This window comes from Mobula birostris, chromosome 9, assembly GCF_030028105.1.
Source record: "Mobula birostris isolate sMobBir1 chromosome 9, sMobBir1.hap1, whole genome shotgun sequence".
Taxonomy (NCBI): Eukaryota; Metazoa; Chordata; class Chondrichthyes; order Myliobatiformes; family Myliobatidae; genus Mobula; species Mobula birostris.
Genome location: NC_092378.1, coordinates 83858608 through 83980503, shown reverse-complemented (window position 1 = coordinate 83980503; position 121896 = coordinate 83858608). Strand labels below are relative to the sequence as shown.

Here is a 121896-nt window from a genome sequence, read left to right as displayed (position 1 = left end):
GAAAATAGTCTGCATATTTATTTCTTCTACTAAAGTTCACGGCCATGCGTTTTCCAACATTGTATTTCATTTGCTACTTCTTGCCCATTCTCCTAATCTGTCTAAACCCTTCTGCAGCCTTCCATTTTCCTTAACACAAACCATGCCTCCAACAATCTTTGTATCATTTTCAAACTTGGCAACTTTGAAATCATAGATATACAGCATATAAAAGTGGTCCCAACACCGACCCCTGTGGTACACCACTAGTCAATGGAAGCCAACCAGAAAAGGATCATTTTATTCCCACTCGCTGCCCTCTACCAATCAGCCAATGCTCTAACCATTGTTAGCAATTTTCCTGTAATACCACGGGATCTTAACTTGGTAAGCAGCCTCATGTACGGCACCTTGGCAAAGCCCTGCTGAAAGTCTAAATATACAAGATCCACTGCATCCCCTTTATCTATCCTACCTGTAATCCCCTCAAAGAATTCCATCAGGTTCATCAGACAGGGTTTTCCCTTAAGGAAACCATGGTGACTTTGTCCTATCTTGTCCTGTATCACCAAGTACTCCATCACCTCATCCTTAACAATTGACTCTAATATCTTCCCAGCCACTGAAGTCTGGCTAACTGGTCTATAATTTCCTTTCTGCTGCCTTTTTTCTTTCTTAAAGAGTGGAGTGACATTTGCAATATTCCAGTCCTCTGGCACCATGCCACAGTCCAATGATTTTTGAAAGATCATTACTAATGCCTCCACAATCTCTACTGCTACCTTTTTCAGAACCCTAGGGTGCAGTTCATCTGGTCTGGGTGATTTATGTACCCCTAGGTCTTTCAGCTTTTTGAGCACTTTCTCCCTTGTAATAGTAACTGCACTCACTTCTCTTCATTCACACCCTTCAACACCTAGCACACTGCTAGTGTCTTCCATAGTGAAGACTGATGCAAAATACTCATTTAGTTCATCTGCCACCTCCTCAACCCCGTTATTATTCCTCTGGCCTCATTTTCTAGCGGTCCTACATCCACTCTCATCTCTCTTTTATTTCTTACTTACTTGAAAAGGATTTTACTATCCACTTGGATATTGTTTGCCAGCTTGCTTTCATGTTTTATCTTTTCCTTCTTAATGACTCCTTTAGTTGTTCACTATAAGTTTTTAAAACCTTTACAATCCTCTGTCTTCCCACTAATTTTTGCTTTGTTGAATGCCCTCTCTTTTGATTTTACATCAGCTTTGACTTCTCTTGTCAGCCGCAGTTGTACTATTTTGTAAATTTGAGTATTTCTTTGTTTTTGGAATACATCTCCTGCACCTCCTCATTTTTCCCAGAATCTCACACCACTGCTGTTCTGCTGTCATCCCTGCCAGCAGCTCTTTCAGATTTACTTTGGCTAACTCCTCTTTCATACTATTGTAATTCCCTTTACTCCACTGAAATACTGCTACATCAGACTTTACTTTCTCCCTTCAAATTTCAAGTTGAGATGCTATACCTTTGGTTGAACGGGGGCGAGGTCAAAGGCAGAGAGTTATTCAGAGTGAGAGTGGGAAAGAGAATTAATATGATAAACAAGAAGACCAGGGTTGCACTTGCAGACTAAATTAAGGTGTTCTAGAAAGTGATTACCCAACCTGAGTGTGGTTTCTTCAGCATAGAGACGATTCATCACTAAAGTGAAAGTGAATCACTGCTTCACATGGAGGGACTGTTTGCCCCTCCCTGGATGGTTGGAAGGGACTGGTGTTGTATCTCCCATAGTTGTGTCTGCAGATACTATGAGAATGGAAGAGGTTAATGGAGATGGAAGAGTGAAGCAGGGAGTTACAGAGGGAAGAGTCCCATCAGGATGGTGGAAGGGAATGTGTGGGAAAGGGAAGATGTGTGTAGTGTGGGAATCTTGGAGGTGTAAATTCTGGAGGATGACCCTTTAATGAGGTGAGCAGACGTTTTCCAACTGAGTGGAAAAGTGGGGGGAAAAGAAGAAGTGAAAACAGGGAAGACATGTTTGAGACTATAGTAGAGGGCAAAATATGAATAAGGAAAATGGAAAACTTGCTGAAAGCAATGATATGGAAAATTTAATCATCAAAGTCGATGCGATGGAATTAGAAGTAGAACATAGAACATAGAAACATAGAAAACCTACAGCACAATACAGAGCTTTGGCCCACAATGCTCTGCCGAACATGTCCTTACTACAGAAATTACCTAGGGTTACCCATAGCCCTCTATTTTTCTAAGCTCCATGTACCTATCTAAAAGTCTCTTAAAAGACCCTATCGTATCCGCCTCCACCACCGTTGCCAGCAGCTCATTCCACGCGCTCACCACTCTCTGTGTAAAAAACTTACCCGACATCTCCTCTGTACCTGTCTCCAAGCACCTTAAACTGTGCCCTCTCATACTAGCCATTTCAGCCCTGGAAGAAAGCCTCTGACTATCCACACTAGGAATACTGAGAGAACTGCGCTCTTACAAAAAGCGGTCGGAAGAGCAGGAGAATTATGCTGGATATTGATTATTAATGGATACCATGAAATAGGGACAGAGAAGTTGATAAAGTGAAGAGTGTTCCCATATTGAAATTACTCTACTAACCTTGAGGGGGGGAAGGGCATGGGAGAGTGAGGTCAAGAAAGCGAAGGATAGAATTAGGAACCATGTTGTAATTTAGAACAAATTGGCAGCAAAATTGCTGAACTTTCAAGTTCTGCACGTGCAAGAAGCTGCAAATGCAGTACCAATGCATCAGAAGAAAGGATTTTGGGAGGAACCTAAATAACCATATAACCATATAACAATTACAGCACGGAAACAGGCCATCTCGGCCCTTCTAGTCCATACCAAACTCTTACCCTCACCTAGTCCCACCGACCTGCACTCAGCCATAACCCTCCATTCCTTTCCTGTCCATATACCTATCCAATTTAACTTTAAATGACAACATCAAACCTGCCTCAACCACTTCTGCTGGAAGCTTGTTCCACACAGCTACCACTCTCTGAGTAAAGAAGTTCCCCCTCATGTTACCCCTAAACTTTTGCCCTTTAACTCTCAACTCATGTCCTCTTGTTTGAATCTCCCCCACTCTCAATGGAAAAAGCCTATCCATGTCAACTCTATCTATACCACTCATAATTTTAAATACCTCTATCAAGCTCCCCTCAACCTTCTACGCTCCAAAGAATAAAGACCCAACTTGTTCAACCTTTCTGTAACTTAGGTGATGAAACCCAGGTAACATTCTAGTAAAAAGAAATAGGATGAGACAAGAACAGGTCCACAAAAGCAAGCATGGTTTGGACCCAAGCAGTATATGAGATGGAACACAAGGGATTCTGAAAATTCTGGAATCTATGGAAATGAATAAACAGTTGACATTTCGGGCTGAGATCCTTCTTCAGGTCATGTTGCAGCTGTAAAAAAAGTTGGTTAGATCATATGGAGTACTGTGTATAGTTCTAATTATGATGGACATAGATAGGAGCCTACAGGGTAATGAAGTCCACAATTAGTGGGCACAGGTTTAATGTGGTTCCATTTGACAGCCGTCAGTGTGGACTGGTAGACTCCGGCAGGGCATGTCATGAGTGACAAGTTTTGAAGGAGCTAAACCTTGAATAATTTACTGGGTGTGCAATGTCCTTGCCTGTGCCTGACCACTAAATAAACCCTTTGGTCATTGCCTTCATGTGGACAATGCCAAGATGTTGACCATAAAGAATGGCCAAGATATCTTGTCCTTGATGTGTTCCCCAATGACCTCTTCTTACCACCACACTTTGAATGGTAGACTATTCATATTTCTAATGGTGAGCATTTTGCTTCACTAACAAGGAGATTAGGCAATGTGACACCCACCCAGAGTACATTTCTCCACTTATTGTGGCACCATCCTCTTGAAGAGGCTTATCAATCTCAGAGGTTTAAAGATAGATGAGAAAAGCACCTTGCCAAAAAGAATGGACCTGGGTTGTTCTGCTGGTATTCAATATCACTACCAACTTTTCTTTGATGGATCTCGCTCCCTGGCCTACTGCCTTAAGAACTACATATAAAATTAGTAATTGCATCTTCACAAACAAGAAAAAATCTGCAGATGCTGGAGATCCAAGCAACACACACAAAATGCTGGAGGAACTCAGCAGACCAGGCAGCATCTAGAAAAAGAGTACAGTCAATATTTCGGGCCGAACCCCTTCAGCAGTACTGGAGAAAAAAGCTGAGGAGTAGATTTAAAAGGTGGAGCGATGGGAGACAGAAAAACACCAGGTGAGAGTTGAAACCTGGAGGGGGAGGGATGAAGTAAAGAGCTGGGAAGTTGGTTGATGAAAGAGACAGAAGGCCATGGAAGAAAGAAAAAGGGGAGTGGAGCACCAGAGGGAGGTGATGGGCAGGCAAGGAGAGAAGGAAAGAGGGATGGGAAATGCTGAAGGAGGGAGGGCGGTAAAGGGCATTACTGGAAGTTTGAGAAATTGATGTTCATGCCATCAGATTGGAGGCTACCCAAACGGAGTATAAGGTGTTGTTCCTCCAACCTAAGTGTGGCCTCATCACAACTATGGAGGAGGCCATGAATGGACCTATTGGAATGGGAGTGGGAAGTGGAATTAAAATGGATAGCCATTGGGAGATTCTGCTTTATCTGGCAGATGAAGCATAGGTGCTCAGCGAAGTGGTCTCTAAATCTACGTCGGGTCTTAACGATGTTCAGGAGACCACACTGGGAGCACTGAACACAGTAAATAACCCCAACAGACTCACAGGTGAAGTGTTACCTCAGCTGGAAGGACTGTTTAGGGCCTTGAATGGTAGTCCTGTAGAAGATGTAGGGACAGGTGTAGCACTTGTTCAGCTTGCAAGGATAAATGCCAGGAGGAAGATCAGTGGGGAGGGACAAATGGACGAGGGAGTCACATAGGGAGCAATCTCTGTGGAAAGCAGAAAGTGGAGGTCGGGGCGGGGGGGAAGGTGTGCTTGGTGAAGGGTTTCGGCCTGAAGCGTCTACAGTACTCTTTTCCTCGATGCTGCCTGGGCTGCTGAGGTCCTCCAGCATTTTGTGTGAGTTGCAACTTCAATTTGACGTTTATGCCCTTTGGGACTCAAGTGATGCTTCTGTAAATATTCTCCCTCAGTAATCAGAGTGACATACTGGCTGCTAAAGTGTCAAATTACTTTAGCAACAATACGTCACCCTGGTTGCAGAGATACTGACAAATGCCCTGTAGTATCTAGTTGGAAGATCAATCAGGTTGTGTTTGCCCTATATATCAACTGATAATTAATTATCCTTTGTTAGTACTGGCTCTCAGCTAGAGAGTTTGCCCTGGTACATGTATGCGTAGGCATGTGAGAAATTTAGCGTGCTAAAGATTGTGCACCTGCAAGCTCCTGGGACTGTTCGCTATTTGACAGTTAGTTTTGAATGGCCTCAAAGGTGAACAGCCTATACCTGGGATCTATGGGCATTAATGTTATATCATCAGCTCACCGCACTATCATCCTCGCCCCATGCTGTATATAGAGGGTAAATTGTGCATTGGGGAGGTCCTAAATGAATACTTTGCTTCAGTATTCACAAGTGAAAAGGACCTTGATAAGACCATAAGACAAAGGAGCAGAAGTCGGCCATTCGGCCCAAAGAGTCTGCTCCGCCATTTTATCATGAGCTGATCCATTCTCCCATTTAGTCCCACTCCCCCGTCTTCTCACCATAACCTTTGATGCCCTGGCTACTCAGATACCTATCAATCTCTGCCTTAAATACACACAATGACTTGGCCTCCACTGCTGCCCGTGGCAACAAATTCCATAGATTCACCATCCTCTGACTAAAAAAATTTCTTCGCATTTCCGTTCTGAATACGCGCCCTTCAATCCTTAAGTCATGCCCTCTCGTACTAGGCTCCCCCATCATGGGAAACAACTTTGCCACATCGACTCTGTCCATGCCTTTCAACATTCGAAATGTTTCAATGAGGTCTCCCCTCATTCTTCTAAACTCCAAGGAATACAGTCCAAGAGCGGACATACGTTCCTCATATGTTAACCCTCTCATTCCCGGAATCATTCCAGTGAATCTTCTCTGTACCCTCTCCAACGTCAGCACATCCTTTCTTAAATAAGGAGACCAAAACTGCCCACACTACTCCAAGTGAGGTCTCACCAGTGCCTTATAGAGCCTCAAAATCACATCCCTGCTCCTATGCTCTATTCCTCTAGAAATGAATGCCAACATTGCATTCGCCTTCTTCACTACTGACTCAACCTGGAGGTTAACTTTAAGGGTATCCTGTACGAGGACTCCCAAGTCCCGTTGCATCTCAGAACTTTGAATTCTTTCCCCATTTAAGTAATAGTCTGCCCATTTATTTTTTCTGCCAAAGAGCATAACCATACACTTTCCAACATTGTACTTCATTTGGCACTTCTCTGCCCATTCTTCCAATCTATCTAAGTTTCTCTGCAGACTCTCCATCTCCTCAGCACTACCAGCCCCTCCACCTATCTTCGTATCGTCAGCAAACTTAGCCACAAAGCCATCTATTCTATAATCCAAATCGTTGATGTACTATGTAAAAAGAAGCGGCCCCAACACGGACCCCTGTGGAACACCACTGGTAACCGGCAGCCAACCAGAATAGGATCCCTTTATTCCCGCTCTCTGTTTCCTGCCAATCAGCCAATACTCTATCCACGTATGTAACTTTCCCGTTTTTCCATGGGCTCTTTTCTTGTTAAGTAGCCTCATGTGTGGCACCTTGTCAAAGGCCTTCTGAAAATCCAAATATACAACATCCACTTCATCTCCCTTGTCTAGCCTACTGGTAATTTCCTCAAAAAATTGTAATAGGTTTGTCAGGCGGGATTTTCCTTTAAGGAATCCATGCTGAGTTCTGCCTATGTTGTCATATGCCTCCAGGTACTCTGTAACCTCATCCTTGACAATCGACTCCAACAACTTCCCAACCACCGATGTCAAGCTAACAGGTATATAATTTCCTTTTTACTTCCTTGCCCCCTTCCTAAATAGCAGAGTGACATTTGCAATCTTCCAGTCCTCTGGAACCATGCCAGAATCTATCGACTTTTGAAAGATCATCGCTAATGCCTCCGCAATCTCCACAGCTACTTCCTTCAGAACACGAGGGTGCATTCCATCTGGTCCAGGAGATTTATCTACCTTTAGACTATTCAGCTTCCTGAGTACTTTCTCTGTCGTAATTGTGACTGCACACACTTCGCTTCCCTGCCACTCTTGAGTGTCCGGTATACTGCTGATGTCTTCCTCAGTGAAGACTGATGCAAAATACTCATTCAGTTCCTCTGCCATCTCCTTATCTCCCATTACGATTTCTCCAGCATCATTTTCTATCGGTCCTACATCTACTCTCACCTGCCTTTTACTCTTTATATACTTGAAAAAGCTTTTAGTATCCTCTTTGATATTATTTGCTAGCTTCCTTTCATAGTTAATCTTTTCCCTCTTAATGACCTTCTTGGTTTCCTTTTGTAAGGTTTTAAAAACTTCCCAATCCTCTGTCTTCCCACTAATTTTTGCTTCCTTGTATGCCCTCTCCTTTGCTTTAACTTTGGCTTTGACTTCTCTTGTCAACCATGGTTGCATCCTTCTTCCATTCAAAAATTTCTTCTTTTTTGGAATATACCTGTCTTGCACCTTCCTCATTTCTCGCATAAACTCCAGCCACTGCTGCTCTGCTGTCTTTCCTGCCTGTGTCCCTTTCCAGTCAACTTTGGCCAGTTCCTCTCTCATGCCACTGTAATTTCCTTTACTCCACTGAAATACCAACACATCACATTTCGGCTTCTCTTTTTCAAATTTCACAGTGAACTCAATCATGTTATGATCACTGCCTCCTAAGGGTTCCTTCACCTCAATCTCTCTAATCACCTCTGGTTCATTACACAATACCCAATCCAGTACAGCCAATCCCCTAGTGGGCTCAATAACAAGCTGTTCTAAAAAGCCATCTCGCAGACATTCTACAAATTCTCTCTCTTGAGATCCTGTGCCAACCTGATTTTCCCAATCCACTCGCATGTTAAAATCCCCCACAATTGTCATAACACTGCCCTTCTGACAAGCCTTTTCTATTTCCAGTTGTAATTTGTAGTCCACATCCCTGCAGCTGTTTGGAGGCCTATAAATAACTGCCATCAGGGTCCTTTTACCCCTGCTATATCTTAGCTCAACCCATAAAGATTCTGCATCTTCTGATCCTATATCACCTCTTTCTAATGATTTAATATCATTTATTATCAATAAAGCCACACCTCCCCCTCTACCTACCTTCCTATCCTTCTGATACACCGTCTATCCTTAGACGTTCAGCTCCCAGAGACATGCATCCTTCAGCCAGGTCTCAGTGATGGCCACAATATCATACCTGCCAATCTGTAGCTGTACGACAAGATCATCCACCTTATTCCTTATGCTGCGTGCATTTAAGTATAACACCTTAAGACCAGTATTTGATACTTTTCGCTTTGATTTCACTGCAACTTTATTGCACTGCAACTCATCCCAATGACTACAAATTTGCCCCATCACCTGCCTGTCTTTCCTGACATCTTTACTGCTCACTTTCTTAGATTTATTTCTGTTTTCCCCTTCCTCCGCTCTGTCATTCCGGTTCCCATCCCCCTGCCAAATTAGTTTAAACCCTCCCTAACAGCTCTATTAAACTTTCCCGCCAGGATATTGGTCCCCTTCGAGTTCAGGTGTAACCTGTCTTTTTCGAACAGGTCATACTTCCCCCAGAAGAGATCCCAATTATCCAAGAATCTGAAGCCCTGCCCCCTACACCAGTCTCTCAGCCATGCATTCATCTGCCTGATTCTTGCCCTCGCTAGCACATGGCACAGGTAGCCATTCCGAGATTACTACCCTGGAGGTCCTGCTTCTCAGCTTCCTTCCTAACTCCTGGAAATCTCTCTTCAGGACCTCCTCCTTTGTCCTATCTATGTCATTGGTACCAATATGTACCAAGACAACTGGCTGCTCGTCTTCTCCCTTCAGAATATTCTCGACCCGATCCGAGACATCCCGTAACCTGGCACCTGGGAGGCAACACACCATGCGGGTATCTCTGTCAGGCTCACAGAATGTCCTGTCTGTTCCCCTGACTATGGAATCCCCCACGACTACCGCATTTCTCTTCTCCCTCCTTCTCTCCTGCACAACAGCGCCAGGCTCAGTGCCAGAGACCCGGTCACCGTGGGCGTCCCCTGTCAGGTCATCCCCCTCAACAGCATCCAAAACAAGATATTTGTTGCTGAGGGGGACAGCCATAGGTGTGCTCTCCACTATCCGGGCATTTCCCTTCCCTCTCTTGACAGTGACCCAGTTTTCTGACAGGGTGAGGTCGAAATAGAACAGGCCTGTTTGCTGGATAATGTGGATCTTCTTAAAAAAATCAAGATTGATAAGTCCCCAGGGCCGGATGTGATATACCCCAGGTTGCTGTGGGAAGTGAGAGAAGAGATCGCTGGAGCAGTAGCTATGATCTTTGAATTCTCTTTGGCTGCAGGGGAGGTGCCAGAGGATTGGAGAATTACAAATATAGTTCCCTTGTTTAAAAAAGGTAATAGGGAGAATCCTGGGAACTATAGACCGGCGAGCCTTACGTCGGTGGTCTGCAAACTATTGGAAAGGATTTTTAAGAATAGGATCTACGAGCACTTGGTGAAGTACAGTCTACTCAAGGATAGTCAACGTGGCTTTGTGAAGGGAAGGTCGTGCCTCATGAGCCTAATTGAGTTTTTTAAAGACGTAACAAAAGAAATTGATGAGGGTAGGGTGGTGGATGTGATCTACATGGATTTTAGCAAGGCATTTGACAAGGTCCCCCATGAAAGACTCATCCAGAAAGTCATGAGGCATGGGATCAGTGGAACCTTGGCTGTTTGGATAAAAAATTGGCTTAAAGAAAGAAAGCAGAGGGTAGTAGTGGAAGGACAGTATCCTGCCTGAAGGTCAGTGACTAGTGGAGTGCTGCAAGGATCTGTCCTGGGACCCCTGCTTTGTGATTTTTATAAATGACCTGGATGAAGAGGGGGAAGGATGGGTCAGTAAGTTTGCAGATGACGTGAAGATTGGAGGAGTTGTGGGTGGAGCTGTAGGTTGTCGAGGATATAGACAGGATGCAGAGTTGGGCAGAAAAATGGCAGATGGATGCTGCCTGGTTTAGAGAGTATGCATTATGATCAGAGATTAACGGAGCTAGGGCTTTACTCTCTGGAGAGGAGAATGAGAGGACACATGATAGAGGTATATAAGATATTAAGTGGAATAGATAGAGTGGACAGCCAGCGCCTCTACCCCAGGGCAAAACTGCTCAATACAAGAGGACATGGCTTTAAGGTAAGGGGTGGGAAGTTCAAGGGGGATATTAGAGGAACGCTTTTTACTCAGAGAGTGGTTGGTGCGTGGAATGCACTGCCGGAGTCAGTTGTGGAGGCAGATACACCAGTGAAATTTAAGAGACTACTAGACAGGTATACGGAGGAATTTAAGGTGGGGGGTTATATGGGTGTGTCTACCCCTGAGTTACTAGTCAAACACAAGGTCTATGGTGAAACAATAAGAAGAGCATGTTCCATTTTTATTTCAGATTTTCAGTATCTACAACATCATATTGGTGGCTGTGATGGAGAGAATGTGATTCTCTATCATGAGGTGATCAGTCTGTGGTGTCCCATTTGGACACCAACCCTAGACTTTGCAAAGTCAACTAGGTAAATCACATTTAGAGAGTTGTCTAGCCTGAGGTGAGGCTAGATGCACTGTTCTGATCCTCTATTGTATACAGCGTCTGGCTCCAAGGCCGCTGTCCTGTTAAGGGTAGACTACTCTTCAGTTTGTAGCAATTTGCCAGTCCTATCTGGAAAAGAAAGATAGCCATCAGGTGAGTGAGTCTACTCAGTTCTGACACACTGAAACCAGACAATGAAGGTGTACAGGACAATTACAACTGGGAACCTCTTGGCACCACAGGAGTGCCAGATCAAATGAGTGGCTCTGACTCAAGCAACTGGGAAACCACAACTGTAAGTTAGGCTAAGGAGGAATGCTAGACTGGACAGGGGGTTGAAGCTTTGGAAGGATGTACATTTACAGAGAGGGAAGCAATTATTTAACACAAGCGCAGAGAGACTGGGGATTTTTCTGCCCTAATGAGATTGTCAAGGTATTGGGAGAGAGTGCCAATGAATAGAGGAAGGTCATAACCTTATTAGTGGGAATGAAATTGTCAGTCTCCTTGGCTGATATACTGGCTGACATGAAGTTTGTAGTGCTTCACAAGGATAAACAAATTCAAGTAACAGTAAGGCAGTGGTTGGCACAGGGTAGTCAGACCAGACTGGACCAGAGCAGCCATACTGCTTTGACACACCCAGGCCTAGACAATCTTCTAACCTGCCAACTGGAGCTTTTCAACAATTCCTTGCACTGAGGATCACTGGGCCATGTCCTGTCGCAGTAGGGTGTACTGAAGAATGAAACCATTCATTTATACTCATAGGACCCATAAAGAGAATGAACTGCACAGTTAAGCTCAGCTCCAAAGCCATCCTCAAATTTGCCAATGACACTACTGCTCTTAGAGAAATTACGGGTGGCAAAAAGATTAGTTTTTTTTATATTAGCTTTATTTTCCACATGCACAGCTAAAATACACTGTTGTTTTGAATCAATGACCAACAGAGACTGAGGATTGTGTTGGAGGCAGCCTGCAAGAATCATCATGCTTCCAGCATGAACATAACTAAATCTAACTGCAGGTCTTTGGAATGTGGGAGGAAACCAGTGCACCAAGAGGAAAGCCACATGGTCATGAGAAGAACATACATACAAACTCCTTACAGAAAGTGGGGGGAGTTGCTGGTGCTGTAAAGTGACTGTGCTAACCGCTACTCTACCAAGCCACCTGTAATTGCTCCAGTAAGCTGATACATCTACAGTGAGATAGCACACCTAGTTTAGCTGTTCTGAACAAAAACCGCTTGCTCAATGTCAGCAAAACTCAAGAGCTGAGTGTTGACTTCAGGAAAGGGAAGATGGGCAGACTTGCGTCAGTCTATATTGGGAGATTGGTGGTGGAGAGAGTCAGCAACTCGAAATTCCTGGGCATGAACATATCCAATGAGCTGTCCTGAGGTAAGTGTGACAGCATATTTGCTTTTGCAGCAGTTTAGGATGAATGGCCTGTCATCAAACACTCTAACAAACTATTACAAAGGGACTTCTGAAAGAATCCTGACTGGTTACTCATGGATTGGTATGGCATTCGAATGCACAGGAAAATGAGGGAATTTTGAATACTGTGGTGCATTCCATAAAAATGAATTAGGCCATTTGGCCCATTGAATTGGTTCCGCCATTGAATCATGGCAGATCCATTTTCCTGCTCAGCCCCAATCTCCCGTCTTCTCTCCATAATCCCTTCATGCCCCAACCAATCAACTATCTATCAGCCTTAAATATACCCAGTGACTTGGCCTCCACAGCTGCCTGTGGCAATGAATTCCACAGATTCACCACTCTCTAACTGAAGAAATTCCTCCTCATCTCTGTTCTAAATGGATGCCCCTCTACTCTAAGGCTGTGTCCTCTGATCTTAGACTTTCCCATCATAGGAAACATCCTCTCCACTTCCACTCTATCAAGGCCTTTCACCATTCGATGGGTTTCAATGAACCCCTCATCCTTCTGAATCTAGTGAGTACAGGTCGAGAGCCATCAAATTCCCTTCAGATGATAAGCTGTTCAATCCTGGAACATTTTCACGAACCTTCTTTGAACCCTCTCCAGTTTCAGCACATCTCTTCTAAGATGAGAGGTCCAAACTTACTCACAATACTCCAGGTGAGGCCTCACCAGTGCTTTATAAAGTCTCAACTTTATATCCTTGCTTTTATATTCTTGTTCTCTTGAAATGAATGCTAACATCACATTTGCCTTCCACACCACAGACTCAACCCGCAAATTAACCTTGAGGGAATCCTGCACAAGGACTTCCAAATCCCTTTGTGCTTCTTTTTTTCGTATTTTCTCTCAATTTAGAAAATAGCTACCCTTTCATTTCTTCTACCAAAGTGAGTGACCATACACTTCCTGACACTGTATTCCATCTGCCATTTCTTTGCCCTTTCTCCTAAACTATCTAATTCCTTTTACAGACTTTCTACTTCCTCAAAATTACCTGTCCTTCCACTTATCTTCATATCAGCTGCAAACTTTGCAACAAAGCTATCAATTCCATCATCCATATCATTGAAATATAATGTATAAATAATCAGTCCCAACACAGACCCCTGTGGAACACCACTAGTCATCAGCAGCCAGTCAGAAAAAGCTCCCTTAATTTCCCACTCTTTGCCTCCTGCCAATCAGCCACTGCTTTATTCATGCTAGTATCTTTCCTGTAATACCATGGGCTTATAGCTTGTTAAACAGCCTCATATGTAGCACCTTGTCAAAGGCCCTCTGAAAATCCAAGTATGCAACATCAACCAATTATCTATTGTCTATCCTGCTTGTTATTTCTTCAAAGAATTCAAAAATAATTGTCAGGCAAGATTTTCCCTTGAGGAAACCATGCTGACTACAGTTTATTTTATCATGTGCCTCCAAGTAATCTGAGACCTCATCCTTAATAATTATTTCCAACATCTTCCCAACCACTGAAGTTAGATTAACTGGCCAATAGTTTCCTTTCTTCTGTCTCTCCCCCTTCTTGAAGAGGGAAGTGACATTTGCAAATTTCCACTCTCCTGGAACCATTGCAGAACCTAGTGATTCTTGAAAGATCATTACTAATAGCTCCACAATCACTCCATCCACCTACCTCTTTCAGAACTATGGGGTGTACATCATCTGGTCCAGGTGACTTGACTGCCTTCGGACCTTTCAGTTTCCCAAGAACCATCTCTCTTGTAATGTTAACTTCACACACTTCATGATGCCTGGGCAGTGTCTTTACATGATGGGTGATCCCAGCCATTACTAAGCTCTTCAGAGATTGTCTGCTTGGCGTCAGTGATCACATAACCAGGCCATGATATGCACTAGCTGCTCATACGACCAACCACTTGCCCCCATGGCTGCATGAGGCCCTGATCAGGGAGCTAACACCTTGCCCAACGGTGACCTGCAGGCTAGCAGAAGGAAGGAGCAGCTTCCAGCTCCTTTGGTAGAGACCTATCTCCACCCCAACACCTGTGAGACAGAATTGGGAAATGGAATAGGTCTGATTGTTGAAAATTTACACCTTAGAAAAGCAAGAAGCTTAATGAATGCAATTTACACAACAAGCCTGGATAAAGCAAGATCCCACAAAACACCTTTCATTTTTTAAGCTCCATGTACCTGTCGAGGGGTCTCTTAAAAGTTCCTATCGTATCCGCCTCCACCACCGTCGCCGGCAGCCCATTCCACGCACTCACCACTCTCCGCGTAAAAAAACTTACACCTGATATCTCCTCTGTACCTACTTCCAAGCAACTTAAAATGTGCCCTATCCTAATAAGGTTAGGCTGAGGAATGGGAAGGGCTGTTGGGAGTGGGCGATGGGAAGGAGGTTTGGGGATAGGAGTTACGATTGTGGTGAGTAAGTGAAGAAGGCGTTGGGAATGAGCGATGGGGAGGGGCTTGAGATTAGATAGGGTTTGGAGGCGAGAGGTTTGGGGAGGGTAAGGGATCTCCTTCCCGCTTCTCCTGAGCCCTCGCTGGCCGAGAGCGGGAGTCACGTTACGGGGCGGGCTGCAAATGGAACCACACCCCCCACCCCACCACACACACACACACCGTCTCCCTTCCTCTGTCCATGCCAACGGCGCCAAGGTTTGGGCTCAGGCTGTCATTACTCGGGTGGGCTGGGCCAGTGTCCCGTTCCGAGATGGGGGCCGGCTGCGAGCGGGGACTGCAGATGCTACTGACCACGGCGGGGGCGTTCGCCGCCTTCACCCTGATGACAATCGCCGTGGGCACTGACTACTGGCTGTACTCCCGGGGCGTGTGTCGTAGCAAGGGCGGCGGCGACAACGACACGGTCCGCAAGAACGAGGAGGTGATGACCCACTCCGGCCTCTGGAGGACCTGCTGCTTGGAAGGTAGGTGGCGGATTGAAGAACCCGAGACCTCCCTCCCCGAACCCACTTCATCTTTCTCCCGGGATCCTGAGACCACTCTCCCTGCGGCTCCCTCCCCATCCACCCCTCCCCGAATCCCTACCCTTAGTAACATTCCGCCACTTGCCGGGTGCTGGTCCCGGTCCCGGTTCTTAGAACTGATACGGGTGTGGGTCCAAGGGTGAAGTGGGGATAGAGGGAAGAGCAGCCCCGCACTTTCGGGATCGGTTCGTCGGGACTTGAACTTCAAAATGTAGTTGTTTGTATAAAAAGGGTCACGGGAGATAAATCTTGAAACAAGGTAATTCTACCGAAGTGACAGGGTTTACAGTCCCTAACCAGAGTTATCCGAGTTATAATGCGGTAACTGCCCCAGGAGCGAAATAAACTGCCACATGTAACACGAGAAATGGGCGGCTGCCAGGGTAAAGCAACCCCAGCTCGCGTTAAAACACAGCTGACAGTCGCTGTGAGCGGCATCGACTCGGGAAATACTCCGCAGCTGTAGGATAACCCGTGCTCTTTGACACAAGTCTCTGATTCTTTTGACCTATTCGGCTGAAAAGTACATTAAACAAGGGTTTTCTCACAGTCAAATCAGAATACCACAGCGTGATAAACAGGTTTTAACCATTAGACCTGAATATCCCAACAGAGGAGGATGGCTGAGGCTCACCATGGGGTCAAGGTGAAAGCAACATTTTCCTACATGAACCTATTTCCCTTCACGTGCTGAATATCCACAGTAAATCCCCCGGGTTACGACAGCGATCCTGAGATGATCGTGCTGCCACTCTTTTCTTTCTTGGTTTCATGGCTATCTGGAGAATAGGAATTTCAGAGTTGTATACTTTGATAATTAATGAACCTTTGGAACTGTTGGAACAAATGTGTGTGGAGAGGATCACAGAAATAGCTGTGACTGAGAGCAAGCAGTCAATACAATTGATGTATTCAGAACCTGAGTCTTCATTCTCACTTTGAGATAGAATTTCCTAAGATTCACTACCAGTTGGAAATCGAAATTTCTTTTCATGAGCAATCTCTGAATTTGGGGAAGTGCCCCATTGTTCTAGGCAGCCCAGTCACAGGGAGCATCATCTTTGCCTCAACTCTCATAGATGTTATCAGCTGTCATTCATCTGAATTACAGGAAAGGATAGATTCTTCATTGTAATGTGACTAAACAGAAGAGACCCAAACCAATTGTTGTCAGTGAGGTTGAATGTTTAAAAGACTTCCAGATTAGGGAAATTCTTTTTTCGGTCTGCGCTGTCATTAAATTAATCACTTTGAAATGTATCACTTGTACCAGCAATGGGAAGGATTCACTTGGTTAAAAGGAAAGTAACTATATTAAAAAATCAAAAAGATGCAGGTGTTGGGAATGTAAAATCAAACACAATGTTGGAATTACCTGGGGGAAGAGGCCACATCTGTGCAGAGAGAAATGTAATTTATGTTTTAGTTCATGTAGAACTGAGGAAGTTAGAGAAAAAGACATTTTGTGGTGCAGAGAGGGAAAGGGTGAAGAGAATGAATGTAACAAAGAGTGAATGGCAGAATTTGGTTGGGAGAGAGACACAAGAGACTGGAGATGCTGCAATCTGGAGTTTTGACCTAGAACATCAACCATTGCTCTGCCTCCACAGATGCTGCTAGATCTGCTGAAAACCTCCAGCAGTTTGTTTTTCTGTTAATTGCAGCTGATCTGTCTGGGGGAGATGGAAATAGAAGGAGATAAAGAGGAGGATTATCATAGAGTTTACAGCAAACAATTTGGCCCAACTGGTTCATGCCCAACCAGTCTAGTCCCATTGGCCAGTGTTTGGCTTATAACGTAACTTTTATACAATCCATGTCACTGTCCAAACACCCTTTACAAATTGTTATTGTATCTGTTTCAACCACTTCCACTGGCAGCTCATTCCACATAAATACCACGCTTTGTTGTCTCCCAAGTTGCCCTCTAGCCTTAAACCTGTGCTCCCTTGTTCTTGAGAGGCTGTAAAACATTACTGGAATTGAGAGATTCAAAATACTAGTTACTGGAAGTATGAAAAAATAGAAAATGCTGGAAATACTGTGGATCATCAGCACTAGTACAGTGGGAAAACAGTTAATATTACAAGTTAACCTGTTGATGCAACTGGATTTTTTGATGCAGACTAGAAAAATTGGTGATGTGAATTGATCTCATGCCTGGGGATGTAAGGTGCGACGTCAGAAAAGCCTTTGTCAGTAATTTCAGTGTTGTAGTAATTTTCTATCAATTTCTATGGAAAGAATGACCTTAGGTAAATAAGGCAGTTTTGCCTTGATTACTGAAAGCATTTAGCAGTCATCCGTGTTCTGCAATAAACATATCACAATGTGTTTCACAGCAATTAATTGTTGCAAGGTAGAAATTGAGGGAACAGATGTAAAAAATGCTGAAATATTTCACATAACCAGAGTAAGGTAACAGGGCAGGTGGGGTGGCACCTCCTCTGTCCCAATCCCTGCTCTATTACCACAGTAATGTGTGACTTCGTCCCATTTTGAAAGCACTCACTCTGCTCCTTCTCACATGATACTCCTGCTCCTAACTAGTGCCCGAGTAAAAATGTTTCTCAGTGTGTATCTTTCAGTCAGTGTTTTAAACCTGTGTCCCTTGGTCTGCAAATGGGAGAAACCTCCTTTTGTATACCTTGTCCAAACAGCCATCACTTTGTCATCATTCTTTGCTCTGAGGAGAATGACTACTGCCATCTAACCATTATACTGATCCCTTGTCCAATAAATCAGGGTAGGACTTGCACAGAGAACAGTAATGATGAAGTTTTGAGGAAATTGGGATAGTAAGGGGTTAATGATTTTGGCAAAAATATACTCTGTCAGCGTGACTGAGTAATGTCTGCCTGGCAGAATTATCTGGTAAACTACTTTTCTGTTTTAATCAAGGACGGAACTATCTGATTCTGTAAAGTAACAGATGTGTGTGTGTGTCTGATTAAAAATTCCAAGGCTGACTACTCCTTTGTCTGACCCTCTATACCTTGTAGTTTCACAATCTTGTACTAAGAACTGGAAAACAACTCCATATATGGTAATGATGGTCTCTTTGAACTGTGTAAATGTTGCTGTATGTAACCTGTTGATAGAGGTCTGATACGAGCCCTCAGAGGGAGAGGAACTCTGTCCCCCTGTTGTGCGGCTCCGCATCTCTTGCTGGCTGAGTTTGAACAAATAAACTGGTGAAAAGGATAACATGAAGAACTGTTTGCAGTGTGGTTATTGGTCCGGCAAATTTAAGTGCCGTGACTTGGATCCCAACATTGGGAAAGTCCCTATGAGCTGAATAAGTGACGGGGGATTCCGGGTGAGTGTAAACAGGCGGTAGGGCGCCCCGTGGCGTTTTACCTCTGACCGTCCCTTCCACTCATTCAAAACTCCCGCCCCTCGCCCCAAGGAACCTGTAACTTGACGGGATCCAACAAACCACCAGGACCAGGAGAATAAGGTAAGCAGTTGTTTTTGTGCGTATTAAAGTCTGCGGGTGCTGAAGAATTGGGCAGCGGATCAGTGGCAGTGATCTATTACATTTTCTTTTGGGTTGGTTGCGGTGATTGGGCAGTGGGTTAGTGGCAGTAACCTATTACATTTTGGGGCTGGTGGCAGCAACCCAGTAATTAGTTAAGGGGATAACCGACCTGGTCTATTCTAATTGACCCATCGATCCAGTGGCAGTGGCCTGGTAAATTGAAGTAACTAATTGGGCGACAGGCGGTTGACCCGGTAAATTGACCAGCACCGGACGGGACAGGCGTTAGGTACAGAGGGGAAAGGGGCTCACCTGCAGTCTATGTGTGAACAAATACCAGATAAGGAAAAGGATCTCCGGATGTTAAGTGCAGCACTGACAAAGAAACTGGGAAATGGTGTGTGGCCACCAGGGGGAACTTGGGATATAACCTCTTGTGAACAAGCAATAAATTTAATTTGGAAAAAGAATTGTGGTAAAGGGTGGAAATTATTGACTAAAGAATGGAAAGATAAAGCTGATACCAAATGGAATAGTACTTTACTAGCCATTTGGAGGAACAATGCATGTGATAAAGGGGTAGAGATATGTACAGGTGATGGCACTCCCAAGAGTTGGGAAATGTTGAAGGCAGAGTCTGAATGGGTAGATGGGAGAAGAAAAAGAGAACGAGAAAGACAAAGAAAACAGGCAAAGGCAGATATGCACAGACAGGAAGGTTTAGATCGGCAGTGCTGCGTGTGAGATCCAGGGCCAGTACGGGATCCTGAACGTATGTCTGGCATACCGACCCTGTTTGAGGACAGTGACCACGATGAGGATTGAGCACCCATTGTATCCTCCACCTTACCAGGGGCCAAGTGCACCCAGTGCTCCCGAACCCCAATCCTCCCAGTACTCAGATACGGTAGCCACTCGGGTAAAACAGGGAAGGGTATGCTCTCTATACCCTGAGATCCAGGAGGGGAATACTGAGGATTATTCCGAGACAGGGAGGGAAGAATCCAATAAAACCCCAGAGTTAATGGCTCCACAAAGACAATTGCCCACCCAAATGCTGCCCAGTCCATGAGCAGCGGAGGAGGGACAGCCCTCAGTAATTCCTGTGTATGCACCCCGGAAGCCTCAAGAAATGATAATGATCATGAATTAGGCCCCAGATAGAGAGGAAAAACCAGCACAGTTTGCTCAGTATGTCCGCTGTCGTCGTCTTCTTCTCTTCGGCTGTCCATCGATTTTCGATGTTGACTGAAGCCTGGGCAAAGTTGTATGGAAGACCAGCAGTTGCCCATGCTGCAAGTCTCCCCTCTCCACGCCACTGATGTTGTCCAAGGGAAGGGCGCTAGGACCCATATACAGCTTGGCACCGGTGTCATCGCAGAGCAATGTGTGGTTAAGTGCCTTGCTCAAGGGCACAACACGCTGCCTCAGTTGAGGCTCGAACTAATGACCTTCAGATCACTAGACAGATGCCTTAACCACTTGGCCACAGTACTATACAAATGTATAATGCGACCCCGCAAGATTTATTGGGTCTCTGCTGCATGATTCTCTCAGCTGATGAGGGGCAGAAATGGAAGGCAGAATTAAGATGCCAAACCTATCAGGAGTTACAGGCGGGAATCCATAATAAGAATGAACAGACAGATCGGATTATTCAAGCCTTGGAAAGGGCTCTCCAACAACCTGTAAATATCACTAAAATACTTGAATGCAAACCTAAGCCTGGGAAATTGGGGACCAGACTATCAGGAGTGATTTGCGGCCTACAACGGCACTTTTGCAGGAGACCAAGCCTCTAATAATGGGAATCTGTTCCTCCAGTTTAATGCCTTACTGCTCCAATGCTTACCAACTAAGTTAGCCAACATGATTAAAACAAATAACATGGATTAGTCTGACAATGACTGAAATCGAATGTGACGAGCTTTGACATATCATTGGGACCCGGCTTTCGAATCCCGATCAACCCTGAAGGGAACTAATATTAAAGGTGAATATGTGTATGTTCAGCGGGAAGAAGGACGCGATTGGGCTATATCTGGGGATCAGAACTAGGAACAAAAACCTACCAAGGGATAGGTGGGGACAACAACTGCATTCTCTGCCCACAACCTGTTGAGAAATTGACAAGCCAGGATGCTCCTTGCTGTGAGTACCACCCCTCAGGAAGAGCCAAATGTAATATTGCAAGTTGCTGGAATTCCAATTCCATTTATGATTGATATGGGGGCACAACCCATAGTATCGGAACAGGGATTCCAGCTATCAGATGCTACAATCACTCTGACTGGGTCCAAAGGCACAGAACGTATGTATTCATGTACCCAACCACTGCAGGTGGAATTCCAGGGGAACCAGTGTGAGGTTTCACTTACAGCCACTACCAGTCTGTGGTGTAATCTAGCAGGGAGAGAATTGCTCTGTCCATTGGAAGTCGAGATTCTATGCACAGACAAGGGTATCATCCTAGGACTAGTAAACAACTAAAAGCTTCCCCAGTTACCGACCCCCTCAGTGGTGGGCACTTAATCTGGACTCCACTTCGTTTGAACCCCCTCTGACAGGAGCAGACCCTCATGTGACTCTGTGCTATGATCCTACGGGGTGATAACTGAGGAAAGCCAATATTATGCACCCTTCGAGGGACAGAAGTTCCCAGTCACGGTGATTGAGAGGTTAAAGGAAAAGAGGGCAGTGCATTACTGGCCAAAGTTCTGGATTCCCTTTGGTGACAGACAAGACTGGTGGTTCCCCATATTACCGTTAGGGTTGGCCCTGGGTTCAAGTCAAAGAGCCTAGGATTCCTTGCCTACGCCCTAACGAAACAAGCCTCCAGCACTGAGGGAAACTGGCAAGACTTGGCCGCGGGCCAACTCCGATACTGGAAGGAGTCAGAGGTGAAGATGGGACATCTGGTAAGACATTCTTTTAACCCAACCCAAGACTTTTAACTCAACCCAAGACGTTGTACCCCATCTCTGGGCAATTTCAGGCCATGACGTCGGCCACACCAACTGCCCCCCTGTCCGGATCACCGTGAAAGAAGGACAGACTCTCCCATCCCTTCCGCAATACCTCCTCAAGCCCGAGGCAACATTTTATGAGGATGGAAGCTCTTTTGTAGATCCAGCAGGGATACGATGTTCTGGCTATGTGTTAGTGACAGACAGTGAAGTAATTGAGCAGACCTCTTTTGAAACAGCTGTCTCTGCCCAGAAGGGTGAGCTGTTTGCTCTGACTCGTGCCTGTATCCTAGCAACAGACTAAAGTGCAAACGTTTACACAGACTCTCATTATGCACTGACTATGGGCCTCTCAGGGAACTTTGGGGATTCCTGACTTCCTCTGGCCACCCCATTAGTAATGCTACCTTTGTAAACAACTTACACTCAGCTCTACGAGGGGTGATTGATAAGTTCATGGTCTAAGGTAGAAGAATTCAATTTTAGAAAACCCAGCACATTTATTTTTCAACATAGTCTCCTCCTACATTTACACACTTAGTCCAGCGGTCGTGGAGCATACAGATCTTGGACCTCCAGAAAGTGTCCACAGCAGGGGTGATTGATAGGCTTCTGGCCTATGATAGAAGGAGTTCAACTCTTTGAGTGATTATGCAGAAAGTTTGAAGTTAATATCAGGGGTGATTGATAAGTTTGTGGCCTAAGATAGAAGGAGATGAGTTATTACTTTGGGACTAGTGAGGCAGGGGGATGGCCCTGGCCCTTTAACATATTCGGGGACTTCCGGGGGGTGTTTCTACATTTTGGAAGTCTGATTGTATTAATTTTATTCATTGTCTGTATCTTACAGTGCCTTTGGCTATGTTTTATGTCATGCCGTGAAAGTAATAGTCTGTTATAACATGTTATCATAAAATGGGAATGATGAAGTTTTAAGGGAATTGGGATAGTAAGGGGTTAACGATTTCTGCAAAAATGTACTCTGTCAGCATGACTTAGTGACGTCTGCCTGGCAGAATTATCTGGTAAACTACTTCTCTGTTTTAATCAAGGACAGAACTGTCTGATTCTGTAAAGTAACAGATGTGTGTGTGTGTGTGTGTGTGTGTGTGTGTGTGTGTGTGTGTGTGTGTGTCTGATTTAAAAACTCCAAGGCTGACTACTCCTTTGTCTGACCCTCTGTACCTTGTAGTTTGACAATCTTGTACTAAGAACCAGAAAACAACTCCATATATGGATAATGATGGTCTCTTTGAACTGTATAAATGTTGCTGTATGTAACCTGCTGATATGAGCCCCCAGAGGGAGAGAAACTCTGTCCCCCTGTTGTGCGGCTCCACATCTCTTGCTGGCCGAGTTTGAACAAATAAACTGGTGAAAAGGATAACGTGAAGAACTGTTTGTGTTGTGGTTATTGGTCCGGCGAATTTAGGTTTACAGTAGGGAACGGGGATCCGGGAATACAGCTCCATAATTCCTTGAATGTGGTGGCATAGGTAGAGAGCCTTTGGCATATTGGCTTTCATAAATCAAAGTACTAAGTACAGCAGTTGAGATATTACACTGACTTTGTCAAGGCCTAATTTGGAATTAGGTGTGCAGTTCTGGTCACCTACCATCAGGAAAAATATCAATAAGATTGAAAGAGTGCAGAGAAAAGTATGTTGCTGGGACTTGAGGACCTGAGTTATAGGGAAAGGTTGAATAGCTTAGAAGTTTGGCAGGGTACATAGATAGGAGGAGTATGAAGGGCTGTGGCCAAGGTTGGGTCAATGTGACGGGGCAGAATAACAGTTTGACACAGACCAGATGGGCTGAAGGGCTTGTTTCTGTGCTGTAGTGCTCTATGACTCTCTGCCTCTATGACTTTAAATTGTGTTTCATTCATTGTCATAGAACATGGAAGCGGGTCCTTTGGCCCAACTCATCCATACTGACCAAGGCGCCTTCCTGAGCTAGTTCCACTTAGCTGCATTTGGCCAGTCTCCACCAAAACGTTCCTATCCATATATTGAGCCAAGTACATTTTAAATGTTGCAATTGTACCACTCTAGCACTTCCTCTGGCAACTCATTCCATATACCCACCACCCACTGTTGCCCCTCAGGTTCTATTTCAGTCTTTCCCCTCTCACCTTAAATCTGTGCCCTCCAGTCTCTGACTCCCCTATCTCTGCGATCTATCTATATCACTCAGGGAAAGGGTCAGCACGAGGTCTATATCACCTCTCTTGACAGGCATTTTAGTTTGAGCTCACATTCTCTCTAACTTAATTTTGTTAATATAATTGAGAACATACTGTGCCCGATGCTCTGTCAGACAACACATTGTAATGTTAACCACTCAGTGGGTGAAATGGCTTTTCTTATACCGACTTTAATCATATTCCCTGACTATTAACTCCCCAACAACTGAAATAATTTTCTTTAAGTTTAAATAACTGAAAACTTTTACAAAAAAGTCAAATTCTGAAGATACTGGAAGACAGACAATGCTGAAGTAAAAGCAAAGCACAATGGAGCATCAATGGAGAGAAACAGGATCAGAGAGAATCCAAGGAATAGTCTTTGACTTGAAATATTAATTATGTTTCTCTCTCTATAGATGATGCTTCACCTGCTGAATATCTCATGTTCTGCTTTTATTTCAGAATTTAAATGTCTTCATCAAGACATCTTTTCTTAACCTAGAGAATCCCAGCTTCTCCATTTTAACCATGGAGTCTCTCACCAAGGAAGTCCATTTCAACCATGGAGTCCTGTAAATGTCATCTGTATCCCCTTTAAAGCTGAGTGCAGTGCTTGAAATTGGACATGGTCTTCAAAATGAGACTAAGCCTTTGTTAAAATAGATTTCCTCATGTTTGCGTTTTCTTATTACTTTCCGGTTAGTTGTTGACTGAAGAATAGCTGTGAACACTGTGCAAAACATTTCTGTAAATGGAATCTTCTGTATCCATCAGAGAGCATCTGAGCCTTAACTGAATATCTCAGCAGACAGGCAACAATACCACTGAGATTCTCCATTCTGCACCCTCTGGGACCGAGTAAAGATTGCCACTGAAGAGTTGTTAACCTTCAGTGCTGCAAACTCAGGACTGAGAAGAGGGGATAGTTATCCTGTGTAGTTCCTTTCTTTATCCAGGCTGGACAGGAGAGGCCGAGAAGCTTCTTTCATGGTGTAAACTTTATGACCCCCTTCATGCCACCTGTTCCAGGGTTTGTGTGAATGAGTGTTTCTGCAAAAGGGACAAATTCATTTAAGATGCATGTTGCAGTTACTCCTCCCTCTTTCCTAATGTCACTTGCTTGTCATAGACAAGAGAAAATCTGCAGATGCTGGAAATCCAAGCAATACACGCAAAATGCTGGAGGAACTCAGCAGGACAGGCAGCATCTAAGGAAAAGAGTACACTTAACATTTCAGGCCGAGACCCTTCAGCAGGACTGCTTATTCCCACGTCTACTAGAGTGACAATGTTTATCTGCTGGTAGAGCATTTCAGATAGTTGGAAAAGGCTATGAAATGACCTTATACTGAGCTTTCACTATTGCGACAGGTACAAAATGGGCAGCAGTGTTCCGATCACCACCCCTGCTACAGTTGCTCATTGTCTTATTCCATTTCATCAAAGTAGTTACTACCAGCCCAGAGCAGTCCTGTTGCAGGATCTTGGTATACTAGAAGGGCCAAGATGGCCTGTTTCTGTGCTGTAATTGTTAATTGTTATATGGTGTGAAATGTCAACTGTACTCTTTTCCATAGATGCTGCCTAACCTGCTGAGTTCTTCCAGCATTTTGTATGTGTTACTTGTCATAGGCTAGTTTTTTGAAGAGATTTCACTAGTGTTCCAAAGGCAGATTGTTATGTCCTATGGGGCGGAGGGGGGACTGGATTCCAGGCGTGGCTTTGGGTATCAATTTAATCTACCTTCTGAACCCAGCCATCAATTGTCCCAAACACCTCTGAGTTGGACTGAACATTACCTCTCGGCTCCTAAATTCAATCCCATGATTGATGAAAGCCAATGCACCATATACTTTCTTAACCACAGAGTCAACCTGTGCAGCAGCTTTGAGTGTCCTGTGGACTCAAGACCCAAAATCCCTCTGATACTCCACACTGCCAATATAGGACTATATATAGCTATATAGGACTCTTGTCAGACCTCACTTGTAGTACTGTGCTTTCTGTGGAATGAAACTGAGGCAGTTGATCCAAGAGAATTTAGATGTATTTTCTTGTTGAGTTTTGGTCTGTTCCCAGCTCCCAATATATTGCCTGCCCTTGTACTAATGCTGCTCTGGGCTGGTGAGACAATGAGCAGCTGTAGCAGAGGTGGTGATCGGAACACTGCTGCCCATTTTGTACCTGTTGCCATAGTGAGCTCAGTATGAGGTCATTTTACAGCCTTTTCCAACTATCTGAAATGCTCTACCAACAGATAAACAGGCATTATTAAACCTCTCACAAGAGAACAACAGCTTGGGTCTCCTTGACATACAGTTGTCATTGGAAAAGACTCCGTATCTCTGCTCACTTAAAAGCCCTTTGCCTTTGGAAAAGAACACAATATTACAAACAATATTTGTAAAGGTTTGTCAAAATGTGTAGCCTTTGAGCACCCTGCCTCCCAAGGTCCACATGATACCTTTATTACAGATATTATCAATATTAAACAAAGCTTGGGTTTCCCAGGATCTCAGAGTGAACACAGGGAAGCCATTGGTTCAGTGTCTACGCTTCAATTCAGTCATGGAGACCGACAACCATATGGGGATCTGTGTGTCCATAAGGACATGTAGACCATCACCAACCTCTCCCTTATTCCCACGCCTACTTCAGTGATTTAAAAAACCCCCACACAACATAGTCAAAAAAACCCACACAACAGAGTCAGTCAAAAAACCCCACAACACAGACAGTCAAAAAAACCCACACAACAAAGACAGTTTAAAAAAACCTACACAACAAAGACAGTTTTAAAAAAACCCACAACACAGTCAGTCAAAAAACCCCACATAAGATAGTTAAAAATACTCCACACAACATAGACAGTCAAAAATACCCCACACAACATAGACAGTCAAACAAAGATGGAGTTCCATCCAGATAAGTGTGAGGTAGTTCATTTTGGTAGGTCAAATATGATAGAATATAGTATTAATGGTAAGACTCTTGGCAGTGTGGAGTATCAGAGGGATTTTGGGTCTTGAGTCCACAGGACACTCAAAGCTGCTCCACAGGTTGACTCTGTGGTTAAGAAAGTATATGGTGCATTGGCTTTCATCAATCATGGGATTGAATTTAGGAGCCGAGAGGTAATGTTTCAGCTATATAGGACTCTTGTCAGACCCCACTTGTAGTACTGTGCTCAGTTCTGGTTGCCTCACTACCTACAGGAAGGATGTGGAAACCATAGAGAGGGTGCAGAGGAGATTTATAAGGACGTTGCCTGGATTGAAGAGCATGCCTTATGAGAATAGGTTGAGTGAACTCAGACTTTTTTCCTTGTAGCGATGGAGGATGAGAGTTGACCTGATAGAGGTATATAAGATGATGAGGGGCATTGATTGTGTGGATAATCAGAGGCTTTTTTTCTAGGGCTGAAATGGCTAGCATAAGAGGGCACAGTGTTAAGGTGCTTGGAAGTAGGTATAGAGGCGATGTCAGGGTTAAGCTTTTTACGCAGAGAGTGGTGAGTGCGTGGAATGGGCTGCTAGCAACAGTGGTGGTGGCAGATATGACAGGGTCTTTTAAGAGACTCCTGGACAGGTATATGGAGCTCAGAAAAATGGAGGCCTATGGGTAACCCTAGGTAATTCCTCAGGTAAGGACATGTTCAGCACAGCTTTGTGGGCCGAAGGGCCTGTATTGTGCTGTAGGTTTTCTATGTTTCTATGTAACAAAGACGGTCAAAAAATCCCACACAGCACAGTCAAAGAAACCCACACAACACAGTCAAACCCACCCCACACAAAGACGATCAATACTACCCCCACACAACACAGTCAAAAACCCCACACAACACAGACAGTCAAAAACCCAATGTGCAAACAAGAGACTAAATTGTGTCAGCCTTTGGCTCAACAAGCTTGGGCAAGAACAGGCATAGGCTGGAAATTAAGTTTGAGATGTTCGAAGCATAACAAGTGCAGGCAGGATGGCAGTTCAGGAAGTGGAATGCTCCTCCTGTGAGATATGGGATTTCAGGGTACCAAAACAGTTTCCCTGCAGGAAGTGCACCCAACTTCAGCTCCTGACTGATAAAGTCAAGGAATTAGAGATGGAGCTGGATGCACTCAGGAAAGTCAGGAGGCTAAAAACTTCATTGATGAGTCTTTTACTAAGGTGGTCACAGGCGGAGTACAGCCTTCAGAGAGTATATGGGTGACCACCAGGAGAAGTCAGGGGAGTAAACAGTCAGTGCAGGGTTCCCCTGTGGCTATTCCTCTCAGCAACAAGCATACTGCTGGGGGGAGTGACCTATCAAGGCAACGCAGCAGTAGCCAGCCCAATGGCACTGACAGAGGAATCTCAGTAGTTAACCAGACTGACAGGAAATTCTGTGGCTAGGAAAGAGAAGCCAGGATGGTGTGTTGCCAGGGTCCAGGATGTCTCAGAGCGGCTGCAGAAGATTCTCTAGAGGGAGGGTGAGCATCATGGTGCAGCCTGGTAGTAGGTAAGACCATAAGACAAAGGAGCATAAGTCGTCCATTCGGCCCATCGAGTCTGCTCCACCATTTTATCATGAGCTAATCCATTCTTCCATTTAGTCCCACTCCCCCGCCTTCTCACCATAACCTTTGATGCCCTGGCTACTCAGATACCTTTCAATCTCTGCCTTAAATACACCCAATGACTTGGCCTCCACTGCTGCCTGTGGCAACAAATTCCATAGATTCACCACCCTCTGACTAAAAAAATTTCTTCGCATTTCTGTTCTGAATGGGCGCCCTTCAGTCCTTAAGTCATGCCCTCTTGTAGTAGACTCCCCCATCATGGGAAACAACTTTCCCACATCCACTCTGTCCATGCCTTTCAACATTCGAAATGTTTCTATGAGGTCTCCTCTCATTCTTCTAAACTCCAAGAAATACAGTCCAAGAGCGGACAAACGTTCCTCATATGTTAACCCTCTCATTCCCGGAATTATTCTAGTGAATCTTCTCTGTACCCTCTCCAACATCAGCACATCCTTTCTTAAATAAAGAGACCAAAACTGCCCACAGTACTCCAAGTGAGGTCTCACCTGCGCCTTATAGAGCCTCAACATCACATCCCTGCTCCTATACTCTATTCCTCTAGAAACGAATGCCAACATTGCATTCGCCTTCTTCACCACCGACTCAACCTGAAGGTTAACCTTAAGGGTATCATGTACAAGGACTCCCAAGTTCCCATTGCATGTCAGAACTTTGAATTCTGTCCCCATTTAAATAATAGTCTGCCCAATTATTTCTTCTGCCAAAGTGCATAACCATACACTTTCCAACATGGTATTTCATTTGCCACTTCTTTGCCCATTCTTCCAAGCTATCCAAGCCTCTCTGCAGACTCTCCATTTCCTCAGCACTACCGGCCCCTCCACCTATCTTCGTATCGTCAGCAAACTTAGCCACAAAGCCATCTATTCCATAATCCAAATCATTGATATACAATGTAAAAAGAAGCGGCCCCAACATGGACCCCTGTGGAAAACCACTGGTAACCGACAGCCAACCAGAATAGGATCCCTTATTCCCACTCTCTGTTTTTTGCCAATCAGCCAACGCTCTATCCATGTATGTAACTTTCCCATAATTCCATGGGCTCTTATCTTGTTAAGTAGCCTCATGTGTGGCACCTTGTCAAAGGCCTTCTGAAAATCCAAATATACAACATCCACTGCATCTCCCTTGTCTAGCCTACTTGTAATTTTCTCAAAAAATTGTAGTAGGTTTGTCAGGCAGGATTTTCCTCTAAGGAGTCCAAGCTGAGTTCTGCCTATCTTGTCATATGCCTCCAGGTACTCTGTAACCTCGTCCTTGACAATTGACTCCAACAACTTCGCAACCACCGATGTCAAGCTAACAGGTCTATAATTTCCTTTTTGCTTCCTTGCCCCCTTCTTAAATAGCAGAGTGACATTTGCAATCTTCCAGTCCTCCGGAACCATGCTAGAATCTATCGACTTTTGAAAGATCATAGCTAATGCCTCCTCAATCTCCACAGCTACTTCCTTCAGAACATGAGGGTGCATTTCATCTGGTCCAGGAGATTTATCTACCTTTAGACTATTCAGCTTCCTGGTAAGAGGGTGAAGAGCTCCTGCATAGTGAGTAGAAGGATTTGGGAAAAGGCTGAAGAACAGGACCTCCAAGATGGTATCTCTGGGTTACTCCAGTGCCACGTGCTGGTCAGAGCAGGAATAGGATGATGGTACAGATGAATGAGTTGCTGAAGAACTGCTGTAGGGGTCAGAGTTTTAGATTTCTGTGTCATTGGGATCTCTTCTGGGGGAGGTATGACCTGTCCAAAAAGGACAGGTACACCTGAACTTGAGGAGGGGTCAATATCCTTGTAGATAGGTTTGCTAGAGCTGTTCAGGAAGGTTTAAACTAAGTTGGCAGGAGGATGGTACTGGAATGATAGGGATGAGGTTGGGCAATTGGTATAAAGTTGATGCAGTGTGTAGAGAGTCTGTGCGGATGGACAGGCAGATGTGGGATGCGGTGAAGTGAGGGCAAAATTGAAATGCAAGACCAAAGGTATATTTAAATGCACACAGTACATGGAATAAGGGCGATGATCTTGTAGTGCAATTAGAGATTGGCACATATGATGTTGTGGGCATCACTGAGATGTGGTTGAAAGATCACAGTTGGGAACTTAACATCCAAGGATACACCATGTATTGAAAAGACAGACAGGTAGGCAGAGGGGTTGGACTGGCTCTGTTTGTAAAAACAAAGAGGTGACATAGAATCAGAAAATGTAGAATCCTTGTGGGTACAACTACAAGGGTAAAAAGACCCTGATGAGGGACCCAGAACAGTAACCAAGATGTGGGATATAAATTTCAATGGGAAATAGACATGGCAAGTAAAAAGGGCAATAGTCATTGGGATTTTACTATGCAGGTAGATTGGGAAAATCAGGTTGGTACTGGATCCCAAGAGAGGGAATTTGTAGAATGCCTATGAGATGGATTATTAGAGCAGCTCGTGGTTGAACTCACTAGTAGAAAGGCAATTCTGGACTGGGTGTTGTGTAACAAACCAGATTTGATTTGGGAGCTTGAAATAAAGTACTCTCAGGAGACTGATCGTATGGAACAGGGTTCTGAAGGAGGTTCTCAAGGGATCATGAGACCAATTAGTAATGATCTTTCAAGAAGCACCGGTTTCCCAATGTCACACCACTCTTAAAGAAAGAAATGAGGCAGAAGAAAGAAAATTGTAAGCTAGTTAGCCTGACCAGTGGTTGGGAAGATGTTGGAGTTCATTATTAAGGATGACGTTTCAGCGTACTTGGAGGCACATGATAAAATAGGCCAAAGTCAGCATGGTTTCCTTAAGGGGAAATCTTGCTTGACAAATCTGTTGGAATTCTTTGAAGAAATAATAGGCAGGATAGACAAAAGAATATTAGTTATTTTGATTTTCAGAAGAACTTTGATAAAGTGACACAAATAAGCCTGTTTAGAGCATAGAATAGTACAGCACAGTACAGGCCCTTCGGCCCACAATGTTGTGCCAACCCTTAAACCCTAACAAGGTAAGAGCCCATGGTATTACAGGAATGATACTAGGATGGATAGAAGATTGGCTGATTGGCAGGAGGCAAAGAGTGGAAGTAAAGAGGGCCTATTCTGTTTGGCTACTAGTGGGAAGTTGTGTTCCACAGGTGTCGGTATTGGGACTGCTTCTTTCCACATCAGGACTGGTTCTTTCCACATCATATGTCAACAATTTGGACAACAGAATTGATGGCTTTGTGGCCATGTTTGCAGATGATACAAAGGTAGGTGGAGGGGCAGATAGTGTTGAGGAAGCAGGATGTCTGCAGAAGCAGTTAGATAGTTTGCGGGAATGGGCAAAGAAATGGCAGATGGAATATCGTGTAAGGAAGTGCACTTTGGTAGAAGGAAAAAAGCATAAACTATTTTCTGAATGGGGAGAAAAATATTAAAAATCAGAGGTGCAAAAGGTCTTGGGAATCCTTGTGCAGGATTTCCTGAAGGTTAACTTGCAGATGAATCAGTGATAAGGAAGCCAAAGGCAATGTTGCCATTCATTTCAAGAGGATGAGAATATAAGAGCAAGGATGTGATACTGAGGCTTTATAAGGCATTAGTCAGACCACACTTAAGAGTATTGTGAGCAGTTTTAGGCCCCTTATCTCAGAAAGATGTGTTGGCATTGGAGAGAGTTCAGAGGAGGTTCACTTTCAATCTTTTTTTATTGATTTAAAAGAATAAGGGTAAATACAAACCAGAGGAGAGGTTATCTCAAATACATAATTCAATAATAATACAAACAGAGAAAGGAGTATACACTGTCAAAATCATGTATAGTATTAAGCTAATATAAAGAGAAAAGAGAACCACCTCTCCTAACAGTTCATAAAAAAAAGATTCAAAATTTTCTATTCTTGGAGGAAAAAAAAACCCACTAAACTAACCTAAAACAAAAAAAAAAAAAGGGACTGGGCAGTCCATTTTGAGGATACAGTTTAAAAAAAAAGGGAAGATCCTTCTGATCAAATCTAAAAATTCACGGAGAAAAAAAGAATAACTAACTATAAAAGTAATAAAAATTAGATCATATGAAAATATTGAATAAAAGGTCGCCAAGTTTGCTCAAATTTAGAAGATGTATCAAATGTCCAACTTCTTATTTTCTCCAAACTTAAACAAGATGGAGGAGAGCCAAAAAAGTACAGTAGGTGGATTGGGATCCTTCCAGTACAATAGAATAACTCTCCTAGCCAATAAAGTTGAGAAAGCTATCATGCGTTGAGCGGAAGCAGGAATGTTTCCTGCTTCCGTTGGAATAACCCCAAAGATTGCTGTAAGTGAATTAGGTCCAGACCTATGAGACTTTTGATAAGGTTCTTAAAAACATCTCTCCAAAAGTTATTTAACTTTATGCAGGACCAAAACATATGAGTTAAAGTGGCTGCCTCAGTGTTACATCTATCACGAGTAGGATTTATATTAGAAAAAATATGCGCTAGTTTACTTTTGACATATGCCCCTGTGCACTACCTTGAACTGAATTACGGAGTGACGGGCACAAATAGATGAATTATTAACTAAATGACAAATTTTATTCCATTGATTATCTGAAAATGGTTCTTGAAGTTCCAATTCCCAAGCATGTTTAACCTTATCATTAGACATCTTTCGTAAATTCAATAGCCGTTTATATATGACGCCTATCAATCCTTTTTGGAATGGTTTAAGCTGAAAGATAACATCTATCATATTTGGTAAATGAGCAAATGGATAATTCGGTAACAAATCACGTAACAAATTCCTGACTTGTAAATATCTAAAAAATTGTGCATTAGATAAATCATATTTGTCCATTAGCTGAGAAAAAGACATTAAACAATCCTCTAAAAACAAATCTAGAAAAGTTATTATTTCCTTAGTTTTCCATGTTAAAAAGGCCTTGTCTAAAATTGATGGTTTAAAAAAAAATAATTAAAATGGATATTACTAGACAGAGCAAAGTTATTTAGGTCAAAAGATCTGCGAAACTGAAGCAACACACATGAAAGTTGTTGGTGAACGCAGCAGGCCAGGCAGCATCTATAGGAAGAGGTACAGTCGACGTTTCAGGCGGAGACCCTTCGTCAGGACTAACTGAAAGAAGAGATAGTAAGAGATTTGAAAGTGGCGGGGGGGAGATTGGAAATGATAGGACAAGACAAGGAGGGGGAAGGGATGGAGCTAAGAGCTGGAATGTTGATTGGCAAAAGGAATATGAGAAGATATAAGAACTTTTCAGCTCTTAACTCCATCCCTTCCCCCTCCTGTCTTCTCCTATCATTTTGGATCTCTCCCTCCCACTCCCACTTTCAAATCTCTTACTATCTCTTCTTTCAGTTAGTCCTGACGAAGGGTCTCGGCCCGAAACGTCGACTGTACCTCTTCCTATAGATGCTGGCTGGTCTGCTGCGTTCACCAGCAATTTTTATGTGTGTTGCTTGAAATTCCAGCATCCACAGATTTCCTCGTGTTTGCGAAACTGAAACCAAATTTTTAATGTATGTCTAACAATGGGACTAAGATCTTGTCTACCAATCTTAGAAAGCAAAAAGGGAAGAGGAGCTCCCAGCAAAGAAGCCAAGGAGAACCCTTTTACCGAGTTCTCCTCCAAGTCCAACCATGAAGGACAGTCCTGCATATCTATACAGTGAATCCAAAAAGTAATATAATGGATGGTGATTGCCCAGTAATAGAATCTAAAGTTTGGTAAGGCCAAGTCACCATCTTTTTTTTAATTTTTGCAGTAAAGGTTTACTCACTCTGGAGCTTTTATTATTCCAGATATATGATAAGATCATAGAATCTATTCTATCAAAAAACGTTTTTGGGACAAAGGATGGAACAGCTTGAAAAGTGTATAAGAGTTTCAGTAAAATCGTCATTTTTGTAGCATTTATTCGAAATATTCTAGGTATGAATAGGTTAATGTATGTGGAGTGTTTGATGGTCTTTAACTCTCTGGGGCTTAGAAAAATGAGGGGGGAGGGAGAAGTCTCCGTGAAACTTATTGAATATTGAAAGGCCTAGATTAAATGGATGTGGAGAGGATGTTTTCTATGGTGGTTCAGTCTAGGACCAGCAGGCACAGCCTCAGAATATAGGGGCGCCCATTTAAAACAGAAACGAAAAGGAATTTCTTTAGCCAGAGGGTGGCGAATCTGTGGAATTCATTGCCACAGACAGCTATGGAGGCCAAGTCTTTGGGAATGTTTAAGGTGGAGGTTGATGGGTTCTTGGTTAGTCAGGGTGTCAAAGGTTACGGGGAGAAAGCAGGAGAATGGGGTTGATAATGAATCAGCCATGATGGGATAGATAATAAATGGGGTTGATAATAAATCAGCCATGATGGAAGGGAGGAGTAGACTTTAACAAGCTCAGTGATCTAATCTGCTCCTATGTCTTATGGTCATGTAAACAAATGAAACACAGACCATGAACTGCAGGGTCCACATTCACAGGGCCATTTCAGCACTGTAACCATTCTGGGAGCCTGATAGCTGCAGGCCACAGCCATGGGGCCAGTTCACTGCTGAGCTGAGTAAAATAGTGAACTGGCCACAGCTTTCTCCTTCACCCTTAGCCTCAACACCTTGAACTTTTTAATCTGGCTCGTGCTTAATACAGCTAAACACCAGTTTGTTTTCTGCTCTCGGGCCCACCACTTCAATCCAGCCTCAGGTCCACTCCAGCAACTGTTGCCGTGGCTGTACCAGTATTCTCGAGAGTCCAGTACATAGAATCCTTCAGAATACCAGAAAAATGTCAGGTTGTACACACACTTCAAAAGCACCACTCTCAAAGGGAAATTACAGTCTGTGGGTTGCAGTGATTGTAGTCCATAGGAAGATATAATTCATAGAATAATTGGTAGTTTTGTTAGAATAGAATAGTAATTTTGGTTTGGTAGGGTAGTCAGTGACTGGAGAGAAGGTATTTCAGATCATGGATTGTACAACTTCCAATTGACCAATCACCAAAATAGTTCATATCAATCTTCATATTCCAGACTTATCTCTACCTACACCTCACTAACAAACCAACTAGCTTCTATTGCTTATTAAGATAAAATGCAGTGAACACTCAGCAGGTCAGGGATTGCGTGTAAAAAGATAATTAATGTTTTGGGTTTGGAACAATTGTCAAGATGATGTTGACTATGATTGTGCCTGATCAGTGTTCTAGCAGCCTCTGCTTTATTACAGATTTCCAAAGTATTTTGTTGTTCTACAGCTCCAAGAACTATTTCTGAACTTTAAATATTTTTATTTAGAAATACAGCAAGTTAACAGCCCAATGAGCCTGCACCACTCAATTACACCCATATAATCCATATATCTTTGGACTGTGGGAGGAAAGTGGAGCACCCAAAGGAAACCCATGTAACCATGGGGGGGAATGTCGACTCAGACTATGAGAGGCCTGTGTTGGGCATTTTCATGCCTTACAAGGCACAGATTGGAAGTCTATGTGGGGCGCCACTCCTTGCACAGACTAGAGCAATGTGTGATTAAGTGCCTTGCTCAAGGGCACAAGCACGCTGCCACAGCTGAGGCTCGAACTAGCGACCTTGAGATAACTAGACGAATGCCTTAACCACTTGGCCACGTGCCCATGGGGAGAACGTACAAACTCCTTGCAGACAGTGGTAGAAATGAATGAATCCAGGCTGCTGGTGCTGTAATAACATCGTGCTACCTGTTCAATACTGTGCCGCCTCCTACACTGCTGTGGCACCACAAATAATTGATTAAGCAAGCTAAATGATGAGGTCAGATGATTCTCAACACAGGTCTAGCCTCAGCAAAGTAGAACTGACCTCCGCAGTACAGATCTCGTCAACACAAATCAGAACTTGCCTCTTTAGTACAGATCCAGCCTGCATAACACAGATCCAGTGTGTGCAACACAGAATGACCTCACACAATGCAGACCCAGAGTACACAATGGAAATGAAAACCATTGTGTTAACAGTGTAATGACATGAGGAGAAAGTGAGGAAGTGAGGTTCCATTTGAGTCATGGCTTGGGAAGGGAGACTTTACATTCCCACCATGGCTAACAAGACATTTCATAATACTTCCAGCTGATTCCATTGCTGTTGAGATATAGAATTCACTTGACCCTGTGATGTAGTCAATGTCCACGTGTTGTGTAAAGTTGGCCTTCAGGAACTGTGTCAATTCTCATCTTGAGTTACAAGTTGTTGTAAACCTAAGAATCATAGAATACAAATTGGAAAAACCCATCAACTACACCAACCCAACAAAGATGCCCATCCAAGCTAGTCCCATTTGCCCACGTTTCACCATTTTCCTCTAAAACACGCCTGTCCATGTACCTGACCAAGTATCTTTTAAGTGTTGTATCTGCTTCAACCACTTCTCTGGCAGCTTGCTCCATATGGGTGAAAGGGTTGCCACTGGGGTTCCTATTGAACCCTTCCCCTTTCCCTTTTCACTTTAAATCTAGGTAGGCCCTCTTGTTTTTGATTCCCCAACCTTTATTGGGTGTAGTCAATTATTTTGAGTAATTTTAGTCATTTTTATAAGGTTTAGTGTTAGTAAAATGTGTATGTCTTTGCTAGTGGGTCTAATCCCACAGAACGGATCATGTTTACCAACCATACATGAATTCCAGAATGAAAGTGAATCTTTGCTACAACACCTCCAGATCACAGCTATGGCAGGCCAGAGTTTTCTGTTGAGGTCCATGCTCTCTTGCTACTTCATGACTCTCTGCCATGACTTAATAGTCTCAGAGCAATATATCTCCTGGATGGCCTAACACAGGTTTTGGCCCTGGAGGCAGCATAAATGTGTGGTATTGGGGAAAAATACATGCAGCTTTTCAGTTCAGTCAGTTCTTTAGTTTACCTGTTATCAACAGAAATCAGCCTCCCCTGCCCTTCAGTATATAACCTTTTCCAACAAAAACTGACCATCACTTAGATAACTTACAGTCAATCTGTTGGGTCTCAGCCAATTTTCCTTATTAACCAAAAGTCAAAACTTGCAGGTGCTGGAAAACAGAAATTAAAGCAGAAAATGCTGAGAACACTTGGGAAGTAATAGTCACACAGAGCAGAAACAGGCCTTCAATCACTTGGTTCATGCCAACTAAGCTAGTTCCATTTACCCGTGTTTGACTCATCCCTCAAAACACTTCCAATCCAAGCAGCTGGCCAACATTAAATGTGTTAATGCACCTGTCTCAACCACTTTTCTGGCAACTGATTCCATATACTTACCCTCAGGCTGATAAAGTTGCTCCAGGTTCTTATTAAATCTTTCCCCTTTCAAACTGACTGTATGCGTTCCCCAACTCAGGGGGGAAAAATGATGCATGTTTACCCTATGTGCTCTAAACAGCATTAAAACGATCCTCCTTCATTCTGTTTTGTTCTTGTATATATAAAAAAACTCCAAACCTGCTCAACCAATTTGCATAGCTCTTTCCCTCATGTCCCAGCAACATCCTTATAAATTTTCTCTGGACTCTTTCCTTCTTAATTGCACCTTTCGTGTAGCAGGGTGATTAAAACTGAGTGCAGTCTTGTACAACTGCAACATAACATCTCAGCTTGTATATTTAGTACCCTGACTGATGAAGACCAGCATACCAAAAGCTTTCTTCACCACTACATGTATTTGTGCTATTAGGTCCCTCTGTCCTACAGCACTCCCTAGAGCCCTACTATTCACTATTCACTTAGAGCCCTACCCTCATTTGTCTTCCCAAAATGCAACACTTTACTCTTAACTGAATTAAACTCTATTTGCCTTTTTTCAGCCTACTTGTCCAGCTGATCAAGAACCCTTTGACCTAAGCAATCTTCACTGTCAGCAGTGCCACCTATTTTAACGTTATCAGCAAACATACTAACTTAGATTATGAGGACACTCAGTCCTCATTTATTGTCATTTAGAAATGCATGCATTAAAAAATGATACACCGTTCCTTCAGAATGATATCACAAGAAACACAGGACAAACCAAGACTAAAACTGACAAAACCATATAATTATAACATATAGTTACAACAGTGCAAAGTAATACGGTAATTTGATAAAGAGCAGACCATGGGCACACTAAAAAAAAGTCTCAAAGTCCCGATAGCCTCATCATCTCACGCAGGCAGTAGAAGGGAGAAACTCTCCCTGCCATGAACCTCCAAGCACCGCAAACTTGCCGATGCAGCACCATTGGAAGCACCCGACCTCAGCGGACTCTGAGTCCATCCAAAAATTTTGAGCCTCCGACACAGCCTCTCCAAGCACCATCCTCTGAGGAGCGCTTTGACCCCGTCCCGGCCACCGAGCAACAAGCAAAGCTGAGGACTCGGGGCCTTCTCCGGAGATTCTGGACCACACAGTAGCAGCAGCAACAGCGAAGCAGGCATTTCAGAAGTTTCACCAGATGTTCCTCCATGCTCTCATGTCCGTCTCCATTAAATCAGGATTGTGCACGGCACCCTACTTGACAAATAACAGACATCACCACTGGAGTGGCCGCTGCGAGCTGCGTCGCACCACCATCTTCTCCTCCCTCCCTATGCCTTGTACATTCGCATACAAGTCATTGATGTAGATGACAGATAACAACATGCCTAACACTGACCCTTGGGAATACCATTAGTTACAGATCTTCAGTCTGAAAAACATCCTTCTATCATTATCCTCTGCCAATGATTCCAATTATCTGGCTGCCCCTGGATCCCATGCAATCTTACTTTAAATAGCAGCATATCATGTAAATGTCTGTAATGAAGTCCTTAAAGTTCAAAGTAACTTTATTATCAAAGTACATGTATGTCACCATATACAACCCTGAGATTCATTGTCTTGTGGGCAATCTCAATAAATCTGTAGAATAAGAACCATAATAGAATCACTGAAAGACAGTCCAACTCGGGTGTTCAACCAGATTGCAGAAACAATAAATACAAAAAGAAAGAAAGGAGAATGATAAATAAATAAGTAATAAATATAGAGAACATGAGATGAAGAGTCCTTGAAAATGAGTCCATTGGTTGTGGATCCAGTATTGAGACCAAAGTCTTGGAGCTTGTTGATGAGCTTTGAGGGGATGATATCCATTTAGACTACATTTAGACCCCTACCTTCAATGATCTTCTTAGTTACTTCTTAAAAAAAAACTCAGTTTCATGAGACATGATCTCCCATGCACAAAGGCATGCTGACTATCCATAATCAGCCCTGTCTTTCCAAATGCTTGCAATCATTATCCCTCAGAATCTCCACTAGTAACCCATCTACCACAGATTTTAGGCTTGCTGGTCTATAGTTCCAAGGATTTTCTTTGTAGCTCTTCTTAAGTAAATGCACAACATTAGTCATCCACCAGACTTTCAGCCCTAATGATGATGCGTATATCTCAGCCAAGGTCCCGCAATTTCTTATTTTGCTTCCTGTAGTGTGCTTGGACAGGCAGCATGTTCTGAGAGAGAAACATGGTTAATTTTCTAGAGTTCTGTTAAAGGGGTTTTGAATCTATTTCTCTTTGCATTCTTGCTGCCTGACCTGCTGAGCATCTCCTGAGTTCACTGTGAGTTTCTGAACAACTGGTTCACAAGGGAGAAGACCCCAGGTTCTCAAGCTGCTACATTGTGCTTCCTACTTTCTAAGAACAATACAAGAGCTCTAACATTAATGCAAGTTAGGCAACAACTCGGGAGAAAGAGGGTATGTTTCACTTGACCATCTTTTTTTAGAAACTATTTTGATGAAGTCATCAACCGGACTCTTTCTTTCTACATACATACATGCTCCTGATCTGCTGTCACTTCACACATTGTGACAGGTTCAGGTGGTTACTGAAGAAGGTAAAAAATAACAAGAATTTGCATTACCAGAGCCAGTTGTGAGCAATCTGTGCAGGTGTGCTACTGGGATTCACATTACAGCACTGGAGACTTTGAATCAGGTGCCATGTGAGGGAATGGTACCTCTCTGTTACTTGTGTTAGCCTCAGCAAAAGGTTCTGACTTCTTGTTCCAACCCAGACACTTGATAAAATACATGTACTCCGTGCGACTTCTTGTCTCAGAGAGATAGAGGTGTGGGAGAGCTTACATACCAGAGAGATTGTCTTTATTGGGATGCAGACTCTTATTTTCTCTGATTGTTTTTGATATAAATCTGTGTAAATGCTTAGGACAACTTGGTTGTTTCTGAATGGAAAATGCTTGCCACCTCATCTCCACCAGTGTTTTACCTTTCTCAGAAGCAGTTGACTTTGGAAAGTCATATCTATCTGACTGGATTGATAGAATTTTGTGTCTTGCAGATAAGGGCACTGGGATATGTGAAGCAGCTGTACGCCTCCCCTTGACCACTGGATGAAGTCCATTATTGAACACTCCATCACAGTTGGCAGAAGAGATTACTTTTAATGGAAGTCACAAAGTTAGTGAACTGAACTTGCCACTGAAATTGGTCGATTAATGTAATTATTATTGAACACAATATTATTGTTGGCTACTGTGTCACACGTAAAACTGAAAAAAGGGCCCATGTGCAACCCAGTTCACAAAGCACCGTTAGCCTGAGATGCAATGACATGCACAACACACTTACACAGCCGTTCCTTCAGCGAGAAGGCTCCATTCACCAGTATGTCATCCAATAAAGTCAAGCCAGACAGGGCTAAGTGGCAAATAGGAGTGGGTGTTGCAACACTAACCTTGTGTGTAATGGCTACTGTGTGCTGATACTGACTTTGCGTGTAACAAAGAACTGTGTTCCCAGTGCTGGCAGAATGTCTAACATAGAACAGTGCATATAAGATCCCTGGCCCATCATTCATGTCAGACTGTTTAAACTAATTAAAAATGGACTAAACTAGTCCCTTCTGCCTACACAGGCTTATCTGTCTATTATGTGCACATCCATGTACCAATCTGAGAGCCTGTTAAAAGCCTGTATTGTTTTTGCCTCCTCTCTGGCAGTGCATTCCAGATACCCACCACACTCTGTGTTTTAATAAACTTGCCTGCACATCTCCTTTGAGCATAAACCATTTTAGCTTAACTATGTCCTTTAGTATTTGATATTTCAATCTTTGGGAAAACATACCGGTTGTCTACTCTATCTTTGCCCCTCATAATTTTATAAACTTCTGTCAGGTTTGCGCTCAGCCTCTGCTCCAGAGAAAACAACCCGAGTTTGTCCAACCTCTCTTCGTAGCACATGCTTTCTAACCCAGGCAGCAGGCTGCTAAACTGGCATGGCTAGAGCATTGGCTGATTGGTAGGAGGCAGCGAACGGGAATAAAAGGATCCTTTTCTGGTTGGCTGCCACTGACTAGTGGTGTTCCGCAGGGGTCGGTGTTGGGACAGTTTCTTTTTATCCAGTATGTAAGTGATTTAGATGATGGAATAGATGGTTTTGTTGCCAGTTTTGTGGATGATACGAAGGTAGTGTTGAGGAAACAGGTAGGCTGCAGAAGGAGTTAGACAGATAGGAGAATGGGCAAGAAAGTGCGAAATGAAATACGATGTTGAAAATGCATGGTCATGAACCTTGGTAGAAGAAATAAATGTGCAGACTATTTTCTAAATGGGGAGAAAATCCAAAAATCTGAGATGCAAAGGTACTTAGGAAGTCCTTGTGCAGAACACCCAAATGGTTAACTTACAGGTAGAGTAGGTGGTGAGGAAGGCAAATACAATGTTAGCATTCATTTCAAGAGGTCTGGAATACAAGAGCAGGGATGTGATGCTGTGACTTTATAAAGCACTGGTGAGGCCCCACCTTAAGTACTGTGAACAAGTTTGGGCTCCTCATCTAACAAAAGATGTACTGGCATTGGAGAGGGGTCAGAGGAGGTTCACAAGAATGATTCCGGGAATGAAAAGGGTTATCATATGAGGAATGTTTGATAGCTGTGGGACTGTACTTGCAGGAATTTAGAAGGATGACGGGGGAATGTTGAATGTTGAAAGGCCTAGACAGAGTAGATGTGGAAAGTTTCCCATGGTGGGGGGGGTCTAGGACAAGAGGGCACAGCCTCAGGATAGAAGGGAATCCATTTAAAACAGAGATGCAGAGAGATTTCTTTAGCCAAAGGGTGGTGAATTTGTGGAATTTATTACCGCAGGCAACTGTGGAGGCCAGATTGTTGGGTGTATTTAAGGCAGAGCTTGGTAGGTTCTTGATTGGGCATGGCATCAAAGTTTATGGGGAGAAGTCTGGGAATTGGGGCTGAGGAGGGATAAAAAAAGTATCAGCCATGATTGAATGGAGCAGACTCAATGAGCCAAATGGCCTAACTCTGCTCCTGTGTCTTATGGTCTAAACCTCTTCCGCACCCTGTTCCAAAGCCTCCACGTCCTTCCGGTGATTGGCAACCAGAAGTAAATGCAATACTCCGGATATGGCTAGCCAGGGTTAAGGATCCTGCCATTAACTGTGTACTTTCCCTTTAATTTTTGACTCCTAAGTACAAGAGCTCACATTTGGCCAAATTAAATGCTCTCTGTCATTTGTCCATTCACATCTGCAGCTGTTCTCTACCCCACTATAAACTTTGGTAATCTTCTACGCTATCCATAGTACAACCAATCCTTGTATCATCCACAAACTTACTAACACACCCACCCATGTTTTTACTCACCATTTATTTATATATATTACAAATGGCTGACGTCCCAGGATGGAGATCTGTGTAATATCACTAGTCACAGAACTCCAGTAGGGTAACATTCATAAACCACTACCTATGTCTCATATGGGCAAGCCAATTCTAAACCCAAACAGGAAAGATACCATTTATGCCATGTACCTTGATCTTCTAGATGGACCTACCATGTGGTACTTTGTCAAACACCCTCCTAAAATCCATCTAGAAAATATTCACAGCTCCAGCCTTACGAATCACCTTCATCATCCTCTCAAAAAACTCATTTAGTCAGTCAACTTGCCCTACACAAAGCTATGCTAACTGCCCCTAATTAAATCATGGTTCTCCAAATGCTCATAAATGCTCAAGAATCTTTTCCAACTTCCCTACCACTGATGTGAGACTCGCCATTGTCACATTGTAGTTTACAAGATTATCCCTATTTCATTTAAATAATGGAACAACATTAGCTTTTTGCCAGTATTCCAGGCCCTTGCCTGTGCCTTAGAAGGAGTTGAAGATCTTTGTTAAGAGCCCAGTAATCTCATCTTTTGCCTCTCAATAACCTGGGGTATATACCATCAGGCCACAGGACTTGTATACCTTAATGTTCTTCAAAAGGCTAAAAGCTACCTCTTCCTTAATCTCAAAATGACCCAGCATATTAGCATGGTTCACAATTCTCACACTATTATCTACTTCCTTCTTGTTAAACATCAACATGGTAGTTATTTAGGATCTCACCTACATCCTCCACCTCCAACCATATGTTTCCTTCTTTATTCTTGAGTAGACTTACCCCCTCACTAGTTATCTTCTTATTCTCTATGTGGGAGTAGAATGCCTGGGATTACCTTTAATCCTATGAGAACCAGGAGGGGACATAAAGGACTACTTTTGGCCACTTCTGGCTCTCCTAATTCCCTTTGAAAATAAAACATAGGACATTACAGAACAGTACAGGCTCTTTGGCCCACTATGTTATACCAACCTTTTAAACAACTCTAAAATCAATCTAGCCTTCCCTGCTATATAGCCCTCCATTTTCTATCATCTATGTGCTTATTTAAGTGTTTCTTAAATACTCCTAATGTATCTGACTCTATCTCCAGCAAGGTGTGCAACGCACTCACCGTACGCAGTGTAAAAAAACAAACAAATTTACCTCTTACATCCTCCCTATGCTTTCCTCTGGTCACCTTAAAATTATGCTTGCTCCTATTGTACTTGCCACTTCTATCCTGGGAAAAAGTCTATCTATAATGGCTATCTATACCTTTGACTATATTGTGTACCTCTATCACGTCACCTCTCATCCTCCTTCACTCCACAGAGAAATGCCCCAGCTTCCCCAACCTATCCCCATACAGTAAAACATGCTCTCTAATCCAGGCAGCATCCTACTAACTCTCCTCTGCATCTTCTCTAAAGCTTCCAAAGCCTTCCTGAACTAAACACAGTATTGCAAGTGTGGTGTAACCAGAGTTTATACAGCTGCAACATTACCTTGTGGCTTTTGAACTCAATCCCCCAACTAAAGGTCAACACATCATTCACCTTCTGAACAACCATATCCATTTGAGCGGCAGCTTTGAGGAATCTATGGCTGTGGACCCCACGATCCTTCTGTTCCACCGTACTGCTAAGAACCTTGCTAGTAACCCTGCATTCTCCCTTTAAGCTTGACCTTCCAGGGTGAATCATTTCACACTTTTCCAGTTGACCACCATCTGCCACATCTCAGCTTAGATCTGCATTCTCTGTAGCCTATAACTACATTTTACACCACAAGACCGTAAGATCTACGAGCCGAATTAAGCCATTCGGCCCATCCAGTCTGCTCAGCCATTTCATCATGGCCAATCCATTTTTCCTCTCAGCCTCAATCTCCTGCCTTCTCCCCATATCCCTTCATGCCCTGACCAATCAGGAATCCATCAACCTCTGCCTTAAATATACATAAAGGCGTGGCCTCCGCAGCTGCTTGTGGCCAAAAATTTCCACAGATTCACAACTCTCTGGCTAAAGAAATTTCTCCTCATCTCCATTATAAAAGGATGCCCTCTATTCTGAGACTGTCCTCTGGTTTTAGACTTTTCCATCATAGGAAACATCCTCTCCACATCCACTTTATCAAGGCCTTTCACCATTTGGTAGGTTTCAATGAGGTTACCCCTCATTGTTCTAAATTCCAGTGAGCAGAGACCCAGAGCCATCAATTGCTCCTCATATGACAAGCCCTTCAATCCCAGGATCATTTTTGTGAACCTCCTTTGAACCCTCTGCAATGTCAACACTTCCTTTCTTAGATAAGAGGCCCAAACCTGCTCACAATACTGCAAGTGAGGTCTCATCAGTGGTTTATTAAAGTCTCAACATTACATCCTTGTTTTAATATTCTAGTCCCACTGAAAGTAATGCTAACATTGCATTTGCCTTCTTCACCAGACTCAACCTTTAGGGAATCCTGCACAAGGACTCCCACGTCCCTTTGCGCCTCAGTTTTTTTGCATTTTCTCTCTATTTAGAAAATAGCCCTTTTATTTCTTCTACCAAGGTGCATGACCATACACTTCCATCTGCCATTTCTTTGCCCGTTCTCCAAATCCTTCTGTAGCCTTTCTACTTCCTCAAAGTTATCTATCTTCATATCTTCTGCAAACTTTACAACAAAGCTATCAATTTCATCATCCAAATCATTGACATAGAATCGATCCCAACACAGACTCCTGTGGAACACCACTAGTTACTGGCCGCCAGTCAGAAAAGGCTCCCTTTATTCCCACTCTTTGCCTCCTGCCAATCAGCCACTTTATCCATGCTAGAATCTTTCCTCTAATACAACAGGCTCATAGCTTGTTTAGCAGCCTCGTGCAGTACTTCGTCAAAGGCCTTCTGAAAATCAAAGTACACAACAATTGATTATCCATTGTCTATCCTGCTTGATATTTCTATGCCTCTGGACTTTCTGAATTAACCTACCATAGGAAACCTTATTCAACGTCTTACTAAAATCAACATTCACTGCTCTGCCTTCATCAAGGTACCTTGTTCAGCTCAAAAGGCATTACCTGACTCTTACAAACCTGTGCTCACTATTCCTAATCAGGCTTTGCTTCTCCAAATGCTCATAAACTCTACCATTAAGAATCTTCTTCAATAATTTGCCCACCACTGAAGTAAGAGCTTTGACCAATAATTGGAGTCTATTATTAAGAATGTGATTTCAAGGTACTTGGAGACTAATGATAAAATAAATCAAAGTCAGCATGGTTTCTGTCAAAGAAAATCTTGCCTAACAAATCTGTTAGCGTTCTTTGAGGAAGTAACAAACACGGTGAACAAAGGAGAGGCAGTGGATGTCATTTACTTAGATTTTCAGAAGGCATTTGATGAGGTGCCACACATGTACTGCTTTCCTGGCGTTACAGGAAAGATACTGGTGTGGATAGAGGAATGGCTGACAAGCAGGAGGCAGCGAGTGGGAATAAAAGGGGCCTTTTCTGGTTGGCTGCCAGTGGCTAGTGGTGTTCCTCAGGGGTCAGTATTGGAACTGTTGCTTTTCACATTTTTTTCAATTATTTAGATAATGGAATTGATGGCTTTGTGGCAAAGTTTGCAGATGATAGGTGGAGGGGTAGGTAGTGCTGAGGAAGCAATATGATTGCAGCAGGACTTAGACAAATTAGAAGAATGGGTAAAAAAGTGGCAGATGGAATACAGTGTTGTGAAATGTATGATAATGCACTTTGGTAATAAGAACAATAGTGCAGACTATTATCTAAATGGGGAGAAGGTTCAAACATTAGAGGTGTAGAACAACTTAGGAATCCTTGTGCAAGACTCCCAGAAGGTTAATTTACAGGTTGTGTCTGTGGTAAAGAAGGCAAATGTGATGTTGGCATTTATTTCAAGTGGATTAGAATGTAAAAGCAAGGAGTTAATGCTTAGCCTTCATAGGACACTAGTCAGGCTGCACTTGGAATATTGTCGACAGTTTTGGGCCCCATATCTCAGAAAGGACATGTTGTCATCGGAGAGAGTCCAGAGGAGGTTCACAAGGATGATTCTGAGAATGAAAGGGTTAATATATCAGGAGCGTTTGACAGCTTTGGGTCTGTAATCACTAGAATTTAGAAAAACAAGGGGGGGATTTCATTGAAACCTATCGAATGTTGAAAGGACTAGATTTGGTGGGGATATCCAGAACTTGAGGGCACAGCCTCAAAATTGAGGGGCGATCCTTTGGAACAGAGATAAGAAGGAATTTTTTTCTAGCCAAGGAGTAGTGAATCTGTGGAATGCTCTCCCACAGACAGCAGTGGAGGCCAAGTCCGTGGGTATATTTAAGGTGGACGTTGATTGTTTCAGGTCAGGGCATCAAAGTATACTGCAAGAAGGCAGGTGTATGGGGTTAAGTGCGATCTGGGATCAGCCATGATGGAATGGCAAAGAAGACTCGATGGTCTGAATGGCCTGATTCTGTGCCTGTGTCTTATGGTCTGGTAGACCAATGACCGATCCGGACATCAGAAGTCTGAGAGGAGGGGATTTCATTCAGGTCTACTAACCGAGTAGAAGAAGACAGCAGTGGATCACGACCAATCAGCATTTGGGATTGACTAGCAAGAACAAATTAAAGGAAGGCAGGGGCAAGCTCTGGAGCAATCATCTGAATGGACAGAGTCAGAGTAGTGATCCTGAGGCTTTAGCTCTTTGATGCTACAGCGAAGAGAGGCTTCTGTTAGAAAAACAACAGAAGCTCCAGGTAAAGTTTTTTTTCTTCTTTCCCTTCTTTATATCTGCTCAGCTCAGACAGTAGAGATGCCAGGTAGGATAGTTGAATGCTCCTCTTGCGGGATGGGGGAAGGCAGGGAGACTTCCAGTGTCCCTGACGGCTACAACTGTGAGTAGTGCATTCATTTGCAGCTTCTAACAATCCTGTCAAGGAGCTGGAACTGGACGAACTCCGGATTATGCAGGAGGCTGAAGGGATGATAGATAGGACATATAGAGAGGTAGTTACACCCGATGTACAGGACGCAGGAATCTAGGCGACAGTCAGGAAGGGGAAAGGGGTTAAACAGCCAGTGTAGAGTAACCCTGTGGCCGTCCCCCTCAACAACAGGTACTGTATATCACTTTGCACACTGTTGGGGGGAAAGTCACTGCATTTGGGTCTGTGGCACTGAGTCTGACTCTGTGACTCAAAACGGAAGTGAGGAGAAGAGGTGTGCTATGGTGATAGGAGATTCATAAATTAAAGGAATGGACAGGAGGTTCTGTGGGTGAGAACGAGATTCCTGGATGGTATGTAGCCTCCTAGGTGCCAGAGTCTGGGATATCTCAGATAAATTCCTCGGCATTCTTAAGTGAGAGGTTGAACAATCAGAGATTGTGATCTAATGACATGGGTTAGGATGAGTGTCGAGGTTCTACATAGGGAGTTCAGGATCTTTGGTGCTAACTTAAAGGGCAGGACCTCCAGGATTGTGAGCTCGGGATTGCTACCATGCCACATGCTAGTGTGGCTAGAACTAGGAAGATTATAGTTTAACACGTGGTTAAGGAGTTGGTGTAGGAGGAAAGGCATGTGATTTTTAGATCATTGGGGTCACTTACAGCAAGGGTGAGACCTGTGCAAAAGGGACAGTTTGCATCTGAACTGCTATCCTCATGTTTGTCAATGCTGCACAGGGTGTTTAAACTAGAGTTCCAGGGCGAGGAGAACCAGAGTGCCAGAACAGTTAGTGGAGAGGTTGTGGAGGCAGATGTTGGTAAGACCTCAGACAAAGTCAGGAATCAGAAGGTTGAGCATGATGAGACTAATGTCCTGAGCTGTGTATATTTCAATGCAAGAAGTATCGTTGCAGGATGAGCTCCGGGCATGGATTAACACCTGGAATTATGATACTGTAGCCATTATTGAAACTTGGCTGCAGGAGGGGCAGGACTTGCAGCTCAATATTCCAGGTTCCGTTGTTTTAGACACGACAGAGCAGGAACGATTAAAGGTTGAGGGGTGGTGTTACTAGTCAGGGAAAATGTCACGGCTGTGCTCAGTCAGGACAGACTGAAGAACTCAACTAGTGAGATGTTATGGGTGCAACTGAGCAATAAGAAAAGTATGACCATGTTAATGGGGCTGTATTATAGACCACCCAACAGTCCGAGAATTTAGAGGAACAAATTTGTAAAGAGATCACAGGTTGTTGCAGGAAGCATAAGGTTATTACAGAGGTGATTTTAACTTTCCACATATTGACTGGGAATCCCATACTTGGAAGGACTAGATGAGATAGGGTTTGTCTTGTGTGTTCAGCCAAGTTTCCCAGTAGTAACTGTATTTGCAACAGGGACAGTGTGTCCCATGTCTGACAGTGTAAGTGTAACAAGCTGTGTGTCACAGTTGTGATGTTTTAGTGCAACAGGGACTGTGTTGCATTTCTGACTGTGATTGTGTAACCGGTTTGTGTATGTTTAACAGGGATTGTGTCCCAGTACAGTCTTTGTATGTGTAACAGGGACTTTGTGCTAGTTCTAACAGTGTATGTGTCCCAATACTGACTGTGTATGCGCAACACGGACTGTGTCCCAGTTCAGACAGTGTATATGTAACAGGGACTGTGTGTCCCAGTACTGACTGTGTATGTGTAAGAGGGACTGTGCGTTCCAGTACCGATAGTGTATGTGTAACAGGGATTGTGTCCCATTAGTATCTGTGTATGTGTAACAGTGACTGTGTATGTGTAATAGGGATTCAGTCACAATATTGACTCTGTATGTGTAACAGGGACAGTCTCCCAGTCCTGACTGTGTATATGTAATAGGGGTTCTGTCCCAGTACTGTCTGTGTATGTGTAACAGGGACTGTGTCCCAGCAGTGACTGGATATTTGCAACAGGGATAGTGTGTTCCAGTTCTGACAGTGTTAAGTGTAACAAGTTCTGTGTTGCAGTTGTGATGTTTTAGTGCAACAGGGACTGTGTCACAGTTCTGACTGTGATTGTATAACCGGACTGTGTATGTTTCACTGGATTTGTGTGCTAGTACTGTCTGTGTATATGCAACAGATATTGTGTCTCAGCACTGCCTGTGTATATGTAACAGTGATTGTGTTCCAGTAATATATTTATATGTGTAACAGCAACAGTGTGTCACAGCACTGACCTTGTATGTGTGGCAGGGAGTGTATCCCAGTACTGACTGTGTATGTGTAACAGGGACTGTGTCCCAGTACTGACTGTGTATGTGTAACAGGGACTGTGTCCCAGTACTGACTGTGTATGTGTAACAGGTATTGTGTCCCAGTACTGACTGTGTATGTGTAACAGGGACTGTGTCCCAGTACTGACTGTGTATGTGTAACAGGGACTGTGTCCCAGTACTGACTGAGTATGTGTAACAGGGACTGTGTCCCAGTACTGACAGTATTGGTATAATCAGAGACTGTGTCCCATGTCTGAGAGTGTAAGTGTAAAAAGCACAGTCACAGTTGTGACATTTTAGTGCAACAGGGACTGTGTTGCAGTTCTGATTGTGATTGTGTAACCAGACTGTGTATTTTTAACAGGGATTGTGTAAAAGTACTGTGTATGTTTAACAGGGATTGCATCCCAGTACTGTCTTTGTATGTGTAACAGGGACTATCCCAGTTCTGACAGTGTATGTGTAACAGGGACTGTGTGTTCCAGTACTGACTGTGTATATGTAATAGGGATTCTGTCGCAGTACTGACTCTGTATGTGTAACAGAGACTGTGTACCAGTAGTGTATGTGTATGTGTAACAGGTACTGTGTCCCAGTGCTGTCTGTGTATGTGTAACAAGGTCTGTGTCCCAGTACTGACTGTGTATGTGTAACAGTATGTGTGTCCCAGTACTGACTGTGTATGTGTAACAGAGACTGTGTTCCTATTGTGACTGTGTATGTGTAACAGTATGTGTGTCCCTGTACTGAGTTTGTATGAGTAACAGGGACTCTATTCCAGGACTGACTGCTTATTTGTAATGGGGACTGTGCATCCTAGTGCTGACTGTGTATGTGTAACAGGTATTGTGTGTCCCACTACTGAGTGTGTATAACAGTGACTGTGTCCCAATAATGGCTGTGTATGTGTAACAGGGATTGTGTCCCAGTACTGACTATGAATGTGTAATGGAATGTGTTCAAGTACTGAATGTGGGTGTAACAGGGACTGTGCCCCAGTCTTGACTGTGTATGTGTAACCAGTTGACTGCTGAATATTATTTTTTTATTTTTAAAACTGCACTCTTTTTATGCTAAAATAATTGGCTGTGCCTTTAAGAGAAAACTGTTGTTGTTATGCACATGTGGAGTAGAAAGTTAGATGTTCGAGGTAGACTAACATTGAGTGCAGGGAGCTGTTTTCCACAGGGTTGTTGGTCGTATGCTGAGGAAGGTGAATAATATTTGGTAACATCCATGTAAATTTGTTTATACTTGTTTGTGAATCTAGTATAATGCTGATTTGCCAAGTTTTACTTTTGGATGCTTTAGATTTTCGCAAGTAAGATATTGGTCTATTAGGTTAGTTTTCCTAGTAATTTAACTACAGGGCAATATATTATAAAGGTTTATTTTTGTCATACTTCCTTGTTTCATGACTGAATGTGAGTAATGTGCATGTGTTCATCTCTGTTCATGTGGTGTGAATGAGGAGAATTTGTTTCAGGGTCAATCGTCTGTGCAAAAGTGAGTATACGTCGTAGTGAAGATGAGGTGTATTTATTGATATTTTCATGTCGTGTATAACATACAGGTTTGGTGGAATTTGAATGTTGCTGTATTGTTTTTTAGAATTCCCACTACCGTATTGGTTTATATATTTGAATTTACTGGATACGTAAACTAGTTGATCAAAATTCAGCTGAGATTGTAACAGCAGGAACTGTATTTTTTTGTTTTTATTTTGATATCCTCTTTCTGCCTTAGAACATCTCAACAGACTCAAATTTATTTGTGATCCTGAGTGTATTTTTCCCAGGCTACATCTGTGTAGCAGCAAATGTGTGTGTCGCAGGGACTATGTGTAACAGGATGTATTGTGCCTCATTACTAACTGCGTGTAACAAACAGAGTCTCTGCATAGACTGTGTTAGAGGGACTGTCTGTCAGTTTACATCAAATTAAATGCACTATTTTAACATTGCAAGACTACGTGTTTCAGATGCTTTTTCGAGCAGCTGTTTATTGTGTTGGTTTTAGCTGACAGCTGATTGGATTGTAACCATCATTCCATATTCTACTCCTGGGATTGGTGGATCCAAGACCACCTCTGAACAGATTCTCTCTGCATCAGGTCCCTGTGAATCTTATATAAAATTCCTTCCCATTTACAGTTGGTTGACCTTAATATACATGTGGTTCATTATAATTATTTATTGCATTTCACACTGATAATCTTTTAGGCAATCCCTGGTAGTTTGTTTTCTTTCCCTCCTGTCACTGTTTAAAAAATTACAGACAGTGGCACTATCGATTGCTGTCAGGAAAATGGTATATTTTGCATGTAGTCAATGAAGTCTCCTCATGTTTTTCAGATCGGTATAAAACATACAAACTGTCAACTGGTTCCAATGTTCAATTTCTGATAGCTGATTGGATTGTAAGCTCCACTCTACATATCCCTTCTGGCATTAGTGGATCCAGGACCTCTCCCCAACAGGTTCTCTTTGCATCTTGAGCTCTGGATGTGAAAAACAGCAGCAGATCAAATTTATTTCCAAGATCACCCTTTCTCCAGGCTAATGTACTACAGTAGTTTTTAAAAGTGAAACCAACTTTGTTCTTGTGTAACACTTTTACACTTGTGTAAACTCTGTGTAACACGTTTTTTCCAGTACATTCTTGTTCTAAAATGTGTGTTCCATTAGGTACCTTCAAAGGAGTCTGCAAAATAATTGATCATTTCCCTGAGGATGCAGACTATGAACAAGACACAGCGGAGTATTTGCTGCGTAAGTGTACTGAGACAGTTTCACACAGTTTGAATAGTTTTATTGCAAAGGGAATGTTAACTTTAAAGGCATAACGTATTCCTCCGAACTGACTATTCAGTATATCTAACCTTTGTACTTAATGCATTGTTTAAGAAAAGGCTCAGAAAAGTCACAATATGCAAAGACTACCCCCGAAGGGTCTTGGCCCGAAATGTCGACTGTACTCTTTTCCTAGATGCTGCCTGGCCTGCTGAGTTCCTCCAGCACTTTGTGTGTGTTGCTCTGATTTTCCTGAGTCAGTTCACTGCATTTTAGCAACAGTATGATCTATCACCCATTTTTTCAGATTATTCTAAGTATTCATCAACAATATCTGTTTTAAAAAGTGGCTTTTTTGCTAGATTGTTCTTATTTAAATGTGGGTCCTCTGTAATCTTGTGGATGACACCAAGATTGGGAGTGTGGTGGATGGTGAGGAAGACTGAAAGCCTGCAATGGGTTCTGAACCAGCTAGGAAAATGGGCTGGAAAATAGCAGGTGGAATTTAATGTGGACATACGTGAGGTGTTGCACTTCAGGAGAACAAACCAAGATTGGGCTTACATGGTGAGTGGTAGGGCACAGAGGAGTGTAGTAGAATAGGGGAATACAGATTCATTATTCTTGAAAGTGGCATCACAGGTAGATAGGATTGTAAAGAGCACGTTTGAAACATTGGTCTTCATAAATCAAAGGAGTTGGGGTATTCTGGTCTGAAGTTCCATAAGAGCTGGTGAGGCCAAACTTAAAGTATTGTGTGCAACTTTGGTCAGAGAGATATAAATATGATTGAAAGAGCACAGAGAAAACTTACAAGGATGTTGCCAGGACTGGAGGACCTGAGTTATAGGGGAAGGTTAAATAGGTTAGGACTTCATTGCCTAGAGTGTAGAAGAATAACAGATGATTTGATAGAGATATACACATTTCTGAGTGGTATACACAGAGTAAATGCAAGAAGGCTTTTTCCCCAGAGCTTGGGTGAGACTAGAATGAGAGAGCATGGGTTAAAGGTGAAGTGTTTAAATAGATAGATAGATATACTTTATTAATCCCGAGGGAAATTTGGTTTCGTTACAGCCACACCAACCAAGAATAGAGCGTAAATATAACAATAGAAAACCCCCCAACAATCAAACAACAAAATGCAAACTATGCCAGATGGAAAATAAGTGCAGGACCAGTCTATTGGCTCAGGGTGTCTGACCCTCCACAGGAGGAGCTGCACGCTCGATGGCCACAGGCAGGAACGACCTCCCGTGCCGCCAAGTGTTGTATCATGGTGGAATGTAGCTGAAGTCCAACAGTAAAAAGTTCAACATCCAGTCTGCAAACACGTTCCTCGATCGTAATATGCCCCGGATTGCACCATCCGTTGTTAACCAGATCAGTAAGCACTCAACTCCTTTACGCTTACCACTCTCAGTGCACTTCCGGTCAGGCGGAACGGTGTTACCCACCGAACTCCTCTTCTCCAAAAGTCTCTGTCGTCTTGACCCGGTCCTCTTTCCTCGGCTTTGTGATCCCCCTCTGTGTGTTTTCCTCTGGATTTCAGCAGGGTTGTCCGCCACTCTGTTCGCTAAACCGGAATACAAAATGCGACCTTGCTTCTGTCCCGCGTGTCAGGATATAACCATTTCCAGCGCGAAAGAAAACCTAAATAAAACTCTCTCTACCAGCATGTTAGAGAGGGTGCAACTTCGACGTGTTATCGTGAGAAAAAAATACAAAAACTAACATAAATTAAAAAGTAAGAAGAAGAAAGTAAGAATAGATTGGAACGGCTGTACCAGGCTGCATGCACAACCGGCGCATGCGCACTAACACGAACAGGGGAACTGGGGAGAACATAAGGGGGAATGCCTTCGCTCAGAGTGTGGTGAGAGTGTGGAATGAATTGACAGCGGGAGTGGTTGATGTAGGTTCAGTTTCAAGGTTTAAGAGAAGTTGGGATAGGTAGATGGATGGAAGGCTATGGCAGAGGTGCAGGTCGATGACACTAGGCAGATTATTATTTCAGCATGGACTGGTTTTGCTGAATGAGCTGTTTCGGTGCTGTAGTGTTCTATGACTATGAATCTGGCCGAGTAATGTGCTAATTAATACTCTATCTTTACTCTTACTAGTCTGACATTTTATGTGCTCCAATAAGGCACTTCTTAAGCTTCTTCCCTTCCCAATTACTTATGGCTGATATTGCAAAGGTCTGTTGACCACAGAAACCTACAGCTCCGAGAAGTCAATAATTAATTTAGAGAATCATCTTGGCTTTGTTCCAGGCAAGTTATGTTTTACTAACTTCATTGAGATTCCAGAGCAGGTCGATGGGATTAAGCAGAACAATAGTTGGGCATGGATGTTGATTGCAGTACTGCGCTGACGCAACAGAAGCATTCCAGCGCAGGCCCAGTGAAGAGCTTTAAAAACCTAGTCTCTATAAAAGAGAGGTACCATCTCGCAGATTGGTCATCGTGGGAGCGGTCAGCGGTGGAGTAGTCAGATTAGTAAGGCTTTGGCTCAACAGGGCTTCAGTGAGAACAGGTGGAGGCAAAGTAAATAGATAAGTTCATTCCTTATTTCTTTTTTTTCCTTATTTAACTCTTGAGAGAATAGGGGCTATGTCTGCAGGGCCAGTGTTCTGTTCTGGGTGTCAGATGTAGGATTTCCAGGAGACTTCCAGCCTCCCAGATGGCCATATCTGCACCAGGTGCATCGAGATACAGCTCCTTAGAGACCGTGTTAGGGAACTGGAGCTGCAGCTCAATGACCTTTGGCTTGTTCAGTAAAGTGAGGCAGTGATAGACAGGAGCTACAGGCGGTAGTCACCCCAAGGCTACAGGACACAGATGAATGGGTGACTGTCAGGAGAAGGAAGGGAGAACATCAGATAGTGGAGAGACCTCCTGTGGCCGTCCCTCTCAACAGTAAGTACTCCATTTAAAGTACTGTTAGGAGGGGACAGCCTACCTGGGAGAAGCAATGACAGCCATGCCTATGGCACTGAGTCTGGCCCTGTGGCTCAGAAGCTAGGGAACTAAAGAGGATGGCAACAGTAATAAGGAAATCTGTAGTCAGTGAGACAGGTAGGAATTCTGTGAACACGAAGAGGAAATGTGGATAGTAGTTTGCCTCCCAGGTGGCAGGGTCTATGATGTTTCTAAACACGTCCACAATATCCTGAAGTGGGAAGGTGAACAACCAGAAGTCGTGGTACTTATTGGTACCAACAACATAGGTTAAAAAAAAGGGAGGACATCCTGAAAACAGACTACGGGGAGTTAGGAAGGAAGTTGAAAAGCAGGATGTCAAAGGTAGTAATCTCAGGGTTGCTGCCTTTGCTACGCAGCAGTGAGGATAGGAATAGAATAAGGCAGCAGATAAATGCGTGGCTGGAGGATTGGAGCAGGGGTCAGTGATTCAAATTTCTGGATCATTGGAACCTCTTCTGGGGCAAGTGTAACCTGTACAAAAGGGATAGGTTGCCCTTGAATCCAAAGGAGAACAATATTCTTGCGGGCGGGTTTGCTCGAGCTGTTGGGAGTGGTTTAACCTAAAATGGCAGGGGGATGGGAACCAGTATGATATAACTGGGGATGATCCAGCAGGTTTACAAGTAAATGAAGGGTGTAACATGAATGTAACGAAGGACAAGCCAATGATTGGGTACAATGCAGACAAAGCAAAGAGTTAGATTGTTCCACAGAGGCAAAATTCAAAAGGGTGGAGAATGCAGGACTGAAGGTGTTATATTTAAATGTGCATAGCATTCGGAATAAGGTGGACAAACTTGTGGTGCAGTTAGAGATTAGTCAGTATGACATTGTGGGCATCATTGAGTCGTGGCTGAAAGAGGGCCATAGTTGGGATGTACATTGTGTAGAAAGGATAGGCAGGAAGGCATAGGCAGTGGTGTGGCTCTGTTGGTAAGAGACGAAATTACATCTTTAGAGAAAGGTGACATGGGGTCAGAGAATTTTGAATCTTTGCGGGTGGGTTAAGAAATTGCAAGCGTAAAAAAACCATGATGGAAATCATACATAGGCCTCCAAATAGCAAAGGTGTGGGGCTGAAATTGCAAAGGGAGCGGGAAAACGCATGTAATAAGGGTAATGACACAACTGTAATGAGGGATTTCAATATGCAAGGGGATGGGGAAGATCAGGTTGGTATCGGATTGCAAGAGAGGGAATTTGTTGAATGCTTATGAGATGGCTTTTTAGAGCAGCTTGTGCTTGAGCCTAATCAGGGAAAGGCTATCTTAGATTGGGTGTTGTGAAAAAAACCCAGATTTTATTAAGGAGCTTAAGGTAAAGGAACCCTTAAGAGGCAGTGATCATAATATGATTAAATTCATACTGCAGTTTGAGAGGGAGAAGCACAAGTCACAGGTATCAGTATTACAATGGAATAAAGGGAATTACAGAGGCATGAGAGAGGAGCTTGCGCAGGTGGATTGGAGGAGGATACCGGCAGGGATTATGGCAGAACAGAGATGGCAGACATTTCTGACAATAGTTCAACTCTCTTAAGGACTGCATAAAAGCCAGGGAAAGGGAATATAAGGTAGCAAAAGTAAGTGGGAAGTTGGATAGTTGGGAAACTTTTAAAATTCAACAAAAGGCAAATAAAAAAGCTATAAGAAGAGAAAAGATGAAATATGAGGACAGACTAGCCAAAAATACAAAGTAGGATACCAAAAATATTTTCAGTTATATAAAGAGTAAAAGGCAGGTGAGAGTTGATATTGGTCCACTGGAAAATGATGCTGATGAGGTAGTAATGGAGGACAAAGAAATGGCAGATGAACTTAATGGTCTTTACTGTGGAAGACACTAGCAGTGTGGCTGATGTCCGTGAGTGTCAGGAAGTAGGAGTGAGTGCCATTGTTATTACAAAGGGAATAAGTGCCAGGCAAACTCAAAGGTCTGAAGGTGGATAAGTCACCTAGACCAGATGGACTACATCCCAGAGCCCTGAGAGAGGTTTCTGAAGACATAACGGATGCATTGGTCATAATCTTTCAAGAATCACTTGATTCTGGCATGGTCCCGATGGACTGGAAGAATTCAAATGTCACTTCACTCTTTAAGAAGGGAGGAAGGCAAAAGAAGGGAAGTTATACACCTACACTTCGGTGGTTGGGAAAGTGTTGGAGTCTATTATTAAGGATGAGGTTTCGGGGTACTTGGAGACCAATGATAAAATAAGTCAAAGTCAGCATGGTTTCTGCCAAGGGAAATCTTACTTGACAGATCTGTCAGAGTTCTTCAAGGAAGTAACAAGCAGGGTGGACAAAGGAGAGGCAGTGGATGTCATTTACTTGGATTTTCAGAAGGCTTTTGATAAGGTGCCTCACATGAGGCTGCTTAACAAGATAAAATCCTATGGCATTACAGGGAAGTTACCGGCATGGATAGAGGAATGGCTGACAGGCAGGAGGCAGCAAGTGGGAATAAAGGGGGCCTTTTCTGGTTGGTTGCTAGTGACTAGTGCTGTTCCTCAGGGACTGCTGTATTGGGACCACTACTTTTCACATTCTTTGTTAATGATTTGAATAATGGAATTGATGGTTTTGTGGCAAAGTTTACAGATGATATGAAGATAGGTGCAGAGGTAGGTAGCACTGAGGAAGCAAGGTGATTGCAGCAGAACTGGCAAAAACAGGGCTGATGGAATACAGTTTTGGGAAATTTATGATAATGCATTTGGGTGAAAGGAACAGTAGTGTGGATTATTATCTAAATGGGGAGAAGGTTCAAACATCAAAGGTATAGAGGGACTTAGGAGTCTTTGTGCAAGACTTCCAGAAGGTTAATTTCTACGTTAAGTCTGTGGTAAAGAAAGCAAATTTAATCTATGAAATCTATGCCTCTTTTCATCACTATCTTCAAAATGCTTTCCCACTGAGGGACCTGACACCTGACCAGGTTCATCTCCCAACACCAGATCAAGTACAGCCTCTCCTCTAGTTGGCTTATCTTCATATTGTGTCAAGAAACCTTCCTGAACACATCCAACAAACTCCACCCCATCTAAACCCTTTGCACTAAGGAGATGTCAATCAATATCAGGAAAGTTAAAATCACCCATCACAACAACCCTATTATTATTGCACCGTTCTAGAATCTGACTCCCTATCTGCTCTTCGATGTCTCTTTTACTATTGGGGTGGCCTATAAAAAAACACCCAGTAGAGTTATTACCCCCTTCCTGTTTGACTTCCACACATGACTTCCTCTTTTTCTGCACCCGTGATACTATCCCTGATTAACATTGTGGGCTGAAAGGACTGTAATGCGCTGTAGATTTCTGTTTCTATAAGGCTGATCTAGAAATTCATAGTCTTTAACATTCAAGACAATTGGGCAAATTAGATCCAAAATTGATTTGGTGATAGGAAGCAGAGTGTGTTGGTGGAGGGTGTGATTTGGTGATAGGAGGCTGTGTGTGTTGCTGGAGGGTGTGATTTGGTGATAGAGGGTGTGATTTGGTGATAGGAGGCCGAGTGTGATGGTGGAGGGTGTGATTTGGTAATAGGAGGCCGAGTGTGTTGGTGGAGGGTGTGATTTGGTGATAGGAGGCCGAGTGTGTTGGTGGAGGGTGTGATTTGGTGATAGGCCGAGTGTGATGGTGGAGGGTGTGATTTGGTGATAGGCTGAGTGTGATGGTGGAGAGTATGATTTAGTGATAGGAGGCCAAGTGTGATGGTGGAGGGTGTGTTTGTGATTGTGATTGGTAGATTCCTGTGGCCAGTGGTGGACTCAGCTGATTTGAGTAATTCATACTTACAAGATGCTGACATTTTTTGATCAAACTCTCAATTTCACTTGTCAGCTAGGGCAGTGGTCCCCAACACAAAGCATGTGCTACCGGACCACGAGGAAACGATATGAGTCAGCTGCACCTTCCCTCATTCCCTGTCACGCACTGTTGAACTTGAACATAGGGTTGCCAACTGTCCTGTATGTGGTAAACCATGTATATATGTTGTAACTCGGTTACCTGTGTGGCTCCTCCCACAGAGTCCTGTATAAGGGTGTTCGTCTTGCCCCTCCCCCTCAGTCCGGGGGCAGACACTCACTGTGGAGGTTGTATTGTACAGCGAATAAAAGCCTTTCAGTATTTTTACCAAACCTCAGTCTTTTGGAGTAATTGAAGGTGCTTCACTGTATTAGCCGGGACATCCCGTATATTGAGCTAAATTGGTTTGTCCCATATGGGACCGCCCTTGTCCCATATTTCCCCCCGCTAAGGTAGAGCGTTCCTATGAAACCTTTCATGTCGAAATAGCATAAAGCGAAAAAGCAATTACCATTAATTTATATGGGAAAAATTTTTGAGCATTCCCAGACCCAAAAAATAATCTACCAAATAACACATAAAAGCTAAAATAACACTAACATATAGTAAAAGCAGGAATGATATGATAAATACACAGCCTATATAAAGTAGAAATAATGTATGTACAGTGTAGTCGGGAAGATTAAGGCAAAACCGATCTGTGGGAAAAAAAATCGGCACGTGCACGCATGCGCATGTCACATGCGCACGTCATGCATGCGCACACAGGTGCCCACACAAGGCTTCATGGTCATGGTAGTCTTTCTCGGGGTAAACACAAGTGTTCTGTATTTGACTGCTACTTTTGTCCCTTATTTGGGAGTGAGAAAGTTGGCAACCCTAACTGTAAAAGACATGTTGAGGTGAATGTAACCCTACTTGAACACCCCCTCTCCCCCCCGGTCGGCCGGTCCGCAAGAATATTGTCAATATTAAACCGGTCCGCGGTGCAAAAATGACTCAGGACCTCTGAGCTAAGGTACCCGGAACCTGCTGCCCTTACCTTTTATCCCTACAGGAACACCTTGAACCTGAATTTTCCCTATTTCACCTTTAAAAGAATTCCACTTCCCAAATGTAAGTTAACTTACAAATTAGCATTTTAGCTTTATTTGTCACTGAACATTAAAATATAAACGTGCAGTGAAATGTGTCTTTTATGTCAATGACCAATGTTCTCTTTTGTAACTTCAAAACATTAAATTAATTCAAGTAAACTCACTGTAGTCTGCAAATGTAAGACAGGTATAACCGAGTTTCCATTAAGCAATGTGAGCACGTATCATGTGGTAGCGTATGCAATAAACATATTTATACATATAATCTGTAATTAATTATTAAAATCGACAAGAATACTTAAACATATATATATATACACACACATACACATACAGGATCACTCAAATATTGAAATGTTAAATACACAACACTCCTCCCAGCTTAGCTATAAACTCAACAGAGAATGTATCAACCATATGCACAGTACACCATATAATTTTTAAATTGCTCCATTCAGGCTTAAAGATTCAAGTGGAGGTGTTTTTACTCTAATGGGATAACATGAGGGATAACTTGATGAGAGGGATCACTGTTTGGTAGGTGAGACTTGCAGCTGTCAAACAATTTCAGGTTCTCGGGTCCCCTTGGTGGTTGTTGGAGTTGACTGAGAATGCAGGAAGTGGCTCTGATAGCAGTAGCCACCTTTCTTCTCTATGAGTTGACTCTGCTGTTCCTAACTGATTGATGTGTCATCTCCAATTTATATCAGACTCAATCTCCACTGTATAGGAGAGTGGTCTGGTTCTGTCCTGATCATTCTGAGTACCTACTTTTGATCACCTGTGTAGTCCCTCACCAGGAGTGTTTGTCCAGGAGTGAAACATCAAATGTCCTCGTTTGAGGAGCCCGCAGTTTGTCTCAGCTGTTTGTCCTGCGTACTCCTTCTGAGATTGGGTTTGAGGAGATCCAAGCGTAAACACAAGGGACAATGCAGGAACAGCATAGCTGGTGAGTTGTTGTTTGTGGAGTGTGCTGCATTGCGATATGCAAGGAAGAAATTGACAAGTTTCTGGTTCAGTATTAGTGTAGTGTGTTCTGTGCTCACTGTGTGTTCTTTGGAGACAAACCTTTCTGTCAAGCTGGGTGGTATGGTGCAGATGCAATATGCCTTTTTCCAGTTACTTTTAGGAATGATTGAAACTGTTCTGCCACAAACTCTGGTCCATTATCACTGACTAAGTGTTCTGGAACACCAGTCCTTACGAAGCTAGATCAACAGTATGTGAGGTTGTTGGGAACACTTCTGGCCACTTTGTAGCTGCATCCACTACCACCAAAAAATTTGTGCCCATCAGTGATCCAGCAAAATCTACGTGAATCCTCTGGCCAGGGAAATGCAGAGCATTCCAGGGATGGAGAGGCGTGGCTCTTGGCATCTTCTGGACGTGTTGGCATCCCATACAGAGCATGGTAAACTGCTCGATCTGCTGATCTATCCCAGAACACCGGACAAAGCTTGGAGCCAACGCTTTCATTTTGACCATGCCTAGATGACCGGACTGTAGCTACTCCAACACTTTAGTTCTCAGCTTGGATGGTACAGTAACTCTCATTCCCCACATAAGGCAACTCCCCACCGAGGAGAAGTTGATCTGAGTACTGGTAAAATCGGGTAACTGGGATTTCTGCTGTATATTTCAGTTGTTTTAGGTGGATGGGTAGACCTGAGACAGTGGGGGGTCTTTTCTGGTTTCCTTTTGGATCATCTTTGCCACAAAAGAGAGACTTACAATTTGCGTTAGGGAGAATATGCCGAGGAGTACCATTTTTAGTATGTTTTTCCAGTACATACTTCCTTTTCCAACAGCAGCATTCCCATGATTAGTGGTCTTCTTGAATTAAATTTTGTACTTGTGTCATCCAAGAAACAGAGCCCATCTCTTCATTTGTGCTGCTGCTGTTAGTGCAGCAACCTTCTATGGATTGAAAATGGACACCAGTGGTGGTTGATCGGTAATGAGGCTAAACGCTTTCCCATACAAGTACTGATTGAAATGTTTTACTCCCCAAACCAGACACAAAACCTCTGTCAATCTGTGCGTAATTTTTCTCTGCAGTGGTAAGGGAACATGATGCAAAGGCTATGGAGTGTTCACTTCCATCACTCATAAGATGTGAGATGACTGCACCTATACCATAAGGTGAGGTGTCACAGGCGAACTTCACTGGACATTGTGGATCATAATGTGTGAACACAGTGTCAGACATTGTCATTTCCTTTGCCTTTTGGAATGCGACCTCACACTGCTTTGTCCATTGCCATTTCTTCCCGATCTGCAGTAATGAGCTCAAAGGGTGGAGCACAGTAGCCAGGTTTGGCAGGAACTTGTTATAGTTGTTAACAAATCCTAAAAAGGACTGCAACAGCGACAAGTTCTTTGCCCTTGAGGCATCCTCCACTGCTTTATTTTTCTCTGCACAAATTTGTGTAATCCTTGTGTGTCAATTGTGTGAACGCAGTAAAGGATTCACACCTCTTGCATCGTGCTCTGAGCCCATAATCTTCCAATCTTTTTAACAATGTCCTCAGGTTTTGGAGATGTTCCTTGTCATCCTAACTGGTAACAGTGATGTCATCCAGGTAATACTGAGTGCCTGGGCAGCCTTGCAGCCCCGGTCTATAGCTTTCTGCCGGAGTGCAGGTGCAGATGCTATTCCAAGGATAAGCCTGTTATAGTGATAAAGCTTTTTGTGATTGTTTATAGTGAGAAACACTTTGGACTCTTCTTCCATCTCCATTTGTAGGTAGGCCTCAGCTAAGTCCACTTTCCTTTAGAAGGATTTGCAAAGATATCCTCTATCCTGGGCAGAGGGTATTGATCTATTTTCAGTACTTGGTTGATGCTGACTTTAAAATCACCACAGATTCTGACAGACCCATTCTTCTTGGTTACTGGGACCACTGGCGTTGCTCATGGGCTCCAGTCAACCTTGGAAAGAATTTCTTCAGCCTCCATGCGATTTAGCTCACCAGCTGCTTTATCACGGATGGTGTAAGGAACCAGACAAGCTTTGCACAACTTGGGTATGGTATTTTCCCTTGATATGTTTGAGCTTTCCAGTGCCATCCTTGAAAACTGCCCTAGCATCATACAGTGTCTTTCTTAATTCACATTCATATAGTTTCATTTCAGGGGATGTGGCATGCAAATTGTGAATTATTTTCCCATCAAGTTCTAGTTGTCTCAGCCAATCACAACTCCACAATGCTGGCCCTCCTGTTTTTACCACATACAAACTCTATGTGGCTTGTTGGTTGTTGTATTTCGGTTACAGACATTCAAACTAAAAAAGGGCACAGCGAGGAATGGCAAGTGAGGAAAAACTCAGCCCGGCACATGCAGAAACTCACCCCAGCACAGTATGTTTTAAAAAAAAAAAGCGAAGTGATATGTATTCTTCAGAAGGGAAGACATGAATGAGTATTAAAAACAAGTCAGAACCCAGGAGAGTTCATGGGTTCATAAAGACTGAGTACCAGATGATAATATTCATTAAAAAAAAAGAGCAGAAATGGCTGGCTGTGTTTTCAAAATTGATATATTCGATTATACAAAGGATAACTGGAGTATGTACACTGAGCTAATTGAACAGTATTTTGAAGCAAATTAAACAGCCAATGAGAATATGGCTAACACGAAAATATGTCAGGGGTAAGTTTTTTACACCGAGAGTGGTGAGAGCATGGAATGGGCTACTGGCGATTGTGGTGAAAGCAGATATAATAGGGTCTTTTAAGAGGCTCCTGAATAGGTAAATTGAGCTTAGAAAAATAGAGGGTTATGGGTAAAAATAAGTACATGTTCGGTACAGCATTGTAGGCTGAAGAACTTGAATTGTGCTGTAGTTTTCTATGTTTCTGTGAGTTATTTTTTCTCCAAAATAAGTTCTTAGTATCTTTGAAATGCCGTTCAAGCTCATTTTATGGAATGACTGGAACAACTGAGCCAGAGTCCAATTCTACTTTAATTAATTTGCCGTTCACTTCTGACATAAGCCATATTGCTTGTCTATTGTTTTCACATTGTAAATCTTAAGGCTACAGAGTCCTGCATCACTCTCATCACTATCAGATTTTTCATCAACAGCATGCAGATTAGTGCTCTTTTGAAACTGTTACTTTGCATTTTAGCATTTTCTCTTCTCTAAGCAGATCATTTATTTTTGCCTACCCATCATGCTTTTTGTCTGTATCCTACTTTGCAGCATTCCCTGCAAGTTTTCCCTTTAAATCAGTATTTGTTTGATGTACGTGAGCCCCTGCCACAACGGTAACATAATTTGTTCAGCCAGGCCAGTTTCAGTTTAAATGCTGCAACTCAATTGCATCTCTGTCTGAAGTTTCCTTTGAAACAGCGATTTCCTCAGCTCGTTTGAAAATGAGCTGTGCTTCAGTCAGGAGCTATTTTTGAATGCTTTCTTGTAAAATTCCACAAGCTAAATAATCTCTCAGTCCTTCATTAAGCCCATTACCAAACTGACAATTCTCAGGCAATCTCTTCAATTCAGCCACATTCGCCGAAATAGACTCCCCTTCCCTTTGATTCTGTTTATGAAACCCTAAAGCGTTCTGTGATCATCAATGGCTTTAGTTCTAAATACTCCTGCATCACTTTTACAATAGTTGCAAAGTTTATTTCTGATGGTTTGGTTGCTGCAGACAAACTTTGAACCAAACTGTATGCCTTTAACCCTAATACACTTGGCAATTTGGCATTTGCTTCTCATTGGTTATTTCATTTACTTCAAAATGCTGTTTGAATTGCTCAGTGCACATGAGCCAATTACCCATTGTGTAATCAAACTCATCAATTTTTCAGATGTAACCAGTCATTTCTGCATTTTTTGTCAATGATTAGTATCACCCGGTACTCACAGTTATGAACCCAGAATTCTATTTACTGCCTTAAAAAACACTTGCTAATGTCTTCCCTTGCGCAGAACATGTGCTGGCTGCTTTTTAAAAATTCAACCATCTCGCCACAATCCGGGATGCCTTATTTACTCGCCATTGCTCCCACTGTGTTTTGTTTTATTTTGAATGTCTCACTCCGTTTAACAGGTTGGTAGCCATCTCAGGTTCATTTTAAAATACCTCATCACCAATATTATGTTTCGTAGCTTCAAAACATTAAATTAATTCAATGAAACCTGTGGGAGTCTGAAAATACCAGTGTAACTTTGCTTTTACTTTAAGCTATGCATATGTATGCAACATGATGTATGATATGATGCATACAGTACGTCATCATGTGGTAAGGTGATGACGTATGCAATTCACCTATTTTTACTTATAACCTGTAACTAATTATTTAAATGAACAAGAATGCTTAGTCAAACAATATATATACCAGATTAGTCAAATATTATTGAAATATTAAATACACAACAACTAACACAATATGCTAGAGCAAGCCCACAAACATCACCATGCTTACAGCAGCAACATACCATGCCTACACCTCACTAACCCTAATGAAACCAATACAATTTTGGAATGTGGGAGGAAACTGGAGGGCCTGGAGGAAACCCATGCAGTCACAGGGAACTTTCAAACTCCTTACAAACAGCAGTGGGAATTGAAACCCAATCGGTGATGGGTGGTGCTGTAATGAATTGTACTAACTGCTACCCTACCGTAGTTTACCAGATCCTGTTTAATGATCCTGAACTTGACCTTCTGCTAATACAGACACTTATTTTCTCATTCTATGCTTTTCTTTATCTCAAAATTCAATGTAAATTTTATTACCAAAGTACACATATGTCAGCATACACAACCCTGAAATTCATTTTCCTGCAGGCATACTCAGCAAATCTATAGAATAGTAACTATAGTAGGATCAATGAAAGATGAACTAGAGTGCAGAAGACAACAAACTCTGCAAATTCAAACAGAAATAAATATAAATAAATAACAAGAACATGTAATAATGTAATAACAAGTCCATTAAAGTGAGATTATTGGTTGTGGGAACATCTCAATGCGTGGGCAAGAACCTGATGATTGTGGGGTAGTAACTTATCTTGAACCTGGTAGTGCGTGTCCTGAGGCTTCTGTACCTTCTACTTGATGGCAGCAGTGGGAAAAGAGCATGGCGTGTGTGGTGAGGATCTCTGATGATGGATGCTGCTTTTCTACAGCAATGTTCATGTAGATGTGCTCAATGTTTGGGAGGGTTTTACCTCTGATGTACTGGGCCAAATGTACTACCTTTTGTAGGATTTTCCATTCAAAGGCATTGGTGTTCCCATACCAGGCTGTGATGCAGCCAGTCAATATACTCTCCACTGCACATCAATAGAAGTCTGTCAAAGTCTTAGTTGTCATGTTGAATCTCCGCAGACTCCTAAGGAAGTAGAGATGCTGTTGTGCTTTCTTCACAATTGTACTTACGTGCTGGGTCCAGGACAGGTCCTCTGAAATAGTAACACCCAGGACCTTAAAGCAGCTAACCCTCTCCACCTCTGATGTTCCGATGAGGACTAGCTCATGGACTTCTGGTTTCGCTCTACTCAAGTCTAAAATCAATTCCTTGCTCTTGCTGACATTGAGTGAGAGGTTGTTGTTGTTACCAGTAATTACCTTGAGACTTACTAACTTTCATGTCATCCAAGGTGCCTTTCTGAGGTAATCTCATCTGCCTGCATTCAGCTTATATCCTCTAAGCATATCCATAAATGTCTTCCACTCCTGCTGTTGCACCTTCTTAGCTTCTAATCTTTACTCATGCAACCTCCTGTGACAGTGCTTCATGTAGAAGTGCTCAGTGGCTTTACCCGTGATGGACTGGGCTGTAACCACTTCTTTTTGTAGGTTTCCCTGCATAAGGGCATTGGTGTTTCCATACCAGCCCATGATGCAACCAGTCCACCATGATAACACCAAAGAATTTAAAGTTGTTGACCATCTTCACCTCTGATTCCCCCAATGAGGACCTCTGATTTCCTCCTCCTGATGTTACTAATTTGAGTCATAAAGAAGTACAACACAGAATTAGGGCCTTCAGTCCATCTAGTCCATGCTGAACCGTTTAAGCTGCCTATTCCCATTGACCTGCACCAGGACCATAGCTCTCCATACCTATCCAAACTTCTCTTAAACGTTGAAATCGAGCATGCATGCACCACTTGTTCTGGCAGCTCGTTCCACACTCTTTTTAACCACGTGAACCTTAAGTCAGTGCTCCCCAGATTCCATCAGAACGTGGACTTTGCAACAAGAGGGGAGAATGCTTTGGACCTTGTTTACACAAACATTCCCGACATGTATCGGCAGAGCCCCGCCTCCACCTCGGTTACTCAGACCACATTTCTGTTATGCTAATCTCAGCAGACAGACTGCTCGTCAGGTGCTCCAGACCAGTTCAGAAGCAGGTGAAAACCTGGCCAGCAGGAGCCATCTCTGCTCTTTAAGACTGCTTTGAGCATACTGACTGGCACATGTTCAGAGAGGCTGCCAACTTCGAGGACTTTAACCAACTTAGAGGAGTACGCGGCATCAGTGACTAGCTACATCAGCAAGTGCATCGATGATATCACTGTGGCCAGGACCATCACTACACGCGCTAACCAGAAGCCATGGATGACCGCAGAGGTGTGAGCGCTGCTGAGGACCTGTGACTCCACCTTCAGAACAGGTGACAAGGCAGCCCTAACAACAGCAAGGGCCAAACTGTCCCAGGCCATCAGGGAGGCAAAGCGTGCACACGCCCAGCGAATCCACAGTCACTTCCAGGACAGCAACGACATGCAGCGCATGTAGAAGGGCATTCAGGACATCACCAACTACAAGACAACATCACCTGCCTGTGCTGATGATGCCTCCCTTCGAGATGTGTTGAACAACTTCTATGCTCATTTTGAGGCAGAAAATGACGTGGCGGCAAGGAAGACCACCCCTCCTCCAAATGACCAGTTGGCTGATGTGAGGAGAACCCTGTGCAGGGTCAACCCACGGAAGGCTGCTGGACCAGACAATATTCCTGGCAGAGTGCTTAGAGGATGTGCAGACCAGCTAGCAGATATTCTCACTGACATCTTCAACATCTCCCTGAGCAGCGCCGTCGTTCCAATGCGCTTCAAGGCCGCCATGCTTTCCTGTGCCAAAGAGGTCTTCAGTGTCCTGCCTCAGCGACTACAGTCAGATTGCACTCACATCCATCATCATGAAGTGTTTCGAGAGGCTCGTCATGAGGCACATCAAGACCCTGCTGCCCCCCTCACTGGACCCCCTACAGTTCGCGTAACGTCCCAACTGTTCAACAGGCGACACCATTGCCAACACCCTCCATCTGGTCCTCACCCACCTGGACAAAAAAGACGTTCGAATGCTGTTTATAGACTTCAGTTCAGCATTCAACACAATCATTCCTCAGAAACTGATTGGAAAACTGAGTCTACTGGGCCTGAGCACCTCCCTCTGCAACTGGATCCTAGACTTCCTGACTGGGAGACCTCAGTCAGTACGGATCGGAAGCAGCATCTCCAACACCATCACACTGAGCATGGGGGCCCCCCAGGGCTGTGTGCTCAGTCCACTGCTGTTCACTCTACTGACCCACGACTGTGCTACCACACAGAGCTCAAACCACATCATCAAGTTCGCTGATGAGTCAGCATACAGAGAGGAGGTGCTGCGGCTAACAGACTGGTGCAGAGTCAACAACCTGTCTCTGAATGTGAACAAAACAAAAGAGATGGTTGTTGACTTCAGGAGGACACAGAGTGACCACTCTCTGCTGAACATCGACAACTCCTCTGTAGAGATCGTTAAGAGCACCAAATTTCTTGGTGTTCACCTGGCAGAGAATCTCACCTGGTCCCTCAACACCAGCTCTATAACAAAGAAAACCCAGCAGCGTCTCTACTTCCTGCGAAGGCTGAGAAAAGTCCATCTCCCATCCCCCGTTCTCACCACATTCTACAAAGGTTGTATTGAGAGCATCCTGAGCAGCTGCATCACTGCCTGGTTTGGAAATTGCACCATCTCAGATTGCAAGACCCTGCAGCGGATAGTGAGGTCAGCTGAGAAGATCATCGGGGTCTCTCTTCCCGCCATTACAGACATTTACACCACACGCTGCAACCGCAAAGCAAACAGCATTATGAAGGACCCCACGCACCCCTCATACAAACTCTTCTCCCTCCTGCCATCTGGCAAAAGACACCGAAGCATTCGGGATCTCACGATCAGACTATGTAACAGTTTCTTTCCCCAAGCCATCAGACTCCTCAATACCCAGAGCCTGGACTGACACTAACCTACTGCCCTCTACTGTGCCTATTGTCTTTATTATTTATTGTAATGCCTGCACTGTTTTGTGCACTTTATGCAGTCTTGGGTAGGTCTGTAGTCTAGTGTAGTTTTTGTGTTGTTTTACGTAGTTCAGTGTAGTTTTAGTATTGTTTCATGTAGCACCATGGCCCTGAAAAATGTTGTCTCATTTTTACTGTGTACTGTACCAGCAGTTATGGTTGAAATGACAATAAAAGGTGACTTGACTTAACTTGACTTGAGTGAAGAAGTTTTCACTCATATTCCCCTTAACTTTTCACCTTTCACCCTTAACTCATCTCCTTGGTCTTGCTGACATTGAGTGAGAGGTTGTTGTGGTACCACTCAGACAAATTTTCAATCTCCCTCCTGATTTATCACCACCTTTGATTTGGCCAATGGCAATGTGGTTATCTGTAAACCTAACTATGGCATTGGCACTGTGCTTAGCCTCACAGTCATAAGTATAAAGCAAATTGAGCTGGGGACGAAGCACAGCCTTGTGGTGTACCTGTGCTGTGGAGAGTGTGGGAGAGATGTTGTTGCCAATCCAAACTGACTGGGGATTTCAAGTGAGGAAATTAAGGATCCAGTTTCACAAGGAGGTATTGAGGACCAGGACTTGAAGCTTATTGATTACACTTGAGGGGATGATAGTATTAGATGCCGAGCATTCAATGAAGAGCAGCAATGGAAACATCTTCACTGTCCAGTTGGTCCAGGATTGCGTGAAGAGCCAATGATGGTGGCTGCAAGCCATTCCTCAGGCAGGAGTTGATATGTTTCATCACCAACCTCTCAAAGGACTTCATCATCATGGATGTAAGTGCTACTGGCATTTGTCATCGAGGCAGTTCTTCTTGGCAATGGTATAAGTGAAACTTGTTTGCAGCAGGTGGGTGCCTCAGACTTAAGTGAGAGGTTAATGATATCATAGAAACATAGAAACATAGAAAATAGGTGCAGGAGTAGGCCATTCGGCCCTTCGAGCCTGCACCGCCATTTATTATGATCATGGCTGATCATCCAACTCAGAACCCCGCCCCAGCCTTCCCTCCATACCCCCTGACCCCCGTAGCCACAAGGGCCATATCTAACTCCCTCTTAAATATAGCCAATGAACTGGCCTCAACTGTTTCCTGTGGCAGAGAATTCCACAGATTCACCACTCTCTGTGTGAAGAAGTTTTTCCTAATCTCGGTCCTAAAAGGCTTCCCCTCTATCCTCAAACTGTGGCCCCTCATTCTGGACTTCCCCAACATCGGGAACAATCTTCCTGCATCTAGCCTGTCCAATCCCTTTAGGATCTTATACGTTTCAATCAGATCCCCCCTCAATCTTCTAAATTCCAACGAGTACAAGCCCAGTTCATCTAGTCTTTCTTCATATGAAAGTCCTGCCATCCCAGGAATCAATCTGGTGAACCTTCTTTGTACTCCCTCTATGGCAAGAATGTCTTTCCTCAGATTAGGGGACCAAAACTGCACACAATACTCCAGGTGTGGTCTCACCAAGGCCTTGTACAACTGCAGTAGTACCTCCCTGCTCCTGTACTCGAATCCTCTCGCTATAAATGCCAGCATACCATTCGCCTTTTTCACCGCCTGCTGTACCTGCATGCCCACTTTCAATGACTGGTGTATAATGACACCCAGGTCTCGTTGCACCTCCCCTTTTCCTAATCGGCCACCATTCAGATAATAATCTGTTTTCCTATTTTTGCCACCAAAGTGGATAACTTCATATTTATCCACATTAAATTGCATCTGCCATGAATTTGCCCACTCACCCAACCTATCCAAGTCACCCTGCATCCTCTTACCATCCTCCTCACAGCTAACACTGCCACCCAGCTTCGTGTCATCCGCAAACTTGGAGATGCTGCATTTAATTCCCTCATCCAAGTCATTAATATATATTGTAAACAACTGGGGTCCCAGCACTGAGCCTTGCGGTACCCCACTAGTCACCGCCTGCCATTCTGAAAAGGTCCCGTTTATTCCCACTCTTTGCTTCCTGTCCGCTAACCAACTCTCCACCCACACCAATACCTTACCCCCAATACCGTGTGCTTTAAGTTTGCACACTAATCTCCTGTGTGGGACCTTGTCAAAAGCCTTTTGAAAATCCAAATATACCACATCCACTGGTTCTCCCCTATCCACTCTACTAGTTACATCCTCAAAAAATTCTATGAGATTCGTCAGACATGATTTTCCTTTCACAAATCCATGCTGACTTTGTCCGATCATTTCACCGCTTTCCAAATGTGCTGTTATCACATGCACTTTCCAAATGTGCTGATAACTGACTCCAGCAGTTTCCCCACCACCGACGTTAGGCTAACTGGTCTATAATTCCCCAGTTTCTCTCTCCCTCCTTTTTTAAAAAGTGGAGTTACATTAGCCACCCTCCAATCCTCAGGAACTAGTCCAGAATCTAACGAGTTTTGAAAAATTATCACTAATGCATCCACTATTTCTTGGGCTACTTCCTTCAGCACCCTGGGATGCAGACCATCTGGCCCTGGGGATTTATCTCTCTGACTGGAGGCCTGTGACTAGTGGAGTGCCGCAGGGAACCATGCTGGGTCCGTTGTTATTTGTCATCTGTATCAATGATCTGGATGATAATGTAGTAAACTAGATCAACAAATTTGTGGGTGACACCAATATTGGGGGTGTAATAGACAGCAAGGAAGGCTTGCAGAGCTTTCAGTGGGATCTGGACCAGCTGGAAAATGAGCTGAAAGATGGCAGATGGAATTTAATGCAGACAAGCGTGGGGTGTTGCACCCTAGTAGGACCAACCAGGATGGGTCGTATTGAGTATAGGAGATAGGATGTTATGTTGAAGTTGCATAATTTGGAGTATTGAGGTCTAATTTGGAGTATTGTGTGCAGTTTTGGTCACCTACCTACAGGAAAGATATAAATAAGGTTGAAAGGGTACAGAGAAAATTTACAAGGATGTTCCCAGGACTGGAGGACCTGAGTTAAAAGGTATGTTTGAATTGTCTTTATTTTTTGGAATATAGAAGCTAGTGGGGAGATTTGATAGAGGTATACAAAATTATGAGGGGTATAGAACGAGTAAATGCTAGCATGCTTTTTCCACTGAAGTTGGGTGTGACAACTAAAGGTCATGGGTTAAGGGTGAAAGGTGAAAAGTTTAAGGGGAAAATGAGGGGAAACTTCTTCACTGAGAAGGTGGTGAGAGTGTGGAACCACCACTTGCCAGTGCAAGTGGTGCATGTGAGCTGGAGTTCAATATTTAAGAGATGATTGAATAGGTACATGGATGGTAGGGGTGTGGCGGACTGTGGTCCCAGTGCAGGTCAATAGGAGTCGGCAGTTTAAATGGTTCAGCACAGACTAGATGGGCCAAAGGGTCTTTTTCTGTGCTGTATTTTTCTATGACTATATGAGTCCTTGGAACACAGCCCAGCCTACCAACGTGAAGCAATCCCATAACCACTCCTCAACCTGCAGCCTTGCCTTCTTTGTCCTTACCTCTGGAGCCTTGCTCTGTGGCTGTATGCATGTATCAGGAGAAGAGCTAAGTGATCACAATTCCTGAAATGTGATCTAGGCATGGATTGGTCGACATTCTTAATCGTAGTGTAAACGTGGTTGAGTGCGATGAAACCCTTGGTGCTGCGGATTATATGCTGATGATAACTGGGCAGAGATTTCTTCAAACAAGCTTGAATGAAGTCTCAAAAAATGACTTGAAAGGCATCAGGATAGGTTGTTTCTTGTTTGCTAATCATTGTACTCAATGCATTGAGTGCTTGCTAAACATCTGCCTTTGGAAGTATGTAAAGTGTGGGCAGAAACACGGCAAAGAATTTTCTTGGTAAGTAAAAGATTGGCACTTAGTCATCAGATGTTTCAGGCCGCTGTGTCGGAGCACCACAAAGAGTTTATCATGAAACACAGACCCACAACTTTTGCATTTTCCAGATCAGCAGTCTGCTCCGTCCATTGTAGAATTGAGAAGCCCTTAGGTCTTACTAACAGATCTGATGTGTCCAGAGTGATCCATGTCCCAAAGCACTTGGGTGCCATAGTGGTGTTAATGGTTGGCATGCCAAATCTTTGCGGACCTCTCAAGAAGTAGAGGTGTTGTCGTGCGTTCTTCATAATTGCTGGACAAGTCTGCTGAAGTGATGAAACAGATGATTCCCCAATGAGGACCGGCTCATAGACCTCTGGTTTCCTCCTCCTGAAGTCAATAATCAGCTCCTTGGTCTTGTTGTTGCGGCACCACTCAGACAGATTTTCAGTTTCTCTCCTATATGCTGATTTTCACAACCTTTGATTCAGCCTATGACAGTGGTGTTGTCAGAAAACTTAAATATGGCATTGGAGCTGTGTTTAGCCTCACAGTCACGTGTAGAGCAAGTAGAGCCAGATTCTAGGCACACAGCTTTGTGGTACACCTGTGCTTATAGAGATTGTGGAGATGTTCTGCCAATTCGAACTGACTGGGATCTGCAAGTGAGGAAATTGAGGATCCAATTGCACAAAGAGGTTTAGAGGCCAAGGTATTGAAGCTTATTGATTAGTTTTGAGGGGATTATAGTATTGAGTGTTTAGCTATTGTCAATAAAGAACACCTTTGCTGTTCAGATGTTCCAGGGTTGAGTTAAGAGCCAATGAAATGTTATCTGCCTTTGTGCCAATAGGCAAATTGGAGTGGATCCAAGTTGCTTCTCAGGCACAAGTTTATGTGTTTCACCAGCAACCTCTCGGAGCACTTAGTCCTTCACAAATGGTGTGCCTCAGGGGTCGGCATTAGGTCTAATATTATTTGTTATTTATAACAATAATTTAAATAAAAATGTATAACACGTGATTAGTAAATTTGTAGATGATACGAAAATAGGTGACAGTAAAGTAGTTGTGATTGACAATGTTAACGAGGATTTCAATGGGTTCTGGATCACCTGGGTAAGTGGCATAGAATGACAAACAAAATTCAGATAATGGCCTGCCTCCAGGCCCCAATTCTGTTTAATTAGGACACATCAGAACCAGTATATTTTGGCCCAATTAAGTGCCTGTCATAGAAAGGTACTGCCTAGTACTGTATAGAAAAGTCTTTTGGCCCACCTAGTCCATGCTGAAACATTTAAACAGTCTAGTCCCAACAGCCTGCAACTGGACCATAGTCATCCATACCCCTGGCATCCCCAAGACCATAAGACAGGAGCAGAATTAGGCCATTCTGACCATCGAGTTTGCTCTGCTCTTCTAGTATGGCTGATTCTGGATCACACTCAAACCCTTACACTTGCCTTCTCGCCATATCCTTTGATACCCTGACCATCAACTTCCACCTTAAGTATACCCAGGGTCTTGGCCTCCACTGCAGTCTGTGGCAGAGCATTCCACAGATTCACTACTCTGGCTAAAAAAAAAATCCTCCTTACCTTTGTTCTAAAAGGTCGCCCCTCAGTTTTGAGGTTGTGCTCTCTAGTGCTGGATACCCCCACCATAGGAAGCATCCTCTCCACATCCGCCTTTTCTATTCCTTTCAACATTTGGTAGGTTTCAATGAGATCCACCCCACGTTCTTCTAAGTTCCAGTGAGTACAGGACCAAAGCTGTCAAACGCTCCTCATATGTTAACCCCTTCATTCCTGGAATCATCCTCGTGAAACTCCTCTGGACTCTCCCAATGTCAGTACATCCTTTCTGAGATATGGGTCTAAAACTGTTGACAATACTCCAAGCATGGCCTGACTTGTGTCTTATAATGCCTCAGCCTTATCTCCTTGCTTTAATATTCTATTCCCCTTGAAATAAATGCCAACATTGCACTTAACGTTTTTACCACAGACTCAAATTCTGAGAGTCTTGCACGAGGACTCCTAAGTCCCTCTGCACCTCTGATTTTTGAACCTTCTCCCCATTTAGATAACAGTCTCCATTACATTTCTCCTGCAATTTCTTTACCAACCTGTCACAGGGTCTGAGGGGGCACCTTGTCAGGCCCTGAGGATTTGTCAGCCCTAATTTGCCTCAAGACAGCAAACACCTTCTCCTCTGTAATCTGAATAGGGTCCATGACCTCACTGCTACTTTGCCTCACAGCTTGAAGACTCTTTGTCTGTCTACTGAGTAAATACAGATGCAAACATTTCATTTAAGATCTCCCCCATCTCTTTTGGTTCCATGCATAGGTTACTATTCTGATCTTCCTGAGGACAATTTATCCCTGACAATCCTTTTCTTTTAACATGTCTGTAGAATGCCTCAGGATTCTCCTTCAACTTATCTGCTATGGCAACTTCATGCCTTCTTTTAGCTCTCCTGATTTCTTCCTTTCAGTGTTCTCTTGCATTTCCTATACTCTATAGCACCTCATTTGTTTCTACCTGGCTATATTGCTATGTATTCCTATTTTTCTTAACCAGGGCCTCAATATCTTTTGAACTTGAGTTTCTGGAGAAATTGAACAAGGTGTGGGCAGAGATAGTCATTGTGGAGGAAGGCATGAATGATGGGGAATTTAATTAACTGAAATCATCCAATCAGAACGCAAACCTATTGCCATACATTCGCCTTTCTACTCGCAGCCCATTTCCTCAACTTCGTTTTGCCAGGGTGATCATGCTATATGTAAAGCAAAACACCCACACACACCCACCCACCCCCACACCCCCACACCCCCACACCCGCACACGCACACTCTCACACACAGACACACTCACACACTAATGGGAAGGAAATTTCCAACAGTTAGAGTATGTGACAGATATTACTTTGTGACTCACATGACGAACTGTGTGTTGACTCCTGTTCTCTCTGCAGGAATTGTTCGAGCTTCCAGCCTGTTCCCGATACTCAGTGTGGGATTACTGTTCCTGGGTGGGATCTGCATAGCAGCTAGTGAATTCTACAAAAGCAGACATGACATTGTCCTCAGCTCTGGGATTTTTTTCGTTGCTGCAGGTTCGTTGTTTTTTAACTGAGATAATTTACTGAAGTGATTTTTGAACTCCCTGTTGGTCTACAATATTAGATTGCTCCTGCTGAGCAAATAGAAGCATCCTTAGAACAAAGCGGATGAGTTTACGAGGGCTGCATAGTACAGTGGTTTTAGTTTGAACATCAGGTGATGAAGGCAGTACATTGGCATTATGGGATTCCTCCCTTAACTCCATTATTGCATCCCTTCACATGCACCCTTGGGTACTGGGACGGACTCTAAAACACTGCAGCAATGTTTTGTTCAGCAGCTCTGTTCATTTGCACACTGGAACAGAAGTTTGCACTGTGTCAGACTCAATCATTTCACACACTTGGACACTGTAAATGAGCTCTCCCTCCCCCTTGCCCTCCCTCTCACTCTCCCCCTCCCCTGCACGCTCCCAATCGCTCTCCCCTCTTCCCCTCCCACCTCCCACCCTATCCTCCCTCACCATCTCACTATCCTCCTCTGGCACTCCTATCCTCCTCTCGTCCTCCCCTGCCCTCTTCCCTATCCCATTCTCACACCCCTCCCTATCCCCCTGTCGCACCCCTCACTACCTCCACACTCCCTCACTATTCCTGTCACTATCCACAGCTCTCCCTTCTCTTCCCCCCTTCTCTTCCCCCCTTCTCTTCCCCCCTTCTCTTCCCCCCTTCTCTTCCCCCCTCCTCTTCCCCCTCTCCTCTTCCCCCTCTCCTCTTCCCCCTCTCCTCTTCCCCCTCTCCTCTTTCCCCGCTCCTCTTCCCCCTCCCCTTCCCCCTCCTCCACACCTCCACCCCTCCCCACTCACTCTCCTCCACTCAAAGCCCTCCTCACTTCCCCCTCATTGCCTTCTGTGCTCAAACCCAACCCTCCACCCCTCCCCTTGCCCCTGGATAAAGTGAGAGTGTTAATGAGAATGTTGCAATCACAGTGACATGGTAGAAAAATGTGCAGAACTGGCACTTCAACAATCTATCCATGATGGCAGCTGTTTGTAAGTGAGGAAAGGGCACGGCATTATTGATCAAGGAGACCATCACTGCAGACTTGAGAAGATAGAAAACCTACAGCACAATACAGGCCGTTCAGCCCACAAAGCTATGCCGAACATGAACTGACCTTAGAATTACCTAGGCCCTCTATTTTTCTTAGCTCCATGTACCTATGAAAAAACCCTATCCACCACCGCCGACAGCAGCACATTCCATGCAGTCACCACTCCGTGAGTAAAAAAAACTTACCCTTGATGTTTCCTCTGTACCTACTTCCAACCACATTAAAACTGTGTCCTCTCATGCTAGCCACTTCAGCCTTAGGGAAAGCCTCCGACTATCCACACAATCAATGCCTCTCATTATCTTGTACACCTCTATCAGGTCACCTTTCATCCTCCGTTGCTCCAAGGAGAAAAGGCCAAGTTCACTCAACCTATTCTTATAATGCATGCTCCCCTCTCCAGGCAACATCCTTGTAAATCTCCTCTGCACCTCTTCTATGGTTTCCACATCCTTCCTGTAGTGAGGTGACCAGAACTGAGCACAGTACTCCAAGTGGGATCTGACCAGGGTGCTGTATAGTTGCAACATTACCTCTCAGCTCTTCAACTCAATCCCACGGTTGATGAAGGCCAATGCACCACATGCCGTCTTAACCACACAGTCAACCAGCACAGCAGCTTTGAGTGTCCTATGGACTCGGACCCCAAGATCCCTCTGATCCTCCATACTGCCAAGTCTTACCATTAATATTATATTCTGTCATCATACTTGACCTAACAAAATGAACCATCTCACACTTATCTGGGTTGAACTCCATCTGCCACTTCTCAGCCCAGTTTTGCATCCTATCAATGTCGGGCTGTAACCTCTGACAGCCCTCCACACTATCCACAACACCCACAACCTTTGTGTCATCAGGAAAAGTACAAACTCCTCCCTCCACTTCCACATCCAGGTCCTTTACAAAAATCAGAAGAGTAGGGGTCCCAGAACAGATCCCTGAGGCACACCACTGGTCACCAACCTCCATGTAGAATATGACCCATCTACAACCACTCTTTGCGTGCTGTGGGCAATCCAGTTCTGGATCCACAAAGCAATGTCCCCTTGGCTCCCATGCCTCCTTACTTTCTCAATAAGCCTTGCATGGGGTACCTTATCAAACGCCTTGCTAAAATCCATGTACACAACATCTAAGGCTCTACCTTCATCAATGTGTTTAGTCCCATCCTCAAAAAATTCAGTCAGGCTCGTAAGGCACGAGCTGCCTTTGACAAAGCCATGCTGACTATTCCTAATCATATTATGCCTCTCTAAAAGTTCATAAAACCTGCCTTTCAGGATCTTCTCCATCAACTTAACAACCACTGAGGTAAGACTCATTGGTCTATAATTTCCTGGGATATCTCTACTCCCTTTCTTGAATAAGGGAATCCGCAACCCTCCAATCCTCTGGAACCTCTCCCGTCCTCATTGATGATGTAAAACATCATCGCCAGAGTCTCAGTAATCTCCTCCCTCGCCTTCCACAGTAGCCTGGGGTACATCCCGTCCAGTCCCGGTGACTTACTCAACTTGATGCTTTCTAAAATCTCCAGCACTCTTCCTTAATATCTATATGCTCAAGCTTTTCTGTCCGCTGCAAGTCATCCCTATGATCGCCAAGCTTCTTTTCCGTGGTGAATACTGAAGCGAAGTATTCATTAAGTACCTCTGCTGCCTCCTCTGGTTCCATACACACTTTTCCACTGTCACACTTACCATAGAAACTACAGCACAGAAACAGGCCTTTTGGCCCTTCTTGGCTGTGCCGAACCATTTTCTGCCTAGTCCCACTGACCTGCACATGGACCATATCCCTCCATACACCTCCCATCCATGTATCTGTCCAACTTACTCTTAAATGTTAAAAAAGAACCCGCATTTACCACCTCGTCTGGCAGCTCATTCCATACGCCCACCACTCTCTGTGTGAAGAAGCCCCCCCCCAATGTTCCCTTTAAACTTTTCCCCCCTCACCCTAAACCCATGTCCTCTGGTTTTTTTCTCCCCTTGCCTCAGTGGAAAAAGCCTGCTTGCATTCACTCTATCTATACCCATCATAATTTTATATACCTCTATCAAATCTCCCCTCATTCTTCTACGCTCCAGGGAATAAAGTCCCAACCTATTCAACCTTTCTCTATAACTGAGTTTCTCAAGTCCCGGCAACATCCTTGTAAACCTTCTCTGCACTCTTTCAACCTTATTTATATCCTTCCTGTAATTTGGTGACCAAAACTGAACACAATACTCCAGATTCGGCCTCACCAATGCCTTATACAACCTCATCATAACATTCCAGCTCTTCTACTCAATACTTTGATTAATAAAGGCCAATGTACCAAAAGCTCTTTTTATGACCCTATCTACCTGTGATGCCACTTTTAGGGAATTTTGTATCTGTATTCCCAGATCCCTCTGTTCCACTGCACTCCTCAGTGCCTTACCATTAACCCTGTATGTTCTACGTTGGTTTGTCCTTCCAACGTGCAATACCTCACACTTGTCAGTATTAAACTCCATCTGCCATTTTTCAGCCCATTTTTCCAGCTGGTCCAAGTCCCTCTGCAGGCTCTGAAAACCTTCCTCACTGTCTACTACACCTCCAATCTTTGTATCATCAGCAAACTTGCTGATCCAATTTACCACATTATCATCCAGATCATTGATATAGATGACAAATAACAATGGACCCAGCACTGATCCCTGTGGCACACCACTAGTCACAGGCCTCCACTCAGAGAAGCAATTCCCTACCACCGCTCTTTGGCTTCTTCCATTGAGCCAATGTCTGATCCAATTTACCACCTCTCCATATATACCTAGCGACTGAATTTTCCTAACTAACCTCCCATGCGGGACCTTGTCAAAGGCCTTACTGAAGTCCATGTAGACAATATCCACTGCCTTCCCTTCATCCACTTTCCTGGTAACCTCCTCGAAAAACTCCAACAGATTGGTCAAACATGACCTACCACGCACAAAGCCATGTTGACTCTCCCTAATAAGTCCCAGTCTATCCAAATGCTTGTAGATTCTGTCTCTTAGTACTCCCTCCAATAACTTACCTACTACCGACGTTAAACTTACTGGCCTATAATTTCCTGGATTACTTTTCGATCCTTTTTTATACAACGGAACAACATGAGCCACTCTCCAATCCTCCGGCACCTCACCTGTAGACAGCGACATTTTAAATATTTCAGCCAGGGCCCCTGCAATTTCAACACTAGTCTCCTTCAAGGTCCGAGGGAACACCCTGTCAGGTCCCGGGGATTTATCCACTTTAATTTTCTTCAAGACAGCAAGGATCTCCTCCTTTTCGATCTGTGCAGTTTCCATGATCTCACTACTTGTTTCCCTTAATTCCATAGACTTCATGCCAGTTTCCTTAGTAAATACAGACGCAAACAACCTATTTAAGATCTCCCCCATTTCCTTTGGTTCCACACATAGCCGACCACTCTGATCTTCAAGAGGACCAATTTTATCCCTTACAATCCTTTTGCTCTTAATATACCTGTAAAAGCTCTTTGGATTATCCTTCACTTTGACTGCCAAGGCAACCTCATGTCTTCTTTTAGCCCTCCTGATTTCTTTCTTAAGTATTTTCTTGCACTTCTTATACTCCTCAAGCACCTTATTTACTCCCTGCTTCCTATAAACGTCATACAACTCCCTCTTCTTCTTTATCAGAGTTGCAATATCCCTTGAGAACCAAGGTTCCTTATTCCTATTCACCTTGCCTTTAACCCTGACAGGAACATACAAATTCTGCACTCTCAAAATTTCTGCTTTGAAGGCTTCCCACGTACTGATCACATCCATGCCAGAGAACACCCTGTCCCAATCCACGCTTTTTAGATCCTTTCTCATTTCTTCAAATTTGGCCTTCTTCCAGTTAAGAACCTCAACCCTAGGACCAGATCTATCCTTGTCCATGATCAAGTTGAAACTAATGGTGTTCTGATCACTGGAACCAACATGCTCCCCTACACAGACTTCTGTCACTTGTCCTAACTCGTTTCCTAACAGGAGATCCAATATTGCATCCCCTCTAGTTGGTTCCTCTATATATTGATTTAGAAAACTTTCCTGAACACATTTTACAAACTCTAAACCATCTAGACCCCTAACAGTATGGGAGACCCAATCAATATATGGAAAATTAAAATCCCCTACCACCACAACTTTATGTTTCCTGCAGTTGCCTGCTATCTCTCTGCAGATTTGCACTTCCAATTCTCTTTGACTATTGGGTGGTCTGTAATACAATCCCACTAATGTGGCCATACCTTTCTTGTTTCTCAGCTCCACCCACAAGGACTCAGTAGACAAGCTCTCTAATCTGTCCTGCCTGAGCACTGCTGTGGTTGATCACTACTTGATTGATCCTATTCGTTCATGCCTTATCCTCTTGCTCTTCACATACTTGTAGAATGCCTTGGGGGTTTTCCTTAATCCTGTCCGCCAAGGCCTTCTCATGGCCCCTTCTGGCTCTCCTAATTTCTTCCTTATAAACTTCAAGATCTCTATCATTACCTAGCTTTTTGAACCTTTCATTAGCTCTTCTTGACTAGATTTACAACAGCCTTTGTACATCACGGTTCCTGTACCCTACCATCTATCCATGTCTCATTGAAACATACCTATGCAGAACCCCACACGAACATCCCCTGAACATTTGCCACATTTCTGCCGTACATTTTTCTGAGAACATCTGTTTCCAATTTTTGTTTCCAAGCTCCTGCCTGATAGCCTCATATTTCCCCTTACACCAGTTAAACGTTTCCTTCAAAAAATGCTGGCTGGCCTGTTGCGTTCATCAGCATTTTTTGTGTGTGTTGCTTGAAATTCCAGCATCTGCGGATTTCCTCATGTAAACGTTTCCCTAACTTGTCTGTTCCTATCCGTCTCCAATGCTATGGTAAAGGAAATAGAGCTGTGATCACTATCTCCAAAATACTCTCCCACTGTGACCAGGTTCATTTCCCAATACCAGATCAAGTACAGCCTCTCCTCTTGTAGGCTTATCTACATATTGTGTCAAGAAATATTCCTGAACAAACTCCACCCCATCTAAACCCCTCACTCTAGGAGATGCCAATCAATATTTGGGAAATTAAAATCTCACACCTTTACAGGATCTGTCTTCCTATCTGCTCCTCGATGTCCCTGTTACTATTGGGTGGTGTATAAAAAAACACCCAGTAAGGTTATTCACCCCTTCCTATTCCTAACTTTCACCCACAGAGACTCCGTAGACAACCCCTCCATGACTTCCTCCTTTTCTGCAACCGTGACACTATCCCTGATCAACAATGCCACACCCCCACCTCCTTTGCCTCCGTCCTGGTCCTTTCTGAAACATCTAAAGCCTGGCATTCGAAGTGGCCGTTCCTGACCCTGCACCATCTAAGTCTCTGTAATGGCCACATCATAGCTCCAAGTGCTGATCCACGCTCTAAGCTCATTCACTTTGTTCATAATACTCCTCGCATTAAAATAGACACATCTCAAACCATCGGTCTGATCGTGTCCCTTCTCTATCACCTGCCTATCCTCCCTTTCTCATTGTCTCCAAGCTTTCTCTATTTGTGAGATAACCTCCCTTTCCTCCATCACTTCAGTTCAGTTCCCACCCCCCCAGCAATTCTAGTTTAAACTCTCCTCAATAGCTTTAGCAAACCTCCCTGCCAGGTGTTGGTCTCCCTGGGATTCAAGTGCAAACTGTCCTTTTTGTACAGGTCACACCTGCCCCAGAAGAGGGTCCCAATGATCCAGAAATCTGAACCCCTGCCCCCTGCTCCAATCCCTCAGCCGTGCATTTATCCTACACCTCATTCTATTCCTATACTTCTGTTTTTAAATCTTTATTATTAATTATTATTGAAAATCAACAAAAAATACATTAATCAAGTAAACATGTCAATATGTACAATAAGAATTAAATTATCAAATAACTGATTAACAAAGCTAAACAATATATCAAACTATTTGTTTTGGAAAAAAGAAAGAAGGAATAAAGAACCCCTACTAACTAAAACAATAAAAAACTCTACTAACAAAAAAAGAGGAAAAAACCCATTGGGAGCACAACCCCAGAGCTATACGCCATGCAAGCTTCCATAAAAGAAAAACATCAATCCACCAACCAAATCCATTTAAACAAGAATTAGAAGGGGACCATCTTAATTAATTCAAATCAAATGATAGTAGCGGGCAAAAGAACCCCACCTTTTCTCAAAGTCAAATGGAGGATCAAAAGTTCAACTTCTGATTTTCTCCAAGCTAAGACATAACATCACCTGAGAGAACCATTGTATCAAAGTGGGAACAGAGACATCTTTCCATTTCAATAAAATAGCCCTTCTGGTCAATAATGTAACAAATGCAATTACATGTTGGTCTGATATAGAAATACCATGAATATGTTGAGGGAATATACTGAACAAAACTGTTAGTTTATTAGGTTGTAAATTAATTTTTTAAGCTTTAGAATTGTAGAGGAAATAGATTTCCAAAACTGTTTCAATACAGAACACGACCAAAACATATGTGTCAATGTAGTTTTGCATCTATCACACTGACTATCAACATTAGGAAATATTTTAGACAGTCTCTCCTTTGTCAAATAGTAATGATGTACAATTTTAAATTGAATTAGAGAGTGACTGGCAGAAATCGAAGAAGAGTTAACCAACTTCAAAATTCGCAAGCAATCCTCTGTTATCAAGGTCAAAGTTGCTGGTGAATGCAGCAGGCCAGGCAGCATCTCCAGGAAGAGGTACAGTCGACGTTTCAGGCCAAGACCCTTCGTCAGGACTAACTGAAGGAAGAGTTAGTAAGAGATTTGAAACTGTGAGGGGGAGGGGGAGATCCAAAATGATAGGAGAAGACAGGAGGGGGAGGGATGGAGCCAAGAGCTGGACAGGTGATTGGCAAAGGGGATATGAGAGGATCATGGGACAGGAGGTCTGGAGAGAAAGACAAGCGGGGGGGGGGGGCGGAACCCAGAGGATGGGCAAGGGGTATAGTCAGAGGGACAGAGGGAGAAAAAGGAGAGTGAGAGAAAGAATGTGTGTATATAAATAAATAACGGATGGGGTACGAGGGGGAGGTGGGACATTAGCGGAAGTTAGAGAAGTCAATGTTCATGCCATCAGTTTGGAGGCTACCCAGATGGAACATAAGGTGTTAGTTCTCCAACCTGAGTGTGGCTTCATCTTTACAGTAGAGGAGGCCGTGGATAGACATATCAGAATGGGAATGGGATGTGGAATTAAAATGTGTGACCACTGGGAGATCCTGCTATCTCTGGCGGACAGAGCGTAGGTGTTCAGCAAAACGATCTCCCAGTCTGCGTCAGGTCTCGCCAATATATAGAAGGCCACATCAGGAGCACCGGACACAGTATATCACCCCAGCCGACTCACAGGTGAAGTGTTGCCTCACCTGGAAGGACTGCCCACGGGCCTTCTATATATTGGCAAGACCCGACACAGACTGGGAGACCACTTTGCTGAACACCTACGCTCTGTCCGCCAGAGAAAGCAGGATCTCCCAGTGGCCACACGTTTTAATTCCACATCCCATTCCCATTCTGACAGGTCTATCCACGACCTCCTCTACTGTAAAGATGAAGCCACACTCAGGTTGGAGGAACAACACCTTATATTCCGTCTGGGTAGCCTCCAACCTGACGGCATGAACATCGACTTCTCTAAGTTCCGCTAATGCCCCACCTCCCCCTCGTACCCCATCCGTATTTATTTTTATACACACATTCTTTCTCTCACTCTCCTTTTTCTCCCTCTGTCCCTCTGACTATACCCCTTGCCCATCCTCTGGGTCTCCCCCCCACCTTGTCTTTCTCCCCGGACCTCCTGTCCCATGATCCTCTCATATCCCCCTTGCCAATCACCTGCCCAGCTCTTGGCTCCATCCCTCCCCCTCCTGTCTTCTCCTATCATTTTGGATCTCCCCCTCCCCCTCACACTTTCAAATCTCTTACTAACTCTTCCTTCAGTTAGTCCTGACGAAGGGTCTTGGCCTGAAACGTCAACTGTACCTCTTCCTAGAGATGCTGCCTGGCCTGCTGCATTCACCAGCAACTTTGATGTGTGTTGCTTGAATTTCCAGCATCTGCAGAATTCCTTTTGTTTGCTCTGTTATCAAGATCATGTTAAGCTCTCTTTCCCAATCTTGCTTAATCTTAAGTGAAGGATAATTGTACTGTTGTAATAGTAAATTATAATTTTTTTCCCAATAAAACCTTTCACTAAAGGATTCATTTTTAAAATAATGTCTAACAGGTCAGAATCTTGTATATTTGGACAATTAATTAAATATTCTTGTAAGAAATATCTGACCTGAAGATATTGCAAGAAGTGTGAGTACAAGAGAGAATATTTAGTTACTAATTTCTCAAAAGACGTCAATTGGCCTTCTTGGAACAGATCCGTGAAGGAATAAACTCCTTTATTCCTCCAAAGAGAAAAAGTAGGATCACCAAGCGAAGGTTTAAATAAATAGTTTCGATAAATTAAACTAAGAAGGTTAAATTTTTTAAGAGTAAAAGAATTACAAAACTGGTACCAAATTCGTAATGACTGCTTAATCATAGGATATAAATTTAGAATAGGAATTTTGGCTAGTTGTACAGGTAAAGAAGCTCCTAATAACAAAATTAAGTAAAATTGTTTCACAGCTTTCAATTCCAAATCAACCCAAGGTGGTCGTTCATTTTTATCAGTCCAATATAACCAAGAACATTCATAACATATATTAACAGCCCAATGATACATTCTTAAATTAGGCAGAGCAAGATCTCCATCCTTTTTTAATTTTTTTAAATGTTACTTTCCAATTCTTGGTCCTTTATTCCAAACAAAAGATGAAATAATAGAATCAACCTGATCAAAAAAACTTTTTAAAAATATTTTGAAATACATATAAAAATTTTGGTAAAATCATAATTTTATCTGCATGAATTCGGCCAGCTAATGAAAGTGTAAGTGGATTCCATCTACAAAATAATTGCTTCATAAGATCCACTAAGGGAACCAAATTAGCTCTATAAAGGCATCCATAATTTTTAGTGATGATAACACCTAAATATTTAAAAGAGTCCGTAACTTTAAAAGGAATGTCACCCTCCAGCAATTCTAGTTTAACCCCTCCCCAGTAGCCCTAGCAAATCACCCTGCCAGAATATTGGTCCCTCTTGGATTCAAGTGCAACCTGTCCTTTTTGTACAGGTCACACCTGCCTCAAAAGAGTTCCCAATGATCCAGAAATCTGAATCCCTGCCCCCTGCTCCAATCCCTCAGCCACACACTTATCCTCCACCTCATTCTATTCCTATACTTACTGTCAGGTGGCACAGGCAGTAATCCCGAGATTACTACCTTTGAGGTCCTGCTTCTCAACTTGCTTCCTAACTCCCTGTCGTCAGTTTTCAGGACCTCCTTCTTTTTCTTACCTACGTTGTTGGTACCAATATGCTCAGATGGAACTTGAAAATAAAGTAGGTGTAATGAGTAGATTAAAAAGAGTGTAACCAGGGAATGAATAAAGGCCAAAAGGGTCACCAGAGGGAGTGGGTAAGGTATTTAATGGATCAATTTCATCCATATTCACTAAGAAGGAACGACATTATAGTTGGAGATTCATTTGTGAAGAGGAAGTATTTCATTTCTGTTGAAGGAGATATTAAATGCAAAACACACAACATGCTAGAAAAACGCAGTGGGTCAGGCAGCATCTATAGAGAGTAATAACGAATTGATGACTAGGGCCAGGACCCTTCATCATGACTGGAAAGGAAGGGGGATGAAGTCAGAAGAAGTAGGTGCAGGGGAGGGGACGGAGTACAAGCTGGATGGTGATAGGTGAAGCTAGGAGAGGGGAAATGTAAGTGGTGAGAGGATGAAGTGATAAACTGGGAGGTGATAGAAGAGTGGACCATGGGAGAAAGGGATGGAGAAAGAGCACCACAGAAATATGATAAGCAAGTGAAGAGAAGAGAGGTGTAAGAGGGGAGCCTGAATGAGGAATGGAAAATGTGAGGGTGGAGGGAAGAAATTAATGTTTATGCCGTCAGTTTGGAGGTTACCCAAGTGGAATATGAGGTGTTGTTCCGCCAACATGACAGTGGCAGTAGAAGAGGCCATGGGCCGACATGTTGGATAGGGAACGGGAAGTGGAATTAAAATGGTTAGTCACCAGGAACCCCTACCTGTTTTGGATGGAGCAAAGGTCCCCCAGTCTTTGTTGGGTCTCACCAATGTAGAGGAGGTCATACTGGACACAGCAGTAGATGACTCTGACATACTTACAAGTGAAGTGTTGCCTCAACTGGAAGGAATGTTTGGGGTCCTGAATGGTGGTGAGAGAGGAGGTGTAGCAGTTGTGCCATTTGCAGGGATAAATGCCAGGAATGAGATCAATGGAGAGGGATGAATTTGACAAGAGAGACGGGTTACGCATGAACAACAAGGGGACCAATATCCTTGCAGGGAGGTTTGTCAGTGCTTTTGAGAAGGGTTTAAACTAGATTTGCAGGGGGATGGGAACCAGAGTGCCAGAGCAGATAGTGGAGCAGGGGTGAAAATAAATTATGTTAAAAGTCCATGCAAAGTCACAAACAGAAGGGTTGTGTGTGGTGGTAATAATCTTCTGAGGTGTGTCTATTTCAATGTAAGGAGTATTGTGGGAAAGGCTGACGAGCTGAGGGCGTGGATTGACACATGGAATAACGACATTACAGCCATTAGTGAAACTTGGCTACAGGAGGGGCAGGACTGGCAGCTTAATGTTCCAGGGTTCTGATGTTCCAGATGTGATAGAGGCAGAGGAATGAAGTGTGGGGGGGAGGGGTGGCATTGCTAGTCAGGGAAAATGTTATAGCAGTGCTCAGGCAGGACAGATTAGAAGGCTTGTCTACTGAAGCCATATGGGTGGAGTTGAAAAACAGGAAAGGTATAACCACATTTATGGGGTTGTATTATAGACCACCCAATAGTCAGCGAGAATTGGAGGCGCAAATCTGCTGAGAGATAGCAGACAACTGCAGGAAACATATAGTTGTAATAGTAGGGGATTTTAATTTTCCACATATTGATTGGGATTCCCATACTGTTAAAGGCCTAGATGGGTTAGAGTTTGTAAAATGTGTTCAGGAAAGTTTTCTAAATCAATAGAGGTACGAACCAGAGAGGATGCAATATTAGATCTCCTATTAGGAAATGAGTTAGGACAGGTGACAGAAGTGTGTGTTGGGTAACACTTTGGTTCCAGTGATCATAACACCATTAGTTTCAACTTGATCATAGATAAAGATTGATCTGGTCCTCGAGTTGAGGTTCTAAACTAGAAAAAGGCCAAATTTGAAGAAATGAGAAAGGATCTAAAAAGTGTGGATTGGGACAGGTTGTTCTCTGGCAAGGATGTGATTGGTAAGTGGGAGGCCTTCAAAGGAGAAATTTTGAGAGTGCAGAGTTTATATGTTCCCGTCAGGATTAAAGGCAAAGTGAATAAGAATAAGGAACCTTGGTTCTCAAGGGATATTGGAACTCTGATAAAGAAGAAGACAGAGATGTAGGAAACAGGGAGCAAATAAGGTGCTTGAGGAGTATAAAAAGTGCAAAAAATATTTAAGGAAGAAATCAGGAGGGCTAAAAGAAGACATGAGGTTGCTTTGGCAGTCAAGGTGAAGGATAATCCAAAGAGCTTCTTCAGGTATATTAAGTGCAAAAGGATAGTAAGGGATAAAATTGGTCCTCTTGAAGATCAGAGTGGTCGGCTATGTATAGAACCAAAAGAAATGGGGAAGATCTTAAATGTTTTTTTTGCATATGTATTTACTAAGGAAACTGGCATGGAGACTATGGAAATAAGGCAAACAAGCAGTGAGGTCACGGAACCTATACAGATTGAAGAGGAGGAGGTGCTTGCTATCTTGAGGCAAATCAGAGTAGATAAATCCCCAGGACCTGACAGGGTATTCCCTTGGACCTTGAAGGAGACTAGCGTTGAAATTGCAGGGCCCTGGCAAATGTATTTAAAATGTCGGTATCTACGGGTGAGGTGCCGGAGGATTGGAGGATAGCTCTTGTTGTTCTGTTGTTTAAAAAAGGCTCTTAAAAGTAATCTGGGAAATTATAGGCCAGTAAGTTTGACGTCAGTAGTAGATAAATTATTGGAAGGAGTACTGAGAGATAGGATCTACAGTTATTTGGATAGACAGGGACTTATTAGGGAGAGTCAACGTGTCTTTGTGCGTGGTAGGTCATGTTTAACAAATCTATTGGAGTTTTTCAAGGAGGTTACCAGGAAGGTGGATAAAGGGAAGGCAGTGGATGTTGTCTACATGGACTTCAGTAAGGCCTTTGATAAGGTCCCGCATGGAGGTTAGTTTGGAAGATTCAGTCGCTAGGTATACATGGAGAGGTAGTAAATTGGATTAGACATTGGCTCAATGGAAGAAGCCAGAGAGTGGTAGTGGAGGATTACTTCTCTGAGTGGAGGCCTGTGACTAGTGATGTGCCACAGAGATCAGTGCTGGGTCCATTGTTATTTGTCATCTATATCAATGATCTGGATAATAATGTGGTAAACTGGATCAGCAATTTTGCTGATGATAGAAAGATTGGAAGTGTAGTGGACAGCGAGGAAGGTTTTCAGAGCCTGTAGAGGGATTTGGATCAGCTGGAAAAATGGGCTGAAAAATGGTAGATGAAGTTTAATACAGACAAGTGTGAGGCATTGCACTTTGGAAGGACAAACCAAGGTAGAACATACAAGATAAATGGTAGGGCACTGAGGAGTGCAGTAGAACAGGGATCTGGGAACACAGATACAAAATTCCCTATAAGTGACGTCACAGGTAGATAGAGTCGTAAAGAGAGCTTTTGGTACATTGGCCTTTATAAATCAAAATATTGAGTATACGAGTTGGAATGTAATGGTGCGGTTGTATAAGGCACTGGTGAGGCCGAATTTGGAGTACTGTGTGCAGTTTTGGTCACCAAATTACAGGAAGGATATTAATAAGGTTGAAAGAGTGTAGAGAAGGTTTACATGATGTTGCCGGGACTTGAGAAACTCAGTTACAGAGAAAGGTTGAATAGGTTAGGACTTTATTCCCCGGAGTGTAGAAGAATGAGGGGGGATTTGATAGAGGTATATACAATTATGATGGGTATAGATAGAGTGAATGCAAGCAGGCTTTTTCCACTGAGGCTAGGGGAGAAAAAAAAACAGAGGACGTGGGTTAAGGGTGAAGGGTGAAAAGTTTAAAGGGAACATGGAGGGCTTCACACAGAGAGTGGTGGGAGTGTGGAATGAGCTGCCAGATGAAGTGGTAAATGCGGGCTCACTTTTAAAATTTAAGAAAAACTTGGACAGGTATATGGATAAGAGATGTATGGAAGGATATGGTCCAGGTGCAGGTCAGTGGTACTAGGCAGAAAAATGGCTCAGCACAGCCAAGAAGGGCTAAAGGGCCTGTTTCTGTGCTATAATGTTCTATGGTTCTAAGAGAGTCATGGAGAAAGTGATCCCTGCTGAAAGTGGGGAGGTAAAGATACATTTGGTGATAAGATCCCACTGAAGGTGTTGGAGATTGGGGAGAATGTTTTGGATATGATGGCTCGTGGGGTGGCAGATAAGGATGAGGAACTGTTATGGCAGCGGGAAGATTGGATGAGGGTAGATATCTGGGAAATTGAGGAGATGTGGATGGGGGCTTTATCAATAGTAAAGGAAGGGAAACCCTGATCTTTGAGGAAGGACACCCGAGATGTTTTGGAAAGGAAAGCCTCATCTTGAGAGTAGATACAATGGAATAGAAGAACTGAGAAAATAGAATGACATTTTTAGAATTGACAGGTTTATAAGAGATAATTAACCAAGTGAATTTAAAGGCAGGGTGGAAGTTGGGGAAAAAGTTGATGAAATTGATGAGCTCAACATGGGTACAGTAGGCAGCACCAATACAGTCATAAATATAGTGCAGAAAGAGTTGGGAAGCATTATCAGGGAAGGCTTGGGACTGTTATTAGACAGGTATTAGATGTCTTGGTGTTTGTAAAGTTAACTAACTCCCCAGAACCTAATGAGATATATCCTAGGTGGCAAGGGAGGAGATTGCTGGGGTTCTGAAAGAGATGCTTAACTCTGCTGGCCACAGATGAGGTGTCAGAATTCTGAAGAGAATGGACCAGTAAGGCCTTTGGCAAAGGCTCACATGGGAGATTGGCCGGGAAGATTACAGCCATGAGATCCCAAGCTAGTTGACAAAGTGGATCCAGAATTGCTTTGGTAGCAGAGCATGATGTTGGAGGTTTGCCATTATAAGTGGAAGCCTGTAACCAGTAGTTTGCTACAGAGAGTAGTGCTGGGACCCTCACTGTTATAAATGCATTAACACTTAAATGGAAACAAAGGTGAAGAGGTGTGACCATAGGTTTGCAGAGGACACAAAAATGAGTATTGTTGACAGTGAAGCGGATGATCTGAAACAGTATTTGCTATTGATCAGAAATGGCAAATGGAATTTATTTCTAAAGTGAAGCATTTTTGGCATCTCATATGAATAGCAAATGATAAATGAATGTTTGGGCCTGAGGGAGTACAGAAAAAATCTGAAGCCCACATTCTTTGTATGTGTGAGCCACTCACAATGTAGGATTTCAAATGAGTTAGTTCAGGGTTTGAAAATTCCACACTTGACCGAACAGATGCTGCTCAACCAGAGTTCCTCCAGCATCATTTGTTGCTCAATTCCAGTATCTGCAGTCTCTTGTGTCTCCACTGTCACAGTTTCCTTTACGGCAAAGAAAACAACCTCAGCTCGTCAGTCTTTCCTCAGAACAATAAGTGTCCATCTTTCTTGCAGTGTGGTACCAGAACTCTGCACTCTGTTTCAGCTTTGATTGTACAAGTGTCTTACACAGTCTCACTGTGACTTTGTTCTTGGATTCTATATATTCAGCATACCCCAATGTCACCTGAATGACTTTACCTCCTAAGATACTCCAATTCCTTTGTTTCTTCTCACTCCTTAGGATCTTATTGTGTATACCTCTGAATTGATTTGAATATCAAGGCAAGAAGGTCATACTGAACCTGTGTTAAATGCCAGTCTTACTTCAACAGCACTAGTGGATGGAACTACAGAGTGACTGCGGCAGAGATCCAACAGGGATGCAAAAGCAACACACATAAAAGTTGCTGGTGAACGCAGCAGGCTAGGCAGCATTTCTAGGAAGAGGTGCAGTCGACGTTTCAGGCTGAGAGTCCTGACGAAGGGTCTTGGCCTGAAACGTCGACTGCACCTCTTCCTAGAGATGCTGCCTGGCCTGCTGCGTTCACCAGCAACTTTTATGTGTGTTGCTTGAATTTCCAGCATCTGCAGAATTCCTGTTGTTTGAGGGATGCAAAAGGCTGCCCGGCATCTCGTATTCTGCAATTCAATGGTTCCACAATTGGAGTTTACAGCATTTATGTTAGGGAGAGTTGACAAGAGCAGATCCCACCCCCAAGGTGTGGAGAAAGATGGCTGACGTTCACATTCTCCTATTTCCTGCACTCAAGAGGACAATAGGTTTAGTTTTACATCATGATCTTGTGCAGCAAGTTTCCAGCCTGGTCCCTCTGCCCACAAGAATTCAGGACCAGCAAAACCTGAAGATTCAACCTTGAGATTGTTAAGGATCTCAGAATCACTCTAATTTCCTTGCTCTGCAAATTTCTTCTGAGGAGTCTTTATTAGGCTGAGTGACTGAAGATGATGCAGGACTCCCATCTTCAGGGAGAGCTAATTGCACTCTGTGGTATTCATACTCACGAGAAGCAAGAGTAAATGGGAACTCCCGAAATGTGCAATAGTGAAGAAAGGTTATGGCCTTTGGTGAAATTGGAGAGTTGGTTACTTATTCCTTCTTGGATAGTCGATATATTGTCCACAACAGTTCCGCCTCCAGACTGTTCTGGGTGGAGGTGGGGGTGTGAGCAGTATCTTAGTGACAGGCATAATATGATGCAGAAAATGTGATGGGGAAGATGGGCAAGATGAGGGGGAGGGAGAGAAAGAGAAGGAAGAAGTAGGGAATGCAAAAGTAACATAACAGAATGGAGAGTCGAAGGAGAAGGGAGAGAGGAAGAGAAGAGAGAGGTTTGGGGGAGAGGAGAGGTTGGGGAGGGAGGGAAGGGAGAGGGAAAGAAGGGAGTGGTTGGGGAGGGAGAGGGAAAGAAGGGAGTAGTTGGGGAAGGAGAAAGGGAGAGGAGCGGTTGGAGAAAGAGAGAGGGAAAAAAGGGAGTGGTTGGGGAAGAGAGGAGAGGTTGGGGGAGGGAGAGGGGTAAGAGGTAGAGAAGGAGGAGGAATGTGAATGGGGACAGAGACAAGGATGGCAGAGTAGAGGAGGTGGGAGAGAGAGGAAAGTGATGAGGTGATAATGGAGAGTGATAAGGGGAAGAGTGAGGAATAGGAGAACGGAGAAATTAGTAGGTTTCTTCTCTCTGGATCTTCACACAAAGGGAGGTGATGACAAGAGAATTCACCAGCTACCAGGAAGCAGATCAGCTATGTTAGTCACATAGCTTTGACTGACGGAATTCCTCATGACTCTGTGTTAGAGCAACCAAATGAGTCCCAATCTCCCACATTCTCCTCATGTCCTGGGATATCCTCTGGACCACTGGACCAGAGGTCTAGACCACTGCTCTGGACAACTCTCCAGCCCAGATCTTTTGCTTACTGTCTAAGCCTCTTGATTTAATCTATCGTATTTGTCCACTACCACCACTGGCAGTATGTTAAAGGCACCCACCACTTTTGTTGAATTTACCCCCTCACATTTAATGCATGGCTTCTGGTATTAGTCATTTCAACCCTGGGAAAAAGATTCTGGCTGTCTACTCTATCCATGCCTCCCAGAATCTTATAAACTTCTATCAGGTCTCCCCTCAGTATCCACTGCTCCAGAAAACCAATCCCAGTTTGTCCATATCTTCTATGGGCAAGCCAATTCTAAATCAAAACAGCAAAGCCACTGTGTATCCCATCATCTCAATATTCTGGATGAACCTACCATGGGAGACCTTGTCAAATTCTTTACTGGAATTCATGTCAACAATATTCACAGCTCTATCTTCATCAATCACATTTGTCACCTGCTCAAAACCTCACTCAAGTTTTAGTAAGATATGACATGCCTCACACAAAGTCATGCAGATTGTCTCTAATTGGGCTATAGTTTTCCAAATGTTTATAATCCTATCTCCAAGAATCCTCTCTAATAGCTTCCTAACCACTGACGTAGGACTCACTGATCTATAGATTCCAAGATTAGCCCTTTGTCCCTTCTTGAACAGTGGAACAAGATTAGTGACTCATCAATCATCCAGGATCTTGCCTATGACTAGAAAGGACACAAAGAATTAAGGCCCCAGCAATCTCATCACTTTCCACTCTTAATACCTGGTGTATATCCCATAAGGTCCTTTGGACTTACTTACCTTAATATTCTTAACAAGGCCCAACACTACCTCTTTCTTTCTTCTCAAAATGCCTTTGCATATTTGCACACTCCAAACTGATCTTAACATCATCCAAGCAACACACACAAAATGCTGGAGGAACTCAGCAGGCCAGGCAGCATCCTCCATATCCTCCTTCTTGGTAAATATCTCCCAACTCCAAACACATGTTCTCTCCTATATCCCTGTGTGGTTCTACCCTCTCCCTCATTATTCTCTTGCTCTTGATATATGTATAGAATGCCAGGATTCTCACATAATCATTGATTTATATGCACAGAAATGTGCCTTTTGGCCCACTGGCCCATGCTGACCAAGTTACACAATCAAACTAGTCCCATTTACCAAGTGTTTGGCCCATAACCACCTAAATATTTCCAATCCATGTTCCTTTTAAAAGTTGTTATTGTGCCTATCTGAACCACTTCCTCTGGCAGCTCAATCCACATACACACCCCTCTTTGTGTAAAAAAAAAAGAAAAGTTTCCCCTCAAGTTCCTATCCTCTCACCTTCAACCTATGTCCTCTGGTTCATGATTTTCTGATCTTCAGCAAGAGACCAAGTACATTCACCCTCCCTATGCTCCTATAATTTTATATGGCTCTGTAAGATTGAATCTCAGTTTCCTATGCTCCAATGAATAAAGTCCTAGCCTTTCCAATCTCTCCCTGTAACTCAGCCCCTCAAGTCCTGATGACATTCTTGTAAAACCTTTCTGCACTCTTTCCCATTTAATAATATTCTTCTTACGTTTCTTTGGTTCTTTCATCAGGGTGACTAAAACCTAGTGCAGCCTTACCAGTATTCTGTATAACCAAACTTGTATAGTCATTGTCCTGATTTCTGAAGGCCAGCATGCCAAAATTCTTCTATATCTCCCTGTCTACCTGTGAATACACATTAACACTTCTCTGTTAGGTACTACTTGTACTTCAAGATCCCTTTATTCTACAACACCCCTCTGGGTCCTGCCCTTCACTTGAAATCCCAACCTGGATGTGGCTTTGCAAGATGCACCAAATTTCACTTATTAGTATTAAATTCCATCTACCTTTACATAGTCCACTTAGTGATCATGATCTACCTGTAATTTTGATAACCTTTATTGTACACTATACCATCTATTTTGTGTCATCTGAAATCATTAACCATGCTTGGTACTGTCATTGGATCTAGTTGATCCACCTGTATCCCATTTGATCCAACTGAATCCACTACTTGATCCTACTGGAGAATCATTGATCTCTTTAATCCAATTCACTGAGAAATTATCAAGGCCTCTCCTAGCTCTTTAATTTCCTTCATGAATTCTTTTCCAGCTTCTCTATAATCCGAAAAGGTTCCATTTGATTTTAGCTTCCTAAATCTTACATGCACTTCCTTTCCCTTCTTGATGAAATTCACCAGCTGATTTAAATTCACCATCTGATGTAAATTTATCACATTTACATCAAAACATACAGTGAAATGTGTCAATTACATTAACAACCAAGGATGTGCTGGAGAAAGCCCGCAAATGTTGCCTCCCTTCACCCCCCCCCCATTGTGGCTACAACGTAATGAGCCCACAGTGCTCAGCAGGACAACACAGAACACAACAAAACAGAACATAACAAGTCAACAACAGCAGAACAAATACCTATCTCTCTCTCCCTCGCCTTCCCCCCTCCTTCCCCCCTCCTTCCCCCCTCCTTCCCCCCCTTCCCCCCTTCCCCCCTTCCCCCCTCCCCCCCTTCCCCCCCTTCCCCCCCTTCCCCCCCTTCCCCCCTCCTTCCCCCCTCCTTCCCCCCTCCTTCCCCTCTCCTTCCCCCCTCCTTCCCCCTCCCTCCCTCTCCCCTCCTTCCCTCCTTCCCCCCTCCCCCTCACCCCTTCCCTCCTCTCCCCTCTCCCCCCCTTCCGCACACAATCCTCCAGTTATCTTTTGCTTCTTGACACTTCCATCCTTGTCCGTCCTTCTTACTGGAACATATTCATCCTGTAGTCTGTGCAGTTGGTCTGTAAACTCCCTCCACATGTCAGATGTGGGCTTGCCCAAAAACAGTTGTTCCCAATCCTGCCTAATACTCTTGTAATTTGCCTTGCTTAAATTTAATATTCTCCTGCAATATCTATACCTATTCTTATTCATAGCTATCTTAAAGTCTTGTGATCATTTCCCTAACTGTTCTCCCACTGAAAGGTGAGTCACCTGGCCAGGCTCATTACACGACTATGGCCCTTTCTCTTGTTGGATTATCTATCGATCTCTCCTGGATGCATCTAAAAAGATTCTACCTTCTCTAAGTCCCTTACACTAAAGAGGTCCTAGTCTATATTGAGGAAGATGAAGTTACCCATGGCACCAACCTTTCTGTTTCTTAATCTGCTTGTATATCTTTTCCTCAATGGGGATTGGCATGAGGATTAGGATTAAGGGTTCCATGGAATAATTCCATCAAAATGATAGCACCTTTCTTATTTTTCAGTTCTGCCCATTTAGATCAGTGGAAGTGCCCTTCGTTATGTCTCATGGGAATCCTTGAAGAAATTGCTTGGTCCCTGGCAGAGGTATTTGTATCGTATTTAGCATGGGTGAGGTACAGGACTTCTGGAATGTGGCTAATGTCTTGTCTTAATTTAGGAAGGGCTGCAATGACTACAGGTCGGTGAGCCTAACTTTGATGGTGGGGAAGTTACTGGAGAGACTGAGAACCATGATTTATCTGTGTTCTAAGGGGCACAGACTGATTAGGGATAGTCAGCAAGGCTTGTTTCACAAATAAAAAATAAGCCATATGCCATGTTTCACTAATGTAATGCAGTTTTCTGAAGAGGTGATCAAGAGGACTGATGAAGGTCGGGTAGAAAATACTGTCTATATGGCTTTTGAAAAAGATCCACATGGTAGGCTACTCCAGTATTGGAGATCCAGGTAGCTACCCATTTGGATATAAAATTGACTGGGTGGAATGAGGAAGAGGTTTGTAATGGACACTTTTTACACATTGGAATCCTGTGACAAGTGTGTACCACATGGATCAGTGTTGTCTCACGTTGTGTTTGTCATATCTATGATTGACTTGGTCTGATTCGTTAGTCTGCTGATAGTGGTGATGTAGGCCATCTAAGATTATAATAGGAACTTGTTTAAATGAGAAGTGGACAAAGAAGTGGCTGATGGAATTAATTGAGATAAGTACAGTGATGCCTTGTGGGAAGTTAAACTAGAGCAGTACAAACACAGTGAATAATATGGCCCCGAGGAGTATTATAGAACAGAGACACTTAGGGGATACATGTATACTGTTCCTTAAAATGATAGCACAGGTAGAGAAGTGGTGAAGAAGGCCAACCTTCTGTAGCTAATAAAGTAGACACTTAAGCGTATGTTCATAGTCTTCTGCTGCTGTTGCCCATCAACTTCAAGATGATCATCTGCAAACCACTGTTGTAACTCATGTTTATTTGAGTTACTGTCCCCTTGAACCAGTCTGGCAATTCTTTGACTTATCTCAACAAGGCATTTTTGCCCACAGAACTGCTGCTCTCTGGATTTCTTTTTTGTTTTCACACCATTCTCTGTAAATTCTAGAAACTGTTATGCGTGAAAATCCCAGGAGATCAGGAGTTTCCAAGGTACAAACGTACATAAATCACTCTATCTGACACCACATCACATTTCTTCCCCATTCTGAAGTTTGGTCTGAACAACAACTGAACCTCCTGACCATATTTGCATGCCTTTATGCATTGAGTTCTTACCACATTATTGGCTGTTTATATATATATATATATTGTTATTAACAAGCAAGCACACAGGTATACCTAATGTAGTGGCCACTGAGAATGCAGCCTGTTTGGCATGAGCTCATTGGTTCAAAGGGCCAAATAATGTATTGTATGAATGTATGGCTCCAAGTGCCATCCTCACACAGGGAGTCTGACCACCTCCAACATGATCCCTGAGTTTAGGGGTACTGCCCACATCCCACAGTAAATAAATGCACTGATCTCTGGAATGTGGGCAGTACACATCGCAGTCACATGCCCAATTACCCAGGATGTGCACAGAATGCATTTTCAGATAGTCAGTGCATTGCATGAGAGAAAGCATCCTGCCAGGTTTTATCTTGGCCTGGTATGGCAACTGCTCTGTTCTGAACTGTCAGAGTTTGTAAATAACAGGAAACACTGACCAGTCCATTACAAGCTTAAAATGTGCATTCATCAAGTCCCACTTCATGCTGTGTTGGTTCAGTAAAGATCATAAGGCCATAAGACATCGGAGCAGAATTAGGCCATTCAACCCATCGATCCTTCTCCACAATTCCATCATGGCTGATCCCAGATCCCACTCAACCCCATATACCAGCCTTCTTGTTATATCCTTTGATGCCCTAAGCAATCAGGAAATTATCAACTTCTGCTTTAAATATATCCATGGATTTGGCTTCCACTGAAGAACATTCCACATTTTCACCACTCTCCTTGCCTCTGTTTTAAAAGATAGCCCCTCAATTTTGAGGCTGTGCCCTCTAGTTCTGGATACCCCCACCATAGGAAACATCCTCACCACATCCAACCTATCTAATCCTTTCAACATTTAACAGGTTTCAGTAAGATCCCTCTGCATTCTTGTAAGTTCCAGTGAGTACAGGCCCAAAGGTGTCAAACACTCCTCATATGTTAACCCAGAATTCCCGGAATCATCCTCGTGAACCTCCTCTGGGCTCTCTCCAATGACAATACAGCCTTTCTGAGATAAGGGGCCCAAAACTATTGACAAAACTCCAAGTGCCGCCTAACTGGTATGTTATAAATACTCAGCATTATTTCCTTGCTTTTATGTTCTATTCCCCCAGAAATAAATGCCAACATTGCATTTGCCTTCTTTACCACAGACTCAACCTGTAAATTAACCTTCTGGGAATCTTGCATGAGGACTCCTAAGTCCCTCTGCATGTCAGATGTTTGAACCTTATCTCCATTTTGATAATCATCTACACTATTGTTCCTTTTACAAAAATACACTGCAAATCGCATTGCTTCTTCAGCACTACCTACCCTTCCACATATTTTCATATCATACACAAATTTTGCCACAAAGCCATCAATTCCATTATCCAAATCATTGACAAATAATGTGAAAAGTAGTGGTCCCCATATTGACTCCTGAAGAACACCACTAGCCAACCAGAAAAGGCCCCCTTTATTCCAACTCGCTGCCTCCTGCCTGTCAGTCATTCCTCTACCCTGTAATCTTGTTAAGCAGCTTCATGTGTGGCACCTAATCGAGTGCACTCTGAAAATCCAAGTAAGTGACATCCACTGCCTCTCCTTTGTCCACCCTGCTTGCTACTTCCTTGAAAAATGCTAACTGATTTGTCAAGCAAGGTTTCCCTTTACAGAAACCATGCGGACTAACTTATTTGATCATTAGTGTCCAAGTACACTGTAACCTCATCTTTAATAATAGACTTCAACATTTTCCCAACCACTGAGATTAGGCTAACTGGCCTATCATTTCCTTTCTTTTGCCTTCTTCCCTTAAAGAGTGGGCCATGCCAGAATCAAGTGATTCTTGAAGATCATGACCAATGCTTCCATTATCTTTCAGCATCCTCTCTCAGGCCTCTGGGATGTAGTCCATCTGGCCCAGGTGATTTATGCACCTTAAGACCTTTGAGTTTGCCAAGCACTTTTTCCTTTGTAATAGCAATGGCACTCACTCCTGTTCCCTGACACTCATGGATCTCTGGCACACTGCTGATATTTTCCACAGTGAAGACAGATGCAAAGTACCCATTAAGTTCATCTGCCATTTCTTTGTCCCCCATTACTTCCTCACCAGCATCATTTTCCAGAGGTCTATTATCAACTCTCACCTCCTTTTCACTCCTTATACAACTAGAGGCTGTTAATATCCTGCTTTATATTATTGTCTAGTTTGTGCTCATATTACATCTTTTCCCATCTTATAGATTTTATAGTTGCCTTTTGTTGGATTTTAAAAGCTTCCCAATCATCCAACTTCCCACTTTCTTTTGCTACCTTATATTCTCTTTCCTTGTCTTTCATGTGGTCCTTAACTTCCCTTGTCAGCCACAGTTGCCTACCCCTGCCATTCAAGAACTACTTCGCTGGGACATATTTATCTTACACTTTGTGAACTATTCTCAAAAACGTCGGCCATCTCTGCTCTGCTGTCATCTCAGCCAGTATCCCCCTCCAATCCACTTGGCCAAGCTCCTCTCTCATGCCTCTGTAATTCTGTAATTCCACTGCGAAACTGATACATGTGACTTATGCTGCTCCTAACTGCCTCCTAAGGGTTCCTTTACATTAAGCTGACTAATAAGATCTGGGTTATTACACAATACCCAATGTAAGATAGCCTTTCCCCGAGCAGGCTCAAGCAGAAGCTGCTCTAAATATCCATTTTGTAGGCATTCAACAAATTCCCTCTCTTGCGATCTGACACCAACCTGATTTTCCCAAACCCCCTGCATATTGAAGTCCCCAGCTCCTTTTGCAATCCCAACCCCACATCTTGGCTACTAATTGGAGGCCCATATATGATTCCCACAATGTTTTTTCACCCTTGCAGTTTCTTAACTCCACCCACAAAGATTCAACATTCTCTGACCCTACGTCACCTCTTTCTAAAGATGTAATTCCATCTCTTACCAACAGAGCCACACCACCACCTATGCCTTCCTGCCTGTCCTTTAGATACAAGGTATATCGTTTGATGTTAAGCTCCCAACTATGGCCTTCTGTCAGCCACGACTCAGTGATGCCCACAACATCATACTGATCAATTGCACCACCAGTTCGTCCACCTTATTCCGAATGCTGCTTGCATTTGAATACAACACCTTCAGTCCTACATTCTTCGCCCTTTTGAATTTTAAAGCTAACAGTATCACCAGGGATGCCACCTTAGCCATACCCTTTTCTCTCTCCTACTTTCTGGGAGAAGACACTGGAACTTGAATACCCAGTTGTTTAGATTTAAAAACAACTTCTGCCCCAATCCAATCAGATTTCTAAACCAATCACCTTCTAGAGTACATTCTGGTAATGTGTGAATAGGAATGGGTTAAGGCTGCAGCTAGGGCTTGCTTGTGCTGTGCTCTTTCTTAGCGGCTGTTTCTGAGTGAGCAAAATATTTTTGACATGCCCCTTCAACAAAATCATCTAGCCATATTCAGTTGTTGCTCACAGGTTTTTTCGGTTCCTGAATCCTTTAACTGGGATCGAATATTACAGCTGGGACTTGCCAGTGAAGTAATTAATTGGCCGGATCCTCTGGATCCTCTTCGATTTACAAAATTACAGAAGTTTTTACAAACTTATGATTCTGTGACATGTTTTGCTTCCTTCTCTGTTATATCGCAGCCTGTAATTATAACCCTGTCATCTCCACTCCTTTAGGTTTAAGCAACATAATAGGAATTATAGTATACATATCAGCAAATGCAGGAGATCCCGCACAGAGCGATACCAAGAAGAACAATTACTCCTATGGATGGTCGTTCTACTTTGGGGCACTGTCGTTCATCATTGCAGAAACAATGGGAGTGTTAGCAGTGCACATGTATATTGAGAAACACCGACTGCTGAGGGTAAAGTCTCCGAACCATGAACTGAAGGAGTCCACACTTGCCCGAATTCCCAGCTACAGGTACCGGTTCCGGCGCAGGTCAAGCTCCCGTTCTACTGAGCCTCGATCAAGGGACTCTTCCCCCATTGGAGGTAAAGGCTACAACACACCACCCTCCACTCAGATATCAATGTATGCGCTCTCCAGAGACTCTTCAAAAGCAGTTGTTTCAACAAACTCGACTTCTGAAAGGAATGCTAAATTCCTGCAGGTTCACAACTGTGTTTCGAAGGAATGGAAAGGAAGTCTCCACTCAAACGCTGCCAACAGGCGAACCACTCCTGTCTAACAGTAGCCAAGGAGGGAGTGTGCCATGATGGTGGAGGCTTCATCACAAGCCTTGGTTCCCTCCCACCAAGCTTAGAATCAAAGCTTGAAGACAGGTTGAAAAAGTCTCTAGTAAAGCCACAGGAGATACAATGGCTCCACTTCTGCATGTCCCAACTGAACACCCGGTTTCACCGACTGACCTCCCCTACAGAGCAGTGAATAATTTTAATGAGATGGATTGATATATTCTTACCATTTAAATGCTTAATTTTATTAAATTTTGAAAATAAGAGCACAGTTGAAATCAAATAGTTTAGTTGCTAGGAGCACTGAATTTGATGACACACATTGGTGATTTATGTAAAAATTGAATAACAGGAATAAATATACAGGTCATTCAACCTTTGTCATCAGTTGTTATTTGTCAGCCAGTTGGTATGGATACTACCAGCACAGAAAGCAATGAACCCTGGTGGGTTATTTTGTGCAGATTGAGAGTACCTGTCGTTAGATATCAGTGCACAGTGTTGAATACAGAGTCATGGAACTCTACAGCACAGAAACAGGCCCTTCAGCTAGTCCATGCCAAATTATTATTCTGTTTAGTCCAATCAATTTGCACCTGGACCATAATCCTTCCTGTCCTTCCCATCAACATACCTATCTAAGCTTGTGCAGGTAATTGAGGACCTGAGTTTGAGGGAAAGGTTGAGTAAATTAGAACCTTATTCCCTAAGGTATCAGAAAATGAACCACAATTTGATAGCGGTATACAAAATTATGAGAAATATAGCAGTCTTTTTTCACTGAGGTTGGGTAAGACTGCAGGACAAAGATTAAAGGTGAAAGGTGAAATATTTAAGGAAAACATGAAGGGGAACTTCTTCACTCAGAGGGTGGTGAGAATATAGAACAGACAAAATTAGTGGATGCAGGTTTAGTATCGACATTAAAGAGTAATTTAAACAAAATTTATGTACATGAATGGTAGGGATATATGGCCCAAGTGTGGGTCAATGGGAGTAGGCAGAATAATAGCTCAGCATGCACTAGATGGGCCAAAGGGACTGTTCCTGTGATATAGCACTCGACATCAGTGCCCAGTGTTGGATTTCGGTGCCAAGTGGTAGATATGAGCACCCATTTCTGGGTATCATTTCTCTTTGTTGGGTGTAAGTGCCCAGTGTAAGGTGTCAGAACTTATTACCACTACAAAAGATTTTGTATTTCAGTGTTTTAGTTTTATTTATTAGAACCCATTGCTGGGTAGTGCTGTCTATGTTGGATATGTGTTGATTATTGGTGCTCAGTCTGGATATCAATGTTGGGTACAATCACATTTGAGTTGCTAAGGCATGGAAGGATAAGTGGGACTTAGAATGTTAGGGATTCCATGGCTAGCATACAGACTGTGGGCTGAAAAGCCTCTTCTGTGCTGTATCAGTGTCTATTGTAGTTTATTATTGCACAGGTATAGATATCAGTGCATTGAACTTTATGAACTGGGCACCAGCACCTAGTGTTGAGTATCAGAACATAGCACCAATTACACTCCTTGTGTTGGGTGTCAGCATCTACTGCTGGATATCAGCCCTTTGTATGTTGGCAGCTGTTGATGGTTTCAGCACCTATCGTTAAATGTCAGCAGCTCATGCTGTCTTAGAACAATACAGAATGGATACAGGCCCTTTGGCCCAGTCAGTCCATGCTGACCACAGCTAGTAATTCCTCTCAGCCCTGCCCCTCCATGCACCTATTCAAATGTTTCTTGAAAGATACTGTTGTATCTGCCTCAAAGATTTCCTCTTGCAACTTATAGTCACCACCCTCTGCACATGAAGATTCCTCTCATCTTACATGTATGCCCTCTAGTGTTAGTCTCCCCTAACCAGAGGAAAAGACTGTTACCATATGCCTTAGCTATGCCTCTCGTAATTTTAAATATTCCCATAAGGTCACTTGTCAGTCTCCCAAGTTTCAATGAATAAAGACCGAGCCTGGCTCTTCCTATAACTCAGGAACTTTTCTCCTGGCAACATCCTTGTAAATCTTTTTTGTACTTTCTAGTTTAACCATGTCTTTCCTATAACAGGGTGACCAAACCTGTACACGGTACTCCAAGTGTGACCTCACCAATGACTTGTACAACTGCAACATAGTGTCCCAGCTCCTATATTTAATGCTCTGACTGATGAAGGCCAAAGTGATAAATGCTTTCTTTCACCGCACAGTGTATCTGTGACACTGATTTCAACGAATTTTATATTGTCCTCCAAAGTCTCCTGTGTTCAATTACACTCCCTAATGCCCTATTGTACTTCTCATAAGTTCTTCTCTGGTCTGATTTTCCAAATTGCATTACCTCACGCTTGTCTGGATTGAAATCTATTTGCCACTTCCCTAACTGATCAAGAAACCCTTGGAATCTATGATAAACTACTTCACTATCAACAACAGGTCATAATTTTGTGTCATCCATAACCTTGCATTTGCATCCAAATCTTTTTTATAAAAAATGAATGATAAGGGTACATCATTAGTCACCAGATTCCATTCGGAGAAACAACTTGCAATTGTAACCCTTTGCCTCCCAACTCTGAGTGAATTTTCAATCCACCTAATTAACTCTCCCTGGATTCCATGGGACCTAACATTCCAGACCAGCCTATCATGTGGGACACTGTTGAAGGTGTTGGTAGAAACCAGATAGACAACATCCACTGTCCTAGACTAAGCTACCTTTAGGGTTACTTCTTCAAAAAGCTCTGAAAGGTTCGGCAAACACAACTTCCCACATATAAAGCCAGGTGGATTTTTTCTATCCAAATGGTAATCGATCCTGCCTCTCAGAGTACCTCCAGTACATTCCCCATTACTGATATCAGTCTGACCAGCCTGTAGTTCCATGTATTTTCCTTGTTACACCTTTTAAACAACAGAATAACATGAGCCACTTTCCAGTCTTGAGGAACTTCACCCATGGCTATTCCTGGAAGGGCTTCCACATTTTCCCCCCCTAACCTCCCAGAAAGCCAGATGATGTACTTTCAGGCTGAAAGTACCTCCTCCCTGTCAATATGAATGCCCTCCAAAATATCTCAGCTTGTTCGCATATTCCCTGAGCAAACATGATTTTCTTCTCAGTAAACACCCATCTCCTATGGCTGGAGATATAGGCATCCCTAAAAGGTCCCACTCTCTCCCTTGCCACCCTTTTAATATTACTCTCGAAGTTCTTGGGATTTTCCTTAACGTTACCTGCCAGATCCAGGTCATACCTCTTCTTTTTTTGACCAGAGCCTCAATATCTCTTGTCCACTAAGGATCTCCAAAATTACGAAGTTTACACTTTGCCTTACCTTTGTCCTGCACATTCAGCTTCCCACTTGCCTTTTCATTCCTTTCCCTTGAACAAGTCTCAGCAAATTGAGCTCTGCTAAGTCCTGTCCAATTTCATCCAAAATTAGGGCCCTAACCTGTGGACCTGTCCTATACTCTTTCATAGAAGAGGTAGAGGACGAGCTTGCTCCCAGTTAGTCTTTACAATGTCTCCTGAGACGGTGGTGTGCCTCTCATGTGAGATGTGGCAGTCTTGGGGGAACGCCCCTCTCCCGCAGAGTCACATCTGCCAGAAGTGCATACGGCTGGACGATCTGGAAGACCGTGTAAGGAATCTGGAGCAGCAACTGGATGACCTTTGACTCATAAGGGAGAATGAGGCAATCATAGGTGAGAGCTACAGGGAGGTAGTCACACCTAGGCTGTCGGAAGCAGGTTGTTGGGTGACTGTCAGAGGGGGGAAAGCGAAGGTGAGCAGACAGGTAGTCCAGAGCACCCCTGTAGCCATTCCCCTGAATAATAAGTTTATCGTCCTGGATACTGTTGGCGGGGACGACCGACCAGGTGTGAGCCACGGTGGCAGGGCCTCCGGCACTGAGTCTGACCCAGTGGTACAGAAGGGTGGGACAGAGAAGAGGAGAGCTGTCGTCATTGAAGACTCTATAGTCAGGGGAGAAGACAGGATATTTTCTGGACGTGAGAAGGACACCCGCATGGTTTGTTGCCTCCAGGGTGCCAGGGTCCGGGATGTCTCTAACAAGGTGCACGACATCCTGGTACAAGAGGGAAAGCAACCAGAAATCGTGATACATGTTGGTACCAACGACATGGGCAGGAAGAGGGATGAGGTCCTGAAATCTGAGTTCCGGGAACTAAGCAGAAGGCTGAAGAACAGGACCTCAAGGGTGGCGTTCTCAGGATTGCCGCCAGTGCTACGTGACAGTGATGGTAAGAATTGGAGGAGATGGCAGTTGAATGGGTGGCTGAGGAGTTGGTGCAGGGGGCAGGGTTTTAGATTTTTGGATCGTCGGGATCTCTTCTGGGGAAGGTGGGACCTGTACAGATTGGATGGGTTGCACCTGAACTCGATGGGGAGCAATATCCTTGCAGGTAGGTTTGCTAGCATGGTTCGGGAGGGTTTAAACTAATTTGCAAGGGGAATGGGACACAGAGCGATAGAGCAGTGAAAGTAGTGCATGGAGTAAAGCCAGATCTGACATATAGAGAGGCTTTGAGGAAAGAGAAGCAGAATAAACGGTGTAAAAATAGTAAGGTAGAAAGGCTGAAGTGTGTGTACCTCAATGCAAGAAGCATCAGGAACAAAGGTGATGAACTGAGAGCTTGGACATACATGGAATTATGATGTAGTGGCCATTACAGAGACTTGGCTGGCACCAGGGCAGGAATGGATTCTCAATATTCCTGGATTTCAGTGCTTTAAAAGGGATAGAGAGGGGGGGAAAGGGGAGGAGGGGTGGCATTACTGGTCAGGGAGACTATTACAGCTACAGAAAGGGTGGGTAATGTAGCAGGATCCTTTTTTGAGTCAGTACGGGTGGAAGTCAGGAACAGGAAGGGAGCAGTTACTCTATTGGGGGTATTCTATAGGCCCCCTGGTAGCAGCAGAGATACAGAGGAGCAGATTGGGAGGCAAATTTTGGAAAGGTGCAAAAATAATAGGGTTGTTATCATGAGTGACTTTAACTTCCCTAATATTGATTGGCACCTGATTAGTTCCAAGGGTTTAGATGGGGCAGAGTTTGTTAAGTGTGTCCAGGACGGATTCCTGTCGCAGTATGTGGACAGGCCAACTAGGGGGAATGCCATACTAGATCTGGGACCTCTACTTTTTGTGATTTTTATTAACGACCTGGATGTGGGGTTAGAAGGATGAGTTGGCGAGTTGGCAAGTTTGCAGACAACACAAAGGTTGGTGGTGTTGTAGATAGTGTAGAGGATTGTCAAAGATTGCAGAGAGACATTGATAGGATGCAGAAGTGGGCAGAGAAATGGCAGATGGAGTTCAACCCGGAGAAGTGTGAGGTGGTACACTTTGGAAGGACAAACTCCAAGGCAGAGTACAAAGTAAATGGCAGGATACTTGGTAGCGTGGAGGAGCAGAGGGATCTGGGGGTACATGTCCACAGATCCCTGAAAGTTGCCTCACAGGTAGATAGGTTAGTTAAGAAAGCTTATGGGATGTTAGCTTTCACAAGTAGAGGGATAGAGTTTAAGAGTCGCGATGTGATGATGCAGCTCTATAAAACTCTGGTTAGGCCACACTTGGAGTACTGTGTCCAGTTCTGGTCGCCTCACCATAGAAAGAATGTGGAAGCATTGGAAAGGGTACAGAGGAGATTTACCAGGTTGCTGCCTGGTTTAGAGAGTATGCATTATGATCAGAGATTAAGGGAGCTAGGGCGTTACTCTTTAGAGAGAAGGAGGATGAGAGGAGACATGATAGAGGTGTACAAGATAATAAGAGGAATAGATAGAGTGGCTAGCCAGCGCCTCTTCCGCAGGGCACCACTGCTCAATGCAAGAGGACATGGCTTTAAGGTAAGGGGTGGGAAGTTCAAGGGGGATATTAGAGGAAGGTTTTTTACTCAGAGAGTGGTTGGTGTGTGGAATGCACTGCCTGAGTCAGAGGTGGAGGCAGATACACTAGTGAAGTTTAAGAGACTACTAGACAGGTATATGGAGGAATTTAAGGTGGGGGCTTATATGGGAGGCAGGGTTTGAGGGTCGACACAACATTGTGGGCTGAAAGGCCTGTACTGTGCTGTACTACTCTATGTTCTATGTTCTATTACGATCTTAAAACTAATGGAATTACGGTGATTAGAGACAAAATGCTTCCTAACTTCCTGTTCAATTACTTTCCCTGCTCGTTCCCAAAGAAAGATTACTGAGTGAATATAGATGGTGCTACCTTCCCTAAATAGGGCCCTCTATATATTCACATTGTGTGGAGGCATGTGTGTTTCAAGGACTCCATCAGGCGATGCCAACTCAGAGTCACCCACGTTGGAACGGCTGTGGATGATGTGCCAGATGAAGTTTGATTCAACCTTGGCTCCTGAATGGACAGGCTCGTGTCTGCCCCTCCCGGGCCACACTTCATCACATGTCAAGCCAGCTTTTAACTTGTGTGCACTGGTAACACTTGACAAACAACAATTAGAAGTGTAAAGAGAAAAACACCTGCCATACAAAGCAACAACTATATTCGCTTAGACCATAAGATACAGGAACAGAGTTAAGCTATTTGGCCCATCGAATCAACCCCACCATTTCATCATGGTTGATCCAATTTTCCTCTCAGTCCCAATCTCTTGCCTTCTCTCTGCTTCATGTCCCATCCAATTGAGAATCTATCAACCTCTGTCTTAAATATACATAAATACTTATCTTGCACAACTGCCTGTGGCGAAGAATTCCACAGATTCACCACCTCCAGCTAAAGAAATTTCTCCTTGCATCCATTTTAGATGGACGTCCCTCTCCTCTGAGGCTGCACCCTCTGGTCTTAGATTCTCCAACCATAGGAAACATCTTCTCTAAATCCACTGTACCAAGGCCTTTTGCCATTTGATAGGTTAGGAAGCTTTCTTGGATACATTTCATAATTTCCACCTTGTTCAGTTGCTTAACACTCTAGGTGACTCAATCAAGAGTGGGAAAATTTAAATCTTTCACTATTATAATCCTATTATTCCTACAGCTATGAACAATTTCTCTACAGCCTGCTCAAGTTTCCACTGAATATTGTAGGGTCTATAATACAGGTCCACTTGAATGACCCTCTCCTTTTTTATTTCTAAGTTCTACCCATATGGCTTCACTGGATGGTCCTCAAGAATATCATATGGCAGTTATCTGCTCCCTTATCAAGAATGCTACACTCCCTCCTCATTTATCTGTACCTTAATTCTGAGTTTCAGTTTGAATTGCCATTCAAGATAAGGCAGATGAACACACATGTAGCATCTGTATCCTGTACTCTTGTTCTTCTCTCTGACCTGATTCTGTTGCATTGCAGTCCTTGAAGCAAATCCTTTCTCTGAGTTCATCTGCCTTATCTTGAATGGCAATTCAAACTGAAACTCAGAATTAAACACTGAAATAAATGCAGTATAATTGAGTATTCCTTTCCCTACCTAGCTATCCTAATAAATATCCTTTCAGATTAGCAGGGGTGGGACTCGAGCAGGAGCAACTCTTTGGATATAGCATTAACCAACAGGAGCGAGACCAGTAGTTTGGAATGATACAAGTGCAACTTGTTCCTCTTGTAGCATCATCATCATCATCAGGTGCCATGTCCAGTTTGAGCTTTGACTGCCATGGCCCACGCATACTCCTGTTTCGGGTCAAGTGGATCAATTCATTGGTATTCATTTCTAGTTCTCTGGCTGCTGTCTCGATCATCATTTGTCTTTGTCTTCCTCTTGCTTTCTTCCCTTCAGTCTTTCCCATAATTACCGAGCATTCTAACTCCTCATTCCTAATCACATGTCCAATGAAGTTACATTCCCTCTTGTATAGGTTGGGTATAAGTTCCTAGTGTCGGGTATTAACATCAAGTGTCGAGTATTAACACCATTAGGGGATCAGCTATACTGGAGTGGGTGTTATGCAATGGTCTGGAATTGATTAGAGAGCTCAAGGTAAAGGAACCCATAGTGATCAGTGAAGGAGAAGCTAAGGTCAGATGTATCAGTGTTACAGTGGAGAAAAGGGAAATAGAGTGGCATGAGAGAAGAGTTGGCCAAAATTGATTGGAAGGGAACACGAGCAGGGATGATGGCAGAGCAGCAATGGCTGGAGTTTATCGGAGTAGTTCAGAAAATGCAGGATAAATACATCCCAAAGTAGAAGTATTCTAAAGGCAGGAGAATGCAACAGTGACTGACAAGAGAAGTCAAACCCAACATAAAAGCAAAAGAGAGTATTGGGAAGTTTTTGAAAACCAACAGAAGGCAACTAAAAATGGCACAAAGAAGCAAAAGATGGAATACGAAGGTAAGCAAGCATATAATGTTAAAGAGGATACCAAAAGTTTCTTCAGATACATAAAGTGTGAGAGAGAGACAAGAGTAGATGTAGGACCACTGGACAATGATGCTGGAAAGGTAGAAATGGGGGACAAGGAAATGGAAGACGAACTGAATAAGTATTGTGCGTCAGTCTTCACTGTAGAACACACTAGCTGTATGCTAGAAATTGGGTGAAGTTGCCATTACTAGGGAGAAGCTGCAGATGATGGATTACAGGGTTCTGAAAGAGATGACTGAAGAGATTGTTCAGGCGTTAGCAATGATCTTTCAGGAATCAATGATTCTAGCATGGTTCCACAGGACTGGAGATTGTAAGTGTCACTCCACTGTTCAAGAAAGGAGAGAGGCAGAGAAAGGAAATTATAGGCCAGTTAGTCTGACCTCAGTCAGACTAACTGGGAAGATGTTGGAGTCGATTGTTAAGGATGTTATTTCAGGGTACTTGGAGGCACATGATAAAATAAGCTGAAGTCAGCATGGGAAAATCCATGGAAAATCCTGCCTGACAAATCTGTTGGAATTCTTAGAAGAAATAACATGCAGGATGAACAAAGGAGAATTGGTTGATGTTGAGTACTTGGATTTTCAGAAGGCCTTTCACAAGATGCCACACATGAAGCTGCTTAACAAATTAAGAGCCAATGGTATTAAAGGAAAGATTAGCATGGATTGACATGATTGGCAGGAGGCAAAGGGTGGGAAGAAAGGGAGCCTTTTCTGTTTGGCTGTCAGTGACTAGTGGTGTTCCACAGGGGTCTGTGATGGGACTGATTCTTTTTACATTATATGTCAATGATTGGATGAAGGAACACATACAAAATGCTGGAGGAACTCAGCAGGCCAGGTGGCATCTATGGAAAAAACTAGAGACCCTTTGGCGGGACGGGACACGTTTCAGCCTGAAACATCAACTGTACTTTTTTCTTAGATGCCTATTGAGTTCCTCCAAAATTTTGTGTGTGTTGCTTGGATTTCCAGCATCTACAGATTTTCTCTTGTTTGTGATTGGATGAATGACTTGGTGGCTTTGTGGCCAAGTTTGCAGATGATCTGAAGATGGATTACGAGTATGAGCAGCGAGTCATGCACTTTGGTAGAAGAAATAACAGCAATTTTCTAAATGGAGAGAAAATTCAATAATCTGAGATGCAAAGGAATATGGGAATCCTCATGCAGGATTCCCTAAAGGTTAACTTGCAGGCTGGTGAGGAAGTAAAGGCAAGGTTAGTATTCATTTTGAGAGGACTAGAACTTTAAGGCAAGGGTGTAATGTTAAGGCTTTATAAGGCACTGCTGAGGCCTCACGAGTATTGGGAGCAGTTTTGGCCCCTTATCTAAGAAAGGATGTGCAGACATTAGAGAGGGCTCAAAGAAAGTTCAAGAAAATGACTCCGGGATTGAAAGGCATCATATGAGGAGTGTTTGATGGCTCTAGGAATTGTTCTGGAATTCAGAACAATGAGGGTGATCTCATCAAAACCTATCAAATGCTGAAAGGCCTCAATAGAGTCAATGTGGGAAGGATATTTTCTATGGTGGGTGAGGGGTCTAATACTGTACCAGAGGTCACAGCCTCAGAATAGAGGGATGTCCATTTAGAACAGAGATGAGGAGGAATTTCTTTAGCCAGAGTATGGTCAATCTGTGGAATTCATTGTCACAGATGGCTGTGGAGGCCAAGTCTTTATGTATATTTAAGGCAGAGGTTGATAGATTCTGGATTCGTCAAGGTATCAAGAGATATGGGGAGAAGGCAGGAGAATGGGGCTGAGAGGTAAATGGATCAGCCATGATGAAATGACAGAACAAACCTGATGGGTCAAATGACCTAATTCTGTTCCTATATCTTATGGTTATATGATGGGAAGGATGTGAAAGCTTTAGAAATGGTATAAAGGAGATTGCTTCCTGTACTAGAGAGCATGTCTTATCTAGATAAATTGAGCATGCTAGGACTTATCTTCTTGGAGTGAAGGACAATGAGATGTGACTTGACAGAAGTGTACAAGATGTTAAGAGGCATACATAGTGTGGACAGCCTTGGCTCTCTCCCATTGTGGAAATGGCTAATACAAGGGGGTATAGCTTTAAGGTGATTGGAGGAAAGAAGGAGTGGATGTCAGAGCTAAGTTATTTTCACAGGGAGTGGTGACTTGTGTGGAACACCCTGCCAGAGTCAGTGGTAGAGCCAGGCACATTAGGGGCATTTAAGAAACTCTTATATAGACACATGGATGATAAAAAAAAATGGAGGGTTATGTTGAAGGGAAGTGTTAGATTGATCTTTAAGTTAGTTAAAAGTTCGGCACAGTATCTTGGGCCAAAAGTCCTGTATTGTGCTATAATGTTCTATTTTCTGTGCTCTAACCAGTGTTGAGTGAAACTAATCAATAACCTTCAAGACCTTGGCCTCAATACCTCATTGTACAATTGGATCTTCTATTTCCTCATTTGCAGACTCCAGTCATTTTGCCAAAAACATTTCCACAATCTCCATGAGCACAGGTGCACCACAATGCTGTGTACTCAGCCTCATGTTCTACTCACTTTATAGTTATGAGTGTGAGGCTAGGCACAGCTCCAGTGCCATTTTGAAGTTTGCTGATGATATCATTCATTGGCCAAATCAAAGGTAGTAACAAATTAGCATTTAGGAGGGAGATTGAAAATCTGGCTGAGTGGTGCCATAACAACAATCTCTCACTCAATGTCAGCAAGACCAAAGAATTGACTATTGACTTCAGGAGGAGGAAACCGGAGGTCCACGGGCCAGTCCTCATTGGGGTAATCAGAGATGAAGGGGGCCGGCAACTTTAAATTCCTCGATGTTATCATTTCAGAGGATCATTCTGAAGAAAGCACAGCAGTGCCTCTATTTCCTTAGATATTTGCAAAGATTCAGCATGACATCTAAGACTTTGACAAACTTCTATAGATGTGTGACTGCTTCACGGTCTAGTGTGGAAACACCAATACCTTTGGTATAGAAAAGCTTACAAAAATGAGTGGACACCCCCAAGTCCATCACGAGTAGAGCCCTCCCCACCACTGAGCCACTACACAGTAGGCTGTCATAGGCAAACAACCAATTCCGTCCAACTCCTCTCATGCCTCTGGAATTCCCTTTAGTCCACTGTAATTCTGTTACATTAGACTTCAGCTTCACCTTCTCAAATTTCAGGGTGAATTCCCTGAAGGGTCCTTTTACCTTCAGCTCTCTAATCAATTCTGGTTCATTGCACAACACCCAGTTCAGAATAGCTGATCCCCTAGTGGGCTCAACCTCGAGTTGGCTCTAAAAACTATCTCGTGGGCACATAAAATATTCCCCCTCTTGTAATCCAACACCAACCTGATTTTCCCAATCTACCTACATATTGAATTCCCTCATGACTATTGTAACATTGCTCTTAAGGTATGCATCTTCTATCTCCTATTGTAATTTATAGACCACATCATTACTACTGTTTTGGGGTCTGTATACAACTCTTATCAGGGTCATTTTACTTTTGCAGATCCTTAGCTCTATCCACAATGATTCAACACTCTTTCTATTGATTTGATTTCATTTTTTACCAACAGAGCAACACCACATCCTTTGCCTTCCCACCTGTCCTTTCAATACAATGTGTATCCTCGGACATTAAGCTCCCAGCTATAATCTTTCAGCCATAATTCAGTGATGTCTACAGCATCATACCTGTCAGTATGCAACTGTGCTGCAAGTTCATCTACCTTATTCTGTATACTGCCTGCATTCAGATACAACCCCTTCTGTCCTGTATTCACCCTTTTCCATTTTGCCGCACTGTTCTTAACCTTTTGATCCTTAACCTTGCCTGAGGTCTTATCAACATCTGCCTCCACAACCTCTCCACTAACTGTTCCAGCACTCTGGTTCCCATTCCCCTGCAACTGTAGTTTAAACCCCATAGTGCAGCATTAATAAATTCCCCCCTCCCTTCCCTTCTGAGTCACAGAGGCAGGCTCAGTGCCAGACACTTGACCACTGTCACTTTCCTCTGCAAGCTCACTCCCCCCATGCCCTCGACAGTATCCAAAGTGTTGTTGAGGGGGGTGGCCATAGGGGTACTCTACACTGGCTCCTTAACCCCTTTTTCCCCTTCTTGACTGTCACCCAGTTTCCTTTGTCCTGCACATTGAGTGTAACTATCACCCTTTCAGCCTTCTGAATGATCTAGAGTTAATCCAGTTCCAGCTCCAACTCCTTAATGCTGTTTGTTAGAAGCTGCAGCTGGATGCACTTCTCACAGTTGTAGTGGTCAGGGATACTGGAGGTCTCCCTGCCTTCCCACATCCCACAAGAGGAGCACTGCACTATCCTGCCCGTCATCTCTACCTTGCTGAGCAGATATAAAGAAAAAAAGGGAAAAAAAACTGAGCTTTTCTTTCCTTTGCTTTCTCTGAGCTAAAAGCCCAGCACCTCCACCACCGCTCCCCCAGCCTCGGGTGCTCCAGAGAACACAACCCAAGTTTGTCCAGCCTCTCATGATAGCATATGCCTCTCAACCAGGCAACATCTTGGTAAACCTCTTCTGTACACTCTCTAAAGCCTCAACGCCCTTCCTATAGAGGGGTGACTAGAACTGTACGCAATATGTGGCCTAACCAGTTTTATAAAGTTGCAGCACAGCCTCAATAGATTGACTAATAAAATCAAGCATTCCATAAACCTTCTGAACCACCCATTGACCAGTGTCTCCACTTTCATGGAGCTATGAACTTGGACCCCAAGATCTCTCTGCTCAGCACACTGTCAAAGGTTTTGTCCTTAACATTGTACTGTCTCCTTGTAGTTGCCCTACCAAGGTGCGACATCTCATATTTTTCTGGGTTTAACTCTCTCTGCTATTACTCTGCCCGTGTTTCTTAATAGCTTCACCTGGAGCTTTTAGTATTTCTAGGGTTTTCTCATCGGTCCATATCAGCACTGTTTGGGCACTTATCAAGGTGGGGGAGGGGTTTGAACCCGTGGGCATAGGTCTTCACATCAATACTTCAAAAGGGGTCAGTTTGGTGGTCCTGTTGACATGATTTCTCAAGGTGTATAAAGCAATGGGTAGCACCTCAGGCCATTTCAATCCCACCTCTTTGCATACTTTGGCCAGAGTGTCTTTCATCCTTTCCACTATTCCCCGTGATTGTAGGGCACCTGCAAGTCCCGGGAGACTCCCAGAGCTTGTCCCAGTGAGTTCCAGGAGAATCCCAGAGCTTGCCCCATCGAGTCCCAGGAGAATCCCAGAGCTTGCCCCATCGAGTCCCAGGAGAATCCCAGTCTTGCCCCATTGAGTCCCAGGAGAATCCCAGAGCTTGCCCAATGCTTTAGTAAATTTCCCCATAAAGTGCATTCCTCTGTCACTATTAAACTTGCACGGAATCCCAAATTGGGGAATAATCTTCTTCATCAGTAATTTACTGTTAGTCCTGGTGTCGTACTTGGTGTGTCACTCCTCCTTTTCCTACATGTCCCTGGCCATGTGCCAGTCTATCAAAGACAAAGAGGAGATTACGGGAACAAGCGGGGTGGCCGTCAGGGTGCGACCATAATCCACCGGCATCATGCGTGCAGCATTTATTTTTCCAAAGCTGCCGTTCCTCTGCACTGACATAAGAGTTCCAGGCTGGGACTGTTGTAAGTTCATTGAAATGGGAAAGGATGGCAGATTTAGCGGTTGCTCTGTTGCAGTATTACCTTGTGCCATGGGGTCGGAGCTACGTGTATGGGCTTCACATTTTATTACAGTGACCTGCTGGGGCAGTAGAATAGTCTGCAGCAAATTCTCAATAAATTTAGCATGCTGTATATATTTATCAGAGGAAGTAATAAATCCTCCATGCTGCCACAGGCTACCGAAATCATGTACTACCCCAATCAAAGCGTACCGTGAATCAGTATAGATCATACTTACCCTCAGCTAAGATGCAAGCCCTAGTGAATGCAAGTTGCTCAGCGGCTTCTGTGATGTTCCTGAATGGAGGGATCCCACTTCCAGTACCTCTTGAGGAGTCACCGAGCCAGTGCCTCAAAATCACTGGGTTTACACGATCAGCCATCATCATCATCATCATCAGGTGCCATGCCCAGATTGAGCATTGACTGCCATGGCCCACACACTTCTGTTTCGGGTCAAGTGGATCAACTCATTGGTATTCATTTCCAGTTCTCTGGCTGCTGTCTCCATCATTATTTGTCTTTGTCTTCCTCTTGCTTTCTTCCTTTCAATCTTTCCCATAATTACTGTGCATTCTAACTCCTCTTTCCTAATCACATGTCCAATGAAGTTACATTGCCTTTTAATAATCTCATACATTATTTCTCTTTTTGTGTTTGCTCTGTTCATGACATCCTCATTAGATAGTCGTTTCGTCCATGATATTCTTTGCATCCTCCTCAAAAACCACATCTCTGCTGCTACAATTCATTTCCTCGTGTTTCTAGATATTGTCCAACATTCTGAGCCATACAACATAACTGGATAAACATAACATTTCAGTATTCTGAGGTGGGTTGTCATGCCTAGTTTAGTATTGGTCAGTATACTCTTCATTCTAGTAAAGGTGTCTTTTGCCATCCCTATTCTTCTTTTGATATCTATGTCGCACCTGCCATCTGATGTCACCCAGTTTCCTAAGTAGCAAAAGTTCTGTACTTGTTTTATGTCTTCCCCGTTCATTCTCAGCCTGCAGATAGGATTCTCCTTCTTTTTGGATGTCACCATACATTCTGTCTTTTTGCAATTGATTGATAGATAGAAGGAAGGAAGAACGACAAAACTTAATTGATAGTGGAAAAATGGGTCTATCTATCAATTGCAAAAAGACAGAATGTATGGTAAAAACGCAAACAACAGGAATTCTGCAGATGCTGGAAATTCAAGCAACACACATCAAAGTTGCTGTTGAACGCAGCAGGCCTGCCAGCATCTCTAGGAAGAGGTACAGTCGACGTTTCAGGCCGAGACCCTTCGTCAGGACTAACTGAAGGAAGAGTTAGTAAGAGATTTGAAAGTGGGAAGGGGAGGGGGAGATCCAAAATGATAGGGGAAGACAGGAGAGGGAGGGATGGAGCCAACAGCTGGACAGGTGATTGGCAAAGAGGATATGAGAGGATCATGGGACAGGAGGTCCGGGGAGAAAGACAAGTGGGGGGGGGGAACCAGAGGATGGGCAAGGGGTATAGTCAGAGGGACAGAGGGAGAAAAAGGAGAGTGAGAGAAAGCACGTGCGTATAAAAATAAATAACGGATGGGGTACGAGGGGGAGGTGGGGCATTAGCGGAAGTTAGAGAAGTCGATGTTCATGCCATCAGGTTGGAGGCTACCCAGACGGAATATAAGGTGTTGTTCCTCCAACCTGAGTGTGGCTTCATCTTTACAGTAGAGGAGGCCGTGGATAGACCTGTCAGAATGGGAATGGGATGTGGAATTAAAATGTGTGGCCACTGGGAGATCCTGCTTTCTCTGGCGGACAGAGCTTAGGTGTTCAGCAAAGCAGTCTCCCAGTCTGCGTTGGGTCTCGCCAATATATAGAAGGCCACATTGGGAGCACCGGACGCAGTATATCACCCCAGCCGACTCACAGATGAAGTGTCGCCTCGCTTGGAAGGACTGTCTGGGGCCCTGAATGGTGGTAAGGGAGGAAGTGTAAGGGCATGTGTAGTTTTTTTGTATGGTGATCAGCCATCAGTAAAACGAATTAGATCTGGGTTATTTAAAGGTTAGAACTCAGAGGTAGTGGCTTCTACAGTTATCACACAATCATGTCATTCGGCGTCACCATGAATGGGAACATGGGTGACTGGATTAACGGCTGGTGCTCTTCTAAAATCTAATTTGAGTTTGCTAATAGCAAACCCTGCTCGCCTTTCTGCTGTGAAGTGGTGTGTCGCCATTGAATAGTGGGGTAGCAATACTGCGCAGGGAGACAGTACTGTGCAGAAATGTTTCAATATTATAGGCATTGCCTTTTTCGACTGTCACCGCTACAGCTCATAGGCAGCCAGATAGGCCTCGCACCATAGGTGGTTACTGCGGAGTAATATGCCATTAGTGGATTGACACGTGGAATTATGATATTATAGCAATTAATGAAACTTGGCTACAGGAGGGGCAGGACTGGCAGCTTAATATTCCAGGGTTCCGATGTTTCAGATGTGATCGAGGCAGAGGAATGAAATATGGGGGAGTAGCATTGCTTGTTAGGGAAAATATTACAGCAATGCTCAGGCAGGACAGATTAGAGGGCTTGCCTACTGAGTCCTTAGGGGTGGAGCTGAGAAACAGGAAAGGTATGGCCACATTAGTGGGATTGTATTACAGACCACCCAATAGTCAACGAGACTTGGAAGAGAAAATCTGCAGAGAGATAGCAGGCAACTGCAGGAAACATAAAGTTGTGGTGGTAGGGGATTTTAATTTTCCATATATTGATTGGATCTCCCATACTGTTAGGGGTCTAGATGGGTTAGAATTTGTAAAATATGTTCAGGAAAGTCTTCTAAATCAATATATAGAGGGACCAACTAGAGGGGATGCAATATTGGATCTCCTGTTAGGAAACGAGTTAGGACAAGTGACGGAAGTCTGTGTAGGGGAGCACTTTGGTTCCAGTGATCATAACACCATTAGTTTCAATTTGATCATGGACAAGGATAGATCTGGTCCTGGGGTTCAGTTTCTGAACTGGAAGAAGGCCAAATTTGAAGAAATGAGAAAGGATCTAAAAAGCGTGGATTGGGACAGGTTGTTCTCCGGCAAAGATGTGATTGGTAGGTGGGAAGCCTTCAAAGGAAAAATTTTGAGAGTGCAGAGTTTGTATGTTCCTGTCAGGATTAAAGGCAAAGTGAATAGGAATAAGGAACCTTGATTCTCAAGGGATATTGCAACTTTGATAAAGAAGAAGAGGGAGTTGTATGAAATGTATAGGAAACGGAGTAAATCAGGTGCTTGAGGAGTATAAGAAGTGCAAGAAAATACTTAAGAAAGTAATCAGGAGGGCTAAAAGAAGACGTGAAGTTGCCTTGGCAGTCAAAGTGAAGGATAATCCAAAGAGCTTTTACAGGTATATTAAGAGCAAAAGGATTGTAAGGGATAAAATTGGTCCTCTTGAAGATCAGAGTGGTCAGCTATGTGCAGAACCAAAGGAAATGGGGGAGATCTTAAATAGGTTTTTTGCGTCTGTATTTACTAAGGAAACTGGCATGAAGTCTATGGAATTAAGGGAATCAAGTAGTGAGATCATGGAAACTATACAGATTGAAAAGAAGGAGGTGCTTGCTGTCTTGAGGAAAATTAAAGTGGTTAAATCCCCGGGACCTGACAGGGTGTTCCCTCGGACCTTGAAGGAGACTAGTGTTGAAATTGCGGGGGCCCTGGCTGAAATATTTAAAATGTCGCTGTCTACGGGTGAGGTGCCGGAGGATTGGAGAGTGGCTCATGTTGTTCCGTTGTTTGAAAAAGGATCGAAAAGTTATCCGGGAAATTATAGGCCGGTAAGTTTAACGTCAGTAGTAGGTAAGTTATTGGAGGGAGTACTAAGAGACAGAATCTACAAGCATTTGGATAGACAGGGCTTTATTAGGGAGAGTCAACATGGCTTTGTGCGTGGTAGGTCATGTTTGACCAATCTATTGGAGTTTTTCGAGGAGGTTACCAGGAAAGTGGATGAAGGGAAGGCAGTGGGTATTGTCTACATGGATTTCAGTAAGGCCTTTGACAAGGTCCCGCATGGGAGGTTAGTTAGGAAAATTCAGTCGCTAGGTATATATGGAGAGGTGGTAAATTGGATCAGACATTGGC

The 121896-nt window shown here is 43.5% G+C and overlaps 1 protein-coding gene across 3 annotated transcripts; it reads left to right on the top strand.

Moving 5' to 3' along the window:
* Positions 1-14748: 14748 nt before the first annotated feature.
* On the top strand, positions 14749-104069 carry LOC140202855 (voltage-dependent calcium channel gamma-3 subunit-like). 3 transcript variants are annotated; one of them, XM_072268321.1, is made up of 4 exons: positions 14749-15129; positions 52933-53016; positions 77035-77175; positions 103181-104069. In XM_072268321.1, exons 1-4 carry the CDS (start codon positions 14844-14846, stop codon positions 103696-103698), a joined length of 1029 nt encoding a protein of 342 aa, XP_072124422.1. In that variant the 5' UTR covers positions 14749-14843; the 3' UTR covers positions 103699-104069. The 3 variants fall into 3 exon arrangements, with proteins under 3 accessions (XP_072124422.1, XP_072124420.1, XP_072124421.1); XM_072268319.1 differs by lacking the exon at positions 52933-53016 and having other exon boundaries at positions 14760-15129; XM_072268320.1 differs by lacking the exon at positions 77035-77175 and having other exon boundaries at positions 14760-15129.
* The last annotated feature ends 17827 nt before the right edge of the window (positions 104070-121896 follow it).

Excerpts from the sequence above, each read along its gene's own strand:
- LOC140202855 (XM_072268321.1), top strand. The coding sequence starts at position 14,844 with ATGCCAACGGCGCCAAGGTTTGGGCTCAGGCTGTCATTACTCGGGTGG. Across the intron at positions 15,130-52,932 it reads GAGGACCTGCTGCTTGGAAG|GTACCTTCAAAGGAGTCTGC; the intron begins GTAGGTGGCGGA and ends GTGTTCCATTAG. Across the intron at positions 53,017-77,034 it reads CACAGCGGAGTATTTGCTGC|GAATTGTTCGAGCTTCCAGC; the intron begins GTAAGTGTACTG and ends TTCTCTCTGCAG.